The following is a 127,366-nucleotide window of genomic DNA, read 5'->3' on the forward strand; positions in this document are numbered from 1 at the left end:
GGTCGTGGAGTGAGATATATTTAAGCCAGTCACCTAAATGGTCCCACGGTCCTGTTAACAGCCGGTGGTGCTTATAGTAACAAGAGAAACCAGGCCAACTCTCACTGAGTCATAGAGCTGTTCCAAAGAACATCTCTTGATCAGAGTTTGGTTTGGTCTCTCAGTTCCTTAAACTCTCACTCCTTTCTTGCTCCCTCTCTCAACGCTTGCGACCTGTATTCTTCCTGTGAACGAACGGCCAAACCCTGAGTGTCTCGTCTGTTTCCCACCTAGTTGGCAAGGGGCGAGACCAGCAGCCTGGCAAAGCCTTCCAGAGGTGTCCCATTTTTCCCTGTCCCATTTGATATTTCTTTGCACAGAGAGACACCTTTTAATGGAATGGCCCGCTGCCAGGGGAAAATGGTATGAACAGAGCATGCACAAATGTGCCATTCTCCAAGTCTCCAGTTTCAGGACTGCATGATGGCTGGGGGAGAGTGAGAGTGACATCCCTGACCTGAGCATTAACAAAGGGGCGCGTATAGGCATGTACACAATTCACACTGCTCGACACCCTGACGGATAGATATGTGACAGGAGTGGGGGAAGGGTGGAGTGGTTTTGAAAACAGCCATGGTCAGGACAGGGGGTTGGCAGGGATGCCCAACAAGCACAGGCAGGGTTCAATGAAGTGGACAGAACTCTGTACAAGGCCTTGTTTTTGGTCTAGTTTTGTGGTTGTCACAGTGTCAGATTTGCAGGCTGACACACAAATTCCAAGGAATCTCATTTAGTCCATATGGCTGGTCAGCATCATGCAAGAGGGTGTACTTATTTTAAGCAGATGTAACCTAGTCCAGTTTGCAGTGTAACCTAGCCCAATTTGCAGTGTAACCTAGCCCAGTATGCAGTGTAACCTAGTCCAGTTTGCAGTGTAACCTAGCCCAATTTGCAGTGTAACCTAGCCCAGTTTTCAGTGTCACCTAGCCCAGTTTGCAGTGTCACCTAGCCCAGTTTGCAGTGTCACCTAGCCCAGTTTGCAGTGTCACCTAGCCCAGTTTGCAGTGCTATTCACCAATAACGTACACATATGAAAGGCAGATAAGAGGACCCCTGCAGGCCAATGAATGGTAGTTTAATGATGTGTTTGGATAGCAGGTCAGGCATGTGTTATAGACAGGTCTGAGATGTTATTTCCTTTCTGGGGATTCCTTGTCGGCACTATCTACTGTATGTGTTGATAGATGGTCCTATGGACACTCTGGAAAACAAACAGGGCATTTGCTCTAGGAATGGAATTTTAGAGGGCATTCAACAATATGATCAAAGTTCTTAGAGACTTGGATCATATGCACTCTTAAATGCATTCGACACAACATCCACACATTCATTATCAAAACGGATTACTACGTTAAACTCTAAAAACCCTGTGTAACTATCAATATCAGTGCGCTCCCTGAAGATCAAGTCAGCGTTTAACGCTGTGTTCTCTCCCACAGAAAAACTTGTGTGGGTGCGAGGGAATCATACAGGATTTGTCCGTGGGAGCATCCAGAAGATAATTCTCAGGGCTCCAGAGGGCCCCTCAAGGTGGGGGGCTGTGCTGGATCCGTTGTGCTTGCAGAGGGTCCAACCCAGGGGGAGAACACATTTGTGAATGTTTACCATTGGACATTTGAATGGAATCTGGGCACGGTTCCAGCAACTGTTTTCCGTATGTGCACCACTGATCCATCATGGTTTCTCAATCATCTCCTCGTAGAAATCATCCCAACGCTCATTCTCTACATGAAAGAGCACTGAGCCTATAATACAGTGCATTCGGAAAGTATTCAGACCCCTTGACTTTTCCCACATTTTGTGACGTTACAGTCTTATTCTAAAATTTATTAAATTGTTTTTCCCCCTCATCAGTCTACACACAATACCCCATAATGACAAAGCAAAAACTGGAATATCACATTTACATAAGTATTCAGACCCTTTACTCAGTACTTTGTTGAAGCACCTTTGGCAGCGATTACAGCCTCTAGTCTTTTTGGGTATGACACTAAAAGCTTGGCACACCTGTATATAGTGTCTCCCATTCTTCTCTGCAGATCCTCTCAAGCTCTGCCAGGTTGAATTGGGAGCGTCGCTGCACAGCTATTTTCAGGTCTCTCCAGAGATGTTCAAATCGGGTTCAAGTCCAGGCTCTGGCTGGGCCACTCAAGGACATTCAGAGACTTGTCCTGAAGTCACTCTTGCGTTATCTTGGCTGTGTGCTTAGGGTCATTGTCTTGTTGGAAGGTAAACCTTCACCCCAGTCTGAGCGCTCTGGGACAGGTTGTCATCAAGGATCCCTCTGTACTTTGCTCCGTTCATCTTTGCCTCAATCCTGACTAGTCTCCCAGTCCCTGCCACTGAAAAACATCCTCACAGCATGATGTTGCCACCCCCATGCTCCACTGTAGGGATGGTGCCAGGTTTCCTCATGATGTGACGCTTGGCATTCAAGCCAAAGAGTTCAGTCTTGGTTTCATCAGACCAGAGAATCTTTTTTCTCATGGTCTGAGAGTCCTTTAGGTGCCTTTTGACAAACTCCAAGCATGCTGTCATGTGCCTTTTACTGAGGAGTGGCTTCCGTCTGGCCACTACCATAAAGGCCTGATTGGTGGAGTGCTGCAGAGATGGTTGTCCTTCTGGAAGGTTCTCCCATCTCCACAAAGGATGACTGGAGCTCTGTCAGAGTGACCATTGGGTTCTTGGTCACCTCCCTGACCTAGGCCCTTCAACCCCGATTGCTCAGTTTGGCAGGCAGGCAGCTCTAGGAAGAGTCTTGGCGGTTCCAAACTTCTTCCATTTAAGAATTATGGAGAAACATCTCTTGGATTATCAATGGAAACAGGATGCACCTGAGCTCAATTCCGAAATCTCATAGCAAAGGGTCTGAACACTTATTTAAATAAGGTATTTCTGTTTTCTAAAAAACAGTTTTCGCTTTGTCATTATGAGGTTGTGTGTAGACATAATGTGTGGCCGTAACATAATAAAATGTGTGAAAGGGAAGGGGTCTGAATACTTTCCGAATACACTGTATTCCCACAGTGGCCCAACTAATAGCCAGGGCTCTTTGAAATGAGACTACAAGGTTTTTTGATACTTAAGAACATAGTAAACACTATTAAATGGTTTAAATCAGAGAGTAAACCTATACTGAGCACTACATTTCTAAGTAAACATATGATTTAGAAAGTCCGTACTGTAGGGTTAAACAGTGCAGATTTGCAAATTCTTTTCACAACCATCACTCCTGTGTTCCAATGGCACGTTGTGTTAGCTAATCCAAGTTTATCATTTTAAAAGGCTAATTGATCATTAGAAAACCCTTTTGCAATTATGTTACAGTACAGGAGAGGGCTGAGAATGCACCCGTGTGGGGCCCCAGTGTTGAGGATCAGCGGGGTGGAGATGTTGTTTCCTACCTTCACCACCAGGGGGCGGCTAGCCAGAAAGTCCAGGACCCAGTTGCACAGTGCATGGTCGAGACACAGGGTCTCAAGCTTAATGATGAGTTTGGAGGGTACTATGTTGTTGAATGCTGAGCTGTAGTCAATGAACAGCATTCTTACACAGCTATTCTTCTTGTCCAGATGGGATAGGTCAGTGTGTAGTGTGATGGCGATTGCATCGTCTGTGGACCTATTGGGGTGGTAAGCAAATTGGAGTGGGTCTAGGGTATCAGGTAGGGTGGAGGTGATATGATGCTTGACTAGTCTCTCAAAGCACTTCATAATGACAAGTGAGTGATAGTCATTTAGTTCAGTTACCTTAGCATTCTTGGGAACAGGAACAATGGTAGCCATCTTGAAGCATGTCGGAACAGCAGATAGGGATTGATTGAATATGTCCGTAAACACACCAGCCAGCTGGTCTGCACATGCTCTGTGGACGCGGCTAGGGATGCCATCTGGGCCGGAAGCCTTGCGAGGGTTAACACATTTCAATGTTTTACTCACGTCGGCCACGGAGAAAGAGAGCCCACAGTCTTTGGTAGCGGACTGTGTCGGTGGCACTGTATTGTCCTCAAAGCGTGCAAAGAAGTTGTTTAATTTGTCTGGAAGCAAGACGTCGATGTCCGCGACAGGGCTGGTTTTCTTTTTGTAATCTGTGATTGTCTGAAGACCCTGCCACATACGTCTCGTGTTTGAGCCGTTGAATTGTGACTCTACTTTGTCTCTATACGGACGCTTTGCTTGTTTGATTGCCTTGCGGAGGGAATAACTACACTGTTTGTATTCGATCATGTTTCCAGTCGGCTTGCCATGATTAAATGCGGTGGTTCGCTCTTTCAGTTTTGCGCGAACGCTGCCATCAATCCACGGTTTCTGGTTAGGGAAGGTTTTAATAGTCACAGTGGATATAATATCTCCAATGCACTTCCTAATAAACTCACTCACCGAGTCAGTGTATACGTCAATGTTATTGTCTGAGGCTCCCAGAACATATCCCAGTCCACGTGATTGAAGCAATCTTGAAGCGTGGAATCCGATTGGTCAGACCAGCGTTGGATAGACCTAAGCACGGGCGCTTCCTGTTTTAGTTTCTGCCTATAGGAGGGGAGCAACAAGATAGAGTCATGGTCAGATTTGCCAAAGGGAGGGCGGGGGAGGGCCTTGTATGCATCGTGGAAGTTAGAGTAGCAGTGGCCCAGTGTTTTGCTTGAGCGGGTACTACAATCAATGTGCTGGTAGAATTTAGGTAGCCTTGTTCTCAAATTAGCTTTGTTAAAAGCTACAATAAATGCAGCCTCGGGATATATGGTTTCCAGTTTACATAGAGTCCAGTAAGGTTCTTTCAGGGCCATTGAGGTATCTGCTTGGGGGGGATATACACGGCTGTGACAATAATCTAAGATAATTCTCTTGAGAAATAATGCAGTCGCCATTTGATTGTAAGGAATTCTAGGTCAGGGGATCAAAAGGACTTGAGTTCCTGTATGCTGTTATGATTACACCATGAGTCTTAAATCATGAGGCATACACCCTTCCCTTCTTCTTACCAGAGAGATGTTTGTTTCTGTCGGCGCGACGCATTAAGAAACATGGTGGCTGTACCGACTCTGACAACATATCCCGAATGTTACAATCTCTGATGTCTCTCTAGAAGGCAACTCATGCCCTAATTTCATCCATCTTATTGTCTAGAGACTGGACATTGGTGAGTAATATGCTCAGAAGCGATGGATGGTGTGCTCGCCTTCTAAGTATGACCAGGAGGCCACTCCGTCTGCCTCTCCTGCGGTGACAACTTTGTTTTGGGTCGGCCTGTGGGATTAGTTCCAATGTCCAGGGTGGCGGTCCAAACAAAGGATCCGCTTCGGGAAAGTTGTATTCCTGGTCGTAATGTTGGTAAGTTGACGTCGCTCTTACATCCAATAGTTCTTCCCGGCTGTATGTAATAACACTTAAGATTTTCTGGGCTAACAATGTAAGAAATAATTACTAAAATAAAAAACAAATTACTGCATAGTTTCCTAAGGACTTGAAGCGCGGTGACCATCTCTGTCGGCGCCATCTTGCTAATAGCCATCAGACTCATGATCTAGGAGACCCAGCAAAGCATAAACACAAAGGAGGTAAAACTCCCGAGTGGCGCAGCGGTCTAAGGTCTCAGTGCCAGAGGCGTCACTACAGACCCTGGTTTGATCCCGGGCTGTATCACAACTGGCCATGATCGGGAGTCCCATAAGGCGACGCACAATTGGCCCAGCATCGTCCGGGTTAGGGGAGGGTTTGGCTGGGGTAGGCCGTCATTGTAAAATAAGAATTTGTTCTTAACTGACTTGTCTCGTAAAAAAAAAAGACAATGATAAGATTCAATATAGGAAGACTGGAATTTCCCTTCACTTGAACCCTCAGATTATTTTGTGATCTATACAGATGGGTTCATTTTAAACAACTACATGCATGATTGGAATGCAACTCCTTCCCTTCACTGTAGAACTATTGTTCAGCCATCCCGATCCAAGCCTATCCCCGACATCTGATGTGGGTGGAAGCTAAAACTTGGAAATGACCAAATGTTGAGGCAATCTATTTCAATCATTACCATGGCAGGCTTACATTTACAGGCGGTCTAATTCAACAAATCTCTAATCATTTTGTAGATAAAGCTCAATTGCTACAGTATTTTTAATGGAAGAGCTAGGTGAGATACAAATCTGATTCAAATGGAATTTGATGGAGGGTTTTGCCCGTGGGTATGTTAGGCACTGAAATGTCTGTTCCCATTATTAATCAAAGCTGCCCACGGAGGCAAAGAGCCGAGGCTATGAAGTGGAAGAAAAGCGGGGGACTGGGAGTTGGATGGGGGCCCAGACTCAGACACCTGCAAGGTCTGTGTCGCATAGTATAAACTCTCAAGCACAAGGAGACACTAAACTTGTGATTGATTCTCTGATACGTAGGCTATATCGTGTTTTAGTTAAAGTTAAAAGTTAAAACATTGTTATAGTAAAGAAAACATTTAGTGAATCATAAATGGGCTTGACTGAAGCTCCCTTGAGTTATAGACATATTATGCCATTACAGGAGACTAAAGCATATTTTGAGTAGGAGAGTGTGGGGGAAGCAACTGTGAAAATATAGTTCACCAAGCTACCAATCACTTCCTGTTGGAAGAAGTTAAGCTACACTAAAGCTACCCTTTAAAAAAATATGGTTAACTGAACTAAAGTTACTTTGAACTACTTTGTGAAAAAAACGACTTTGTACCATATGTCAATCTGAAATGTCAAAGACAACAAATTCCAAGATCAGATCACTTTGGGGTCATATGTTAGCAAAATGTGCAATTTAGCCTTTAAAACACAAAAACGACTTTCAAGTAACATTCATGTATTGCCTATTTTACCCATATTTTATTTTTGCTAAAAGATTAGTGTGTCGTTCCAATAGTTAGCTACCCCACTACATGGCAAAAAAATGTAATTACTAGTTGACCTACATGAAGTTCACTACTCCCCAAACACTGAGTAGGACGTCATGAAAATCACTGTTGGAAAATACATTATAATGGCAGGAAATACAAAAAGATATTATTGATGGCTTCTCTAGGAAGAAAGGAGTATCTTGTAGATTGCATTCTGCAATGTGCAGCATCTGTTACAATAAATGGTCCTTTCCCACACGAGAGGACACTTTTGAATCATGAGTGTACAGCTGTATCACAATAAACCAAAGGAAGTGTTAAACTAATTTACCAGATGTTTGTCTTACCAATAGTTTAAGAGTGAGACTTTTAAGTCCTTGGTCTGACATGTTGAGAATGTTTATGAAATCCCCCAGCTGTGAAAATGACTCAATAGTCCCTCTGGGCTTTTTGTGATTTCAAACAAGCTATTTATTGTTATGAATTAATACATTAGCCGCTCTTATTACAAATCAATTCTGAGGGACGGTGAAGAGGGGAATGTGCATATACTGTGAAGGGTTTCCTGGTGAACCACTGGCAGATGGTTTTACGACAGAGGTGCACTTGACATTGAGCTACCAAAATATAGCCGCAGGGTCCCCTGCCCGACATGGTTCAGAACCAACAGGCATACTGATCCCACATCAATGGAATTGGAACTGGGGCTTCAGATGAGACCTCTCTGTGGCGAGCAGTGCAGCGCTCCAATGAGCTGCCAGCTCAGCTGCGTGGTGTATAGTCCATTGACTAGCCAGCTAAGGACAACGGTAAGAATCCACAATCTCCAGTCTATAGGTGCTGCTGAAACAATTGTACACAAATGCATGCCTTAATATTAAAGTCTGTTTCATTTTGTACCCTCACTTTCAGGGCATTTGTTTGTTATTTTCCCATGTTAGATCAGTGAAACTAAAGACGTGTAAATATATTGTGCCACTGTCCACAAACCTAGTTCGTTTACGTGATAGTTGGATAGGTAACGACACTGTAATCCTTTTTTAACTGCTTAGACAGTGTTTACAGACACAATTGTATGTGTAGTGCAGTTTTAACACAGTTTCAGTACTGATTCGATTGAATGCCAGCCCGAGTCAAGTAGAGTTCAGGAGGTGGTCAGCAACACAGTAGTCACTGGACCACAAACTATGCATTTCCCACCATTGGCACATAGACCTACATAGCAGTTGGCTATCCCCCATCGTAGCCTATATTTGACCTTATATTAAGAACATTCCCAATTACCCACAAGGCATGTACCCATACTCACTTATTTATTATTGGTTGCTCCCTCTGGTGACCACTACAAGGATCATGGGATGAAAACTGCTTACATTCTTGCCCTCCCTATCTGTAGGACTAGTGGATGGGGGTTAATTTAGGGAGATTATACAAGTATTACATAAAAAACTGAAGAGGGGGAACGATGAAGAGTGAGAGTCACAACTGTTAAATTTCAGTGTTATGAAGGAATCAAGCAGCAAACCCAATAGTTTCAGAAATGAAGGCACATAGAAGGCACATAATCCAAGTTGAGTTTCAAGTACTGCAGCCAATTTGCTACAGCAGGAAATAATCGTGCAGCAACAGGAAATGTGAATTATTATGTTGATTATAGTTCATGGACATTTTTTGTAGGGGTTGATACATTATTCGGAAGGGAAAAAATAAAGTCTGACATTTCTAAGTGGAAATTACAAACTTCAGATGCCTTATTAATAAACCTCAAAGTTCTCCTGCAAAAGGGTGATCACATTAAGATCCTACATCTGTAGTGGTTGCATGGCGTGCAATGTGTTGTTCACAAAAAGCAGCACCACGAACATCATGAAATAAAGTTACCCCATACATTGTGCTGTAGTTTTATATTGTGCTATACATCTTTTTTCTTTTTCCATCATCAACTAGTCTAAAGAAGGACAGTTTTATTGCTTCTGTAATCAGAACAACAGTTTTAACTGCAAAAGGGTTTTCTAATGATCAATTAGCCTTTTAAAATGATACATTTGGATTAGATAACACAACGTGCCATTGGAACACAGGAGTGATGTTTGCTGATAATGGGCCTCTGTACGCCCCATTTAGATATTCCATTAAAAAAATCTGCAAAGACATTTGAGAAAGATTTTGACGAACGGCCCCTACGGCAGACTGTGTTTATGAATGACATTACTCCCCTTCCTCTCGATCTATGATATAATGAATGGCAGTGTTCATTCACAGCAAGAGTGCCTGTATAGACAATGGCATCACTTGGCTGGCAAGATGTTTTCCTCTTTGGGGCATGCCATCTGTGTAATGGTGAATGCATGTCGTTGGCACGTTGCCCTTGGCCCGCGTACACTGGTGGTAAATGGCCATTGCCAGATCATGAACCGTATCCAGACAAATTCAATTAAAGTCATGTTGACTCATTTGTGTGTTAGTTAGAGTTCAACATGTAAAAAGTTAGGCCGAACTCTTCATTTAGGCTAGAAAATGCTTATAAGCTTGCAGTAGTCCTGGCCAGTCTAACTGCTGATTGGACTTGGAAGAGCCCAGCAGTCATTTCAGCCCATCTACATCAAATCAAATCAATGTTTTTTGTCACGTGCGCCGAATACAACAGTGACATACAACCTTACAGTGAAATGCTTACTTACAGGCTCTAACTGTCATGTATTGTCATGTTGTGTCCTGTTCCTGTTCTTACTCTTCACCCTGTCTCCCTCTGCTGGTCGTATTAGGTTACCTTTTCTTCCCCTCTTTCCCCCAGCTGTTCCTTGTCTTCTCTAACTACCTCGTTCACCCCTTTTCCCACCTGTTCCCTTTTTTCCCTCTGATTAGGTCTCTATATCTCTCTCTGTTTCTGCTTCTGTCTTTGTCGGATTCTCGTTTGTGTTACTCATGCCTGAACCAGACTATCGTCGTGTTTGCTGCAACCTTGTCCTGTCCTGTCGGAATCTGCCTGTTCATCTAACCTTGTCCTGTCCTGTCGGAATCTGCCTGTCCATCTGAGCCTACGTGTGTTTCGTCATTAAAGAAACTCTGTTTTGTTAATTCGCTTTTGGGTCCTCATTCACGCCCCTGACAGAAGAATCCGACCAAGAATGGACCCAGCGACTTCGGATCCTCTCCACTCAGCCGTCGAGATCCAGGGAGCGATGCTAGGCAGACACGAGCAGGAATTGTCTGCTGCTCGACATGCCGTTGAGACCCTGGCCACCCAAGTCTCCAACCTCACAGAACAGGTTCACCATCTCCGCCTCGATCCACCGGCCACTTCCAGGGCTTTCGAATCTCCGGAGCCCAGAATCAATAACCCGCCGTGTTACTCTGGGGAGCCCACTGAATGCCGCTCGTTCCTCACCCAGTGTGATATTGTGTTTTCTCTCCAGCCCAACACTTACTCCAGGAGCACTGCTCGTATCGCCTACGTCATATCTCTCCTTACTGGACGGGCTCGTGAGTGGGGCACGGCAATCTGGGAGGCAAGGGCTGAGTACTAACCAGTATCAGGACTTTAAGGAGGAGATGATACGGGTTTTTGATCGATCTGTTTTTGGGGAGGAGGCTTCCAGGGTCCTGTCTTCCCTATGTCAAGGTAATCGATCCATAACAGACTACTCTATTGAGTTTCGCACTCTTGCTGCCTCCAGTGGCTGGAACGAGCCGGCTTTGCTCGCTCGTTTTCTGGAGGGTCTCCGCGCAGAGGTAAAGGATGAGATTCTCTCCCGGGAGGTTCCTTCCAGCGTGGATTCCTTGATTGAACTCGCTATTCGCATTGAGCGACGGGTTGATCTTCGTCACCGAGCTCGTGGAAAGGAGCTCGCGTTCTCCGTTGCCCCCCTCTCCGCATCACTACCATCTTCCTCTGCCGGCTCGGGTGCTGAGCCTATGCAGCTGGGAGGTATCCGCATCTCGACTAAAGAGAGGGAACGGAGAATCACCAACCGCCTCTGTCTCTATTGCGGTTCCGCTGGTCATTTTGTCACTTCATGTCCAGTAAAAGCCAGAGCTCATCAGTAAGCGGAGGGCTACTGGTGAGCGCTACTACTCCTGTCTCTCCTTCAAGATCCTGCACTACCTTGTCGGTCCATCTACGCTGGACCGGTTCGTCAGCTTCCTGCAGTGCCTTGATAGACTCTGGGGCGGAGGGCTGTTTTATGGACGAGACCTGGGCTCGGGAACATGACATTCCTCTCAGACAGTTAAGGGAGCCCACGGCCTTGTTCGCCTTGGATGGTAGTCCTCTCCCCAGGATTCAGCGTGAGACGCTACCTTTAACCCTCACTGTCTCTGGTAATCATAGCGAAACCATTTCTTTTTTAATTTTTCGTTCACCTTTTACACCTGTTGTTTTGGGCCATCCCTGGCTAGTTTGTCATAATCCTTCTATTAATTGGTCTAGTAATTCTATCCTCTCCTGGAACGTCTCTTGTCATGTGAAATGTTTAATGTCTGCTGTCCCTCCTGTTTCCTCTGTCTCTTCTTCACAGGAGGAGCCTGGTGATTTGACAGGGGTGCCGGAGGAATATCACGATCTGCGCACGGTGTTCAGTCGGTCCAGGGCCACCTCTCTTCCTCCACACCGGTCGTATGATTGTAGTATTGATCTCCTTCCGGGAACCACTCCCCCCCGGGGTAGACTATACTCTCTGTCGGCTCCCGAACGTAAGGCTCTCGAAGATTATTTGTCTGTAGCTCTTGCCGCCGGTACCATAGTCCCCTCCTCCTCTCCCGCCGGAGCGGGGTTTTTTTTTGTTAAGAAGAAGGACGGGTCCCTGCGCCCCTGCATAGATTATCGAGGGCTGAATGACATAACAGTGAAGAATCGTTATCCGCTTCCTCTTATGTCTTCAGCCTTCGAGATCCTGCAGGGAGCCAGGTTTTTCACTAAGTTGGACCTTCGTAACGCTTACCATCTCGTGCGCATCAGGGAGGGGGACGAGTGGAAGACGGCGTTTAACACTCCGTTAGGGCACTTTGAATACCGGGTTCTTCCTTTCGGCCTCGCTAACGCTCCAGCTGTCTTTCAGGCATTAGTCAATGATGTCCTGAGAGACATGCTGAACATCTTTGTTTTCGTTTACCTTGACGATATCCTGATTTTTTCACCGTCACTCCAGATTCATGTTCAGCACGTTCGACGTGTCCTCCAGCGCCTTTTAGAGAATTGTCTTTTTGTGAAGGCTGAGAAGTGCACTTTTCATGCCTCCTCCGTCACATTTCTCGGTTCTGTTATTTCCGCTGAAGGCATTAAGATGGATCCCGCTAAGGTCCAAGCTGTCATTGATTGGCCCGTCCCTAAGTCACGCGTCGAGCTGCAGCGCTTTCTCGGCTTCGCGAACTTCTATCGTCGTTTCATCCGTAATTTCGGTCAGGTGGCAGCTCCTCTCACAGCCCTTACTTCTGTCAAGACGTGCTTTAAGTGGTCCGTTTCCGCCCAGGGAGCTTTTGATCTCCTCAAGAATCGTTTTACATCCGCACCTATCCTTGTTACACCTGACGTCTCTAGACAGTTCGTTGTCGAGGTTGACGCGTCAGAGGTGGGCGTGGGAGCCATTCTTTCTCAGCGCTCCCTCTCTGACGACAAGGTCCACCCTTGCGCGTATTTTTCTCATCGCCTGTCGCCGTCGGAACGTAACTATGATGTGGGAAACCGCGAACTGCTCGCCATCCGCTTAGCCCTAGGCGAATGGCGACAGTGGTTGGAGGGGGCGACCGTTCCTTTTGTCGTTTGGACTGACCATAGGAACCTTGAGTACATCCGTTCTGCCAAACGACTTAATGCGCGTCAGGCGCGCTGGGCGCTGTTTTTCGCTCGTTTCGAGTTCGTGATTTCTTATCGTCCGGGCTCTAAGAACACCAAGCCTGATGCTTTATCTCGTCTCTTCAGTTCTTCAGTAGCCTCCACTGACCCCGAGGGGATTCTCCCTGAGGGGCGTGTTGTCGGGTTGACTGTCTGGGGAATTGAGAGGCAGGTAAAGCAAGCACTCACTCACACTCCGTCGCCGCGCGCTTGTCCTAGGAACCTTCTTTTCGTTCCCGTTCCTACTCGTCTGGCCGTTCTTCAGTGGGCTCACTCTGCCAAGTTAGCCGGCCACCCTGGCGTTCGGGGTACGCTTGCTTCCATTCGCCAGCGTTTTTGGTGGCCCACCCGGGAGCATGACACGCGTTGTTTCGTGGCTGCTTGTTCGGTCTGCGCGCAGACTAAGTCCGGTAACTCCCCTCCTGCCGGCCGTCTCAGGCCGCTTCCCATTCCCTCTCGACCGTGGTCTCACATCGCCTTAGATTTTGTCACCGGACTGCCTTCGTCAGCGGGGAAGACTGTTATTCTTACGGTTGTCGATAGGTTCTCTAAGGCGGCTCATTTTATTCCCCTTGCTAAGCTTCCTTCTGCTAAAGAGACGGCACAAATCATCATCGAGAATGTTTTCAGAATTCATGGCCTTCCGTCAGACGTCGTTTCGGACAGAGGTCCGCAATTCACGTCTCAATTTTGGAGGGAGTTTTGCCGTTTGATTGGGGCTTCCGTCAGTCTCTCTTCCGGCTTTCACCCCCAGTCTAACGGTCAAGCAGAACGGGCCAATCAGACTATTGGTCGCATCTTACGCAGTCTTTCTTTTCGCAACCCTGCGTCTTGGTCAGAACAGCTCCCCTGGGCAGAATACGCCCACAACTCGCTTCCTTCGTCTGCGACCGGGCTATCTCCTTTTCAGAGTAGCCTCGGGTACCAGCCTCCGCTGTTCTCATCTCAGTTCGCCGAGTCCAGCGTCCCCTCCGCTCAGGCTTTTGTCCAACGTTGCGAGCGCACCTGGAAGAGGGTCAGGTCTGCACTTTGCCGTTATAGGGCGCAGACTGTGAGAGCTGCTAATAAGCGTAGAACTAAGAGTCCTAGATATTGTCGCGGTCAGAGAGTTTGGCTCTCCACTCAGAACCTTCCCCTTAAGACAGCTTCTCGCAAGTTGACCCCGCGGTTCATTGGTCCGTTCCGTATTTCTCAGATCATTAATCCTGTCGCAGTGCGACTTCTTCTTCCGCGTTATCTTCGTCGCGTCCACCCGGTCTTCCATGTCTCCTGTGTTAAGCCCGTTCTTCACGCCCCCGCTCGTCTTCCCCCCCCCCCCCCCCCCCATCCTTGTCGAGGGCGCACCTATCTACAGGGTCCGTAAGATTTTGGACATGCGTCCTCGGGGCCGTGGTCACCAGTACCTAGTGGATTGGGAGGGGTACGGTCCTGAGGAGAGGAGTTGGGTTCCCTCTCGGGACGTGCTGGACCGTTCGCTGATCGATGATTTCCTCCGTTGCCGCCAGGTTTCCTCCTCGAGTGCGCCAGGAGGCGCTCGGTGAGTGGGGGGGTATTGTCATGTATTGTCATGTTGTGTCCTGTTCCTGTTCTTACTCTTCACCCTGTCTCCCTCTGCTGGTCGTATTAGGTTACCTTTTCTTCCCCTCTTTCCCCCAGCTGTTCCTTGTCTTCTCTAACTACCTCGTTCACCCCTTTTCCCACCTGTTCCCTTTTTTTCCCTCTGATTAGGTCTCTATATCTCTCTCTGTTTCTGCTTCTGTCTTTGTCGGATTCTCGTTTGTGTTACTCATGCCTGAACCAGACTATCGTCGTGTTTGCTGCAACCTTGTCCTGTCCTGTCGGAATCTGCCTGTTCATCTAACCTTGTCCTGTCCTGTCGGAATCTGCCTGTCCATCTGAGCCTACGTGTGTTTCGTCATTAAAGAAACTCTGTTTTGTTAATTCGCTTTTGGGTCCTCATTCACGCCCCTGACACTAACCAATGGTGCGAAAAAAAAGGTATGTGTGTGTGTGTGTAGGTAAGTAAAGAAACAAAACAACAGTAAAAAAAGTACCAAGGCTATATACAGACACCTGTTAGTCAGGATTATTGAGGTAGTATGTACATGTAGGTATCGTTAAAGTGACTGTGCATATATGATGACCAGAGAGTAGCAGAAGCGTAAAAAGAGGGGTTGGCGGGTGGTGGGACACAATGCAGATAGCACGGTTAGCCAATGTGCGGGAGCAATGGTTGGTAGGGCCATTTAGGTAGTATGTACATGAATGTAGAGTTAAAGTGACTATGCATATAAGATAAACAGAGTAGCAGCAGCGTAAAAGAGGAGTTGGGGGGTGGCACACAATGCAAATAGTCCGGGTAACCATTTGGTCACCTGTTCAGGAGCCTTAGGTAAAAACTGTTGAGAAGCCTTTTTGTCCTAGACTTGGCACTCTGGTACCGCTTGCCATGCGGTAGTAGAGAGAACAGTCTATGACTGGGGTGGATGGGGTCTTTGACAATTTTTAGGGCCTTCCTCTGACACCGCCTGGTGTAGAGGTCCTGGATGGCAGGCAGCTTTGCCCCAGTGATGTACTAGGCTGTACGCACTACTCTCTGAAGTGCCTTGCTGTCGGAGGCAGAGCAATTGTCGTACCAGGCAGTGATGCAACCGGTCAGTATGCTCTCGATGTTGCAGCTGAAGAACCTTTTGAGGATCTCAGGATCCATGCCAAATCTTTTTAGTTTCCTGAGGGGGAATAGGCTTTGTCGTGCCTTCTTCACGACTGTCTTGGTGTGTTTGGACCATTCTAGTTTGTTGTTGATGTGGACACCAAGGAATTTGAAGCTCTCAACCTGCTCCACTACAGCCCCGTCGATGAGAATGGGGACGTGCTCGGTGCTCCTTTTCCTGTAGTTCACAATCATCTCCTTAGTCTTGGTTACGTTGAGGGATAGGTTTTTATTCTGGCACCATCCGACCAGGTCTCTGACCTCCTCCCTATAGGCAGTCTCGTCATTGTCGATGATCAGGCCTACCACTGTTGTGTCGTCAGCAAACTTAATGATGGTGTTGGAGTCATGCCTGGCCATGCAGTCGTGGGTGAACAGGGAGTACAGGAGGGGACTGAGCACGTACCCCTGGGGAGCTCCAGTGTTGAAGATCAGCGTGGCAGATGTGTTGCTACCTACCCTCACCACCTGGGTGCGGCCTGTCAGGAAGTCCAGGATCCAGTTGCAGAGGGAGGTGTTTAGTCCCAGGATCCTTAGCTTGGTGATGAGCTTTGAGGGTACTATGGTGTTGAACGCTGAGCTGTAGTCAATGAACAGCATTACCACACAGGTGTTCCTTTTGTCCAGGTGGGAAAGGGCAGTGTGGAGTGCGATAGAGATTGCATCATCTGTGGATCTGTTTGGGCGGTATGCAAATTGGAGTGGGTCTAAGGTTTCTGGGATAATGGTGTTGATGTGAGCCATTACCAGCCTTTCAAAGCACTTCATGGCTACGGACGTGAGTGTTACAGATCTGTAGTCATTTAGGCAGGTTGCCTTTGTGTTCTTGGGCACAGGGACTATGGTGCTTCTGCTTGAAGCATGTTGGTATTACAGACTCAATCAGGGACATGTTGAAAATGTCAGTGAAGACACCTGCCAGTTGGTTAGCACATGCCCGGAGCACACGTCCTGGTAATCCGCCTGGCCCTGCAGCCTTGTGTATGTTGACCTGTTTAAAGGTCTTACTCACGTCGGCCATGGAGAGCATGATCACACAGTCGTCCGGAACAGCTGATGCTCTAATGCATGCCTCAGTGTTGCTTGCCTCGAAGTGAGCATAGAAGTGATTTAGCTCGTCTGGTAGGCTCGTGTCACTGGGCAGCTCGCGGCTGTGCTTCCCTTTGTAGTCTGTAATAGTTTGCAAGCCCTGCCACATCCGACGAGCTTCGGAGCCGGTGTAGTATGATTCAATCTTAGCCCTGTATTGACGGCTTTGCCTGTTTGATGGTTCGTCGCAGGGCATAGTGGGATTTATTGTAAGCTTCCGGGTTAGAGTCCCGCACCTTGAAAGCGGCAGCTCTACCCTTTAGCTCAGTGCGAATGTTGCCTGTAATCCATGGCTTCTGGTTGGGGTATGTACGTACAGTCACTGTGGGGACAACGTCCTCAATGCACTTATTGATAAAGCCCGTGACTGATGTGGTGTATTCCTCAATGTCATCAGAAAAATCCCGGAACATGTTCCAGTCTGTGATAGCAAAGCAGTCCTGTAGTTTAGCATCTGCTTCATCTGACCATTTTTTTATAGACCGAGTCACTGGTGCTTCCTGCTTTAATTTAATCAGGAGGATAGAGTTGTGGTCGGATTTACCAAATGGAGGGCGAGGGAGAGCTTTGTACGCATCTCTGTGTGTGAAGTACAGGTGATCTAGACTCTTTTTCCCTCTGGTTGCACATTTAACATGTTGATAGAGATTTGGTAGAACTGATTTAAGTTTCCCTGCATTAAAGTCTCCGAACACTAGGAGCGCCGCCTCTGGGTGAGTGGATTCCTGTTTGCTTATTTCGTTATACAGCTGACTGAGTGCGGTCTTCGTGCCAGCATCTGTCTGTGGTGGTAAATAAACAGCCATGAAAAGTATAGCTGAGAACTCTCTAGGCAAGTAGTGTGGCCTGCATTTTATCACAATATACTCTACTTCAGGCGAGCGAAATCTAGAGACTTCCTTAGATTTCATGCACCAGCTGTTGTTTACAAATATGCACAGACCGCCGCCCCTCGTTTTACCGGACTGTGCTGTTCTATCCTGCTGGTGCAGCGTGTATCCCGCTAGCTGAATATCCATGTCGTCATTCAGCCACGATTCCGTGAAGCATAGGATATTACAGTTTTTGATGTCCCGGTAGGATATTCGTAATCGTACCTCGTCTAGTTTATTGCCCAATGATTGCATGTTGGCAAGTAATATTGACGGTAATGGCAGCTTTCCTAGTTGTCTTCTGCGGGTCCGGACAAGGCATCCGGCTCTTCGTCCTCTGCGTCGCTTCCTTTTGCGAATAATTGGGATGTCTGCCCCGTGGGTTGTTTGGAGAATATCGTATGAGTCCTGCTTGTTGTTGTTGTTGAAGAAGTCTTTGTCTAATCCGAGGTTAGTGATCGCTGTCCTGATATCCAGAAGCTCTTTTCTTCCGTAAGATACGGTTGCAGAAACGATAGCACAATTGGTTAGGAGACCGTAAAACGGCGGCCATCTCCTCCTCCTGAAAAAGTTAAGGTACACACAGACAGCCTGAAAGGACTGAGTCACCATCATTGATATAGAACTCCTCTATGCTCACCGTACTGTATACTGTTCATCATTAGGCTATACTGATTTTAAGATAGTCTGTACAGTACAGAAATCCCTCTCTTCATGAATTATGGTAATAGTAGTACATTTTACAGAATGGCACATCTTCTTGACCCATGCTGATTCCTGGCGTGATTTAAAGCACACAGGTCTCTCTTCACATGTGATGCAAGACATGAAACCACATCTGGAATCTGTTTAAAACATTTACACTAAGGAGTCGTCAAAATGTAACTACTTCTTAGGATAATTCTTTCAGGTTTTCATGTAGCCCTCTATACAGAAGTTAATCTAATCAGCTGATACCTGGCTCAGTTAAAGGGACCGCGTGGGGACATTTTGGAGGAGCCGTAGTACCTCTGTTTGAGCACTGTCTGACACATTGTAAAGTAGTAAATCAGTGGCCAAGCTGATGCAAATGTATATTTTCTGTTGGGTTTGAATGTTTCTATTCAGGGTGAGTCGTTGACATAAAAGCTCAGAGTAAAAGAGCTGTGTACTCACCTGTGATGGCTTGCGCCAACCACAAACTTTCCTTTTGTGTTTGTAAGTACCAGAGCATTTTATGAAGCCATTGTTTTAAAAGTCATCACACATTACAAAGGGAGGGGTGTGGCATGCAAATTGTATATTACAATTCTCTACCCTTCACCCAGAAGTTTGCACTCGTTCACTCCCCCACATGCATTTAAAGGATTCGATTGGTGCAAGAATGGCTGAATTCATGAAGGGTAGTGTTCAAGTGCTGACTGAAGCCACAGACTTTATTTAGGTATTGGATCCTCGAATGGACTAGTTAGCCATGTAACTAGCGTTAGCCATGTAACTAGCGTAAGCCATGTAACTAGCGTAAGCCATGTAACTAGCGTAAGCCATGTAACTAGCGTAGCCATGTAACTAGCGTTAGCTTTAGTCAGTAAACATCTTCAAGTGCAGTAGTACTACACATCAGAGTACTACACTGTTTTCAGACAAAGAAATCAGAAAATTCTGAGTAAAGGAAAAATAGCAACATTAGGCTAAACAAAACATTTAACGCAACATAAACATAAAACATAAAACATATAAGGAAATCAGTCAATTGAAATAAATAAATAAATTGAATTAAAACATCATGGTGCTCAAAAAATCATAGTGCAAGAAAGTACATAAATGACAGGTGAAAACAAAACACCTTTCACCTTTTCACCTTTGCGCTAGGATTTTTTGGGCACCATGATGTTTTAATAAACATCTTTATATTGCATTCAAGCCTCAGTTTTGGATGTATTCATTTTTTTCGACAGTGTGCGGGTTTCATCTCTTCCAGTATTCTTATTTAGACTCCTACTCACCTAGAACAGACACTATTCAGTAGTAAGGACCAGAAAAGAGCGCAGATGGCCTCATCATTTATGTATTTATTCCCCGTCTGCAGCCACCACTTTTGAATTGTAGTGGATATTTTGTCCTTTGCAGAAATCGGAGGCTTAACTGATGCCCAAGCACACACACGGACTTACAGACTTACACTGAGGTGGATATTTAAAACCTATTTTTTTCCCTAACACGGGCCCCTTCCAAATGCTGGCTCCCTCAGCTGACAACCTCTCCTGCAAACTGAAATCTCTCTACCTCAAGGAAAACAGGCCTCAACTACATGGCATGACACTGAGTGAGTATGTAAGGTCAAAGAGGATCCGATAAAAGTTGAGATGTTCAAATTCTAGAGATCCATCAAGTTGAAATATTTCAACAACAAAGACGATGTGCAGGTGTACAATCCCACTACTGAATAACTTTTGTAACTTTTGTCCACCAGTAAACAATGTCAATATTGACATTTGTTTGTAATCTGGTGAATGTTGACTTAATCCTGCAGTCGTCTAAACACAGAGACATTGGGAAAGTGGAACGCGATACACTGTCGTCCCTGAGCAGCAGCAACAGGAAAGCGGCTTAGTATTGTTAAATAAAGACAATTATGACTTTGAGATCATGTCCCAACTCTAATGGGACTTGTTACACCAAGATGGAAAGCAACCCTACCACCATTTTTCAGGAAGAAATGGTCTATTTTCTCAAACGCATTGGTAGAGGGCCACATCTCCCAATCTGAATTTAAGTTTCTTACAAAAGACTTCCCTTCAGTCCCTCTTATGCACTGCCTTCCTAACGTTCACAAATCATTAGAGAACCCCCCTGGACAGCCTATTGTAGCATGTAATGACAGTTTAACTGAACCTATTTCCCATTATGTTGACCGGATCCACGTCCTATTGTGGTATAACTGCCCTCATACTTGAGAGACACTGGTGATTTTCGTTAAACAGCTATCTGAACTTGAAATTGGTGATGACTATTTAGATTTCTCTCTCATTGCCCTAGATGTTGTTTCTTTATATACTAACGTACCACATCACAAAGGACTGGAGACCTTTTGGAACAGAGATGGGACACAACAACCCTATACAGGTTTTTTGTTGGACCTGGGGACAATCCTCCTATACAATAACACATTTTTTTTTTGAAGACTGTTACTATTTACAAAAACAGGGAGCGACAATGGGCTCCATTTCCTCTCCTGAGAAAATTAGGGGGTTATCTGGAATACAAGTTCATTTGGCACAATAACCCTTTCCCCCAACATATACTTGGTGGAAAATATATATTGAGGATGCGTTTCTCGTTTGAAATGGTCCCCTCAATGCGTTTGATGATTTTCTCACTTACCTTAATCATATGGTTCAATCTATCAAGTTTACAGCCGAGATTAGTCATAGCTAGGATATCCTTCCTTGACACCTCGCCTCAGGGTCCTTGTCGACTACTTTGTATACAAAGCCTACGGACAAGAACGGTATTCTACATGCCTCTTGTGCGCATCCCACATTTCTAAAGGGATTAGCGTACACACAATTTCTGAGACTCTAGCGCATTTGTACTGATACAGCAGTTTGAAGATGAGACTTTGAAAATGTATAGACAGTCTGACGACCGCTCGTACCCCTGAAGAATGGCTTGATGATGCTCTCAGTAGAGTTCATACCCTTGGTGAGACCTCAACCCGGAATGAATAAAAGTCATTTAAAAAACATGTATGTCTCTGCGCCACTAAATATTGTCCTCTGAGTGATGACATCACATCAAGGGAGCGATTACGAAACGCCTGATCCTGCTTGACAAGCTATTTTCTCTGTCCCCCCTCTCTTTTCACACTACAGGGCCAGGAATGTCAGGGACTTCATTGTTCGGGCTGTCCCTCTGAAAATAAGTGACGTAAGACTGGACGAGGTGACTGGCTTCTATCCCTGCCATAGTTGTGCAGCATGTAAGGTTCCTGTAACAAAGTGAGTGTATTCAGCAGCTCTGCCATTGGCAAACAAAACGCTTACATGCAGCTCTTCTAATGTGATATTCCTTATCTCCTGTCCATGCAATAAATCCCCTATTGCAAGTCATTTCTCAGAGGCTGGTCACAGCGTCTCCTCCATGTCCTTCTGTGCTATACAACAGATGAAACATTCAAGTAGGGGTGGTAAAAGCTTGTACTTAGTCTTCTCCAGACAGAATGCAGGTGGATGTTCTATTTTTTTTAAAAACTCTTCACCCATCAGGCATGAATGGCATGAATGAAGAATTGTTATTGAAGGGTTTTATGTAACTGGTATATTGCCTCATTGGTGTTCAACACCCCCATCTAGTGGTGTCTCTAGCACCCTACTCTACAATCCCGTGTTTTTTATTCTGAGGAATGTTCACATGTAAAAGCAATAATTGATGATATTTCTCTGCCCGCTTTTGTATCATGCATTCTATTCTACTATGCACAGATTTATAGATTACCTGATGTGTTTTCTTGCTTGATCATGTGACATGCAATTACCCTTGAAATAGAAGCCAGGTGTGTGTGCCGACATTCTCACCAATGATGGCCTGAGGCCAAAACGTTCGTGTTTCGTTTTCACCCTTCATTTATGCACTATGATGTTTTAATAAACAGCTTTATTTTGCATTCAGGCTCAGTTTTGGATGTATTCTTTTTTTTTGACAGTGCGGGTCTCAATCTCTTTCAGTATTCTTATTTTGACTCCTACGCACACCCACAGTTTCATCAGCTGTCTGGGTGGCTGGTATCAGATGATCCCGCAGGTGAAGAAGCCAACCCAGACTTTGTGTTTTTCCTGGGGCAAAAGTTCAGGATATCACCAGGTTGCCTCCCGAGGCCGTGCGTCAGTCACCGGGGGCTGATACTGTCATGGTTCATGTGGGGTCGAATGACATCATGAAGGGCAGCTCAGAACAGCCGAAGATGGATTTTAAAGAACTGATTGGGTCACTACTTGACAGCAACAAACACCCAATAATATCTGGCCCTCTGCCCTCCCTAAATTGTGGCATTGAACGGTTCAGCAGACTTTTATCCCTCCTTAACTGGCTACTAGACTATTGCAGCTTTATGGGAGTAACATTTATTGACAATTTTGATACCATCTGGAATCAAAGCTTGTATTCTAAGAAGGATGGGATTCACCACCCAAATCATTTGGGTTCCTGGATCCTTTCACAGCACTATAAGGCTGAGTTGAGACAAGGACTTATCAATGACCCAAGTCCAGCTCATTTACTCCCTACCATTGTGTCGCTGAGTTGTCATAATGTTTCAGCAAATGTACATTATCCCAGGGACGTTGGAAGACAATGTAAGTAACCTCATTTATGTCCCTCTTACTGCCCTGAATGCCTCTGCTGATCCTACAGCTATTGTATGCAGTAATCATGTGCCTATGAACCAGAGTTCTACTGTTAGCACTGTGGTGGTGTGCACTAGCAGGAAGTCCACTGTGTGCAGCTCACCCTGCACTAACAAATAACCGAGCATGTCTACCTCTGCTAAATTTCCCAGTAAAGCAAAAAATAAATCAAGGACCAAGGTTAATGAAATCAATAATTTGCCAGTAACAGATGATATTCATATCTAACAATCTCTGAAACTCACTTAGATAATACCTGTGACGATGCAGTGGTAGCAATACATGGTTTTAATATCTACAGAAATGCCAAAGGTGGAGGAGGTGTGGCTGTTTATATTCAGAACCACATTCCTCTAAAGCTTAGAGAGGATCTCAGGTTAAATACTGTTGAAGTAATATGGCTACAGGTTCATCTGCCTCACCTAAAGCCCATTCTGGTGGGAAGCTGCTTTAGACCACCAAGTGCTAACAGTCAGTATCTGGATAGCATATGTGAAATGCTTGATAATGTATGTGATATCAATAGAGGTATATTTTCTGGATTATTTCAATATTGACTGGCTTTCATCAGGCTGCCCACTCAAGAGAGAGCTTCAAACTGCAACTAGTGCCTGCAACCTGGTTCAGGTTATCAATCAACCTACCAGGGTAGTGATACCTATGTTGTAAAGAATATTTGTTGGTCTGTGGTGTGTAATGTGGTGTGTGAACTTGACACATTTATGAAATTGCTTATCTCGGTTACTATTAAGCATGCACCCATTATGAAAATTACTGTAAAAACTGTTAACTCCCCGTGGATTGATGAGGAATTTAAACATTTTATCGTTGAGAGGGATATTTGTTGGTCTGAAATGACAAATGAAAATGGAAAATAGGTCTGGCTGTACAACCTATTGGCAAACGTACTTCAAATTGAGAAATCATGTGACTAAACTGAATGAAAAGAATAAGAAACTACACTATGAAACAAAGAAATTACATAAAGAATGATAGTAAAAAGCTTTGGAGCACTTTAAATGAAATTTTTTCACAAAACCCATTGATATTTCCAACTACTTTAATAAAAAAAAAAATTCATTGGCAAGATTAGCAAATTTAGGCCTGACATGCCAGAAACAAACTGACACTACACATCCAAGTATATCTGACCAAATTATGAAAGACAAGCATTGTAATTTTGAATTTTGTAAAGTGTGGAAAAAAATCTGGATATTATAGGATGATATTGCCACTCCTATTTGCCATTTGTTCATTTAAGCCTACTAGAAAGTGTGTGCCCTCAGGCCTGAAGGGAAGCAAAAGTTATTCCCCTACCTAAGAATAGTAAAGCCCCCTTTACTGGCTCAAATAGCCGACCAATCAGCCTGTTACCAACCCTTTAGTAAACTTTTAGAAAAAATGGTGAGAGAAACTGATAATGCAAAGATTGTGGGGGCGGTTTTGTTGGGCAGCACTGCTGACCCTTGGATGTACACAAAGAGCTAACATTAATAATATGCATTTCAAACTCTTCTGGCTCAAAGTGGAGGAGAGATTGACTTCATCACTACTTGTATTTGTGAGAGGTATGGACATATTGAATCCACCAAGCTGTTTGTTTGAACTACTGGCACACAGCTCAGACACTCACGAATACCCCACAAGACATGCCACCAGAGGTCTCTTCCCAGTTCACAAGTCTAGAACAGACTACGGTACTACATAGAGTCATGAATACAAGGAACTCTATTCAACAGCATACTTTTAAAAAACTTAGCTAGCAAAATAGACAAGCAGTCATCATCATGAATCAAATTGGCAATCTACTGGCAAATCCTTTTCAATCCTTGTCATATGAAGATAAATTATAGATAAAATGTATCGGTGCTCATCGGCCATTGGACATAAACATTACACAACAAGTTGCAAATCTCAAATTCAACAATGAATGGTTTGGAATGAATCAGTGGCTAACTGTAAGCTTTGGAAAGCAATCACTAGCCTGCTATTCATTGGAGTGGATGTGTGGTCCAAATCTGGGAATAAGGGTCTCTCTTCCAAGTTTAAAAGGATAAAAATTCACTCGCAACACACCATGGGCCAGAAAAGGTTGAATACATTGGCCAAGCTGTCCATCCAGCATGACTTCTGCCGCGTTCAAAACAACTGGAAACACTGAACTGGGGAATCTCGAACTTCAGGGAATTCAAGACTACTGGGGAACTCAAGACAACTAGCTCCAACTGGAAAATACGTTTTGAACTTTCATCCAACTCGGAATTCCAAGTCGGGAACTCTGACCTGAAGATCACTGATGTCATGATTCAACCTTGTTTTTTTCCAGAGTTCCCAGTTGTCTTGAAAGCACCATAAATCCAGAGAATGACAGACATTGATGACAAAGTTTGATGATGAAATTTGCCCACAAGAAGGACCACCGACTCACATTCCTGTTTCAAGTGAGCACAGCACAAGGTGAGTCCAAAAAGGTCTTGTATCCTGCTGCATAAATTATGTAAAATGCCAGGGAGATATGTATACGGTAGCTGAGAAAGTAATACTAAGTATATGTTGTGTAGTAAGCTGTTAGTAGCCCATGTGCCTCACCCTAATAATTTGGTCCCTTTTCCCCTCATAACTTAGCCTACTGTTCTAACTTGGTGGTGCACATGTAGCCTATAGCCTGTTTTAGTGAAATGTAATCATCTGATATTGTAAGAGCTTTCATTGTCTGCTTATATGCCCCCTTTGTCCTACGGTTCTGACTTGGTGTACAGGGAGAATACTGTAAGAACAGCTCATTTTCTGAATTCTGTCACTGTACATTTCAAAAGTGCTAAACAAATTGTTATGTTGACTACGTCCGTCCTAGCTCACTCATTAATGTCTTAATCGAAATTACGTATTGCCTCTTATCCACTCGTCGTCCCCTTATGACATAGTTTGTACATCTCAATTGTCAGTAGAAACCACATTTGTTTAAGCAAGGCAGACAGACATATTTTTATTTATTTAACCTTTATTTAACTAGGCAAGTCAGTTAAGAACAAATTCTTATTTACAATGACGGCCTACCAAAAGGCAAAGGGCCTCCTGCAGGGACGGGGGCCTGGGATTAAAAAAATAATACAAGTATAGATATAGGATTCACTCCATGGTGCTGAAAAGACAGCTTTATGTAGGCCCTAACAGTTTATGGGCACCGTTGCTCACCATTATAGTGCAATTCATGTATTGTTTAGTGTTGTTTTGTGGCTTTGCTGGCATGCATCTAAAAACAATCATTTTTGCGTTTGCCCCACCAAGATTACATGCCAAAATCGCCACTGGTCTCAATGCATTTTATTCCCATTGAGGACCCAAGAGAGTCCAGACAGGGTCATTGTTGCAGCTGCTCCTTGCCGAGGTATTCCCCCACTGTGTGTCTATTATTGTTCTAGTTTGATCCCACCCCAACCCCCACTGTCTATGAACAGCATTAGGTCACAATGTTGTCGGCAGACAAAAGGAAACGCTGCAACAACAATCCACTACCAGGTTCAAAGAGGACAATCACTGGGGTTCCCCCATGAATGGAATTCCCCAGCAATGAGTCCTTCAATTTGACACAAATCAATAGGTCGATGTAATCTTACTATCCTGAACGTTTGAGTACTTGTGAATCTTTTAGGGTCACAAAGCATGTATAGCCTAATCAGTGCTAGAACACTAATCAATCAAGATTATTGACAAGGACTCAATGAGGTGCAATGGTTGAGAAAAAAACACTGTTTTAGTAGCTACAATAACTGCTAAATTGTGGTTTTAAAAAAAATGTGACTGTTATAACGCATTAGTAAGCCTCTATTCAAAGTCAAAGAAGACAAGGAAGATAAACTCGTTGGTTGAAGCATTGTTGCACCCTCTAGCGACTTGCCATTGAAAACAAATGTACCAGGATACAAGGCACAGCAACGTATGTGTATGGGTGATTACGCATATCCAGTTTTATCTGGTTTTGACTTCATCCTTGCGCCGTCTGCCATCTTGTGGACACTGATAGCACAGCACACTGTTTTGGGGGGGATAACTTGCTATACAGTCACCAAAGTTATGATTTACAATATAACACGTAATAAATATATGGTTCTTAAATTAACCTGTTGCTTTTCAAACTATGTCTTTCTTTGAAAGAATCATGCAATTTTTTTTATTAAAAGTCTGTCCCGAACCAGCCTTAACTATCCCTCCTAGCTTTTCCCTAAAAATTGTACTGCTCCACAGTTTGTAGTCTGGCATGTTTTAGGCCTCACCAAAACCAAATGGAGTTGCTACACTTGTCTAAATTTCTATAAGGGAAAAAAAAGTATTTGCAACTTTTGTGTAGTAACAGGTGTTATAACAGAGTTTGTAAATGTAGTAATAATGAGTTACACAATTCTATTTCTCAAGACTGGGTGTACAATATCTGTGGACCGATTCATAAGTGACACACAAAAAAAGTCGCTTGTGGAGACAGACAAGCACAGCAATGGTGGATATCAACCTCCATTCTGGTAACTTAACGAACAAATCAGCTTAGTGATTGAGTGTCAGGATATTCACCTCTCTCAGAGGTCATTGTGGGTTGTCCCTCTTGTGGTCACCTTGAGGCATTGCATTAATCGTGTAATCATGTTGTTGTTGTTTTTTTACAATGGGTTAAAGGATATTTTTTATCCTAATGTGAAATACTAAATCAATAAAGATTGGGCCGAATGTGTATGTTTAGTAATACATATGAAAGGAACTCTTTAAAAGTATGCTGCCTGCAATGTTGCATCATAAGACCACACTGCTTATCCAAGACAAATACACAAATAGGCCTATTCAGATTCATAGTAATACCTTCGAACGGAGTCTCCATCCCCATTGGATCAATAATGAAAGATTAGACTGCAAGAATAGCTTTTAAATACCACACGCTTGATATGATGTAAGACTGAGTGCAAAGGACTTTGGTCTATGAGAGCAAAGCAGCTGAGCGGTCGACAACCCATTACATTGCACAGATGGTGTGGCTTACTGCCTCTCCTCTTTAAGCCACCATGCTTGGTGTGGTACATGGTCAGCCATTTTGTTACAGTTCCAACTGGATATTCTGCCTTGCATATCGAATGGTAGAGCAAGTCTGTTAGCTGCCTAAGCCTTGGACTCTAGATTTAAAAACATATTGTGGGGGTTTATGAAACTCAAACCCTTGTATATAAAATGCCTTAGAATCATTTTTGCATTCTTGAACCTCAAGTTCCTGACTGATACATAAAATGTGAGGGAATTAAAGGGTGGTGGGGGTGACAAGGGCTGTAGCTATTGGATAAATGTGCCAATGACAACAAAGACCAGGTGGATTTATGGTTTAAAGCCATGTCTGCAGATCAGACTTTTCAGGTTCTGCGCATGCGTTTCTTCACCTCTACTTTACTCACACATTTGTTGTGGTCTCCTTCCCGTCACATTTCCCACTGTCAATCGTGAATTATAATCATCCACGTTTTACCGGTGAAACGTCCATGCAGCATTTGCATACCAACCATTGGATCCCATCCAGTTTCATGAGGATATGCATTAGATCTTCTTGTTGTGTTGTGTCAAAGTAAACTGTAGTGTTGTTTTGAATTATGTACAGTGAGTGAATTTTAGAGCAGATGGTGTTAATTAAACTGTAGATTAGTTTACCTCTGTATTTTGCCTAGTGGCACATGCTGTTGAGTTTTGGCCATGTGAGAGAAAAATGCAGTGGTGTTTTTTTCTTACAGTAAAATAATACTAGGCTATTACATTAGGTTCTGTACAATACTATAGTTATGTGATCTTGCAGACATTGGGCTTGTTTGAGTGGTAAGGAAAAAGCAACCAACTGTAGACGAAAAGTTGTGGAGTGAAGTAGGGGGAGATGCATCTTCAACAGCCGAAACTCGGACACTGTTGTGGTTTTGCAGCAGCAAGGCTCAGAGCAACATGGCAGTGTTGCAATTGTTTCTAAAACATTTGTCTTTGTAATGTTGAAATAAACTTGTAAATGTGTGTACATTGTACAATCAATTGGTGAGAGAGCGAATCAAATCACATTCATTTGTACATATATAATGTATACATGAATCGCTGCAAAGTTAGTCATGTCTTTGGTCACATTCACTTGGGTCAAACAAAAACACCCTAATGATTGGTTGACAATAGAAGCTCTCACAATGCAGGTAATGCCTGCATTATGTAGTTGGTGAAGAGCAACTACAGAGATTTGCAGTCCACTGCAGTCCGAACTTCATGACCTTTGATCACATGGTTTTTGTAACGTTCATGTAGTTGCAAGTCTGATCATTTTTATCCCTATAATGCAACACAATTTGGAAGGCGGTGACCATCGACTTGAAAAAAAGTGATCTGCTCGAATGCGCTCATTGATTCAGCTTTGATCTAACTTTATTCAACTTTGAACGCCATTGGCCAGAGTAGACTGTGGAGCCAGAGATGAAAAGGCGAAGCGAAGGGTTACTCTGGCTAGAATCTGTCCAAAATAAGACCAATGTGTTTCTATGGACTTATTTTGGACCTAAACTTGTAACTTGCCCTCCCACCTTTGGGACAAGCAGCATACCACCCTGCATCCCACTGCTGGCTTGCAACTGAAGCTAAGAAGGGTTTGTTCCTGGATGGGAGACCAGATGCTGCTGGTGTTGGAGGGCCAGTAGGAGGCACTCTTTCCTCTGGTCTAAAAAAAGATCCCAAGGTCAGTGATTGGTGACATTGCCCTGTGCAGGGTGATGTATTTCAGATGGGATGTTAACAGGTGTCCTGACTCTGTGGTCACTAAAGATTCCATGGAACTTATTGTAAGAGTAGGGGTGTTAACCCTGGTGTCCTGGCTAAACCCCCCAATCTGGCCCTCATACAATCATGGCCACCTATTCATCCCCAGCTTCCAATTGGCTCATTCCTCTCCCCTGTAACTATTCCCCAGGTTGTTGCTGTAAATGAGAATGTGTTCTCAGTCAATTTACCTGTTAAAATAAGGGTTAAATTTAAAAAATAAATAAACGACTCCCATTGTTATGGCGGAGATATAAGCATCTCTTCGTTATATACAGATCTATGGTAGAGCAGAGACTATAGGGTTATTCGACAGTGCAGGTGACTGACTGATCTACAAACCTTACATCATAAATAACTAGTAGCCTACTGATGTATTTGTAGATCAGTCTGTCACAATTTACCAATGGCACATTAATGTTTAGATTCTCTCGAACATGGCCTGTGTTTAAAGTAAAACATAAACACATGTGCAGAAATTTCAGGATCTTTAGTCCGGAGAAAAAAATGTTCGAGTAAAATCGGATCGGCAGCTTTTTGGGCTTAATTTAAGATTAGGGTTAGTCATAAGGTTAGCAGTGTGGTTAAAGTTACGGTTATTTTTTTAAATCAGATTTTAAGACAATACATTTTTTTAATTAGCGGGGTTCAGCCATAATTATGACTTTGTGGCTGTGTTAACTAGTGACGCCCCCGACGGTTTAGAAGGAAGACAGGGTGGTTTAAAACGATGATATTGACGTTCGCGTTGACCCATCTAAATCTACTGCGCGCGCAATCACAACCAATCACCTCCGTCGTAAGAGGCGGATTATGGTGAACGGCATGATCTGTTTGATTGGCGTTTCAATCATCCGATTAAGATGAAGGAATAGAGAACTGGCCTATCCAAGAGCTCCATAGGGCGTGATTTGATAGAGGGGGCTGGGTGCTAAGTATCATGGAGGATCAGTAGGAGAACTGTGGCCATACAAGAAACCCGAGCTGTAGGTCCAAACTCTGGAGTTGAACATTGTATTGCCATATTTTTTTTATTTTTATTTTACGTTAACCTAGTGTTTTATATTTTACTAATAATGGAGATGAAAAAGAGGATCAGTTTAGAATTGAGGAATAGGACACCAGCGGAGGTAAGTTATCTTGCCATTATTTATCTTACATTTGAGGTGATAACTATGCGAGCCGATAACCCAGAGAAGAGCAGGATTTCTTACGAGCCTCCGCTCTGCACATTGACAACAGAGGATGCGAGTCCGATTAGGTTTAAGTTTTTTTTTTGTTTTGGATTCTGATTATTCGTCCGATCACAACATATGTTGGTTGCTGTACAAAAACGAACTGGAAGTATCCACAAAGCAATTTAGATCGCTTTGTGATTCTAATAGCATGTTATAGATCTGCAACACTGTCTTTGCCATCATCCTCCTTGTCTTGCGCCCGGCCAGAGATCCATTGGATGGATGTTCAAGGTGGCGGAGCGGGCATAATTATGAAGAACACATTCCGCTCCGATTATGCTATTGTTGTGAGAATTATTACAATTGTGAAAAGCCAATAACATCTTAATAGGGTTCAGCTGACGTCGTGTTGACTCCTGTAATATAGCAAGCTAATCCAAATAGAGAATTCACAACTGATATGGAAATGTAAAATAACTTTTGATAGCCCTCGGGAAGCGATTAATTGGTTTGTTTTGGAAGTTGCCTGATGTTATTCCATATGAATGCTGATGCAAATAACTATTTCAGTCGAATTTAAAAACTCAAGCTTTCCATGCGTAAAGAGGCTTTTGACAGATCTTAGCAGGTTAACGAAATGTCAAAACAAGCTGGTTGGTTTCTCTGAGCGGACATTTTACTAATCGAATTGTTTTTTTAGCTAAGACCCATTTATTTTACCGTAGCATTTTTAAAAGTTCGAATGAACAGCGCCTGAAAGAATGTATAAGCAATATAAAACCAGCATGCACGCAAGCTGACCGTTCTCGGAGCGAGACGCGCAGTCACTGTCTACGGTGGCGTCAGTGTAGCGGATTTTTTTTTGTACAGTACAGGCTGTTGAGCCCTGTTTCTGACGGGCGGGGAGTGGAAGTCATTTTGTTACATCTATACACGAGCACATTTTAACGGCGATAACCAGTTTAACTCGATTTAGATAAGCAAATTGATACATTGTTCGTATTATACGGCTAACGTTACATGTAGGCCTAAATCAACATTTAGAAAGTCTACTTCCAAGCGAATATACGATTCACTCAGCCGGCCATTTAAACAGCCTACTTGTACTCTCATCGGAAAGCAAATGGTCTATTTTGCCTCCATGATGTAGTGATTATGTAACGACAGGCTTTTCCTCGGGACATTAACGACGACGATGTCTCTGTAAAACGTATATGTATACATTCAAGTGTAGCAGCGTTTGCGGTCCTGTTCTGCATTTTATGAATTTAAGTAATATGGCAGATGGCGTGCGGGGCTCAGACCTCCCCCCAATTTAGTAGATTATGCTACAGTAAATCCCCCAACCCTCAGAGACGGCGCTTGTTTGAGGATTGACAAACCAGGTCCCCAGTCATGTATGCCAGTGACTCTAGCCTTCGACAAACCTATTTATCTTACCATTTCTGTAGTTGCATAACTGCTGTGCATTCAGTAGTGAAGTCCATTAATAGGATGTAGGCTACATCGCCACTGTTTCTCACTCAATGACGATATCAAGATGTGCACAGAACTGGTCCTTTACAAACGAGAGGCATTAGGTGAAGATTAAACCAGACTAAGGCTGTGACAACACCAGCCTCCTTTACCATCTCTTGTTTTGAGGAGCGTATTATTATTTTATTAGGTACGATAATACAGTGCATTCGGAAAGTATTCAGACCCCTTGACTTTTTCCACATTGTGACTTTACAGCCTTATTCTAAAATTGATTAAATAGTTTCCCCCTCATTAATCTACACACAATACCCCATACTGACAAAGCAAAAACATGTTTTTAGATTTTTTTTGCAAATGTAAAAAAAAAAAAAAAAGTGGAAATATGACATTTACATAAGTATTCAGACCCTTTACTCTGGACTTTGATGAAGCACCTTTGGAAGCGTTCGACTTGAGTCTTCTTGGATATGACGCTACAAGCTTGGCGCACCTGTATTTGGGGAGTTTTTACCATTCTTCTCTGCAAATCCTCTCAAACTGTGTCAGGTTGGGTGGGGAGCGTCACTGCACAGCTATTTTCAGTTCTCTCCAGAGATGTTCGTTAGGGTTCAAGTCCAGGCTCTGGCTGGGCAACTCAAGGACATTCAGAAACTTGAGACCCGAAGCCATTCCTGCATTGTCTTGGCTGTGTACTTAGGGTTGTTGTCCTGTTGGAAGGTGAACCTTTGTCCCAGTCTGGTGTCCTGAGTGCTCTGGAGCAGGTTTTCATCAAGGAGCTCTCTGTACTTTGCTCCGTTCATCTTTACCTTTATCCTGACTAATCTCCCAGTCCCTCGCACTAAAAAATATCCCCATAGCATGATGATGCTACCACTACCACGCTTGGCATTCAGGTCTGCCAGGTCTCCTCTAGACGTGACGCTTGGCATTCAGGCCAACGAGTTCAATCTTTGTTTCATCAGACCAGAGAATCTTGATTTCTCATGGTCTGAGAGTCCTTTTGGTGCCTGTTGGCAAACTCCAAGCAGGCTGTCGTGCCTCTTACTGAGGAAGGCTTCCGTCTGGCCACTCTACCATAATGGCCTAATTGGTGGAGTGCTGCAGAGATGGTTGTCCTACTTGCAGGTTCTCCCTCCTCCACAGAGGAACTCTGGGTCACCTCCCTGACCAAGGCCCTTCTCCTCCGATTGCTCAGTTTGGCCGGGCGGCCAGCTCTAGGAAGAGTCTTGGTGGTTCCAAACTTCTTCCATTTAAGAATGATGGAGGCCATTGTGTTCTTGGAGACCTTCAATGCTGCAGACATTTTTGGTACCCTTCCCCAGATGTGCCTAGACACAATCCTGTCTCAGCTCTACAGACAATTCCTTCGACCTCATGGCTTGTTTTTTGTTCTGACATGCACTGTCAACTGTAGGACCTTATATAGACAGTTGTGTGCCTTTCCATATCATGTCCAATCAATTGAATTTGCCACAGGTGGACTCCAATCAAGTTGTAGAAACATCTCAAGGATGATCAATGGAAACAGGATTAACTCAAGCTCAATTTTGAGTCTCATAGCAAAGGGTCTGAATATTTATGTAAATAAGGTATCTTTTATTTTATACATTTGCAAACATTTATAAAAACCTGTTTTCCCTTTGTCATTATGGGGTATTGTGTATAGATTGAGGATTTTTATTTATTTAATCCATTTTAGAATAAAGCTAACGTAACAAATTGTGGAAAAAGTCAAGGGGTCTGAATACTTTCTGAATGCACTGTAATCCCTGGATTGCTGATGCTACACTACATCACCAAAAGTATGTGGACACCCTTTCAAATTAGTGGATTCAGCTTTTTTTTTAGCCACACTCGTTTCTGACAAGTGTATAAAATTGAGCACACCGCCATGCAATTTCCATAGACAAACATTGCCAGTAGAATGGCCCGTACTGAAGAGCTCAGTGACTTTCAACGTGGCACGGTCATAGGATGCCACCTTTCCAACAAGTCAGTTGGTCAAATTTCTGCCCCGCTAGAGCTTCCCCTGTCAATTGTAAGTGCTGTTATTGTGAAGTGGAAATATCTAGGAGCAAGAACGGCTCAGCCGCGTAGTGGTATGCCACACAAGCTCACAGAACTGGACCGCCGAGTGCTGAAGCACGTAAAAAGCGTCTGTCCTCAGCTGCAACACTCCACTACCGAGTTCCAAACTGCCTCTGGAAGCAACGTCAGCACAAGAACTGGAGCTTCATGAAATGGGATTCCATGGCCGAGCAGCCACACACAAGCCTAAGATCACCATGCACAATGCCAAGGGTCAGCTGGAGTGGTGTAAAGCTCACCGCGATTGGACTCTGGAGTGATGAATCACTCTAAACTATCTGGCAGTCCGACGGACAAATCTGGGATTGTCGGATGCCAGGAGAACGCTACCTGCCTGAATGCATAGTGCCAACTGTAAAGTTTGGTGGAGGAGGAATAATAGTCGCGGGCTGTTTTTCATGATTCGGGCTAGGCCCCTTAGTTCTAGTGAAGGGAAATCTTATTGCTACAGCATACAATGACATTTTAGACAATTCTGTGCTTCCAACTTTGTGGCAGTTTGGGGAAGGCCCTTTCCTGTTTCAGCAGGACAATACTCCCGTGCACAAAGGCGAGGTCCATGCAGAAATGGTTTGTCGAGATCGGTGTGAAAGAACTTGACTGGCCTGCACAGAGCCCTGACCTCAACCCTATTGAACACCTCTGGGATGAATTGGAATGCCGACTGCTAGCCAGGGCAAATTGCCCAACATCAGTGCCCGACTTCACTAATGCTCGTGGCTGAAGTCCCTGCAGCAATGTTCCAACATCTAGTGGAAAACCTTCCCAGAAGAGTGGAGGCTGTTATATTAATGCCCATGATTTTGGAATGAATGTTCAACGAGCAGATGTCCACCTACTTTTGGTCATGTAGTGTATGTATTGACCATTGAGGCTTTGAAGCCACCAGTCGGCCATATTGGTACTCCCCAATCCTCCATAGGAATGAATGTAATTCTACAGTATTTCAATTAAATGTTTAAAGGACAAAGTTACATGTATTTAAGTATTTTTGTCGTCATAGTGGGGACAGTAACATTAGTACAAAAAAAAAATACATTAAGGAAAATGTTTCATGTTTTGTTCAGAGCATTATAGCGCAAATTAATATAATTTAAGTATGCATGAACGTGTCTGTAATAGAATAAATGTCAAAGAATGTAGACATTAAATGTATTTCTATAGCTTCCCCCCAAAATTTTTTACATTGGAGGAGTGTGAAGATGACTGTGCAGTGGCTTCAATACAGTGCCCCCTGTCAGTCATCCAGGGGTTATACACATCATTGGTTAGCACATTTTATATTTTTACCTCTTGAAGCTAGTCAGCTACTCCAGCCGTGGCGTTTTTCCAGACAGGGCTTCAGTCTTGTCCACACAAGGCATTCAAGCAGAACATTTTTGAAAAGGCATGTGTTCACAGGAAACAGCTGACTTTAGGTCAAGGGTCAGCTTTTCCAATCAACATGCAATAAGATTACAAAATGGTGAATTAAACCAAACAAATCAAATGTTTGCCTTTGTCAATAAAAATGCAACAAACTAGCTAAGCATTTTAATTTGGTTGAATTAATTTGATTATTTAACATTGGAGGATGAAATCTCTTGAGATGCACCATCTCATTTTCAAGAGTGTCCAATGTATGGTGATGACTATTCCTACAGGTGACAGAGATGGTGGTGGATAACTGTCGCACCAGTGATGGTGAAGTAGAGGGCCTGACAGATGACTTCAAGGAGCTGGAATTCCTCAGCATGGTCAACGTTGGACTCACCTCCCTGGCAAAGCTACCTTCGCTGCCCAAACTGCGCAAGGTGAGTAGGGAAGCCGGATCTTTTTGAGCAATCAATTCTCACTGACAATAATTTAGTTAGTGGAATTATAAGCCACTCTGGCTTCACTCCCAATTACCAATATTTGATATGCAGGATTACATATTTTTTCCCTAAATGATTAATCAAGAAACGTATTATATTCTTTCCTCACAGTTGGAGCTGAGTGACAACAATATCTCGGGTCATTTGGAGACACTTTCAGAGAAATCCCCCAACCTGACGTATCTAAACCTGAGTGGCAACAAGATAAAGGAGCTGAGCAACGTTGAGGCCCTGGTGAGTAGTCGTTAATGCCACAGTTGTAGCATTCTGCGGTTCCAGGCAGAAGCAGTTTTTTGGGACTCAGTCATGGTCTTATATCAAATTGTATTTGTCACATGCTTCGGAAACAACCTGTGTAGACTAACAGTGAAGTGCTTTCTCAACAATGCAGAAAAAAAAGCACAGAAAAATAGAAAAATGATAACACTAGGAATAAGACAAATTATAACAAAGGAATAAATACACAATGAATAAGGATAACTCACTGTTGAGACTTAGTATATAGTAGAATACACAAGGTGCAAGTAAAACATTTGGTTGTGCATCAGCAATTTGTCTTATGTCAAAAAAAAGGGACCGAGCTGGACCCAGGGAAAGAAACAATAAGCATCCAAAACACCCCTAAGCTAGACTAGCCTATTTCAACAACGGCTAACTAACCAAAAATACAGTGAGTGGTCCACCCAGTTCTAACTAGGGTATTTAACAAAGTTTACCTACGGGTAGTGTATGCCCATGGGCGACTTGTCTTAGTTCCCCCTTTTCCCACCAGCAAACAAACACAAACACCATAACCAAAAACAATACTCACAGGTGATGACAAAGTGCTATGGAGGTGCTCAAACAAAAGAGAGCTCAATACATAAAGAGAGATAGAGATCCATGGTAGGAGAGGGTGAAACAGAGAGATCTACAGACATGGCATTTACAGAGAGATTGAGCTCCAGAGCAAACAACTGACAGGGTTTTTAAATAAGGATTGTGTGATAGGGTGTGCTCTCACCCCTTCTCTCTAAAACCACAGCAAAATCTGAAGAACCTGAAGAGCCTGGACCTGTTTAACTGTGAAATCACCACACTGGAGGAGTACCGTGAGAGCATCTTTGAGCTGCTGCCTCAGGTCACCTACCTGGATGGCTTCGACCAGGAGGACAACGAGGCCCCTGACTCAGAGGCAGACGCCGACGGTGAGTATGTCTACCACAACACAACAACGTGGTGTCAGTGATATTTAAGCTGAACTTTCTCGAACGAAATGCTTCTTCATCATAGATGATGAGGGGGAGGACGGAACCGGACCAACAGGGGACTATGACGATGAAGATGACGAGGAGGAGGAGGAGGAAGAGGAGGTCTCGGAAGGAAGAGAGGTTGGGCTCTCTTACCTAATGAAGGAAAAGATCCAGGTGAGACAACTGGAATATTTGTCATGTTTTTTTCAGAACATCTTCGTTTTATTTCCGAAGACTCGAGTCTATGCTTAATTAAAGAATGTGAACTCCTCCCACTCCTAAGGATGAAGAGGATGATGATGACTACGCAGAGGAGGAGGAGGGAAAAGGTGAGGACAATAATTGTTATTGACCGGTCACTAGTAATCAAACCCAAGTACATGGACTCTAGCCTGGAAAGGGTCAGATATGTTTGTCTGACACAGATCTATTGATGTAGTCAACATACACCATGTATACCAAACATTTGGAACACCTTCCTTATGTTCAGTTGCACGGCACTCCCCCATTTTGTGCTCAGAACAGCCTCAATTAGTTGGGACATGGACTCTACAAGGTGTCGAAGCGTTCCACAGGGATGCTTCCTACAGTTGTCAAGTTGGCTGGATGTCCTTTGGGAGGTGGTACAATGATTTAGGTACAGTGATTAAGAAACTACACAAGACAAACAAAACGATCACAGATAACACAAAAAAATACAGCAGCAGATTGTTACATTTCCACACAGGTTATTCCCCTAACAGCACAAGATCTTGCATTACCCGAAACTGTTACAAGCAATACAAAAATACAAATCCTCCAATAAATGTTTAAAATGGGCGACAGGGGAGAGAATCAAGTTTAAGTTTAGTCTGCAGGCTTTTCCATAGGCAAGGCAGCCAAAGGCAGCCATACCCAACTCTGTGGAAATTGCATGGGCCTCAAGCCTAGCTATATAAATTGTCAGCAAGAATACTTAGCTACTATCTTATATGTACACATTAGATCTGAGGTATTGGGGAGCCTTTGAAAGTGTACTTTGATGCAAGAGAACTACATTAACATGAAACCAAACTGGATTCCTTACACCATGCCCAAACCACATGCCAAATTGATTTTGTCCCCCCCACACCAAACGCAATACGCAGGTTGAAATATCAAAACAACATCTGAATCAATTATATTAATTTGGGGACAGGTCAAAAAGCATTAGACATTTATGGCAATTTAGCTAGCTAGCTTGCTGTTGCTAGCTAATTTGTCCTGGGATATAAACATTGAGTTGTTATTTTACCTTAAATGCACAAGGTCCTCTACTCTGACAATTAATCCACAGATAAAAGGTAAACCGAATCATTTCTAGTCATCTTGCCTCCTTCCAGGCTTCTTTTTCTTCTTTGGACTTTATATGGTGATTGGCAACTAACTTTCATAATAAGGTGCAGTACCGCAACCGACCTCAGTTCATCTTTCAATCATCCACATAGGTATATGTTCCTAAAACCCAATGAGAAGATGGCACTTGGGTATATGCTTCTAAAAACCATTGAGGAGATGGGAGAGGCAGGACTTGCAGCGTGTTCTGCGTCACAAATAGAATCAACTTCTATTTAGCGCCTGGCAACGCAGACGCTCGCGAGCAGTGTGGGTGCAATGATTGAATAACGTGTGTGTGTGTGTGTGAGCGTCGCAAAATAAAATTTACACAGACTGTTAAGGTCAGCACGTTGGCCTCTCTTGCAGTGTTTCGCTAATGGTAATTCAGTCTACAGGGTGAACTTTGTTACGTGACTGAACAGATGTATACTGGTGGTACTGTGTTTGTTTTCCTTCAGGTGTTTTTGAGATGGGTATGTGGGTGCGGAACATACAGTGGGTTGTGCATCAACTCCCACACAGCCTGTGGATATGATATCATCGAATTCTGAATGAAGGCAAATGCCAATTGGATTTGATTGCCATTGTTAATTTTTACTTGGTCCTGATTAGAAATGATTGTCACCTCCTTTTTAATTTTATCAGACAAATTCTGACGTTTTGATTGGCTTTTGTCCTGTGCAGAGGAGAAGGCAGGAGTCAAAGTTGAGAAGAGGAAGAGGGATGCTGAGGATGAAGGGGAGGATGATGATGATGACGACGATGATGATGACTAGGCTTGTCTTTCCCCAGCGAACCTCTGGATCCAGATCCAAGCTGTAGAACAATAACCACAAAAAAGTGTGATCTTGCAGATTGTTTCTCTTTGTATACCATAGATATCACTATAGAGGCTGTTTTTTTCCCGTTTTTATATATATGAGATACAATATGAAAATGAGATTTTATCGACAATTAATTTGTTAATCATTCCATGTTAAACGACCACCCCAAATCTCTTCAATGTGTAAGGGCTCTAAAATAAATGGATGAGGGGGGGGGCTGGTTTTATCTCGAATGGCTTGCCAATGATATGATCAGTTGCAACTAGAGGTGTGTTATGGACTAATTTAAGAAGGGCTGTCGCAACAATGACCAGCACAACAGAAGTGGCCCACACTGTCCCTCGTTGACGTCAGTGTTCAACAAACACCCAATGGCGTTCCAAGACCCATGACAGGCCATGCAGCCCAGAGTCCAGTCCAGTTCAGCCCATAGAGATAGATAGAGGACTCCTCTTTGTATCTGTGCTATTATAGTGTCTGTGACAGCTTGAGCAGCACCATTAAGGCAATCTCCATTTTGAAGTAGTCAATTGTCTTCTTTACTATTGGCTGATTCTGCCTGATGACCCAGTTGGACATTACTCCAACAGGGTCATCAGGAGGGATCAGCCAATGAAGTTGGAAGTTCCACGCAGTTGACTAAATTAAAAAGTTGGAAGCCCTCAATGACGCTGCCCATGCTAATACGACCTTTTGGCCACTAGAGGCCTCTTATCGTTCTCTATGGTCCAGCCAAGTCTCATCTACCTCTCTGGGCCACGGTGAGGAAAGAATGCCCCCTACAGGACAACTCTACACAGCACCATGCTCACTACTCAGGCAGCCAGGGATACCAGGCTAGAAAAGAGGCAACAGGAAGTTCAGGAACCTCTACCGTCATCGTTGTCTGCCACAAATGGTCTCCTCTTTCCCCTCAATGCATTTTGTACCAGATAGTTTCCACCCATCACTGAAAGTCCTGTCTCGCGTAAGATAGCATAGCAAAGACTGTTTAATCCCTCACACAGTATATGACTTGTTTTAGGAATTTAAAAAATAGTGGGAGATGGGGATGTCCAAAACAGTAGTCTAACAGTTTCTATACCAGCGTTAGTCCTGGAGAGGTGCACTGCCAACTGATGTGCAAACAGACCCCAAAACATTTCTGAGGGCCACTGAGCTGTGGCGTTCTAGGACCGGGGCCGGTAATCTCTAGTCTAAATCAAACCTAGCGGTTTGGCCTTAACATCTATCCATAACAGATGGGTCAACAAGGACATATCTGTTTACAGCTTGAAATACTGTAGCCTGACTGTTAATGCTGCTGTTGCGGTAAAAGTGACAGTGGCACGGCCGTAATGTTTTTAAAGTTAAGGTCAAACTGCTTCGGATTTAGGATTTAATCGCATCCCTAAGTACATTTTTAACTTTGTCTTGCTGTTGATGCAAGTAAGTTTATAATTGTACTGGTATTTTACATAGCAGGAACTATCTATTATTTGTAAGGCAATATGTAAATAGTTTCAGTTCCAACCGTTTGGTGTTTCATGTTTGTTTTTTTAAAATAAAAGTTTTTGTCATTTTGTTTTAATATAAAGCACAGGTCAAGGGGCCAAAGTCTGACCCAACACACTCAATATAGATTATTTTCCATCCTTGGCTGTTGTGACAAGTTACGTGTTTGTTGTTTTGTGTGCTGTAAACATCTTAAAAGAGGGGTTTTGAATAAAAAAAATGATGAACAGAAAAATAAAATGCTTTGATAGTTGATAGGTAATCATTTTCTGAAGACAAACTAACTACACAAATATCATTCACTGCTAGGCACATGTAGCAATGATGTACAATTTACCAACAAGTGACCAAAGGAGTGAGAATGTCAGCATATTACATTGGCTGGACCAAACTCACAGAACTCACAAAACTAAATATTTTTACAAGGTATTCAGTGAGATGTGAGGAGTGTGAGTGTAATGGAACACATAAGGCCTTGGGCCACTATGGCGTATGAGTTACAGTTCCTCACGAACACAGTCTGCTGGCTTTGTTTTCTAATATCACCCACAGCTGCCATCTGCTGGGCATCACGGGCATTAAGAATTCATGAGAGAGGTCTTGGTAGGTGGAGCACACTGGACATGAAGGGGGTGGGGTTTACGGGTTATGTTAGAGATGGAGGGACAGGGCCACTGTGGAACATGCCATTAACGATGTATTATACTGGTTTTAGGTTGCTTAGTGCTGTGCAGATGGAGTGGGGGATTAGTACTGCTATTATCCCTTCCAAGCCTTATTGTGGCATGGCTAGTGTTGGGGAGGACGCCATATTGCTTTCACCTTTCCAGTTAATTCATATAATTTAGGCACACTGCTAAAGACTTGTTAGGGGGATAGCTGTTTTACTGCCAACAGTAAGAAACACCTCAGATGTTCCTCTATCAATAACAGAAGCCACAGAAATCATCTGACTCACAGAAAATGTAAAGACTGATCCTAAAAAGCAACTTCTGTTTTTGAAAACGGCCTTAGTGACATCAATATGAGTCAGAAACATATGTGTAAAAAGGATCATTTTGGTCATAAAGCCAGTGTTGTCCAAAACCTAGATTTGCCAGATGATAGGAATTTTTTTACACTATTTATACAGAAGTATGTGGACATCCCTTCAAATTAGTGGATTCAGCTATTTCCTTGAGAACACAGCCATGCAATCTCCATAGACAAACATTGGCAGTAGAATGGCCTTACTGAAGATCTCAGTGACTTTCAATGTGGCACTGTCATAGGATTTCACATTTCAGCCATGCTAGAGCTGCCCCGGTCAACTGTACTTGCTGCTATTGTGAACTGGAAACAGCTCAGCCTTGAAGTGGCAGGCCACACAAGTTCACAGAACGGGACCGCAGAGTGCTGCAGTGCGTAAAAATCGTATGTCCTTGGTTGAAACACTCACTACCGAGTTCCAAACTGCCTCTGGAAGCAACGTCAGCACAAGAACTGTTCGTCAGGAGCTTCATGAAATGGGTTTCTATGGCCGAACAGCTGCTCACAAGCCTAAGATCACCATGCGCAATGCCAAGCGTCGGCTGAAGTGGTGTAAAGCTCGCCGCCATTGGACTCTGGAACATTTGAAACGCCTTCTCTGGAGTGATGAATTGCGCTTCACCATCTGGGTTTGGCGGATGTAGGAGAACGCTACCTGCCCCAATGCATAGTGCTGACTGTAAAGTTTGGTGTAGGACGAATAATGTTCTGGGCTGTTTTTCATGATTCAGGCTAGGCCCCTTAGTTCCAATGAAGGGAAGTCTTAACGCTACAGCATACAATGACATTCTAGACGATTCTGTGCTTCCAACTTTGTGGCAACAGCTTTGGGAAGGCCCTTTCCTGTTTCAGCAGGACAATGCCCCTGTGCACAAAATGAGGTCCATACAGAAATGGTTTGTCGAGATCAGTGTGGAAGAACTTGACTGGCATGCACAGAGCCCTGACCTCAACCCTATCAAACACCTTTGGGTTGAATTGGATCACTGACTGCGAGCCGGCCTAATCGCCCTATATCAATGCCTGACCTCCCTAATGCTCTTGTAGCTGAATGGAAACAAGTCCCCACAGCAATGTTCCAACATCTAGTGGAGAGCGTTCCCAGAAGAGTAGAGGCTGTTATAGCAGCAAAGGGAGGACCAACTCCATATTAATGCCCATGATTTTGAAATGAAAGTTTAAAATCCCCGAGCTGACAAGGTACAAATTTGTCGTTCTGCCCTGAACAGGCAGTTAACCCATGGTTCCCAGGTCGTCATTGAAAATAAGAATTTGTTCTTAACTGACTTGCCTAGTTAAATAAAGGTTAAAAAAATATATTAAAAAATGAGCAGGTGTCCACATACTTTTGGTCATGTAGTGTATGTCACGGAATGAAGGGTACTGTAACAAGTTTTCCTTCGGTTGGGTTATTTCAATACCCACAGCTGGCAGCACCCAAGTAATCATCAATTCTGAGCGAAGCTGCAAGATACCTGACTGTAATGCAATGGTCCATTTGGCTTGATATTCAATATCTCTATGGGTCTGGTAAGGGACCATCAGTAAATTACACAACATACATGGGACAATATTTAAAAATGTCAATAGCTCCACATTTCAATGACTTTAAAACCTCAAACCAACTATAAATGGTAGAAATTCATCTATAAATATTGAAAGCATAAAAGATGTGCAACATGAAAATATTGTCCCATTTACATTGTGTAATTTCTTGACGGTCCGTAACTTGCCCCAGAGGCTATCCAATGTCAAACCAATTTTGCCATGATCACCACTAGCCTGCTGAAGCTAATTGGCGAAAGAAGTTGGCTAGCACTAGCTACCCTAGGCGACATCAAGACATCAAGACCTGGTTAGACTGTTTCAAGTTATCTACAAGGGTGAGTGACTGTAATTGTGAACTGTTTTGGCAGAGTGAATATACAAAGGCTGGCCACGTGTAAACACACACACAAGATACATGACTGGCTTCAGTCATGGCCGCTGCATTTCTTAATGACCAAGTTGAAAAATAAGGCCAAATCAGGACGTCCAGCCCCCCTTTAACATTGAGTCTATGTCCTTGGATGGCCACCCAGAATTAGAAAAACAATGTTCCTCACTGATAACAACTGCACATGTCTAGACAATTAAACATGAACTAGTTGATAAGATTTGTATGGAATTTGTATTCCTATCAGTCACATTTTCAGTGCCGACTCCTCTTTAGACTTGACACTTTGACTTCATAAACACCAAATCCTTTGAAGTGAGGTTCCGCATCCTCTTCATGGCATTCCGATCAATTCTGTATTGCAAACATGAGTATGTTGGCAGCCATCGCCATGGTGTCATATAACAGCAATTTTTTCCCGACCCCCCCCATCAGCACTTCCTAGGAACAGTCTGCACTGTATCTGTGAATCGTCAGTCTCAATGAGACATAGCCCAGACTAAAGCTGACTCCTGACGCAACTGACAAGTTAATTGATTCAGTTCTACAGTTCTTCTATTCATTTCACACATTTCAGGAAGTGTAACAGTATATTTCATTTAATAAATGCATTTCTCCGAAACGCCATAACAGCAAGTGAAATGCAGTATTGCTAAACCATGTTGAAAATTGTGGAGTGAGTTCCATGCTAAAAACAAACTAAACTGAATCCAGAGTGAAGCGCATATAGCACTGTCTTTACTGTCCCACTAGATGGCAATATGGTCAGTGCTGTGTCTGATGGCTTCCACTTCTGATATCAAAGCAGCTGGTGATAAGCCTTGCCTTGGTGTTTTTGCCTAAATTGAACTCAAATAGCATCTGTTCGGTTTTGTAATTTTGTCTGTGTAAAGGGTAGTGAACTTGTGACCATAAACAAGTGCAAAGGTGTTTGGGTTTTGCTGCTCAGGGTTGATAAACAATATTGACATGAAAGGTGATGTGGGTCATCCCAGGTTCTCCTTTATCCAGTCCAAATGAATTTGTTTGATGTATTTTGCTCCCCCTTGCTTGTTGTCCGTGATTCTTGTTTTGTTTTTTTATCCCCTTGGACTGTCTGAGGGGAGTGGGAAAATGTCTGCCTGTCAATGCCCCAATAGCATCTCACCAGTAGAGATGAACAAAATCATGTAAGGGTTTCTGTATTTCACTGAAAATATTCTTCCTATTTAGCAGTTATATTTATTAAAAGTAGATTAATTGATTCATCAATGACCTTACATTTTCTTTGGCACTACACATGAAAGATATTTTAAGTTTATAGCTACCAATACTCTTTTTAAGCCTATTATATGACATTATCTTCAGCTTAAATCTTTATTTTGGTATGACTGCGTCAGTCAGCACTGGCTCATTGGAACCCGCGCTGGTAAAAGATGATTGCTTTGCTTTCCTGTGTTATCTAAGGCCTGATTTGACCCAGCTAAAGAAGTGAAAAAATGGGTCCATATTCAGATCAGCCACATCTGGTTGAGTAACAGAGGCTTTAGCACTCTCTCTCTCTCTCTCTCTCTCTCTCTCACACACACACACACTCACACTCACATACTCACACACACACACACACCAGTATTGCCAAAAACATTTGCAGACAGTCTGTATTAGATTCATACATGCACACATACTGTAAATTCCCACATGAATTACTACATAAACCTAAGCACAGTAGGCTGATTGTTGTTTCTAAAACAGGGGAACAACAGCTTGAACCTTTGACCTCTCAGAGGAGACGACCTCTTCAGTGAAGTGGGTCTTAAAGGATCAGGAGTCATCATCCCTTTTTCTGAATACAATCCAGACGTGCAAAACGCCTGTCCAGAGGAAGAAAAACATCTACTTAGTTGATGGCTTTGACACGCATTCCACTTACACACGCCTGGACACTACTGTGCACTAATGCACACACACACACACACACACACACACACACACACACACACACACACACACACACACACACACACACACTCACACTCACACTCACACTCACACACTCTCTCACACACACACTCAATCACACACACACTCAATCACACCAATGCACTCAAATACACATACACAAAAACTACACCATATATAGCCAGTTTTGCTACATTATGAAGCTGAAGATGGAATGGGCTTATGTAACAGCCTCCTGCATCGTAGGCACACTGGATAAACCTGCTATTCTCTGTAATGTTATCCGGACAATGTATAGGCAGCTGCAAGGCCCAGCTGCTGCATCAGACAACCAGAGGCCAGTTGAATACACTGCTGTGCTGACCGGTCAGACCCTTTAACTTTCTGTCTTCCAACAAACGTAAGCATCCAGTGAAACGATACCCTCTCTGTGTACAGATGTAGGATCTTCATTTGAGACAGTTTGCCACGGTAGGAAAATAATCCTGCCGCAACAAGAAGTGTGAAATATTATGTGGACTATGTTTAATGTCGGGCTTGATAGCCTTTTTTCGAAAAGGATATCAAGTCTTACATTTGAAAGTGGAAATTACAAACTTCAGAAGCCTTTGTACACTACCAGTTAAACATTTCCTGCATTGTAGGAAAGTTCTCCTGCAACCAGGGGGATCAAATTAAGATCGTACATCTGTGTGCATGTACAATTATACAGAAACATCTGTTCATCCAGAGATTGTTTGAGTTTTGATTGCTATAGTGAAGGTTGGTTTTTAGGCTAATTACTTTCAAAAGTTAACTTTTTTTGGTTGGGTTTCTGTACACTTATATAGCCATTGCCTAAATTTGTTTGTGTGAAGATTATATTTAGGGATGTGTATTGAGGCCTGAGCTCACTGGCATGCTTGTACTGTCTTAACCCATGGGGGGCACTGTAACCATACTGTTGCCTCCTGTCTTACTCTGGGGTTTGTTGGATGAAGGAGAGAGAGGCTCAACACCTGAGGTTCAGGTACTGTAGAGATGTTTATTTATTTATTTATTTTTTTGGTATAGATGGTTTATCATGGCATGACATTCTTCCAAACTGTAGCAAATGTGGGGGATAGCAGCTGGGATCAAAACAGATACCTTGTATTTGCCAACTCAATGTCCAGACAATAACTGAACCATATTCTAACAATAAGAATATGAATAGAAATAAACATTTATAAAATATAAATTACGACTTACTTCTCTCTCTCGCTCTCTCTGAAAAGCAAACTGTTATTTACTCCTGAGGTGTTGAACTGCTGCACACTATAAAACCACTGTGGTTATTATTTTACCCTGCAGGTCAATCTCTGAACACTTGAACGTAGGAGCCTGGTTTCTTCCTAGGTTCCTGCCTTTCTAGGTAGTTTTTCCTAGACAATGTGCTTCTGCACTGCTAGCTTTTTGGGGTTTTAGGCTGGGTATCTGTAAAGCCCTGTATAACAACTGCTGATGTAAAAAATTACATAAAATAATTTTGACCAATCAGATCAGCTCTGAAAAAGATCTGATGTGATTGGTCAATATACCAATTAGTCAAACAAATATCAGAATTTGTCTGCCTGGTAAGTAGCCTACTTCAGAATGCAAGTATATTTAACATTCAATCCAATCCATTTACAATTAACTATTGTATTTTTCTTTCACTTACACAATCCCTATTTCAGTACCAAGAGATACACGCACCATAGACCTACAGTTGAAAATTAGAGATGATTTTGTATCGTGATGTGCACAGCATAGCAAGACCAAACTGTTTTCCTGTTTAACAGTGGATAAAACGTAAATTACTAATCCTGAAGACTGCTGTTCATATGGACACACGTACATGTAAGTGTACCCTAATGCACACTGCACTCAAGCTGCACTCAAGCAGATAATGGTTAATTAAATCTAAAGACTTGTAATACATAATGCTTATAGCAATGTAAAAAAAGCAGCAAAAAGTGATTAGAGATACCACTTAGGGGTATGTTAATCACAGCCAAAATGTCAACATGATCCAACGTGACCCCCCCCCCCCCCCCCCCCCCTCCATTACTTCCCCCAAGAGTCCCCTGCCACCATTACAGGGGGTTCCCAGGGAAATCACTACGCTCTTCTCCCTCCCACACCCAATTACCACACTGGACCCCACCTGGTATCTCCCCAGACCTGCTACCAGCCACTTCGGAAAAGGGATTAACAAAACATTAATCAGAGATTGACGTATTTACATAGGGAAGTCGGGTGAGGTGAAGACTTCTCATTTAAAAGGGATAGCAACTCTCTAGTCAATAAACAACTACCAATAGTAAGCCATGCTAAATTCTGCCTCTTCAATGGTAAACCTATAGTTACAGACAAGGCCATCTGTAGCTCGTGAATTCTACATGAGGAGACAGGACCTCAGCTGACTGTAGAGGATTGCGTTTAAAGCCTGTACATTTCAGTGACAAAAGCTGTGCTACAAACTTCAAGGCTAGCACCAGAAGTACTATCATTGTTCAACCTATGTTTCAAAGAAGTAATATGAAATGCACAACTCAAGGGTTTTTGCCATTGGAGCCATTGCAGGAGGGGGCCTCTTTGTGTGCTATGAAATAGGTTTATGTGAATGAAAAGAGACGCCATGTGAGAAGAGCTTAAAGAGTCTAAGGAACCTTGGGACTAGTTTGTCTATCTTGCAGCCAGTCTCTCATTATCAATCGATCCACCGCCACGCTCCAGAAGCACATTTGATTTCTCTGTGACTCAATGTGGACCCTGGAGTGCATGAGGATGTGGACCCCTTCAGTGTGTAGAGGATGTGGACCCCTTCAGTGTGTAGAGGATGTGGACCCCTTCAGTGTGTAGAGGATGTGGACCCCTTCAGTATGTAGAGGATGTGGACCCCTTCAGTGTGTGGAGGATGTGGACCCCTTCAGTGTGTAGAGGATGTGGACCCCTTCAGTGTGTAGAGGATGTGGACCCCTTCAGTGTGTAGAGGATGTGCTCCATTTCGGGGTGTGGTGGATGGGGAAATCAGCCTATGAAGCAAAATAACCTCTATGAAATCCCTGAGAGAATATAATATGATGACTATTTTTGATTTATTATTGGATTTAACCAGTAGTTAACTATTTCATTATGACGATGGGGAGAAGATCGGGGATAACGAAATGATCCATTATACCTTGGTGTGAAACCGATAGTGTGGTGCGTTGCATGTGAGTGCAATGTGGCATAATATGTGAAGTACAAATTAGAAGGTGCCCGCCTGTTAACGCAAACGGATGTATTTGATATTTGTTCATGCTCTAAAAGGTGCACCATAAATGCACCGGTGACTAAATGCCCATTCATATACGTCAATCTATCTGCACAATAGAACTTTGTGGATAGGGAGTTGAGCACTCCAGTTGTGTCAGAAAATGCCTTAAACACACAGTGAATAAAGGATAGTTGAAATCAAAGTGTAAGAATATTTGGAAGATAAATACACAGCGCGGAGACAGAGGACGAGAGGTCAACAGGACGAGAAGTCAATAGGGTAATAACAATTAAGGGAAATTGTGTTTTTTCTGTAATAGGGAATTATTGATCAATGGTTCAGAGGCATGGGAGGAATACGTCTTCTGAAATAGGATACTTTTTATTTGGCCGTTGGCTAGTTTTAATGCAAGGAATTCTAATTGGTCAACCACAGGCTAGAGCTGGGTTATAAAACTACATGCTGTCCCTTTGTTCTGGGGAGAGAACCACTGGAGAGAATAACTGAGAGAGCATCACTGAGGACAGGGGAGAATGATCATCTACCTCTCAGCATAACATCTGTGATTTATCCTCTTTGAATAAACCTATTTTCCTCCCCCTGATTTGCTTTGGGGTTTGTGTTATTGAAGAGTAACATCAACTGCTAACAAAAGTGTGGAAATGTTTTGGGTTAAATTGACTCTACTGGGAGTTATTTTAACCCTCAAGAGAGTTATACAATCCCTGGAGTCAATGTTGATATCTGCAGTTCATTGGGACAGACTATTTTTAACTCCATTAAGAGTAAGCAGAGCCATGGAGTGACATCTATGGAGTTATCCACTGATGTGGGAGGGGCCTCATTAGTTGCAGGTTGATTTAAAAAAAATAGTTTGTTACAATATCTGTGTTTTCACATGTACATTGATTGTTTTTGATCTTATGCTACACATTGATGAGAACAGAGCCTTCAGAAAGTATTTACACACCTTGACTTTTCCACGTTTTGAGCCTGAATTGAAAATGGATCAAATATTGTGTGTCACTGATCTAAAATATGCTTTAAATGACTACTCCATCTCAGTACCCCCCCCCCCCCCCCCCCCCCCCTTCCTATGGTTCACAAAGAAGGGCACCTATTGGTAGATGGGTTAAAAAAAAAACAGACATTGAATATCCCTTTGAGCATGGTGCAGTTATTCATTTTACACTTTGGATGGTGTATCAATAATACACAAGTCACTACAAAGAGCCACTAGGCTACCTGCCGCCCCTGACTCCATAGCAGTTTTACTGCGATTTTACTGTGCAGAAATAACTTTTTTTTTATTTTACCCCTTTTTCTCCCCAATTTCGTGGTATCCAATTGTTGTAGTAGCTACTATCTTGTCTCATTGCTACAACTCCCGTACGGGCTCGGGAGAGACGAAGGTTGAAAGTCATGCGTCCTCCGATACACAACCCAACCAACCTTTCTGCATCCAACCCAGAAGCCAGCCGCGCCAATGTGTCGGAGGCTACACCGTGCACCTGGCAACCTTGGCTAGCGCGCACTGCGCCCGGCCCGCCACAGGAGTCGCTGGTGCGCGATGAGACAAGGAGATCCCTACCGACCAAGCCCTCCCTAACCCGGACGACACGCTAGGCCAATTGTGCGTCGCCCCACGGACGCACAATTGGACCTCCCGGTCGCGGCCGGTTACGACAGAGCCTGGGCGCGAACCCAGGGACTCTGATGGCACAGCTGGCGCTGCAGTACAGTGCCCTTAACCACTGTCTGTGGGACCCATCTTCAATGTGTACTAAAATAAAACATTCTAATTCAACCTGAGACTCATGAACATGTAAAATAACACATTTTCATTGAGTGCACAATGTTGTTACAATACATTATTTCTATACATTATTTCAATACATTGTAAAAAATGCAGTATTTTCCCACACTCTACCCCAGCCAGGTGCACATTGGAGGAGGCACACAACAAATTAATAGCTTTGCGTGTGTGGCTCCTTACCACAATCCATCAGTATGGCAAAAATAATCTCTGCTCAGAGGGCCTTAGAAATCATTTTTGCAGAGAGAGAAACTAGTGTGGAAGGTACATCTTCCACTTTGGTAGATTCAGCCAGCCCCAGGGCCAGCCTGTCAGCAACCAGCTCATCCGCAGTCTGCAGGATGAGAAATATGGATGTAAAAAAAATGTGAAATTGGATGTTGAATACACCTAACAGGCCTATCAATTCCTTTAAGTTTGTGTTCATTGCCGACACGTCCCTAGTGTCCTACGTGCCAAAGAAAGGTATATATGTGATACTCATGAGTATGCTGCATAGAGATGGGATAATCTATGGTCAAGGACATCAAAAACCAGAAATCATAATGAATTACAATGCCACAAGAGGAGGGGCGGACAATGCTGGTGACTGGCTACACCTGCAAAAGAAGAACCCTACGCTGGCCACTCGTGATATTCTTCAACATCTTGCACATCTCGGCGTACAACGTGTTTGTCATCTGGATGGCGTTGAACCCAGATTGAAACAGAGGGAACCTCCAGAGGAGACAGCTCTTTCTCAAGGAGCTGGGCAAGGCATTGGTAAGACCTCAAATCCAGAGGAGGCAACTTATCCCAATGACCCCAGCTTCTGCAGCCATTGTGAGAAGGATTCAGGAGGAGAATGCTGGTGCCCATCCACCTGACCCACAAAACCAACAACTCCAATACTGGAAGTAAGTGTGAGTTATGTTGTTGCGTGTGCGGGTGTCTGACTCTCCTACCTTGGCCTTCTGTAACTATATATGTGAGTGAGTTAGATGTTAGTAAAATTCCTGAACCAAGTGTTTTCATCATTTTAGTTTGCAACCGATAGCAACAAGAAGCACTGTGATGTGTGTGTGACCAAAGAAGGACAGGAAGAAACAGTGCACATGCATCAAGTGCAAGAAATACATTTGCAACACACACACAGTAAAACTCTGTCCCTCATGTGGTGTGTAGACCGGCCTTAATTTGTGTTCAATGGGGCTCATTTAACATTTCCATAAAATACTGTATGTAAAATGTGTCCATCCAATTTGTTCAGTTCAGTCCTTTTGCCTAGTGTCAGCCACTGCACACTAGCCAATGCACACTAGAACATGCTTAGCTCGTCTGAAGTGACTGGACCGGCCAGCTGAGCAGACCCACAGCTGAGCCACATCAAGGGATTTATAACTCCAGAGATACCATGCTATCCTGTCGCCACAGTCCCACTTTACTGCCTCTGAAATATTCAGTCCCTTGTGTCCCTAAAAGCCTTTCGTTGTCATGTTATTTTTATAAGCAACCATGTGCGCGGTGCGTTCATCTGCAAAGGAACGCCGCATTAGCTTCAGAGCTTTGGTTCCTCCTATACAGCTTCTGAACGTGCCGTTGGTTAGTCATGTTGTGGTTGTAATAAGCAGGATGTATTTTTAGTGCTGTTGCTAACGTCCCTTGCTGGGCCATGACAAGGAGCAAGTTGTAACCTCCCTGCTCCAAACGAACACGTTCTCCTTCGAGGCAAGCATGGCAACGTGGAGCACTGCGTGAGGAAATTATGTTTCTCTCTCCTGCATACCAATGTTGTTGTTGGGGTCTTTTCTACATGCTGAGGCCTGATGTTGTGCTTCAGTATTCCTGCTCTTGTTGGCTCCAATAGCATACAGTAACTACCTGTCTGATGTTGTTATGTTTACTCTTACTGTACTCTAGCTGTCATTTTGCATCCATTCACATAGATAAATATGACCTATTATTATGAAGTCCTCTCCTATAGAATAAACTGATGAAAACGGGGGCCAGGCAGTAGCACTTTAGCTCCAGGCTCCAATATTACTAATGCCATAACTGGAGCGTCATTGTTAATACATTTGATTCAGTGGCCAAGCTATAGCCAGATGCTGCAAGGCTGTTGAGTCACAATGGAGCACGGAGCAGCCACTCCCCCCACATCCCACACTCATCTACCCCCCCCCCCCCCCCCCAAACACACACACACACACACAAAGGGATCTGGTGATATGATTCTTCCACCGTCACATCTGCTCTGCCATACAACCTTTAAACTGTTAATCCCTCTGTTTAAACAGGGCTACTGGCAAGAACATGCAGTAACACTCCTCTAATACAAAATGGATGGGGGGTAAAATGAATTGCACAGCAGTAAAGATGGAGCCGTGAGTCACATTCGTAATAATGTATTATTAAATTTGAATACTTAATTCAGTCCTAATGGGTAAAATGACAAAAATTAAATTCTGCACCGAAGGGACTCAAACCAGTAGTTAAAAGTGATGAAAGACAAAGGGAATTCAGTGTAAATAATTTATTTCACTTATACATACATTAGTCATTTCACAATTACTGTTAATACAATCTATTTATGTAAATTGCTTGAGACATGTTAACGCCTTTTCACTTCTATCTGGCAGAGTTGCTATACGCTGGTCTATGGCTTAGCTCAGATTACAAAGCAGTGGTAGAGATCTCTTTCGTTATCAACATTAGGCCTACTATATTGCATGTTGTCATGTGCACCAAGGGCATATAATTGCTGCTGAAGGGACACATACACATAATCAAATAAACCAATAAACCGCAATCATACATGACTGATTTTAACCGAATGTAAGGTGAGCCTGGTGTAATGGAGTGATGTTTGTCCTGTCCTAGATGCACTGTGCATTTGAATTTCAACTCAGTGACCTATGAATCATGTTTTGGCAGGCAGCCAATGACATGGCGGGAAATGCTAACCATGTGACCTAACAAGGACATGATACTGAGAACATTGATTTCCACCCTTTTGGTATAAAATAGTGCAGTGTGACCAACCCATCTTCATATCTCCAAGTTTAACATCTTTGAGCCCTGAAAATGTTTCAGAAGCTTTCATTATCCCCTCTCTCATAAAATAATTGATCCTCATGAAATAATTAATGAAAGCCTCTGAAATGTGAGATTACCCTGTGCACCTTTTTGGAAGAGACAGAAGAACTGTTGAAATCATCTGCCCACTTAATTCGAATTGCAACGAACGCTACAGAGACTCAACATGACGCCTGCAATTATAATCCCATAATAGCGTTTCTCCTCAGAAGCTGATCAGAGTTAATGAGCACTTTCTCTTGCTCTCTGCCACCGAATCACTCACATGCAGGCTTTTGTAGATCATAGAACTTCAATTAACCAAAACAATAGAGGCATTCTGAGTACAAGCAGGAGACCATGTTACATGACCAGAATAATAAAAGTAAATGAAATAGAGCGAAGTAGTTAGCTACTTAATATCCTTGCAATCAAAGTGGCCTTGTGGTCCGTGAGTTTCAGCTATAAGTGTTGTTGGGAATCCAATTGGTGACATTAATCAGTTTCATTGCATGATGTAAACAGACATCTTGAGTCTGTCCCTGGAATACTATTGCTCAGTTTAGGACAGAGAAGGGATGAGGAAACAGCTCATTATCTGACACGCTCACAGTAAGAGAAAGATCGCCTTTGTATTCGGTCTCTGAGAAGACCAACAAGTACAATACTAGGTTTCTGACACCAAGAGACTGGGGAAATTCTTGATGTTTGAAGGTCATTGGACTTGACTGCAAGTTGTCAATAACTGAAGCTAACCGAAAGAGAGCAATCCCAGGCAGCTTCTCCACATATGAATTTCGCAAGGAAATAATGCTCCTTATACACTGTTTCCGCTCAAACACATTCTCATTCCATTCGTCCATAATTTAAAAAAAACATTTAATGTTTATGTTTACAGTACAAAGCATTTTCCAATGAAACCTAACCCACCTCTGGCGGATAATGTATGTAAATACACGAGCAGCATTACTTTCCCTGGTGTTGTCAGTGTTACAGAGGCACGGAAACTCTGCTCTTAGCCCTGTTAATGCCTCTCAGTCTGTCACCCACTCATCCACGAACCAGGATTGAGCCATGGTCTGCTCCTACAACCCAGAAGTCCATCCCTCCATTCACAGTGGACCACAGAGACATTGACAAAGGGAACAAAAATGAGTGCACAGAAAATATATTATGGGTTTAAGGTCCATCCAACCTATTCAAATCAGAAAGCAAACGGCAGTGATAATGAAATTATTATTTCACTACTTGCTCAACTTGATTTGACTAGTATACAGTACACTGCATTCAGAAACTATTCAGACCCCTCCACTTTTTCCACATTTTATTACGTTACAACCTTATTCTAAAATTGATTTAAAAAAAAATCCTTGTCAAGCTACACACAATACCCCATAATGACAAAGCAAAAACAGGTTTTGATTTTTAAAATTAAAATAAAATAAAAAAATGAAAATATCCCATTTAGTATCCAGACCCTTTATTCAGTACTTTGTTGAAGCACCTTCGGCAGTGATTACAGTCATCTTTGGTATGACGTGACAAGCTTGGCACACCTGTATTTGGGGAGTTTCTCCCATTCTTCTCTGCAGATCCTCTCAAGCTTTGTCAGGTTGGATAGGGAGTATCGCAGTACAGCTATTTTCAGGTCTCTCCAGATATTTGTTAGATCGGGTTCAAGTCCGGGCTCTGGCCGGGCCACTCAAGGACATTCAGAGTCTTGTCCTGAAGCCACTCCTGCGTTGTCTTGGCTGTGTGCTTAGGGTCATTGTCCTGTTGGAAGGTGAACCTTCGCCCCAGTCTGAGTTCCTGAGCACTCTGGAGCAGGTTTTCATCAAGGATCTCTCTGTACTTAGCTCCATTCATCTTTCCCTCGATCCTGACTAGTCTCCCAATCCCTCCCACTAAAAAACATCCCCCAGCATGATGCTGCCACCACCATGATTCACAGTATGGATGGTGTTGGCCAGGTGATGAGCGGTGCCTGATGTGACGCTTGGCATTGGGGCCAAAGTGTTCAATCTTTGTTTCATCAGACCAGAGAATCTTGTTTCTCACGGTCTGAGAGTCCTTTAGGTGCATGTTGGCAAACTCCAAGCGTGCTGTCATGTGCCTTTTACTGATGAATGGCTTCCGTCTGGACACTACCATAAAGGCCTGATTGGTGGAGTGCTACAGAGATGGTTATTCTTCGGGAAGGTTCTCCCATCTCCACCGAGGAACTGGAGCTCTGTCAAAGTGACCAGCGGGTTCTTGGTCACCTCCCTGACCAAGGCCCTTCTCCTTCCATTGCTCCGTTTAGCCGGGCGGACAGCTCTAGGAAGAGTCTTGGTGGTTCCAAACTCCTATTTAAGAATGATGGAGGCCACTGTGTTCTTTGGGACCTTCAATGCTGCAGACATTTTTTGGTACCCTTCCCCAGATCTGTGCCTCGACACAATCCTGCTCCTTGACCGCATGGCTTGGTTTTTGCTCTGACATACACTGTCAACTGTGGGACCTCATATAGACAGGTGTGTGCCTTTCCAAATCATGTCCAATCAATTGAATTGACCACAGGTGGACACCAATCAAGTTGTAGAAACAAGGATGATCAACGGAAACAAGATGCACCTGAGCTCAATTTCGAGTCTCATAGCAAAAGGTCTAAATACTTATGTAAATAATACATTTGAACAATTCTCATTATTTTAGAATAAGGCTGTAACGTAACAAAATGTGGAAAAAGTGAAGGGGTCTGAATACTTTCTGAATGCAAGGATCAAGATAGGAAAGTGCAAAGGGAGCAATACAGCCTAAAAGCTTTGTACTTCAACACTGGCATGTTATGACAACAAAATGTGACAAAAAATGTATTTACTCCATGCCCCTAATGCTCTTTTATTTTCTCTTTGTTTGGAGACAACCCAGCGTGCTTTTCAGCTGTGGTGGCGACAGAGGCATGCGTCCTCCAGCCTATAGTCTGGTGGCGGTGTTGGGGGACTGTCTATTGTCTTCTTTTCAGAGCGGCGGTTTAGTGACTGCGTCTGCAGCTCCTTCACCTCCTCCAGCACCTCCTTAGCCTGACGCCAGGAGGAGACGGCCTCCTGCAGAAGTCGCTCCGCCTCCGCCCGTCTACTCTCCAAATCACAGTCACTGAGAAGTGAGTGTGCACTCTTACTATGGAGTGAGTCATTACCCTTCAGACGGGGCGAGTCAGCACCTTTCAGGGAAGGTGAGCCGATACTCTTCAGACTTGGGGAGTTCTTACCAATTATATTTGGCGAGTCAATACCCCTCAGAATAGTATCCTTGCTGCGAGGCGAGTCAGAACCCTTCAGACTTGATGAGTCAAAACTTTTTGAAAAGGGTGAACCAATGTTCTTGAGACGTGGGGAGTCAGAACCCTTCAGACTTGGCGAGTCTGTTTCCTTGAAACTGGAAGAATCCGAACCCTTCATACAGGGTGAGTCAGTAACCCTGAGACGGGGAGAGTTGTTACCCCTCAAATTAGGAGAGTCAGCCCTCTTTGAATGGGGTGAGTCTGTACCTTTTGAGCGGGACTTCTTGCCCTTCGTACGAGGTGAGTCTTTCCCCCTCAAACGAGGCGAGTCTTTCACCCTCAAACGAGGGGAGTCACTACTCTTACTGCGAGGTGAACCTGAGGCCCTGGAGTGAGGAGACTCAGAGCCTCTTAAATGGTACAAACGGGGTGAGTCAATGCCCTTTAGATAGGGCGAGTCTAAGCCTTTTGCACGTTGCAGTTCCTCCAATCGCATTTCTTCCAGCAGCTCCTGAGCCCTCTGCATTTTCTGGGCAATAAGACTCTGCAGTGGTCCGACAGGCTGGACAGGTTCACCTATGGGGTGAGGGTGAAGGACACCCCTGACTGGCCGCAAGGAAAGGACCTCATCCATGGAGGCGCAGCGGCTCCTACCTTGGGCACTGAACCTCTTCCCTGGTTGAGGGGTACGGGATTGAGCCTCAAGATGGTGCACCCGGTCCCAGGAGAGCTCGCTCCCGCAAGGCAGGCTGCCCGTCTTGGGTACCTTTAGGTCCTTTGTGGTGACACAGAGTTTGGAGACGTCTGTGCCAGAACGCTGACGACATGTGGTCCATTTGTCTAGGTCAACCCTGAAGTTATTTTCCCAGAAGCCTTCTTCCTCATCTTCTGGGGTGGAGTCATCTTCCTCGTGGACAAGGTCAAGGGTCAGCATTCCGTCTGATGAGGTGGATGCCTAGGGGGAGCACAAGAGAGTTTAGCATTCAACGGAACAGACCAGGATAATCCTTACAATACAAACAGTATAATTCCTTGTTTGCCTTCCAAAAATATAATATTGACTTGGAACTGAATTGTCAATGTTAGCCAAGGTAGCAACACCCACCACAGCCAAGAGATGTCCCCGGGTGGGCAAGCGCCGTGCATGGGGAATCTTGGCACGATCACGTGTAGGATGCACCAGGACACTGTCCTCTTCAATTGTAACCTAAGGAGACAATCAGAAAGAGAGAGTAATTTTTTGACAGTCAGCAAAACAGAAATGTATATTTGTGGAGGGAGAGTTATGGGAATGTAATGTACAGAACATGATGTACATTAGAGTAGAGTACATTGTAGGGTGTTGACAGAGGATTCTTACTATCAGGGCGGCAGACATGATGCAGAGTTCATTCTCACTTCTTGACGAACTCTAGCTACGGTAGATGGATTTTCACCCCATAGTGTGGGATGGGGAGTGAGCCACTGTTTGATCGCGAGGCACTTGGAAAACATGTGGGCGTCGGCAGGGACGGAGCATTAACAAAGACTCTGTTCCCGATGAAGATGGATGAGTCAGCGAGATATAAACACTTTGATCTCTCATCCACGCCTGGGGAGATTGAATTTACGTGTTTCCCGTATTAATAGATGTAGGCTGTGATTTTGTCCAAATTCACCAATTTTACAGTGTGCTTAGTAACTGCAAGGTTAAACATTTTTAGGGCTGGCTATGGGGGCATTTGGAGGTTTCATTCATAAATGTTGCACGCGAGACACGCTAATGAGAGAGAAAAATAAGAAAAGCTCTAGAAAGCTGGGGAGAACTGAGAGCTAGCGAAATAGAGACAGGGAAGGGGAGGAGAAGAGTGACTGACCTACCTCATCAAAAATGCGGTTCTTGGCTTTGATGATGGCTGTATTGAGGGCATTGACCCACGACTCCTTCTCCTCGGGGCTAACAGCCAGAAACACAAGATTGGGAACCTGAAGACAAAAAGTAAAGAATCAATTGGTTGGTTGAAAGAAGATGAGAAAGTTTAGGCTACTCCACCCCTCCTTCTTAAGTGGGCACTTGCACACTCCCATCATGGATTTGAAAAGAATAAATTGGTGTAAGCATTGGTTAGAGGGATTTGTGAGAGATGGAGAGGGGCACAGAAAGCTTAATTTTTTGCACTAACTCTCTTGCACTGACTCTATGCACACACACTGGACTCTACCCATACACTCACACATACTTACACTGATACCCCAACACACACATACACACACACACGTCGACACATGCATACTCACACTTACCACATACACTCATTGGTCAGTTTATTAGGCACATCCATCTAGTACCAGGTCGGACGGTCCCCCTTTGCCTCTAGAACAGCCTGAATTCCTCAGGGCATGGAAACGTTGCTCAATTGGTATCAAGTGACCTAACGTGTGCCAGGAAAACATTCCCCACACCATTACACCACCGCCACCAGTCTGTACCGTTAACACCAGGCACGATGAGGCCATGGACTCATGCTGCTTACGCCAAATCCTGACTCTGCCATCAGCATGACGCAACAGGAACTGGGATTCGTCGGACCAGGCAATGTTTTTTTACTCCTCAATTGTCCAGTGTTGGTGATCGCGCAGCCAGGTCACCTGTGATACAAGTCAGTATTCAACGTATATTCGTATCTGAGGACGTCAGGAGACAACGTGGAAACCGGCCACTAGGGGCAACAGTGAGGGTTGTCACCTTCAAGTAGGTTTCGGTTTTGCTAGGTCATTGTGGCTGGGGGTGGCAGATGGGTGTAGGCACCTACCTCTGATTTCCAAGGTTGCAAGTTTGAATCCAGCGATCGAAAGTTGCTTTTGATCATTTTGTTTTAAGCTTATCCCAAACCTTAACCCTTACCGTAACCATTCGGAGTTAATGCCAAACCTTAAGAATTTGGAGGTAATGCCTGAACTTAATCCTAAACTTGCAAATTCAGAGTTAATGCCTAAACTTACCCTTAAACACTTCGAAATTTGACGTTTGGAACAACTTCGAAATTTGACGTTTGAGAAACATGAATGTCCAATTCTGATGTGAGACTGTGAGAGCTGGTAGAATTGCGTGCCCACTGGAGCCGCTTCTTCTTGTTTTTAGCTGATTGGATTATTAAATTAATAAATATTGTAAGACACCAACCATCTGCCTCCTGTGTCTGCATCTGGGTCTCGCCTTGTGCCTTGATAGTACGAACTGGCCATGACAGACCCAGCAGACTTGGACCAGCTCCGCCATGCTGTCTCCCTGCAGGGAGCCACCATTGGGAGACATCAGGAGTTGCTACAGGGCCTTTTGGAAGGGCTCAGTTCCTTGACGGAATGCCATGACCATGGGTTAAAGACTATTATGGAGCAAATCAGGGAGTTAGCTCAGAGACTGTCTGCCACCTCTGAAAAACCTCAATCACCCAGGAATTGTTTCCCTATCTGTGGTGAGTTTGTACAGCTTATCCTGACTCCCCATGAACCCCGCTTACTTCCTCCAGAGTAATATTCGGGGAATCCTGGTACCTGCCGGGGTTTCCTTTCTCAGTGCTCGCTTATTTTTGAGCTACGGCCATCTTCGTTTTCTTCAGACCGATCAAAGATAGCGTGTATAATTACGCTAATGTCGGAAAGGGTGCTCTCCTGGGCTACAGCAGTTTGGGAATAACAATCTGCCATTTGCGGTCATTTGCAGGAAATCATGGCAGAGGTGAGAAAAGTTTTTGAGTCTCCGGTATCTGGAAGAAAGGGGGCCAGCAAACTGCTTGACTTACGTCAAAACTCCCGTAGTGTGGCAGACTACGCGGTGGACTTTCGACACGTTGGCCGCCGAGAGTGCCTGGAATCCGGAGTCTCTTTTTGCTACTTTTCTGCACGGATTATCTGAGGAGGTAAAGGATGAGCTAGCTGCTCGGGAACTGCCAGTGGACCTCAACTCTCTTATCGCCTTAACCACTCAAATTGATGGACGCCTAAGGGAACGCAAGAATGAGAGGTCTGGTCTCGGGCACACTCGTGCACTCGATATGGCACGTTCACCTACTATGGAAACCGGATGTCTCCGAAGGCAGCTCTTCCGAGAGGAGTTGAAGTCACCCGAGCTCTCTCGTGAATCTACGACAGGTGAGTTGGATACTCCTGAGCCTATGCAGTTGGGAAGAACTAGGCTATCAGTTTGGGAGCGCTCACGGAGGATGAATAATAACTGCTGTCTGTACTGTGGAGGGCAGGACATTTTATTGCTACCTGCCCTATTAGGAAACCCTTGTCTCAAGTGGGTACCAGTACTATGGTGAGTCAGACTGGGAGTTCCCTAATACCCATCACCCGCACACCCCTTTTTGCTCTTGTTCTGAGTTCTCATTGACACTGGGGCTGATGAATGTCTTATGAATTGCACGATAGCTTCGGATCTTGGTTTTCCCACGCAGCCTATCTCTGTGCCCATGGATGCTAGGGCACTGGACGACCTCTCTATAGGGGAAGTCACCCATAGTACTGTGCCCGTTCAATTATGGGTTTCTGGTAACCACAGTGAGACAATACAGTTCCTCCTCATTGCATCTCCCCATGTTCCAGCTGTTTTTGGATTTTCCTGGCTCCAAAAGCACAATCCTGTGATTGACTGGACCACAAGCTCCATCCTGGGTTGGAGCCCATTTAGCCATTTCCACTGCCTTCAAGCAGCACAGCCTTCCCCTAGTCGTCTTCCTCAGGAGGTTAGCAAGACTGTTATCCCGACGGAATACCATGACCTCCTGGAAGTGTTTAGCAAGGAACGTGCCCCTGCACAGTCCTTATGATTGTGCCATTGATCTTCTCCCTGGCACTACACCACCTTAGGGTCGGTTGAACTCTCTGTCCCGACCAGAGACCATTGCTGTGGAGGAGTATATAGATGAGTCTCTGGCCGTCCCTCCGTCTGCATCTCCTGCCGACGCAGGGTTTTTCTTTGTGGAGAAGGACAAGACCCTGCGCCCATGCATTGACTACCGAGGACTTTACGATATCACTGTCAAAAATCGTTATCCCCTACCTCTCCTTGGCGTTTGAATCTCTCCAGGGGGCTACCATGTTTTTCAAGTTGGACCTTTGGAATGCCTACCACCTGGTTCGGATACGCGAGGGCGATTAATGGAAGACAGCCTTCAACACAGCCAGTGGACAATATGAGAAGCAGGTCATGCCATTTGGACTCACAAACACCCCCGCTGTCTTCCAGGCTTTGGTCAATGATGTGCTTCGGGACATGCTAAACTGGTTTGTGTTAGTCTACCTGGACGACATCCAGTTTTTTTTCCCGATCTGCCCAAGAACATGTACTCCACATCAGACAGGTCCTTCAGCGCCTCCTGGAGAACTGTTTGTGAAAGCCGAAAAGTGTGAGTTCCACGCTCTTCTATCACCTTTCTGGGATATGTCATGGCTGAGGGAAATGTTCAGATGGATTCTGGAAAGGTGAAAGCAGTGGTGGATTGGCCTCAACCAACATCCAGGGTGCAGCTGCCACTGTTTCTTGGTTGTGCAAACTTTTACAGCCATTTAATTCGGGAATACAGCACCCTGGCGGCCCACCTCTCGGCACTCACCTCCCCCAAGGTACCGTTCAAATGGTCTCCAGCTGTCGAACAAAGCCTTTGTGGACCTGAAGCATCGGTTCACAAGAGCACCCATCCGCATCCATCCGGACCCCTTGTGTCAATTTGTGGTGGAAGTGGATGCTTCAGATGTTGGAGAGGGGGCCATACTGTCCCAGCGATCTGCCCGGGACCAGAAGCTTCATCCCCTTGGGTTGTGCCGTGGCGGAGATCTTTGTGGGCTATACTCGGCCTTGTCTCAGGATGGTAAGTGGTGGTTGAAGATATCCCTGGTGTGGGGGCTGTGCTTTGGCAAAGTGGGTGGGGTTATATCCTGCCTGTTTGGCCCTGTCTGGGGGTATCGTCGGATGGGGCCACAGTGTCTCCCGACCCCTCCTGTCTCAGCCTCCAGTATTTATGCTGCAGTAGTTTATGTGTCGGGGGACTAGGGTCAGCCTGTTATATCTGGAGTATTTCTCCTGTCTTATCCGGTGTCCTGTGTGAATTTAGGTATGCTACCTCTAATTCTCTCTCTTTCATTCTTTCGCTCTCTCAGAGGACCTGAGCCCTAGGACAATGCCTCAGGACCTCCTGGCCTGATGACTCCTTGCTGTCCCCAGTCCACCTGGCCGTGCTGCTGCTCCAGTTTCAACTGTTCTGCTTGCGGCTATGGAACCCTGACCTGTTCACCGGACGTGCTACCTGTCCCAGACCTGCTGTTTTCAACTCTCTAGAGAAAGCAGGAGTGGTAGAGATACTCTGAATGATCGGCTATGAAAAGCCATTTACTCCTGAGGTGCTGACCTGTTGCACCCTCGACAACCACTGTGATTATTATTATTTGACCCTGCTGGTCATCTATGAACATTTGAACATCTTGGCCATGTTCTGTTATAATCTCCACCTGGCACAGCCAGAAGAGGACTGGCCACCCCTCATAGCCTGGTTCCTCTCTAGGTTTCTTCCTAGGTTCTGGCCTTTCTAGGGAGTTTTTCCTGGCCACCGTGCTTCTACACCTGCATTGCTTGCTGTTTGGGGTTTTAGGCTGGGTTTCTGTACAGGAATTTGTGACATCAGCTGATGTAAGAAGGGCTTTATAATTATAAATACATTTGATTTGATCCCTGTGCTTTCTTGTCCCAACGTCTCAGTCCTGCTGAGAGGAACTACGATGTTGGCAACCGAGAACTCCTGCCGGTGAAAATGTCGTCGGAGGAGTCGAGGCACTGGCTGGAAGGATCAGAACAGCCATTCCTGGTCTGGACCGACCATAAAAATGTGGAATATCACCGTTCAGCCAAGCGCCTCAACTCAAGGCAGGCCCGGTGGGCCCTCCTGTTTACCAGATTAAACTTGAACCTTTCCTACTGTCCAGGGTCTAAAAATGTGAAGCCTGATGCTCTCTCCCGCCTATACAGTTCCTCTGCCACACGCTCTACTTTCGAAACCATTCTCCCTATCTCATGCCTTGCTGCCACCGTGGATTGGGGTATTGAAAACCTGATTCGCGAGGCGCAACGCTCCCAGCCTGGACCTGAAGGGGGCCCGGCTAACCGGCTGTTTGTCCCTAACCCAGTCTGGTCCCGGATCCAGGAATGGGCTCATTCCTCCAGGCTGACCTGTCATCCAGGGTCCCGTCGTACACTAGCCTTCCTTCGACAACGTTTCAGGTGGCCCACAATGGTCCCTGATGTCTCTGCCTTTGTCACCGCATGCACTGTGTGTGCTCAAAAAATTTAAACCTTTTCCCGGTTCTCCAAGGCCACCCATTTCACCCTCTCCCCAAACGACCTTCTGCCAAGGAGATGGCCCAGCTTATGGTGCAGCATGTCTTCCGGATCCATGGACTCCCGGTAGACATGGTCTCCGATCAGGGTCCTCAGTTCTCATCTCAGTTCTGGAAGGCATTCTGCACCCTTATTGGGCCGTCAGCCAGCCTGTCATCCGGATTCCATCCCCAAACTAACGGTCAGTCGGAGCGAGCCAACCAAGACCTGGAGACCACCTTAAGGTGCCTGGTCTCAACCAACCCCACTACCTGGAGCCGTCAACTGGTCTGGGTGGGGTATGCCCGGAACACTCTTCCCAGTTCTGCCAAGGTACTCTCCCCTGGAGAAGAGTCGAGTGCTCCATGGGGTATCAGCCTCCACTCTTCCCTGAACAAGAGCAGGAGGTCAGCGTACCCTTGGCCCAGATGTTTGTCCACCACTGTCGACGTACCTGGAGAAGAGCCAGGGCGGCTATTCTCAAGACCAACTCCAGGTATAGTCGACAAGCGGACCGTCGCCGGACCCAAGCTCCCTGCTACCACATTGGGCAGAGGGTATGGCTTTCCACTCGGGATCTGCTCCTTCCACTCGGGATCTGCCCCTATGTCTCACTGTCCTTTGTCTACTGTCTCCAGGCCCATCCCTCCCCCCCAGGTTATAGGTGGCCAGCCAGCGTATATGGTGAGATGCCTCCTGAAGGTTCGACCGCAGGGCAGGCGTTTCCAGTACCTGGTTGACTGGGAGGGTTATGACCTGGAGGAGAGGTGCTGGGTCCCTGCTAAAGACATCTTGGACCCGGCCCTCATCGCTGATTTACACTACCGACACCCTGGTCAGCCAGTTATGCGCCAGGTGGCGGGACTGTCATGCCCTGATCTGTTTCACCTGTTCCTGTGATTGTCTCTACCCCCTCCAGGTGTCACTTATTTTCCCCAGTGTATTTATCCCTGTGTTTCCTGTCTCTCTGTGCCAGTTTGTCTTGTATGTTAGTCAAGTCAACCAGCGTGTTTTTCCCGTTCTCCTTTTGCTATTCTCTTTTTGATAGTCTTCCCGGTTTTGATCCCTGCCTGACTCTGGACTACTTTCCCGCCTGCCTGATCATCCTGCGTCCCCTGGCCTTGATTCTGCATGCCCTTCAGTACCTTTTGGACTCCGAACTGGTTTTGACCCTTTTGCTGGTCCACAACCATTCTCTTGCCCCACCCTTTTGGATTAATAAATATTGTAAGACTCCAACCATCTGCCTCCTGTGTCTGCATGTGGATCTTGCCTTGTATCATGATACTGATAGGAGTGGAACCCGATGTGGTTGTCTGTGGCAATAGCCCATCTGTGACAAGGACAGGCGAGTTGTGCGTTCCGAGATGCCGTTCTGCACCCCACTGCCCCATTATTTGCGACCCTCCTGTTAGCTTGCACAATTCTTGGCATTCTCCTTCGACTTCTCATCAACAAGCTGTTTTTGTTTGTTGCACCATTCTTGGTAAACCCTAGACACTGTCGTCCATGAAAAGCCTAGGAGGCCAGTCAGTTCTGAGATAGTGGAACCGGTGCATGTGACTCCATTTTTGTTAACTGGGTGATGTACCTAATAAACTGCCAACTGAGTGTACGCTGCTGCTACTGTCTATTATTATGTTGCCTAGTCACTTTACCCCTACCTACATGTACATAGCTACCTCAATTACATCGTACCCCTGCACCTCGACTTGGTACTGGTACTCCCTGTATATAGCCATGTTATTTTGACTTTCCCTGCCTACACCCGCCCCTCTGGAAACCTCTTTGTTAAGGTTTATGTGTGTGTCGTGCTTATGTTTGCAATACTGACAACAAAGTTTGTATATGTGGATAATGTATTTTGTGTAAAACATATAAATAGTGGCAGGGTCTACAGGAAATCCCGGACTACAAGAAGAAAACCAGCCACGTCACGGACACCGACGTCACGCTTCCAGACAAACTAAACACATCTTTGAGGATAATACAGTGCCACCATCTAACAAGAACTGTGCCCCCTCCTACCCCCCTACCCACTCTCCTTCTCCGTGGCCGACGTGAGTAAAACATTTAAACATGTTAACCCTCACAAGGCTGCTGGCCCAGATGGCATCCCTAGCCGCGTCCTCAGAGTATGCGCAGACCAGATGACTGGTATGTTTACGGACATATTCAATCGCTTCCTATCCCAGTCTGCTGTCCCCACATGCTTCAAGATGGCCACCATTGTTCCTGTACCCAAGAAGGCAAAGATAACTGAACTAAATGACTACCGCCCAGTAGCACTCATTTCTGTCATCATGAAGTGCTTTGGGAGACTAGTCAAGGATCATATCACCTCCACCTTACCGGCCACCCTAGACCCACTTCAGTTTCCATACCGCCCTAACAGGTTTACAGACGACGCAATCGCCATCACACTGCCCTATCCCATCTGGACAAGAGGAATACCTATGCCAGAATGCTGTTCATTGTCTACAGCTCAGCATTCAACACCATAGTACCCTCCAAGCTCATCATCAAGCTGGAGGCCCTGGGTCTCAGGCCCACCCTGTGCAATTGGGTCCTGGACTTTCTGACGGTCCGCCCCCAGGTGGTGAAGGTAGGAAACAACATCTCCACCTCGCTGACCCTCAAAACTGGGACCCCGCTAGGGTGCGGGTTCAGGAGGTTGAAGAAATGTGGCTTGTCACCCAAAACTCTGACAAAGTTTTACAGATCCATATTTGAGAGCATCCTGTCGGGCTGTATCACAGCCTGGTACGGCAACTGCTCCACCCTCAACTGCAAGGCTGTCCAGAGGGTGGTGAGGTCTGCACAACGCATCACCAGGGGAAAACTACCTGCCCTCCATGACACCTATAGCACCAGATGTCACAGGAAGGCAAAAAAGATAATCAAAGACAACAACCACCTGAGCCACTGCCTGTTCACACCGCTATCATCCAGAAGGCGAGGTCAGTACAGGTGCATCAAAGCTGGGACAGAGAGACAGAAGCTTTTCTTCAGTCTCAAGGCCATCATACTGCTAAACAGCAATCACTAACAGAGAGGTTGCTGCCTACATGGAGACCCAATCAATGGGCACTTTAATAAATGGATCACTAGTCACTTTTAAACAATGCCACTTTAAATAATGCCACTTTAATAATGTTTACATAGCTTATATTACTCATTTCATATGTACATACTGTATTTTATACCATCTATTGCACCTTGCCTATGCCGCTCAGCCATTGCTCATCCATATATTTATATGTACATATTCTCATTCCCCCTTTAGATTTGTGTGTATTAGGTAGTTGTTGTGGAATTGTTAGATCACGTGTTAGATATTACTGCACTGTCGGAACCAGAAGCACAAGCATTTCACTACACTCGCATTAACATCTGCTAACCATGTGTATGTGACTAATACAATTTGATTTGATGTAGCCTATTACCCCCTGAAAAAGAACATGAAATCCTGCTTACGCTTACTGATGCATGGAATGCAATAGTTTGAACAGATTTGTGTACAACATGAAGTTTGTAGGCTACACCAGCAGAGAAGCAGTCAGCACAGCACCTACGTAGGTACCGGAGTGTGCACAGCAGAAAACAAGGTCTGAGGTTAACACAGGCTTAGGAGATCTTATACATTTTTGGTCTATGAGATAATATCAGTCCGTTAACATGACCTCCTATGAATTATGAAGCCTTTAAGTGCTTTTTTTTTAAATTACATAAATGCTTCAAAATCTCCTACGCCTGTGTTTACCACAGACCTTATTTTCGGCATTTATCCAAAAACGCCATTCATTTTCCCAAAGGCTTTGTCCAATGAACCATGGCGGAATTAGTGCCTAGATAAAGACGCCATTACTATTTATCTCTATTGGGATACAAAAACTCAGTATCCGTAGCCACTCCATTATCTTTAACTCTGCTTTGTTGGGAAAGGACTTGTATAAGTAAGTATTTCACTGTAAGTCTACACCTGTTGTATATGAAACATGTACATTTGATTGTTTTGATTTGAGCTTGTACTTTATGTCTCATACTCTCTCTTTATAGAGAACCACAAACTATGTCTGATGATAAGCTTGTACTTTGTCTCATACTCTCTCTTTATAGAGAACCACAAACTATGTATGATGATAAGCTTGTACTTTATGTCTCATACTCTCTCTTTATAGAGAACCACAAACTATGTATGATGATAAGCTTGTACTTTATGTCTCATACTCTCTCTTTATAGAGAACCACAAACTATGTCTGATGATAAGCTTGTACTTTATGTCTCATACTCTCTCTTTATAGAGAACCACAAACTATGTATGATGATAAGCTTGTACTTTATGTCTCATACTCTCTCTTTATAGAGAACCACAAACTATGTCTGATGATAAGCTTGTACTTTATGTCTCATACTCTCTCTTTATAGAGAACCACAAACTATGTATGATGATAAGCTTGTACTTTATGTCTCATACTCTCTCTTTATAGAGAACCACAAACTATGTCTGATGATAAGCTTGTACTTTATGTCTCATACTCTCTCTTTATAGAAAACCAAAAAATATGTCTGACGATAAGCTTGCCTCAAGTTTCAGTTTTTAACAAAAGAAAACTTCAAATGCATTTTCAGCTAAAATCAACACCTGCAGTAAGAACTTCCCACTGAGGCCTACACACCCCAGGCCCAGTGCAGCCTCCCTGCCTGACTCCTTCACTCTCCCTGGGAAGAAGGACTCACTATATTCCCAGGCTGCTTGCAGCGGAGCAGGGTGAACCTGCTGTGGTTCTTCTTACTGCGGCTCTTGGCCTTGCGCAGCTCCTCAGAGCGTTCGTAGTCAGCCAGGTCAAACAACTCCTGGACTTTCCTCTCATCCTTCACCTGGAAACACACAGAGAAAACAGGAGGTAGTTACAACTCAGGTCTGTACATCTGTGCAAGATGGCACTGGCAAATGAGCTTTGTCAATTTGTTTTGAACCTTAAACCATCTGTCTACCACAAAAATAGACCCACACACACACACACACACACACACACACACACACACACACACACACACACACACACACACACACACACACACACACACACACACACACACACACACACACACACAGAGAGAGAGAACAACCTACTGTGCATTACAGCAGGACATCTTGAGTTTAACCCAAGGGAAAATACTAATTACCACTCTCTGCTATCCAGCAGCTTTCGACAGCACAGAGACACACCACGGTGCCTGGATAAAACTCAGCCGTTTGAAATAAAACCTTTTCTCACATTCGTATCATCCATTATTTTAGGATGTTAATGAGGTTTCAAATGGAATTATCTTGCATATCAGGCCTTTACATGCCCATACAGAAGATCTTCTGTAGTTGTAATGAAGGTATTTTAAGGATATGTCCAAATGTCTATAAAAAAAAATCCATTGCAGGCCTGATGTTACCATGTTATGATCATACTTTTACCCAGAGCATTGAAAAATGTGTTTATTTTCAAAAACCTGCTTCCCAATGCCACCAAAACGCAATAGCCAGAAAAAATAGGTAGGTAGGAAACTGTAGTCTTGGAGCAGGTGTTCATGTGTTACTCCTCTGTCTCCCATTATTGGTCTTGTTGCCCCGCCGCAAAGTGTATAATTTAAACGCAGATCAATTGTAATCAACAGTGCTGGGGCAGAGACATCGACCCCTCCATTCAGCCTGACTGACAGGTCAATGGTGGTGGGACCTCTCAGAGGGCCCCATTAGCTTCAACACAGCAACAGGATCACGGGGGGTCATGGTGTGTGTGTGTGTGTGTGTGTGTGTGTGTGTGTGTGTGTGTGTGTGTGTGTGTGTGTGTGTGTGTGTGTGTGTGTGTGTGTGTGTGTGTGTGTGTGTGTGTGTGTGTGTGTGTTTGGAGGGGTTGGGGGGGTGGTTATTGACATGGATACAAGTCTACGTGTAGGTCTGTTGTGAGAACCGAAGGAGACGCAGAGATACATGGTTGAACGCCATTGGTACACACAGCAATGGTGTGTGGGGGTGGATGTGACTGTGTGTTGGGAAGGGGCAGGGGCGTTCCACTTTCATCTGGATAAATAGAGCCGCGCATCAGAGGAATCTTCCGACTTTAGAACGAGACACGGAGCCACTCTGTGATCAAAGAAACAACCACATACAGTATAATTAAATAATGTGTCTCAGCCTCGTATCAACCCCCATTAAACCACAAGCAGCCTGAAATCCACTTGTTAGGGCTGTTATTAGTTGTGTCCTACATTTTATACAGTATATGAGGACAATACATACATCAGTGTAGTCCAATTTCTTCCTGACAAAACACAGATCCAAACTGTACCCCACCGCATGTTGCTACACATTCATTAACCACCCAAATTGCATTTAAAATGTAAAAGATAAACAAGAGCTGTATGTGTGTGCGTGCATGTCTGCAGTGTGTGTGTGTGAGAGAGAGAGAGAGAGAGACAGAGAGAGACAAAGACAGAAAGCGAGAGAGAGACAGGGAGAGAGACAGAGACAGAGACAGAGAGAGAGAGACAGAGAGAGAGAGACAGAGAGAGACAGAGAGAGACGGAGAGAGAGAGAGACAGAGAGACAGAGAGAGACGGAGAGAGAGAGACAGAGAGAGAGACAGAGAGAAAGAGAGACAGAGAGAGAGACAGAGAGAGAGGGAGAGAGAGAGACAGGAAGAGAGAGACAGGAAGAGAGAGACAGAGAGGGAGAGAGAGAGGGAGAGAGAGACAGAGAGACAGACAGAGAGACAGAGAGACAGAGAGAGAGAGAGAGAGAGAGACAGACAGAGAGAGAGACAGAGGGACAGAGACACACAGAGAGAGAGAGAGAGAGACATAGAGAGAGAGACAGAGAGAGAGAGAGACAGAGAGAGACAGAGAGAGAGAGAGAGACGCTCACAACTATAATATGGGGCAAAAGAAGCCCTGAGGATCCATTCTGGAACGCCCACCATCCCATCAATATTTCACTCCCCTCCTGCTACGTATATGGAAAAGCAGAGTTGGGGGTGGTAGTGGGGGTAAAATACCCACCACTAAGAATAACCCAGCAACATACCGCCGTGAAACGCAAAAATAGAGAAAGTCTATACTAGCCGGCAGAAGCCCATCAAACAGTACAGTGCAAGGAAAAACCCTAGAGCGAATGGAAAGGCGATGTCCGGTTGGTCACACTCCAAAATCTGGTTGACATGCCGTTAATACCCTGTAATCAAGCCCTAGAGAGGTTATGTTTATATAAACCAGGTTGGAATTAAGAGGGGAAGTGGATTAAAATCCTATTTTCAATCAGTGCGGAAAATGTGATGTAGTTTAGAGCTGGGGAGTATAAAGAGGCTGGTTTATTTATAATATAATACTATAAATATGATATTCCCCAGAACTGACCAGTAGGCTTTCCTGAAATAACTAGCATAACAAGTATGGAAAGCTAAACCACCATGGCCTCCCTGCACCAATCACACAGCTTTATTACATTGACCATGTGGTATGCTTGACCAGTCATCTTGCACTATTTCCAAATTACAGTACATACGGGTTTCACCGACAAGCCAGTTCTCCACTGATCACGTTGATCCGTTGGACCAGTAACAACACTTGTGTGGTCCTTGACCAATTTTAGAGGTTTGTTAGTCCAATTTTATGCTAGGCTCCTCCAGTCACAGGGCTCCTGTTATCAATCCACAAAACTTGGTCACACATTCGCCTTCTATACCAATCCCATTGCAACAGTATCTGTAAACTACATCAATCACAAAGACCTTGACCAACTACAAAACACTTTGCCCAACTGCGTCAACACATTTCTTCCATGCATGGCCTAAAATGTTACCTAAAGTAGCCCCTGGTCTAGGTTATACAGTGTCTGACGAATACAGGCTTCACTCTCTCGCTCTAAATCCTGTTTTGTTGGAGTGTCCTCATTCATAAGCCGGGCACGTCACCATTGAGAACCATAAAGACTTTTCTCTCTCTCTTTCTATATATATATATATATATATATATATATATATATATATATATATATATATGGGTGGAACTCCCAGCAGTTATTCACATAGATCATAGATGTAGTGTTTGAGTGGAAGCACTTTGAGCATTCTACAGGAGCATCTCTGTCTGCACGTGTAAAGCCTCCTATCATCACAAGACTTGAGAAGAGAACAGAGAGTTCTCTTATGAAAGATGTATGATGTGTGTAACCTGCAGCCAATAGCACAGCAGTACGATAAGAGCAGAGCAATATGCAGGGGTGATATCCTCGGAGCAGACAGGACACACTCCTCTGCACAGGAACACACGCCTCCATGGCATACACTCTCAGCACTATTCTCAACTATGACAACATACTGTGCACTTTTCATACACAACACGTGTTGTGTACTGCATGTTCTTACAGCGTGTCTGTCTGGCCAGCCAATTAAGGCTCTCAGAGCTATGGCTCTGTAGACTATTATGGGAAGCTTGAGCTGACGATGATAAAGAAAATGATTAAAAATCCTGGTTTTGCACAGATTTTCACTGTGAGCAGTAGCTGAGTCGGCATATTACGAAAAATACGCCGCAGTTAGCGGGCTCTTTGAGATTATGACATTTTTAATGATAACTTGACATGTTTTGCTGTTCCTTGAGTCATTTCCCCTGACACGACTAAGTAACCGGCAGGCGATGAAATCCAATAGTCTTAAAATTATCTTTGTGCTCTGCGCCCAAGTCTTGTGGTAGCGCTACTGACCTCCAGATTATATGCCCTCCAGCGGCAGGAGTTCTCTCTCTGAACTTCCCTCTAAAATATCACCTTTCCTTCACAATAAAAGCATAAGAAAATAAGACAGATGCTCTTCTTAGTGGTCAAAGGATGAAGTAAATTTGAATCATCTGGGGTAGTACGGAGTAATGTCATCAGCAGTTAACTTCTCAAAGTCCCAGTTGCATGGTTGCAAATCCTCTTGGAGAATCTCTCACACATCGAACTGGTGTCACGTGTGAGGATGCTTAGAGGTAATAGAGCAACATACAGTGGGGCAAAAAAATATTTAGTCAGCCACCAATTGTGCAAGTTCTCCCACCTAAAAAGATGAGAGAGGCCTGTGATTTTAGGTACACTTCAACTATGACAGACAAAATGAGGAGAAAAAATCCAGAAAATCACATTGTAGGATTTTTTATGAATTTATTTGCAAATTATGGTGGAAAATAAGTATTTGATCACCTACAAACAAGCAAGAATTCTGGCTCTCACAGACCTGTAACTTCTTCTTTAAGAGGCTCCTCTGTCCTCCACTCGTTACCTGTATTAATGGAACCTGTTTGAACTTGTTATTAGTATAAAAGACACCTGTCCACAACCTCAAACAGTCACACTCCAAACTCCACTATGGCCAAGACCAAAGAGCTGTCAAAGGACACCAAATTGTAGACCTGCACCAGGCTGGGAAGACTGAGTCTGCAATAGGTAAGCAGCTTGGTTTGAAGAAATCAATTGTGGGAGCAATTATTAGGAAATGGAAGACATACAAGACCACTGATAATCTTCCTTGATCTGGGGCTCCACGCAAGATCTCACCCCGTGGGGTCAAAATGATCACAAGAACGGTGAGGAAAAATCCCAGAACCACATGGGGGGACCTAGTGAATGACCTGCAGAGAGCTGGGACCAAGGTAACAAAGCCTACCATCAGTAACACACTACGCCGCCAGGGACTCAAATCTTGCAGTGCCAGATGTGTCCCCCTGCTTAAGCCAGTACATGTCCAGGCCCGTCTGAAGTTTGCTAGAGAGCATTTGGATGATCCAGAAGAAGATTGGGAGAATGTCATGTGGTCAGATGAAAACAAAATATAACTTTTTGGTAAAAACTCAACTCGTCGTGTTTGGAGTACAAAGAATGCTGAGTTGCATCCAAAGAACACCATACCTACTGTGAAGCATGGGGGTGGAAACATCATGCTTTGGGGCTGTTTTTCTGAAAAGGGACCAGGACGACTGATCCGTGTAAAGAAAAGAATGAATGGGGTCATGTATCATGAGATTTTGAGTGAAAACCTCCTTCCATCAGCAAGGGCATTGAAGATGAAACGTGGCTGGGTCTTTCAGCATGACAATGATCCCAAACACACCGCCCGTGCAACGAAGGAATGGCTTTGTAAGAAGCATTTCAAGGTCCTGGAGTGGCCTAGTCAGTCTCCAGATCTCAACCCCATAGAAAATCTTTGGAGGGAGTTGAAAGTCCGTGTTGCCCAGCAATAGCCCCAAAACATCACTGCTCTAGAGGAGATCTGCATGGAAGAATGGGCCAAAATACCAGCAACAGTGTGAGAAAACCTTGTGAAGACTTACAGAAAACGTTTGACCTCTGTCATTGCCAACAAAGGGTATTTAACAAAGTATTGAGATAAACTTTTGTTATTGACCATAATTTGCAAATAAATTCATTAAAAATCCTACAATGTGATTTTCTGGATTTTTTTCTCTCATTTTGTCTGTCATAGTTGAAGTGTACCTATGATGAAAATTACAGGCCTCTCTCATCTTTTTAAGTGGGAGAACTTGCACAATTGGTGGCTGACTAAATACTTTTTTGCCCCACTGTATCTACTTACTGCCCTTCCCTAGTTTATGTAGCTAATCTTATGAGTTAGCAGACAATTTGATACTATCAATGCCAGCTTGCACACTCATGCCACAATTCAATCAATTGCAGATAGAATTCAACCTCCATGTTGGTCACGTCTTAACGCAAGTGTTTAACAGCCGCAGGCTGTATATTTTGTGGATATTGATGCTTGAGTATGTTGATTCCAAACCACACCTGACATGAAATACAGAATAATTTTTCAAAGTGAACCCACAGTATGATTTTCCTTCATCTGTGATTGATAAAAAATGATTGAGGCAATTCATTCAGTGAATATGGGTCAACAACATAATTTGTGCACAAACTCGCTAACGACATGATATCACTCAATGTCTAAAAAACATTAAATCAAACTCAAAGATGGGAGTTTTAGATGAAAGACTATCCCGGGGCCCCATGAGGTGGTTCGGCTGTGGTTACGCCGAGCGTCAGAGATGCACGTCTCTGTGTTCTTTTTAGCCTTCTGGCCTACTTCATGAATAGCGTGCCTGTCTTTTCAAAGTTCTCATTTGAATAACGCACCACCATTAATCAAGTGGTTAAGAAGTTGCAGCAGAGCACATAACACACGCAAGTACACGCAGGTCAAATAGTTCTCACTGGGGTTGCAGTTACCTTCACCTGACAAATAGGTAGCACACCACTTACCAATATACACAATATAACAATGGCTCCTTAACAAACATTGAATGGTATGTGTAAAACGAACAATAGGTGCGTTACATAAAATAACTATAAAATCCAACAAATTACAGAACATGTGTGAGAGAGGCGATAATGAGAGAAAGAGAACAACGCTGAACTGATGCGTTCTGTTCCACAGGTGAACTCATTACAAAGCAACTGAACCTCAGCTGAGTGTGTGTGTGTGTGTGTGTGTGTGTGTGTGTGTGTGTGTGTGTGTGTGTGTGTGTGTGTGTGTGTGTGTGTGTGTGTGTGTGTGTGTGTGTGTGTGTGTGTGTGTGTGTGTGTGTGTGTGTGTGTGTGTGTGTGTGTGTGTGTGTGTGTGTGTATAAACGGTAGGGTTGGGGGGTTGGAGGCCTTAGATGCTTGGGGGTCCTCAGGCACAGCGTGAGGCGCAGCTGTGTCAACCGTGGTGTTTTCAGTTTCTGACACGTGTTTGTTGCTCATCCAGCAGGCTGTAAGGGAGTGCAGCACAGATGAAAAAAAATAATTTTAAAACTCTGGTTCTAAAAGGATCGGGGAAACTGGCATTGCGTGCAGCTGGAGCCCTGAGTCCCACTCTCTCTTTCATTAGAGCAATAGAGAGATGCAGCCCTTATGTGGAACTTTCATTCAGCTGTTCTGGGAATCCTTTCCAGGAATCATTTAAAGGGCATTATTCAGCTTTCAGAAAGACATGTGCCCTCTCAGCTGTCAGTAGCATAAATCTCCATGGTTACTGCTTGTGGGAGGAGTATTGAAACAGCGACATCAAACAGAATCTGACCCTCCTCCAAAAAAGAAGAGAATACAGAAATGGACAGGTGATTCTGTCCACGCCCTGTCCTTGGTGATGGTTCAATGCCTTTCGACAGAATACAGTAGATGAAGGGTGTGAATTCGCTACAGCTCAAGGTTTAACATCTGGGTCATGTGATCTTGAAACTTGTGCTGATAATGAGGCTGTTCACTGGAACCTTTCATGTCATAAAAGCACTTGGACATAAGCCATTACATTCAGCCAAACAAAATAGTTATATTTCTACGCCATGGCCAAAACCTTGTTCTATTGTAACGGACAGTATTCTACATTTTCCCAACGATGCTACTGAGTCACCAATGGCCATAGTTGTACCCACTAGGCACACACTGGTTGAATCAACTTTGTTTCCACAACATTTTAATTAAATGATTTTGAACCAATGTGGAATAGACGTTGAATTTACTTCTGTGCCCAGTGGGTATTTTGTTGACCTCAAAAGTTGGGCATGTTTGAGCCAGTGAAAGTAACCCGAATTCAGCGCATAATGTTTTTTTGCTTGCATGGTGATTTGTGCTGAGATTTGACAATTTAGCCTATTTATTTTCAACAGCCAAGGAAATTCAGTCAGATTTGATCCCCTTTCCATGGCGAGCCTCGATTTCCAGACTTATAACAATAGCTGGTTTTCAAAACTTGAGGAATCTTGGTTAAATTTGTTGTTGGAAACAACAGACCAACAGGTCTGACAGGTTGACAGGTTACATGAAAGGCGACAGACAGACAGACAGACAGAATTACAGCCTACACATGCTATTGGAGGTAAAAGAGAAGTGCGTACCTCTTTCTCAGAGATGTACAGATGGTCTCCTCTCAGTATCACGAAACGGTTTTTCCATATTTCCCTAAAAATCCCTTTACCACAGAACTTGCGGATCCAGCCGACTTTGTCTGGCTGCGATGACAGCTGGTTGACATCTTGGGGACCCTGCATGTTCAAAGTGGAATAAATCCGTTAAAACCTAGTTAAGTTTACGTAACAAGATGTTCGCGAGAGTTCTGAGAAAATAAGAGCTCTTTCAAAGGCAAATGCATTTTCAATCTCATTCTCAGTAAGACATAGGAACTAAGAGTCTCCTCGCGTCTTTCCCCAAAAATGATAACGGTGCGCTCTTCTGTGCGTTACATTTAAATGCAGGTCTTATACCATCCAGGGTGTGGCAAATAAAATATATGAAAGCTACCAACCGATACAGCACAACGAGCATCTGGCAATGGTACACTAATAACAAGAAAACACATTGTACTCTTTCTTCACTGGAAGATTGAAGCCGTATGTTGAGGAAATTCGTACAAGCAAACTGATAGGCTACACAGTGAATGTGGCACGCGTAAGGAGGTGCCAAAAGACCATTGTTTAGGAATTATAGGCTATCAAATGTGTGATCTAGACAATGTGTGTGATATTGCCGCCAATGTGAGCTGTGGTATCAAAGCGCGCATAATGCCCGATTCTGGGCAAAGAACCAGTTATATCCTAGAAAATGTATAGCCTAATGCAAAGATGCATGACCAAAAAATATGCACCCAATACTTGAAGAAAAAAGCTATATCTTACCCGTTTGGCTAAATTGCTCTTCTTCATAATGACAGAATCACTTTTGTGGATGTGAGTCAGGGAGTTCATCCAGTTTCAAGTATTTTCCTTTCTTTCTAATAAGATCTTTTTTAAAAACGAATAAACTGTCTTTCCCTTTTTTCTACTGCCCCAATATGTCGTAATAACGGTGTATATTCTTAATTTCGATGACGCGGTCAGGTCGTGCACTGTCCGTTATTACGAGACGGTGGCATCGTCCCTCCACCTCTGTAGGTAGGCTACACTGATCTCGAACAAGCGGGCTGAAAGGGTATTCCCGTTACTATAGCGCTCGACAGCTCCATCTATTGCGCTGTCGGCGTGATGTCACCAAGACGGCTGATGTCAAATTGCTCGTCGTTTAGGAAAATAGCAGAGCAAGGGTCAGTTGAGAGGAAGCCAACAATAACCTGCCCATATAGGGGCCTATAAACAAAAATCCACAATTTATATCATTATGAGAATGATTTTATATGCCATTATTGATTTTCGATAGAACCTATACATTATTGTAATAATTAGGACTACTAGATTTATCCATCAAACCAAGAGGATGAGAGGGGAGGTTAACCCAAAATATTTCAATTTGAACCATATTACAGAGGAGAAGGTGAGTATTTGGGGACCTTGAAAATAAAGGAGAGCAGCACACTCTAGGAGCTCAGATGCAAAAATATAATATCCAACGTTTCGACAGCCAAGCTGTCTTCATCAGGGCATGATGAAGACAGCTTGGCTGTCGAAAAGTTGGATATTACATTTTTGCATCTGAGCTCCTAGAGTGTGCTGCTCTCCTTTATTTCCTAGAGTGTGCTGCTCTCCTTTATATTCCAGTTTTCTACTCCGCTAGCCAGCACCTCGCCTAAATAGGTGTGCGTTTCTTTTTCTTCTAGAGTATTTGGGGATATAATCTATTCTTTCTATTCTATTTCTATGATGAGTATTTGGGGACCAACAAAGAAATATAATTTATTATTTCTATTCTATTTCTATGGTGATTATTTGGGGACCAACATAGAAATATAATCTATTCTTTCTATTATATTTCTAGGAGACCACAAAGTTTTATCTCATGTTGGAGATGTTTAAATGACTGTTACATGCACTCCAGACAGTAGGCTAGTGCAGTCGTGGCCAAAAGTTTTGAGAATGACACAAATATTAATTTTCACAAAGCCTGTTGCCTCAGTTTGTATGATGGCAATTTGCATATACTCCAGAATGTTATGACGAGTGATCAGATGAATTGCAATTAATTGCAAAGTCCCTCTTTGCCATGCAAATGAACTGAATCCCCAAAAAACATTTCCACTGCATTTCAGCTCTGCCACAAAAGGACCAGCTGTCAATGATTCTCTCGTTAACACAGGTGTGAGTGTTGACGAGGACAAGGCTGGAGATCACTCTGTCATGCTGATTGAGTTCGAATAACAGACTGGAAGCTTCAAAAGGAGGATGGTGCTTGGAATCATTGTTCTTCCTCTGTCAATCATGGTTACCTGCAAGGAAACACGTGCCGTCATCATTCCTTTGCACAAAAAGGGCTTCACAGGCAAAGATATTGCACCTAAATCAACCATTTATCGGATCATCAAAAACTTCAAGGAGAGCGGTTCGATTGAAGGCTTCAGGGTGCCCAAGAAAGTCCAGCAAGCGCCAGGACCGTCTCCTAAAGTTGATTCAGCTGTGGGATCGGGTCACCACCAGTACAGAGCTTGCTCAGGAATGGCAGCAGGCAGGTGTGACTGCATCTGCATGCACAGTGAGGTGAAGACTTTTGGAGGATGGCCTGGTGTCAAGAAGGGCAGCAAAGAAGCCACTTCTCTCCAGGAATACCATCTGGGTCAGACTGATATTCTGCAAAAGGTACAGGGATTGGACTGCTGAGGACTGGGGTAAAGTCATTTTCTCTGATGAATCCCCTTTCCGATTGTTTGGGGCATCCGGAAAAAAGCTTGTCCAGAGAAGACAAGGTGAACACTACCATCAGTCCTGTGTCATGCCAACAGTAGAGCATCCTGAGACCATGTGTGGGGTTGCTTCTCAGCCAAGGGAGTGGGCTCACTCACAATTTTGCCTAAGAACACAGCAATGAATAAAGAATGGTACCAACACACCCTCAGAGAGCAACTTCTCATAACCATCCAGGAACAGTTTGGTGACGAACAATGCCTTTTCAGCATGTTGGAACACCTTGCCATAAGGCAAAAGTGATAACTAAGTGGCTCAGGGAACAAAATATTGATATTTTGGGTCCATGGCCAGGAAACTCCCCAGACCTTAATCCCATTGAGAACTTGTGTTCAATCCTCAAGAGGCAGGTGGACAAGCAAAAACCCACATATTCAGACTAACTCCAAGCATTGATTATGCAAGAATGGGCTGCCATCAGTCAGGATGTGGCCCAGAAGTTAAGTGACAGCATGCCAGGGCGGATTGCAGAGGTCTTGAAAAAGGATCAACACTGCAAATATTGACTCTTTGCATCAACTTCATGTAATTGTCAATAAAAGCCTTTGACACTTATGAAATGCTTGTAATTATACTTCAGTATTCCATAGTAACATCTGACAAAAATATATACACTGAAGCAGCAAACTTTGTGAAAATGAATAGAAGTGTCATTCTCAAAACTTTTGGCAACGACTGTAGTTGTCGTCTATTTCTTGACTATTTTCAGCTGTGCATGTTCCCTCTCCCCTCCTCAATATACAGATACACAAATGAGAAGAGACAAATGCTGTACATATCTGAGTCAGACTGACTCCATCACATTCACCTTAGTCATTACAAACACAAATTGGGCAAATTATCCTGTCGTACGACTCATGTCTCTTGGGTTCAGATGGAAGTTGTTGGCAAATTAGAGACATCCTGGGGCGACTTTCCTAGTAGTCATATTCCCATCTACTTAGCCTCTAAATAAACTGAAACAACTGAACACCACATTTTTTTAACCTCAAATAAGAAAAAGCAGTGTTGTGTAAATATTCTGAATTAAGCTGCTCAGAGCACACACTCTGAGCCTTTTCCTGATCCCCAGATCTCTCAGAACACACAGTCAGAATCTCCAGGGGATGCACCCGGACTGTGCAGTTGCTACTGTGTAATGGTGAACAGGCTCTGGTTTATTTGGTATTAAAATGAATGAAATGGATTCAAACAGGGAGAGTACAATAAGAAATGCACATTTCCGTTCCCCGTTGAAAACGCTTTCTGCTGTATTACTTATGAACATAACCCAAGCAATGCTGGTTGTTGTTGTGGAGGATTAGAGGATCTGATTTGGGGATGGTGATGGGGGGGGGGGGGGGGGGTTTGGAGAGGTTTTATAGTGAGGCAGGCTGAATATCTGTGGCCCATGTGGCTGGCAGTGGAGGTAGGCACTTGGCAAAGAAACAACTGCCAAACATTGGCTGCCAAACATGTTTGGGTTGTTTGTTGTGGGGTGGGGGGGGGGGGGGGGGGGGTGTTGAACCAGAGCAATCATACTAACCCACAATCAAAGACCAAACACATCCAACAGTAGATACAGTTTACAATCTGTACTTTCATGTCATAGCAGAAACACGGTGCAGGAAATACTGTAAAAACAAAAAGTACAACAGAGGGCATTTCTCATAAGATGTTCAGAGAGCGTGTGGCTTAGCATAATGGAATTGGATGGGGGAACAGGATTAGGTTATCATTATTGATCTAAGGGAGAAAGTTGTGCACAATAACACTACATATGAATGAAATCAAAACAGTCAGGGCCATTTCCATCAACTGCCACAAGAAATGGGTGATGGAAAGGAAAATCGATTACACCATAACAGGAAATTTGTACAATCCCAAAGATAAATGAGGGACACAACATTTCACTCTTTATTGGTATTTTCTTTAAAATATTCACACTCATTTCAAAATCAGTATGTTTGAACAACATGTACATAGCATGTGGAAATGTACATAGGCAAAGAAGAAAAACATACACGGTACATATTGTAATCTTAGAGAGAAATGTTTGACATTTTTGGGCCCATATATATTCACTTTTAAGATAAACAAGACTCAAAGGTCGTGTCACTTCTGTTTTCAGTAATTAAATAAGGGTCTAATATAAGACTGGAGTTTTCTACTTCAATTTAAGAGGAAATGTGACATTGCAATAGGTTCAAATGTTAGACACTAACATTGAGAGTGTTCCGTCCAGTCACAAGTCAGCCACTCGGTAACCTAGTTAAGTGGGGGAACAGATCGTTTTAGTTCCCAGGGTTAGGTAACCTGACTGTCTAATTGAGTTACATGTTCATTTGGTTGGAGTTAATTGCCCCAGTTACAACAAGTTTTTAAGGGGTTGATAAAGAGTCCAGCAGTGTGGTGGTGACAGCTGAACACACTGGAATGTTTTTAGTGGGACACCTTCATGAACTAAAGCATGGGCTAGTGATACCAATAAGGAACGGACACAAGATATCGTGAGAGTGTGTGTGTGTGTGGGGGGGTGACGTCAAACATTCAGCGTCTGTTTGGATGACCACCCGCCCTCTGCAGCCTCTCGGCCTGGCCTGCACCCGCCGTCAATGTCACCTCCTCCAGGAAGCTGTGCGAGAGGGCAGAAAAGGAACATATCATTCCGTTAGTTCCTCACGAGCTGAGAGAAGCATGAGCAGTACATCAACATCTCTGTGACTCTCAAAATACATTTTCATCTAAAAACAGAAGCCAATATGACAGACACGATTACCTCAGTCCCAGCCCTGTGACACTGACAGACACACACACAGTGTCAGTGTGTGTCACTAGGGTTCCGGTCTGTAAAGAAAGGATATGGCTGAGACATGGCCAAAAAAAAACACACAAAAAAGACCCACTAGAGAAATGTCAAAATACCTATTTCTTTTAGCTGATCAAGCCAAGACATTTTAGGGTGTGATTGCAAACGACACGAGAGACATTTAGGCTTCTTCTCACTCTGAAAGGCAAGGCTCTAAAGAGCAGCCGTCTTGTCTCTCTTACAGTCCTCTGCCAATGAAAGACCGTCATTTTGACTTTTGACAGAGCAGTAATTTCAAAGTATTGCAGTGATATATCAGGGATACCAGCGTGACATTTGCCAATATTCATCTGTTCTCAGTGGGTTTCCATTAACACAGCCTGCTCTGGGCAACTAGCCTATATCAACGAGTGACTAAACACATTGTCTAGGACCTAGGTCAGATAACCTACTATCCACCCATCTACACATTAAAAAAAAATAAAATATCCTGAGGTTAAAGTTCAAACGGCACAAGAGTGCAACGTGGTATCATTCAATCAGCCATATTATAATTCAATACCAGTCCTGGTTTCAAAGGGAGATACTGACCCCTGCAGTGACGATGGTACTGGTCCTTTATTGGTAGGCATATATCTCCAGCTTTTGGCCCAGTGGGGCAGCACACAGCAGTACAGGGTGGCCTGGACAAATCCCCCAAATGTGTTTATTGTGTCTTTGTGTGGCTGGTTGCAGGGAGCATTATCATGAAACAGCTCGTGAGTACCTATGGGCAGCGAGTGACTCATGCAGTACAAAAGGGGGGAAGAAGCTTAAAAGACGCATTTAAGAGCCCCATTCATATTGGCTTACAGTGCCTCTGGGTGAAGGGGTAGATCATGGTTCAAATGTACCACACACTGCGGCTATGAGCTAAAAAAAAGCATGGGACGTGCCGTCACAGCCATTAAAGGGTTATTAAATAACGTGTATGTAGATGTCAGAAGAAGACTACTTGTGGCGCAGCGGTCAAAGGTACAGTATCTCAGTGCTTGAGGTGTCACTACAGACACCCTGGTTCAAATCCAGGCTGTATCACAGCCGGCCGTGATTGGAAGTCCCATAGGGCGGTGCACAAATTGGCCAAGCGTCGCCCGGGTTTGGCCGTCATTATACATAAGAATTTGTTCTTAACCGACTTGCCTAGTTAAATAAAAAATGAATAAAAGAAAAATTAATGTGCATTGCTATTTTCAGATCATGGACTTTTTTTCGCTTGAAACAAACCTCCCAAGCAACACACACAAACACACAGAAGAGTTAGAAGCCAGGGCCAGCCACCCCCTCTGCAACCTATGGGTTAAGTGCCTTACTCAATGTCACATCGGCAGGAGACGGTATCTAGATAGCATCTATCTTGCATACCTAGAATCTGCCCTCAGAGCTAAACTATAAAACTGGCAGAATGTTTTACATCTCTAAAACGTAATGAAAATACAGCTAGCAGCATAGATGTGAAATATGAACACGTGACACTATGTCAACATCCGCTTATATAAACAAGCCTGCTTGTGACAGGCAAAACAGAGAATGTCACGACACTAAAATGTAAACTCCTATACAGCGAGAATCAGCATTTCACTAGAATGGGACAGCAACGGCACGCTAAAAAAAGAAACCTCACAACACAGGTGCACCCATGACCTTAACAGCACAACAGTGACTGCTGCAGTACAACACAAAACGCCTCAGGACCAGAGAAAGACAGTTGGAAGTTGAACTCCCAGAAGTGGAAAGTTTAAGACGGTTTTACATAAACCGGTGTGGGAGACACTTCACCTGAGGGGCATCAGCAAGCGCTCCGCGATAAAATGTGAAAAACGGGGCCAAGGAGCATCATCACTCAGCACATACAGTAGGTGCTGCTTAGGAACCCGGGTGATGTAATAGCACTGCAAACAGGGAGCGTTGGTCTCTCTTAGCTAAATCACTTCTCAGGTAACACCTGGTCAATCTCACCCTGCTCGAGTTGGAATTTCATCAACAGTTGACGAGGACCACTAAGTTGTCATATAACCGGGAGAAAAATGTATGGTTTGACATCTGTGTGTGTGTGTGTGTGTGTGTGTGTGTGTGTCCAGACCCCGTGATGAAAGAGAAGAGGGGCGATCCCACACAGGAGTGTCAGAAGGGGCATCACAAAAAGAGCACGGACGCATCTCCTGAGCACCACCGTGTTACGTAATCACACAATGTTCTATTCAGCTCAGCTTGAGAGAGAAAGATATATAGATGTATACAATTATTTATTCAGCCAACACAGCCAGTCAGACAGAGAGATAAAAAGAGAAAGATAGAGGGAGAGAGATGTTGCAGGAGAGGTAAAGGGAGAGGGGGAGAGGCTGAGAGAGGCTGTGTGTAGAGAGAACCTTCATTCAGCAAAAACAGTCAGAGAGAAAGAGAGAGAGAGTCAAGAAAGAACTGCTTTTCAGAGAAAGGGCCTTGATTCTACATCGTTGCACAACACAAAGAACAACTAAGGTTCAAAAGAGGAATGCAAGTTGAATTACTCTTCAGGCGACTCCATTGCAACCAAGGGTTGGACATAGTAAACCATACAGAACACAACTAATATCCTTAGTCGTCATCTAAAAAGTTTACCTCCATTTTTATTTTACCTTTATTTAACTAGGCAAGTCAGTTAAGAACAAATTCTTATTTTCAATGACGGCCTAGGAACAGTGGGTTAACTGCCTTGTTCAGGGGCAGAAAGACAGATTTGTACCTTGTCAGCTCGGGGATTTGATCTTGCAACCTTACGGTTACTAGTCCAACGCTCTAACCACTAGGCTACCTGCCGCCCCCATGAGTAGAAAAGTTACAGAAAGGGACATTTTACTCAAAAAACAACAGTTTAATGAGTGAAATGGTTATCGAGTAAAATTCCCCTTTAACATTGAAGTTATTTCAGTAAATTTAACAAAAACTGAAATGCCAAAACTTGAACATTAGTGAAGTCATTACAAAAAATTACATTCAAATGTGGCCTACACTGTACGTACAGAACAGAACACTGACTACCAGAACACTGACTCCCAGGTGACCCCGAGTCGATATTCACATCATAAGAAGGAATTCCCCTCAATCACAAATTGGGGAAAGCAAACATTATTTTCCAACTTCTTGTCGATTTTTTGTTATACAGAAATAAAAAAAATCTGTAAAAGAAAAAGATGCTGTGTTATTCAATGTACATGTAACCAAGTCGGAAAATCCCGACCTACGGTTCACAATGCTCCCACGTAGGGAAATAGAGCCTGCGAGAAAAACACTGTGGCTTCAAGATATTCGGTGTGGGAGAGTGGGAAATGTGGGGACCTGGTGTCTCAGTAGGTTACATGTACAGTACCAGTCAAAAGTTTGGACAAACCTACTCATTCAAGAGTTTTTCTTTATTTTTACTGTTTTCAACAATGTAGAATAATAGTGAAGACATCAAAACTCAAAACCAAAAGTGTTTAACAACTCAAAATATATTTTATATTTGAGATTCTTCAAAGTAGCCACCCTTTGCCTTGATGACAGTTTTGCACACTCGGTATTCTCTCAACCAGCTTCATGAAGGTAGTCACCTGGAATGCATTTCAATTAACAGGTGTGGCTTGTTAAAAGTTCATTTGTGGAATTTCCTTCCTTCTAAATGCGTTTGAGCCAATCAGTTGTGTTGTGACAAGGTCGGGGTGGTATACAGATGACAGCTCTATTTGGTAAAAGATCAAGTCCATATTATGGCAAGAACAGCTCAAATAAACAAAGAGAAACGACAGTCCATCACTCCTTTAAGACATGAAGGTCTGTCTATCTGAAAAATTTCAAGAACTTTGAAAGTTTCTTCAAGTGCAGTCGCAAAAACCATCAAGTGCTATGATGAAACTGGCTCTCATGAGGACCGCCACAGAAAAGGAAGACCCAGAGTTACCTCTGCTGCAGAGGATAAGTTCATTAGAGTTACCAGCTTCAGAAATTTCAGCCCAAGTAAATGCCTCACAGTTCAAGAAACAAATACAGTGCCTTGCGAAAGTATTCAGCCCCCTTGAACTTTGCGACCTTTTGCCACATTTCAGGCTTCAAACATAAAGATATAAAACTGTATTTTTTTGTGAAGAATCAACAACAAGTGGGACACAATCATGAAGTGGAACGACATTTATTGGATATTTCAAACTTTTTTAACAAATCAAAAACTGAAAAATTGGGCTTCCTCATGAAGCTGGTTGAGAGAATGCCAAGAGTGTGCAAAGCTGTCATCAAAGCAAAGGGTGGCTACTTTGAAGAACCTAAATATATATTTTGATTTCTTTAACACTTTTTTGGTTACTACATGATTCTATATGGGTTATTTCATAGTTTTGATGTCTTAACTACTATTCTACAATGTAGAAAATAGTCACAAAAAAAAACAACTGGAATGAGTAGGTGTGTCCAAACCTTTGACTGGTACTGTATATATATCTGATGAAACTCTGAATTTGGCCTTAATGCCATTAGCCCACAGAAATGCATTGAATAACAGATTCATACATGGGAAAAAAATATTGTAAAAAAATTTAATAAAAAGGAAGTTAATTTTAAATTCTCTGTCCTATATCTGAGTGCTATTAGTAAGATCAGGGAATTATTATATATATTTTTACACATATTTAACAAAGAAATTGGCACTAAACTACTTCCATATACACTGAGTGTACAAAACATTATGCACACACTTATTTAACCTGTTTCCTCCCCTTCATCTACACTGACTGAAGTGGATTTAAGTGACATCAATAAGGGATCGTCCATGACAGACTGACCAGGTGAAAGCTATGATCCCTTATTGATGTCACTTATTAAATCCACTTCAATCAGTGTAGATGAAGGGGAGGAAACAGGTTAAAATTACTATTTTGAAGTCCTGAGACAATTGAGAAATGTATTCTGTGTGTGTGCCATTCAGAGGGTGAATGGGCAAGACAAAATATTGAAGTGCCTTTGAATAGGGTATGGCAGTAGGTGCCAGGCGCACCGGTTTGTGTCAAGAACTGCAACGCTGCTGGGTTTTTCACGCTGAACAGATTCCCGTGTGTATCAAGAATGGTCCACCACCCAAAAGACATCCAGCAAACTTGACATTGTAGGAAGCACTGGAGTCAACATGGGCCAGCATCCCAGCGGAACACTTGACACCTTGTAGAGTCCATGCTCTGGCGAATTGAGGCTGTTCTGAGGGCAAAGAGGGGGTGCAACTCAATATTTTCTGTACACTCAGTTTATACTTCCATTAATATTTATCTGGTACCGGGCTACCTTCAGATTAGTCTTGTCGACGTCCTAGAACAAAGCAAAACGAAATTGACATTTATGAGAGTCTCCCCGTTCCATAGAGGGGTCATATTTGTGTGTAGCCCAAACTGTTCGGATGCTACAGACGTTAGCAGATTGTAGGTACCAACTTCAGACGAGTCCCGTGACGCTTGTGGGGTCGTAGAGCAAAACGGAGAACACCATCGTATTTGGGAGAGTCTCATCTGTCCATTGAGTGGTCATATTAGTTAGGCCAAACCATTCAGACGCTACAGAAGTATTCTTGAGAAGACCGATGGAAGACCGACGCCTCCCGGGTGGCGCAGTGTTTAAGGGCGCTGTACTGCAGCGCCAGCAGAGACTCTGCGTTCGCGCCCAGGCTCTGTCGTAACCGGCCGCGACCGGGAGGTCCGTGGGGCGACGCAAATTGGCCTAGCGTCGTCCAGGTTAGGGAGGGTCTGGCCGGTAGGGAAATCCTTGTCTGATCGTGCACCAGCGACTCCTGTGGCAGGCCGGGCGCAGTGCGCGCTAACCAAAGGTTGCCAGGTGCACGGTGTTTCCTCCGACACATTGGTGCGCCTAGCTTCCGGGTTGGATGGCTCTGTGTTAAGAAGCAGTGCGGCTTGGTTGGGTTGTGTTTCGGAGGACGCATGACATTCAACCTTCGTCTCTCCCGAGCCCGTACGGGAGTTCTAGCGATGAGACAAGATAGTAGCTACTAAAAAAACAAACAATTGGATACCACGAAATTGGGGAGAAAAAAGGCTAAAATTCAAAAAAAAAAAAAAAAAAAAAGAGAAGACCGATTTTCAGGATGTCTCATGGTCTGACAAACACCTCTGTAGCTCAGCCACCTTCCACCGCAGATGCGGATGCCGCAGATTGGCAGATGCGGATGCCGCAGATTGGCGGATGCAGTGGATTGCAACGCATCCCATGCAAAATACAGATATCTCTATCTTACAAAGATGTATTTTAACAGGGATGTTTTTATTATGCTAATTAGATTTCCGCAGGGCGGGAACATTGACTACGGGGTTAAGCCATTTTTATCATATGTGTTGACCTGGTATCAAATAATGGATGTCTAATGGCTATGTCTGGATGTAATTTGACTGAGGCGAAAAGGTCACGAGGTGTGGTTGATGATTCTGACCTCTTGGTGTTGTGGATGGTGGTGCCGCCCAGTACGATCCGAACCCCAGGCACGGTGCGGTTCAGGTTATAGATCGCCAGTGCCTCCTCATAGGTGGCCCCTCCGATGACAAAGACTATGATATCCTGTGGCCTGAAGAGGAAATACATGGTTACCCCTGATAGGCTATCATCTGGTTGGGGTAATCCAATAATGGTGATGAACCGTAAGCCTATCCGTGCTCATACACACAGAATATGTGTTTTTACGTATCAGTAACACATGCATCAGTAACAGTGTGTGTGTTTGGCTATACAGGTGTAGGGTCTGAGGTTGTGTCTAAGTGTGTGTGTGTGTGTCACTCTACCTGTCTCTAAGGGAGCTGGGTCCTAAGTAGGGGAAATGACTGTCCTTCAGCCGCCCCTTAATCAGCTGGTCCAAGGTCTCCTGCAGTAACGGTGCATGCTGCGTGTACACATTCTCAACTCCCTGGAGACACGCACGCACACACACAAAACAAAGGTTTTTTATTAGAAACTGATCGAGGATGGATAGATGGACACACAACTCCAGCTAGTATCTGTCTAAATTGTGGAGAGAACGGTGTACCTTCAGCCCCTTGAAGAACTGTTTGGTGATGGCGACTGCATCTTGGGGGTTGACGAGGTCACTTCCTCTCACCCTCTTCCCTCCATACTCCACCATGGACGTTACCATCTGAGGTAAAAGATTAAACAGGCATACGTTGATTCTTCTAACCTGGTTTTCACCTAGATTGGTGAGACAGATACATTAAACATACTGTATTGTACATTGTTGAGTTGAACGTATATTTATTTATCCTCAGAGGCATTGACAAATCCCCAAATAATAACATCCTCCACATAATATATAGACAGGTACAACAACAGTATTCAGTCCTCATATTGCCAAGGGCCAGGTAGTATACAGTCCTCATATTTCCAAGGGCCAGGTAGTATACAGTCCTCATATTGCCAAGGGCCAGGTAGTATACAGTCCTCATATTGCCAAGGGCCAGGTAGTATACAGTCCTCATATTGCCAAGGGCCAGGTAGTATACAGTCCTCATATTGACAAGGGCCAGGTAGTGGTACAGTATAGAATGTTCCCTTACCCTGCAATGCTTCTCTGACACGCCCTTCCTGTTGAGCTCCTCCATGAGGCCCGGCAGGATGCTGCTACTGTGTCTCTCGTAGCGCAGTGCGTACAGCATCACCAGGCGAACCGCGTCCATCTCGCTCACCCGCGGGTTCTGCAGCAGCCGACGCACGTTCTGCAGAACAACAGGGACTATAATTTCCATAGCCTTTAATACAGACTTAAATTATTTATTTTCAATAACACTTCACTATGATTTCTATGTGCAGTGTTTTATTGTTTTCTGAAAGTCACTTATTATTACAAGTGGCCAAGTCAATATACAATACAGCAGTAGGCTGTATTCTTCTTCAACAAACAGGGAACATTTTGTATTTTTTTATGCTTTTATGTGAACTGTGTGTGTTATGGTATAATAAAGCATTCATTGGTAAGCACCCTCCAGAAAAAAACATGTGATGTCACATGTTCATTGTTGACAGTGATAGGACCCCTACATTTACATACTGGGCAGTTCGGTCTGGTGCCTGCTCTTTGTCTACCGGTCTACCACATGTCATGTCTATTTCAGGCCTGTGTCTGGTCAGTGTCTAGTCTCTGCCTGGTTCATATTTGACATGCGTTTCATCTACATACAGAATCTAGTAGTGTGATTCTAGTCCGTCTCTGGCACCAAGTCAGTGCAGAGCAGGGTTGTAGTGTTGATTCATTTCAACAGCCAATTCAGGAAACTCAATTGGTAATAACAGAAATGTTTCCTACAGGTAAATTGAAAAATAAAATACAGTGCATTCGGAAAGTATTCAGACCCCTTGACTTTTTCCAATTTTGTTACGTTATAGCCTTATTCTAAAATTGTTTAAATTATTGTTTTTCCTCATCTACACACAATACCCCATAATGACAAAGCAAAAACAGGTTTTTAGAAATGTTAGCAAATTTATTAAAAATGAATAACAGAAATACCTTATTTACATAGGTATTCAGACCCATTGCTACGAGACTCGAAATTGAGCTCAGATGCATCCTGTTTCCATTTATCATCCTTGAGATATTTCTACAACTTGATTGGAGTCCACCTGTGGTAAATTCAATTGATTGGACATGATTTGGAAAGGAACACACCTGTCTATATTAGGTCCCACAGTTGACAGTGCATGTCAGAGCAAAAACCCAGCCATGAGGTCGAAGGAATTGTCAATAAAGCTCAGAGACAGGATTGTGTCGATGCATAGATCTGGGGAAGGGTACCAAAACATTTCTGGAACATTGAAGGTCCCCAAGAACACAGTTGCCTCATTCATTCTTAAATTGAATAAGTTTGGAACCACCAAGACTCTTCATTGAGCTGGCCGCCCAGCCAAACTGAACTGAACTGAGAAGGGCCTTGGTAAGGGAGGTGATCAAGAACCCAATGGTCACTCTGACAGAGCTCACATGATAGCCCGCTTGGAGTTTGCCAAAAGGCACCTAAAGACTCTCAGACCATGAGAAACAAGATTTTCTGGTCTGATGAATCCAAGATTTAACTCTTTGGCCGGAATGCCAAGCATCACGTCTGGAGGAAACCAGGCCCAGGTTGAGGTGAAGGTTCACCTTACAAAAGGACATCAGCCGAGACAACGCAGGAGTGGCTTTGGGATAAGTCTCTGAATGTCCTTGAGTGGCCCAGCCAGAGCCCGGACATTAACCCGATCGAACATATCTGGAGACCTGAAAATAGCTGTGCAGTGACGCTCCCCATCCAACCTGACAGAGCTTGAGAGGATCTGCAGAGAAGAATGGAAAAAAACTCCCCAAATACAGGTGTGCCAAGCTTGTAGCATCATACCCAAGAAGACTGTAATCGCTGCCAAAGGTGCTTCAACAAAGTCTGAATACATATGGAAATGTCATATCAATGTTGAATTCTTAATACATTTCTAAAAACCTGGTGTTGATTTGTCATTACTGGGTATTGTGTGTAGATTGATGAGTAAAAAAAACAATTTAATCCATTTTAAAATAAGGCTGTAACGTAACAAAGTGAATACTAAGGGATACTTCAGGATTCTGTCAATGAGGCCCTTTATCCACTCCCCCAGAGTCAGATGAACTTGTGGATACCATTTTTGTCTCTGTGTCCATTATGAAGGAAGTTAGAGGTAGTTTCTCAAGCCAACGCTAACTAGCATTAGTGCAATGTCTGGAAATCTATGGGTATCTGCTAGCATGCAAACCTAACTCTAACTTCCTTCATACTGGACACAGAGAAATAACTGAGGAAGTAAATGAAGGACCTCATTGCCAAAATCCCAAAATATCCGTTTAACTCCAGAGCAGAGTCTTACCTGTGATGCACTTGAGTGGTCATTCTGGCAGGCCAGCTCCTGCTCCAGCTCTGACACCTCCATCAGCTGCCTCTCGCTCACCAGGCGAGACAGCTCGCCCACCACAGTCACGTGCTTCGACACTGTACCCGACATCTTTTTGAACTGGGGGTAGTTGTCTACAAACGCCTGCAGAGAAAAACAGAGGGAATGATTAAAAAGAAGAAAACAGAATGATTTCTTAAACTTGCAGCAATTATTATTTGTAGTTTGTATCATTATTGGAATTAAGACATCATTTATCTCATTCCGAGTGGTTATTAACCAATGTGGCTGAGAAGTATTAGTGGTTCTAAATGCTACAGCTACAACTGCTACAGGACATGCTGGGAAATTGAGTTCTTGTGGGACAACAGTGCCCAGGTCTCACCTTCATATCAGAGATGGACTCCAGCTTCTGTTGCTCCTTGGGCTTCTTCTTCTGAAAGTCCTCCATCAGGTTCTTGATGTTTGTGCCAATCTCTCCAAAGTTCAGGTACAGATTCTGAATAACAGAATGTGAGAGTGAATTGGAAGTTGTTAGCCAACATCTGGCCCTGTCGGAATTCTTTAACCTTCCCCATTGACCGGCCGCTACACATTCTGCCATTTTTTTCATTCCGAGTCTTCTTAAAGAGGTTTGCTGGCTAGCGTTCCTAACCTTTAGGCAAGGGATCATCAGCTAGATTAAGCCGGAGCAGACGCTACTAACTTTAAACGCTGTGTCGGTGGCATAGTGGGGCTCCCCTGTTCCATCTACTGCTGCCCCCTGGACACTACGATAATTTGGCTACATAGCTGATGCCTACTGGACTGTCCATTAATCACAGTACTCCATTCTGTTTATTTATTTTTTATCTGTCGGCCCCAGCCGCGAACTCAGGCTCTGTGTGTAGTTAATCCGACCCTCTCTGCCTAGTCATCGCCATTTTACCTGCTGTTGTCGTGTTGGCTATATAGCTGTTTTTGTCTCACCTGTTGTTTTAGCTAGCTCTCTCAATCAACACCTGTGATTACTTTATGCCTCGCTGTATGTCTCTCTCAAATGTCAATATGCCTTGTATACTGTTGTTCAGGTTAGTTATCATTGTTTTAGTTTACAATGGACCCCCTAGTTCCACTCTTTATACCTCTGATACCTCCTTTGTCCCATCTCCCACACATGCGGTAACCTCACCCATTACAACCAGCATGTCCAGAGATACAACCTCTCTTATCATCACCCAGTGCCTGGGCTTACCTCCGCTGTACCCGCACCCCACCATACCCCTGTCTGCGCATTATGCCCTGAATATATTCTACCACGCCCAGAAATTTGCTCCTTTTATTATTTTTCCCCAACACTCTAGGTGACCAGTTTTGATAGACTTTAGCCGCACCCCCATTCTACTCCTCCTCTGTTCCGCAGGTGATGTAGAGGTAAACCCAGGTCCTGCATGTCCCCAGGCACCCTCATTTGTTGACTTCTGTGATCGAAAAAGCCTTGGTTTCATGCATGTCAACATCAGAAGCCTCCTCCCTAAGTTTGTTTTACTCACTGCTTTAGCACACTCTGCCAACCCTGATGTCCTTGCTGTGTCTGAATCCTGGCTTAAGAAGGCCACCAAAAATTCTGAGATTTCCATACCCAACTATAACATTTTCCGTCAAGATAGAACTGCCAAAGGGGGAGGAGTTGCAGTCTACTGCAGAGATAGCCTGCAAAGTAACGTCATACTTTCCAGGTCCATACCCAAACAGTCCTACAATCTAAGCTAGATGCCCTCAATCTCACACAAATCATCAAGGAACCCACCAGGTACAACCCTAAATCTGTAAACAAGGGCACCCTCATAGACGTTATCCTGACCAACTGGCCCTCCAAAAACACCTCCGCTGTCTTCAATCAGGATCTCAGCGACCACTGCCTCATTGCCTGTATCCGCTACGGGTCCGCAGTCAAACGACCACCCCTAATCACTGTCAAACGATCCCTAAAACACTACTAAGAGCAGGCCTTTCTAATCGACCTGGCCCGGGTATCCTGGAAGGATATTGACCTCATCCCGTCAGTTGAGGATGCCTGGTCATTCTTTAAAAGTAACTTCCTCACCATCTTAGATAAGCATGCTCCGTTCCAAAAATGCAGAACTAAGAACAGATATAGCCCCTGGTTCACTCCAGACCTGACTGCCCTCGACCAGCACAAAAACATTCTGTGGCGGACTGCAATAGCATCGAATAGTCCCCGCAATATGCAACTGTTCAGGGAAGTCAGGAACCAATACACGCAGTCAGTCAGGAAAGCAAAGGCCAGCTTTTTCAAGCAGAAATTTGCATCCTGTAGCTCTAACTCCAAAAAGTTCTGGGACACTGTAAAGTCCATGGAGAACAAGAGCACCTCCTCCCAGCTGCCCACTGCACTGAGGCTAGGTAACACGGTCACTACCGATAAATCCATGATAATCGAAAACTTCAACAAGCATTTCTCAACGGCTGGCCATGTCTTCCTCCTGGCTACTCCAACCTCGGCCAACAGCTCCACCCCCCCCCCCCCCCCCCCCCCCCCCCCCTCCCCCGCAGCTACTCGCCCAAGCCTCCCCAAATCCAGATAGCAGATGTTCTGAAAGAGCTGCAAAACCTGGACCCGTACAAATCAGCTGGGCTTGACAATCTGGACCCTCTATTTCTGAAACTATCCGCCGCCATTGTCGCAACCCCTATTACCAGCCTGTTCAACCTCTCATATCGTCTGAGATCCCCAAGGACTGGAAAGCTGCCACGGTCATCCCCCTCTTCAAAGGGGGAGACACCCTGGACCCAAACTGTTACAGACCTATATCCATCCTGCCCTGCCTATCTAAGGTCTTTGAAAGCCACTTCAACAAACAGATCACTGACCATCTCGATTTCCACCGCACCTTCTCTGCTTTCCGAGACGGTCACGGGTGCACCTCAGCCACGCTAAAGGTACTAAACGATATCATAACTGCCATCGATAAAAGACAGTACTGTGCAGTCGTCTTCATCGACCTAGCCAAGGCTTTCAACTCTGTCAATCACCATATTCTTATCGGCAGACTCAGTAGCCTCGGTTTTTCTAATGACTGCCTTGCCTGGTTCTCCAACTACTTTGCAGACAGAGTTCAGTGTGTCAAATCGGATGGCATGTTGTCCGGTCCTCTGGCAGTCTCTATGGAGGTGCCACAGGGTTCAATTCTCGGGCCAACTCTTTTCTCTGTATATATCAGATGTTGCTCTTGCTGCGGGCGATTCCCTGATCCACCTCTACGCAGATGACACCATTCTGTATACTTCTGGCCCTTCCTTGGACACTGTGCTATCTAACCTCCAAACGAGCTTCAATGCCATACAACACTCCTTCTGTGGCCTCCAACTGCTCTTAAACGCTAGTAAAACCAAATGTATGCTTTTCAACCGTTACCTGCCTGCACCCGCACGCCCGACTAGCATCACCACCCCGGATGGTTCCGACCTAGAATATGTGGACATCTATAAGTACCTAGGTGTCTGGCTAGACTGTAAACTCTCCTTCCTTTTCAAACATCTCCAATCCAAAATCAAATCTAGAATCGGCTTTCTATTTCGCAACAAAGCCTCCTTCACTCATGCCGCCAAACTTACCCTAGTAAAACTGACTATCTTACCAATCCTCGACTTCGGGGATGTCATCTACAAAATGGCTTCCAATACTCTACTCAGCAAACTGGATGCAGTTTATCACAGGGCCAACCGTTTTGTTACTAAAGCACCTTATACCACCCACCACTGCAACCTGTATGCTCTAGTCGGCTGGCCCTCACTACATATTCGTCGCCAGACCCACTGGCTCCAGGTCATCTACAAGTCCATGCTAGGTAAAGCTCCGCCTTATCTCAGTTCACTGGTCACGATGGCAACACCCACCCGTAGCACACGCTCCAGCAGGTGTATCTCACTGATCATCCCTAAAGCCAACACCTCATTTGGCCGCCTTTCCTTCCAGTTCTCTGCTGCCTGTGACTGGAACGAATTGCAAAAATCGTTGAAGTTGGAGACTTTTATCTCCCTCACCAACTTTAAACATCTGCTATCTGAGCAGCTAACCGATTGCTGCAGCTGTACATAGTCCATCGGTAAATAGCCCACCCAATTTACCTACCTCATCCCCATACTGTTTTTATTTATTTACTTTTCTGCTCTTTTGCACACCAGTATCTCAACCTGCATATGACCATCTGATCATTTATCACTCCAGTGTTAAACTGCTAAATTGTAATTATTCGCCTACCTCCTCATGCCTTTTGCACACAATGTATATAGACTTTTTTTATATATATATATATATATATATATATATATATATATATATATATATATATATAAAACAAAAATTGACTGTGTTATTGATTTGTTTATTGTTTACTCCATTTGTAACTCTGTGTTGCTGTCTGTTCACACTGCTATGCTTTATCTTGGCCAGGTCGCAGTTGTAAATGATAACTTGTTCTCAACTAGCCTACCTGGTTAAATAAAGGTTAAATAAAAAAATAAAAAGCCACAGACGATTTATTCTTGAGCGGATGGTCAGGGGGCCGGAATAAATTACAAAAAATGTGTAGACTGCAAATTGTCCTGCAAGAAGCCCAAATAGATATAACATTTGACGGAAACATAATAATTTCAAATCTTGCTTACATTTGTACATGATCACATATCTATCTATTATGCATGGGAATAGTTTGGAACAGATTTCAAAAATTAAAATCGCTTGGTGCTATAATACTGGTGTTTTTACAATCATTTATGTCCAACATTAAGAAAATAAAATTTGTATAACCCTGCTCTAGGCTACCAGCCAGCTGGCCCAATGGGACCATTTCAAAGCCAAAGAATTGGAACCAGGCCTAGAGACTCACATTGGCATAGAACTCATCGTTCTCTGCAGACAGCACCACCTCCTTCAGGTCCTTGCTGATCCCTGGGACTCTTGACAGGTCAATGCGGTTGTTGTTGAGGCCAAGCAGCTCGTGCACCATGGCCTGGTACGTCCACTAGATGGAGCAGGGAAACAAACAATGAAACCAAAACAATGAAACCTACAATTAAATAAAGTTAATGTCATCTCTAAATTCCTTCAGCGATGAAGAGTATATGTAGTTTAACCAATTGATTAGCTTGTCTAATGAGCTAAAGATTGGTTCATTAGCTGTGACACAAAGGGCCATGAGTACATGACCTAGTTTACAGTGCAGGTTGCAGGCTTGGTAAATGTAAGTACAAGACTCTGCTGCCCCCAAGTGATCAGAGGCTGCAGTACACGTCAGAATGATGTGAATATACTGTCTGTACATAGTATGACTATAATGACCTGGTCATTGCCTATCTTTTGTAATAATGTAGCCTGGGTTCCCGGCTGATAAAACATTCAGTCTGGTCCCTGGCTAGAAAACATGTATACCAAACATATATTATCTAAGTAGATTATCTTAGAAATGATTTTCTACTAGTTCCCCCAAAAAATTCAGATAATACTTAGTTTCACTTAGTTTTGGAGCATTTACTTCTGTTGTGCATACTGAATACAACCCTGACTCTTAATTTTGACATGGTTGAGTCGTGGGGTGATGGAGTCATCACTCTGACTCTTAGTTCTGACCTGGTTGAGTAGTGGGGTGATGGCGTCATCGCTGCGGTCCAAGATGAGCAGGAGAGGAGGCACCTCTGTCTTCCTGAAGTCAAACAGCTCATACTCCTTGGTGATTATTTGCTGGGGGAGGAGATGGGTAGTGAGATTGCGTGTGTGTTTATGTGCGTGTGATAGGTGTGCATGTGATATTAGTCACCTTTACGCTCTCTCCCAGTCGCTTGGCCATGTCTGAGGACAGCTGGTAGCGGATCATGGGACATTTTTTCAGGGCCAGCAGCACCGAGGTCAGACCCTGGGTGGTACGTGGCAGGAGAGTTGGCTCCCAGCTACGACCCTGCAATACACACACACACAATGAGATATGAATGCACTCTGTAAATAGATCCAAAATACAGAGGGAATATGACATACGCAGAGACAAATAGAAAACGTTAATCTAAAATCAATGCAGATGAATAATGGTTCACTTTATAAACTGTCACATATCTAAAGCGTCATGGCCTATTTGCATGTCTTACCCTTGCCACACCACTGAGGTTGAGGGAGAAAAGGTGTGGGTTCACAGCAATGAAGTCTCCATAGAACTCCTGCAGTCATATGAGAGAACCTATTAATTTCCAGTTTAAAATGTCAAAGGATATCTCATACTCATTTCTACTATTACAAGACTATATGTAGCGTGAAGGGGTTCTAACTAGAAATGATACAACATTTACATTTAGGACAAGTAGGTTAAACCTATGGAGCATCATTCTGCCCCAAAAAATATACAAATAAAAGTCCAGAATAGTAAAAAATAAAAGTTGGGTACCTAAAGCATGGTTCCTGTCCTACAGTACTGCCCTTAGTGTTAACTTACCTGCACTTCTGCGACCACCTCCTGTTCATCCGCCTCGGCCAGGGCTTTTATCTCACTCTTACTGATGACGTTGCTGAAGTCTAAAAAGGATTATGAGGAGGATGTCACCCATACGGAAAAATATATTAGAATATATTTCGATAAAATCTGAATATATTTGGGAAATGTATTGATCAAATATATAAATAAATAAAATATATGTACATATAGTTGAAAAAAAAGACACATTCACACCTCACAACCCTCTCTACCTCAATGATAATGTTGAGTATCTATTGACCTCTGGGAACCTAATGCTAAAGTACCAAAATGGCGTTTTGCATGCAAAAGTCGGATCATTGAGTTGTAGTTGAAAATAAATTCTGCAGCTTTTGAGGTATAGCCTACCTGCCACTTATGAAACATAGTAAAAAATAATTGAGGTGTTTCGAAATGACACTTGAATGTAGAATGTATGTAAATCTATTTTCCCGAGCTGTCAATCACAATTTTTGTCAAAATTGCTCAGGCTCAGTAAATTTGGTTGGGGATCATTTATGGACATCTTCATTTATGGACATCTTCAAACGTATTAAATATAAAGAACATAAATACCTTATTTACATAAGTATTCAGACCCTTTGCTATGAGACTCGAAATTGAGCTCAGGTGTATCCTGTTTCCATTGATCATCCTTGAGATGTTTTGGATTTGGAAAGCACACACACCTGTCTATATAAGGCCCCACAGTTGACAGTGCACGTCACAGCAAAAACAAAGTCTTGAGGTAGAAGGAATTGTCCGTAGAGCCTCGAGAGAGGATTGTATCGAGGCACAGATCTGGGGAAGGGTACCAAAAATGTCTGCAGCATTGAAGGTCTCCAAGAACACAGTGGCCCATTCCTAAGTGGAAGTTTGGAACCACCAAGACTTTTCCCAGAGCTGGCCGCCCAGCCAAACTGAGCAGTCGGGGGAGAAGGGCCTTGGTCAGGGAGGTGACCAAGAACCCATAGGTCACTCTGACATAACTCTAGAGTTCCTCAGTGGGGATGGAAGAACCTTACAGAAGGACAACCATCTCTGCAGCACTCCACCAATCAGGCCTTTATGTTAGAGTGACCAGACAGAAGCCACTCCTCAGTAAAACGCACATGACAGCCCGCTTGGAGTTTGCCAAAAGGGACCTAAAGGACTCTCAGACCATGAGAAACAAGATACTCTGATCTAATGAACCCAAGATTGAACTCTTTGGCCCCAATGCCAAGCATCACATCTGGAGGAAACCTAGCACCATACCTACGGTCAAGCATGGTGCTGGCATCATCATACTGTGGGGATGGTTTTCAGCGGCAGCGATTGGGAAACTAGTCAGGATCAAAGCAAAAATGAACTGAGCAAAGTACAGAGATCCTTGATGAAAACCTGCTCCAGAGCTCTCAAGACCTCAGACTGGGGCGAAGGTTCACCTTCCAACAGGACAACGACCCTAAGCACACAGCCAAGACAATGCAGGAGTGGCGTCAGAACAAGTCTCTGAATGTCCTTGAGTGACCCAGCCAGAGCCCGGACTTGAACCCAACCGAACATCTCTGGAGAGACCTGAAAATAGCTTTGCAGCAACGATCCCCATCCAACCTGACAGAGCTTGAGAGGATCTGCAGAGAATAATGGGATAAAGTCCCCAAATACAGGTGTGCCGAGCTTGTAGCGTCATACCCAAGAAGACTAAAGGCTGTAATTGTTGCCAAAGGTGCTTCAACAAAGTACTGAGTAAAGAATCTGAATACTTATGTAAATGTAATATATATTTATTTTTTAACCTTTTTTTTTTTTATATTTATTTTTTTACAAATTTGCAAAAATGTATAAAGCCTGTATTTGTTTTGTCATTATGGTGTATTGTTTGTAGATTGATGAGGGGGGAAAATAAGGCTGTAACCTAACAAAATGTGGAAAAGGTCAAGGGGTCTGAATACTTTCCAAAAAGGCACTGTACATGTTGTTAAAAAACGTGTCAATATATTATTTTTTCTGTATGGGCAATTGCCGTCACCATGAAATTACTGAGTTGTCATAATTCGCTGTTGATGCATGGGCAATCAATTTTGAGTCTATAGGTCTAAAACATATAAATGATCCAGAGACATAAGATCTTAGATCAAATACAGATAACAAGGACTATCTAAAAACATTCACAAGAATCAGAACATTGAACCATATGATTTGAACAACAGTGCAGAAATCCTTACAGATGAAGTAGACACTGTACTTGGGTCGCCGGAGCTCCTGTATCAGATTTTCCACATTCTCCTGTAATGAGGGCAGAGAGAAAGTCAGGGGTGTCATACAAATCCAAAATTGAGCACGACTAAAGTATTTTGCCTCCAAATAGTGCACAGTGTATGGATGCAATGCAATATGGAGTGTACATTTGGTATAGGTACAATAAAGCAGTTGAAATATGCATTTATACAGTTATGGATGGACACAATCCAGTAGATACAGAATGTGTAGGCTAAAGTCTTAAAGGCCTGGTGCAGTCAAAAACATGATTCCCCCCTGTGTTTAATATATATTTCCACACTATGAGGTTGGAATAATACTGTGAATTTGTGAAAAAGATTATCCCTTTTAGTGTAAGAGCTGTTTGAAAAGACCGCCTGAGTCTGTTTTGGCCTTCCATGGTGAAATCGCCAAGAAGCTATTTGTTTATTTTTTTTACAATTTTAAATGAAAACAATCATAGAAAGTGACTTAGTTGTTTCCCAGATATGATTTGATATAGAGATAAAAACAGATGAATTGGACCTTTAATGCAGAGCAAAGGCTGGCTACAATGTGTATACAGTGACTGGGGCACCTTGGTTGGCCTGAGGAAGCAGATGGCTTTGAGGTGCTTCATGTTGTCTCGATTCTGCGAGTCGATTCTTTCGAACAGGTAGACCTCCTTCTGTAGTATCTCAGATTGAGTGTAGACCACACTGACGATGCTGGTCTGATGAGACAAACACAAACAAATAGGCATGTGGTGCAGTACATTCCTTTTTACCTGAGCCAGAGATTTTGCTGAGAGATGAATGAGATTCAATATTTTCCTTCCATCACTGGTTGTGACAGCTGAAAGGTTACAGTCCTGAATATGGTCTTGAGTCCAAATGATGCAGGCCTATCCACATTTGTGTATCCACCTCTCTGATCTTTTTCCTATGCAACTTCCAATGGGAATAGATGCAGACAATATGACATTATCAACACATCTTGGTTCTCCTATCTATATTATTAACATTTCCCAGGAATTGTCGAATAACTCAAGGTTATGTCCCTTCAACGTGTCTGTCTCTGATAGACAATGGATATCAACAAAAGTAACCTGATACATTGTAACCACTGTAACGTTACATCGTTAGAACTACTACATTGTAACCATTCTAGCTACAATTACTTACCGTCTCTTTATCCATGAGCAGAACCTTCATCCCTGGTCCGCTGTTTTCTATCATTTTGGATATATACTGCTTGACAGCAAGTGTCACATTCATTTTGACAATGTTCTAAAATGCTAATGATGGCAGCTTGAAAAATACACAAAGGCCGAATTATATTCGGTAAAGGTCTCTTATACCAGGTAACGCTTCACTTCGTTTGGTCAAATTAACCTATTGTTGACAAACGTTCAGCTCAGCTGAGGTTGGTTACAGCTGTCTGATTCGAAATGAACCTCGAGATACATTTCCGGGTGAAGAATTGGTTAACTGATCCAGAACCAGTTCGTAGAGCAAACGCTCAGGCAAAAGCATTAACTGAGCATGCATTTCACTGATCCGAAGTCAGCATATGTTTGTTATATCCCACAATGCACCTCCAATTGTTTAAGACGAGGACGCCTTTTTGGTAAGGGCAAACCATTCAAATGAACCACATTGCTAAATATTGAGATGTACAAATAGCATATAATTTATTGCAGTCTTTAAAGTAAGTAACCATTTTAAAGGTAATTTAACTAAACAAAATAACTGTGGTGTAAACATTTTAAACATGAAAAATACTGAATTTTATTACATTCGTCAGTCTATTCAACAGCATGAAGACCATTGTAACAATAATAAACTGCAATGCAATTCAATACAGTAAAAAAATGTGATCAAAACATACAGTATTGTAATAAAACATGATACAAGCATTGATGCATTTGTATTTTCCCACAATATAAACTCAGCAAAAAAAGAAAGTCCCTTTTTCAGGACCCAGTCTTTCAAAAATAATTCTGAAAAACCAAATAACTTCACAGATCTTCATTGTAAAGGGTTTAAACACTGTTTCCCATGCTTGTCCAATGAACCATAAACAATTGATGAAAATACACCAGTGGAACAGTCGTTAAGACACTAACAGCTTACAGAAGGTAGGAAATTAAGGTCACAGTTATGAAAACTTAGGACACTAAAGAGGCCTTTCTACTGACTCTGAAAAACACCAAAATAAAGATTCCCAGGGTCCCTGCTCATCTGCGTGAACGTGCCTTAGACATACTACAAGGAGGCATGAGGACTGCAGATGTGGCCTGGGCAATAAATTGCAATGTCCATACTGTGAGACCCCTAAGACAGCGCTACAGGGAGACAGGATGGACAGCTGATCGTCCTCGCAGTGGCAGACCACGTGTAACAACACCTGCACAGGATCGGTACATCCGAACATCACACCTGCAGGACAGGTAAAGGATGGTAACAACAACTGCCCAAGTTACACCAGGAACGCACAATCCCTCCAACAGTGCTCAGACTGTCCGCAATAGACAGGACAGGACTGGCAAAAAGTGCTCTTCACTGACAAGTCTCGGTTTTGTCTCACCATTTGTGATGGTCGGATTCACATTTATTGTTGAAGGAATGAGCGTTACACCGAGGTCTGTACTCTGGAGCGGGATCGATTTGGAGGTGGAGGGTCCGTCATGGTCTGGGACGGTGTGTCACAGCATCATCGGACTGAGCTTGTTGTCATGACAGGCAATCTCAACGCTGTGTGTTACAGGGAAGACATCCTCCTCCCTCATCCTGACATGACCCTCCAGCATGACAATGCCACAAGCCATACTGCTCGTTCTGTGCGTGATTTCCTGCAAGACAGGAATGTTAGTGTTCTGCCATGGCCAGCGAAGAGCCTGGATCTCAACCCCATTGAGCACGTCTGGGACCTGTTAGCTTGGAGGGTGAGGGCTAGGTCCATTCCCCCCAGAGATGTCCGGGAACTTGCAGGTGCCTTGGTGGAAGAGTGGGGTAACATCTCACAGCACTGAAGAAGAAGAACTGGCAAATCTGGTGCAGTCCATGAGGAGGAGATGCACTGCAGTACTTAATGCAGCTGGTGGCCACACCAGATACTGACTGTTACTTTTGATTTTGACCCCCCCATTGTTCAGGGACAGATTATTCCATTTCTGTTAGTCACATGTCTGGGGAACTTGTTCAGTTTATGTCTCAGTTGTTGAATCTTGTTATGTTCATACAAATATTTACACATGTTAAGTTTGCTGAAAATAAACGCAGTTGACAGTGATAGGATGTTTCTTTTTTTGCTGAGGTTATAGTACAGAAAATGTGTATTTTCCCACAATGTATAATATAGAAAATGTGTATTTTCCCACAATATATATACATAGAATACAGGATATCTTACAATTACCCTTCTGATATGAAAGTTAAGAGCCAACATGGAAAAATATGTCAGTATTGTTGCAAGGCGAGTTGTTCAGTTGTTCTTAATGAGTCCTACTAGCCCGGCGCTAACACCCCATAGTCTCAGTGCTGCAAGATCATCTCTTCCCTCAGGAGCTGGCTCCTTTACCTGACAGTCACTGAGAAACAAAAACATGTTAACTTAAAGCTCACCTAAACGCCTAGTTATTTATACTGTCTACACTCAGAATAAACACCACATTGTACAAACATAATCTTGATTGGATACTTAACCATCACATAAACACACACAAAATACACTCCTCTTGTAAATGTAAATCATCCAACTCCAATTAACACCCAAACACAGACACAGAGTGACTGATTCAGGTTAATCCACTATACATACAGGGATGCTAAAGTCAAAGTGGTACCTGAAGTAGCAGCCACTCTTCTCCTCCAGCCCTTCATTGACGGCGCAGTAGATGGTGGTCTGGGCACCCTCCCTGGGGGTCTTCATTAGGAGCCAGGCGGGGGCTGACAGCATTGCACTCAACGTGGGGTACTTTGACTGCGAGTGGCGCCACAGCTCTGTCCGGATAACTCCGGGGTGCAGGGAATACGACGTCACTCCAGTACCTGATGGGGTGAGTGTAGGGATAGGGCCACTAACCTTAGAATGTGGACATTCAGAGACATCATGTGGCAGGGTAGCACTGCACTGTACACCAGTTATAACCTGATTTTGAAGCAACATTATTTGTTTGTATAATAGAATCCTGAGTAATTGCAAAGGTCATGATACTTGATGAGTACTCTTTGACAAAGGCCTCAAATGTATGGGCTTTAATCCACTAGTAAACATTAGTTACCTTATCTTTAGCCATGCATTGCTAAACCATAATAGTATACAGTAAAATCCATCCATAACTATGGTAAAATACAACTAAATGTAGACCTGTGTGTTGGAGCATCTATTTTCTGACCCCGCACAAAGTTATGGCCCATTGGTAATGTATTTCCATGTAAAGAGCTGGGGTCCACAACCCCTCTTTTACACTGCTGCTACTCTCTGTTTATCATACATGCATAGTCACTTTAACTATACATGCATGTACAGTTGAAGTCAGACATTTACATACACTTAGGTTGGAGTCATTAAAACTCATTTTTCAACCACTCCACAAATTTCTTGTTAACAAACTATAGTTTTGGCAGGTCGGTTAGGACATCTACTGTGTGCATGACACACGTAATTTTTGCAACAGACAGACAGACAGATTATTTCACTTATAATTCACTGTATCACAATTCCAGTGGTTCAGAAGTTAACATACACTAGGTTGACTGTGTCTTTAAACAGTGTGGTGGATGAATCAGAATTAGTTGGGTAATATAAGTAATTAAGATGTCTTATCTGCATAATATGCTTATGTGATATACTTGTCTATTAGAATGTATTTCTTTGGACTCTAGTGTTGGCAGTTGCACTTCTTCCCTCAGCTGTTGCTCAGTCACCTGGGGCCCAGAGAGGGGAGAGGTCAGGCTTGTCTTTCACATATCCCTGGTGCTATGCAGAATATCAGAAAGGGAAGAGGACAGGATGGAACATTGTCTTCATATGTGAATGTGTCTTTACCTATTCTTAAACCATGTGAAGGGATGGCGTGATTCATGTGGAACCAATTACTTGTCTCCACAATGTCTGTGCACTAGTCACTCCCTCCTTTGGCATTGGGGGGAGGTGTATGGTGGTGTCTGGAACCAATGTATGTCCCCTCTGATGTTGCATTTATCCTGGGATAGTGTATGACCTAGAGGCTCACTCCCCTCAGTGAGCTTGTCCAGGAGTGGGGTCGAGAAGGGGCTTTACTTGAGTTGGGAGTATCAAGAGTTGACAATTGAGTTATGCCATTGGATGAGTTGGTGTTTTTGTGCTCTACCGTACCAGGGTGAGACGGTTCCAGTTTGGAGCAGGAGGACCAGACACTGGTCTATACAATGAAAACTGTTGACACAGCAGTAACTGTCTGCTATGTATTATAGATACCTTTCAGACAAATCTTAACCTTGTGACCATTCTATGTATCTGTTGTTCGTCATGTAGGTTGAGAGGGGTGTATCATGGCTATAAAAGATATTTGTATTTTTGTGTTGTCACTTTCAATGGTTCATTAGAGATGGTGCATCATTGGTGTGTGAAGTTTGTCTCTCCTCATTTGGTAATACAGAAATTAACCACCACAACAGCTTGGGAAATTCCAGAAAATTATGTAATGGCTTTAGAAGCTTCTGATAGGCTAATTTTATTTTTTTATTTTTTTATTTTATTTTACCTTTATTTTACTAGGCAAGTCAGTTAAGAACAAATTCTTATTTTCAATGACGGCCTAGGAACAGTGGGTTAACTGCCTGTTCAGGGGCAGAACGACAGATTTGTACCTTGTCAGCTCGGGGGTTTGAACTTGCAACCTTCCAGTTACTAGTCCAACGCTCTAACCACTAGGCTACCCTGCCACCCCTAATTGACATCAATTGAGTCCATTGGAGGTGTACCTGTGGATGTATTTCAAGGCCTACCTTCAAACTCAGTGCCCATTTGCTTGAAATCATGAGAAAATCAAAAGAAATCAGCCAAGACCTCAGAGAAAAATGGGAAACTTACACAAGTCTGGTTCATCCTTGGGAGCAATTTCCAAACACCTGAAGGTACCACGTTCCTCTGTACAAACAATAGTACGCAAGTATAAACACCCATGGGTCAACACAGCCGTCATACCGCTCAGGAAGGAGGCGCGTTCTGTCTCCTAGAGATGAACGTACTTTGGTGTGAAAAGTGCAAATCAATCCCAGAACAACAGCAAAGGACCTTGTGAAGATGCTGGAGCAAACAGGTTCAAAAGTATCTATATCCACTGTAAAACGAGTCCTATATCAACATAACCTGAAAGGCCGCTCAGCAATGAAGAGGCCACTGCTCCAAAACCGCCATAAAAAAGCCAGACTACGGTTTGCAACTGCACATGTGGACAAAGATCGTTCTTTTAGGAGAAATATCATCTGGTCTGATAAAACAAAAATATAACTATTTGGCCATAATGACCATCGTTATGTTTGGAGGAAAAAGGGGGAGGCTTGCAAGCCAAAGAACGCCACCCCGCAGCATCATGTTGTGGGGGTGCTTTGCTGCAGGAGGGACTGGTGCTCTTCACAATATAGATGGCATCATGAGGAAGGGGAAATTATGTGGATATATTGAAGCAACATCTCATCTCTCAAGTTAAAGCTTGGTCACAAATGGGTCTTCCAAATGGACAATGACCCCAAGCATACTTCCAAAGTTGTGGCAAAATGGCTTAAGGACAACAAAGTCAAGGTATTGGAGTGGCCATCACAAAGCCCTGACCTCAATCCAATAGAAAATGTGTGGGCAGAACTGAAAAATCGGTGTGAGCAAGGAGGCCTACTAACCTGCCTCAGTTACACCAGTTCTGTCAGGAGAAATTGGCCAAAATTCACCCAAATTATTGTGGGAAGCTTGTGGAAGGCTACCCGAAACATTTGATCCAAGTTAAACAATCTAAAGGCAATGCTACCAAATACTAATTGAGTGTATGTAAACTTCTGACCCACTGGGAATGTGGTTGAAAGAAATAAAAGCTGAATTAAATCATTCTCTCTACTATTTTTCTGACATTTCACATTCTTAAAATAATGTGGTTATCCTAACTGACCTAAGACAGGGATTTTTTTCTAGGATTAAATGTCAGGAATTGTGAAAAACTGAGTTTAAATGTATTTGGCTAAGGTGTATGTAAACTTCCGACTTCAACTGTACATACTACCTCAATTAGCCCGACTAACCGGTGCCTGTATATAGCCTCGCTACTGCATATAGTCTCGCTACTGTTATTTTTACTTTACTTAGAAATTGTACTGTTGGTTAGGGCCTGTAAGTAAGCATTTCACTGTAAGGTCTACACACCTGTTGTATTTGGCGCACGTGACAAATAAACTTTGATTTAATTTGATTACTGTACATTTAGCCATTGAACATGATATGCAGTGGAAATGTAAAAATCCCCTAGATACATTAATACATTTCCTACACATAACTAGGTTAATTCATTTTTGAATTTGTCTCATTTCTAACTACATGTATATGAGTAGTAATAGAGCTGTAATAAGGCAACCCCTCACCTTTGGTCCTTCGTGCCAGCTCCCTAGAGAAGAGGAGGTTGGCCAGTTTACTCTGCTTATAGGCGATTACTGAGTTGTAACCTTTCTTATCAAAATTAAGGTCTTCAAAGTGGATTTTCCCTGAAAGAAGATGAGGTAGAGCCAGATAAAAATATAACTCAATTGATTATATTTATTTTATTACAAAAATATCTGAACAGGATGGGCTTACCGCCTTGATGAGCGATGCTAGACACATTGATGACCCGGCTGGGGGTGGAGGCTTTCAGCAGGTCCAGGAGCAGATTGGTCAATAGGAAGTGACCTAGGTGATTGACGGCAAATTGACTCTCAAAACCTTCCACTGTGAGGCTTTTGGGACACAGCATTATACCTGTGAGGAGTAGAGGGAGAGTATTTAAAGGATGGCTCAAAAAGCTCAAGCCCACAACTTTGACTATAAAAACATGCTCTATTTCAAAGCAAATCCAGAGTAAGAAGGATCTTCAATGACAACACCAACACAATTCAGGCTCTCAAAGCATGTTGGGTAAAATCATTTTTTTTGTATAATTCTTTTTTAAACCTTTATTTAACTAGGCAAGTCAGTTAAGAACAAATTCTTATTTTCAATGACGGCCTAGGAACAGTGGGTTAACTGCCTTGTTCAGGAGCAGAACGACAGATTTGTACCTTGTCAGCTCGGGGATTCAGTCTTGCAACCTTTCGGTTACTAGTCCAACGCTCTAACCACTAGGCAACCTGTCACCCCAGTCTGCTGCATCAGTCTCACCTGCGTTGTTGATAAGTATGTCCAGACGGGTCTCTGTGGCAATGAATTCCCGAGCAAACTGACGTACTGAACCGAGGGAGGCCAGGTCTAGTTGTTGCACCACCACGTTAGTATTTCCTGTGGAACTGCGGATCTCTGCTGCAGCTGCTTCTCCCCTGGTAAGATCTCGGCAAGCCATGATCACCCGAGCTCCTGAGAGCATGCAGTACCGTCAGTCTGAGAAAACCCTCATCACATTCCCCTCCAATAGAATATATAGGATCAGCCCTATCATCAGCTGAACAACATCCACAATCTATCACACCCCGTCACTAAGCCTCCTACACTCAGGCCTTCCATTGAAAAGCCCCCACAGTTGCCCTTAAATCCACATTTTCCTCAGATTGCATTGGAACTTGTTTGTGTCCAAAAGGGACCCCATGAAAGGTCATGTAAATCACAACACAGTTAGAGTACAGTCCAATAGAGAAGTGCCATAGGCCTTCTGTACCTCTCATGGCCATATCCCAGGCCGTCTCCTTGCCGATGCCAGTGTTGGCACCAGTGATCACCACAGTCCTTCCATGCAGTTTGGCACGGCTGCGGCATATCCCACCGGCGATCCACTTTCGCAGTAAAACATAGCCTGGTTTGGAGACAAACGGCACTGAGCCAAAATATCACTCTTACTTCTTCTTATGTTGACCTATGAACCTTCCACTAGAGGCACCCTATCTGTTGATTGTGTAAGTACTGACAGGTTGGCCACCTCTCTCATGGGAATAGAAAGCATGTTCATTGGTCACATTGGCCCACAATACTTTTGTTACTCATCGCTTTTAATCCTGGGACTATATGTGTAACATGTGGAAGAGTAAACATCCTTATTTTGGAGCACCAATGTGATCAATCCATGGACAGGGAAAGACATAGCAACTGAGGGCACAACCTTTATTACTGGCATTGTGTAAACGTCTATGGTCGATACAGGGACAGTGAACAGTTACAGTCCAATAGAGAAGTGCTGTTAAGACAACAGTTCAAATGGTACTGGACTGGTTCCATATGGGAGGAATTTCACAAGCCCTAATCTACCACAATTAAAATCTCTCAACCAAACAAGATTTAATCCTGGCTTAACATTTTTTCAAGTCTGCGTAAAAGATCCTTTCTTGTGGAAATAGGAATTGTTAACATAGCATATACTGTATGTGCAATTGTAAAGCCTTTACACACATAACAGTATATGTCGGGATCTTGGAGCTACAGGGAGTGAACACGTTACAAATCACAAACCTTAAATAGACACTACAATCAAGCATTACCACATACCACGGTCAGTCATGCTTCAGTGATTCTGTGGATTGTCATGTAAATCAAGAAAAATTTACAATCTGAAGACTTTTACATCCTGTATGTTACAACACGGCACAACATACTTCATGCAGTCAGTTTTGATATACTTTGTTGGTGGTTTAGTAGTGTTAACTTTTGTTGAAATTAGGCTACTATTCCCCTAGCATATATTTCCATGTAGAAATGTTAGAACAATATTACCATTATAGAAAACTGTAAAAGTAATTGAAAGGAGATCTGAGACCCACAATACATCAAGATAACTTGCATAGCAGTAGAGCTGTGACTTACTGATGGTTGTCACTGTGGTCACAGCGCCGTACTTGACTAGCTGGTTTTTCTTCAACTCTTTCCACATCTTATCAACTCTTGTTGCCAGAACAGTTTGACTACCCCAGACCAGACAACTTAGCCTAGTAAATCCCGAGCTTAGCGAGTCTGGCTATTCTTCTTGAACTGTGTTGCTTTGAATGTTGTTACAGCACAAGCAGTGATACAGATCGAGTGGCTATGAATAGGTCTAAGTATCTTACATAGGAGGTTTAGTCTTATAGCCAGATTAAACCAGAACTACTTCCTTAAACAGTCAATGGTGCACCACAAGTATGGCACACTAGTATGGTTCTCCTTCTTGAAAATTCCTTAAAGTGTGATTGTGTGATGTCTTTAAACACTGACTATACCAAACATTAGGAACACATTCCTAATTTTGAGTTGCACCTTAAAAATCCTTCTTTAACCTGTCTCCTCCCCATCATCTACACTGATTGAAGTGGATTTAACAAGTGACATCAGTAAGGGATCATAGCTTTCACCTGGATTCACCTAGTCAGTCTATGTCATGAAAAAAGCAGGTGTTCTTAAGGTTTTGTATACTCTGTATTTGTCAAGAGAACACCTTAAAGACAGATCTTGTCTACCTCTGGTCCAGTGAGATTGTCCAAGCCCTGGTCCAGCTGCTCCCCCTCAATTTCGACATTGGTAGCAGTAGTGGCATAGTCCCTGTCTCTCAGGGGAACAGCATGCTCTCTGTGTATTTGAGTGTACTAATACTTCAACTTTTGTTATGATGACACATGAAAGGACCTAGTCTATGGGTAGGTCCCACTGAGGTATGGGTAGGACCTAAAGTGCCACCTACTGGCCTATTGTAGGGCTACCATTTTAAAATAGTAATAGTGAAGGAAAATAGGACAAAAAGATGTAGCTAGATTTTGCATTGGCTAATTATTCATAATGAATGCAAGTTATTTTACTACAAAAAATCTGGTAATCATATTGTTGATGTTTACCAGTGGTTTTAAATTAGCATGTAAATCTAGGTGGGGCAAACTCCAGCAAAGCCAATACACAACCCAACGGAACACTAAACAATACATTAATTGGACTATAACGGTGACAAACTGTGCCCACAAACTTATGGGCCTACATAAAACTGTCCCAACAGCAGAGTCCCAACAGCAGTCCCAACACCTTACCACTACTGCACCTGGCTATCAGCGGAGCCTTGTCTGGCAGTGAAACAGTTCATTCAGCCTAATTTACTGCCTTTAAAAAAAACATAGCTGATATGGCTAACTTGTGTAAACACATGCGGTTTCTACTGACAATTGAGATGTACAAACTATGTCATAAGGGGATGACGAGTGGATAAGAGGCAATTCGTAATTGCGATTAAGACATTCATGAGCGAGCTAGGATGGACATAATCAATATAACTATTTGTTCAGCACTTTTGAAATGTACAGCGACAGAATTCAGAGCATAGGCCGTTCTTACAGTATTCTCCCTGTACACCAAGTCAGAACCGTAGGATAAATAAAAGGGGGAATATAAACACACAATGAAAGCTCTTACAATATTCGATGATGACATTTCTTATAAACAGACTTTGGACTACATGAAGGGAAAAGGAACCACATTTTTAGGTTTAGGCACATGGGCTACTAACAGCTTACTACACAACATTCACTTAGTATTGCTTTACACTATACATATCTCCCTGGCATATCACATCATTTATGCAGCAGCATACAAGACATTTTTGGACTCATCATGTTGTACTGTGCTCACTCGAACATGAAGGTGGCAAGGTGGTCCTTTGTGGGCAAATTTTTTAATCAAAGTCTGGCATTCTCTGGATTTATGATGCTTTCAAGAGAACTGGGAACTTGAAAAAAAACACGGTTGAATCATTTTCAAGTCAGAGCTCTAGAAAGAGGCCAGAGTTCCAGACTTGAAAATCAGAGTTGAATTACCGTTCAAAATGTATTTTCCCAGTCGGCGCTCGTTTCTTTCCGAGTTCCCAGTTGTCTTGAACTCACTGAAGTCTGAGATTTCCCAGTTCCAAGTTGTTTTGAAAGCGGGAGAAGTCATGCTTGACAGCATTGACAGCATGGCCAATGTTTGACAGCATGGCCAATGTTGAATGTTTATCCTTTTAAGCTTGGAAAAGAGACTCTTAAACCCAGACTTGGACAACACATCCACTTCAATGAATAGCAGGCTAGTGATAGCTTTGCAATTCTTGCAGTTAGCCACTTATTCCTTCCAAACCACTCATTGTTGAATTTGCGATTTCCAACTTGTTCTGTAATGTTTATGTCCAACACTGATACATTGTATCTACAATTTCTCTTCATATGACAAGGATTTGCCAGTAGGTTGTCGACTTGATTAATGATGATGACCATTTTGAAAGTATGATGTTGACATGAGTATGATGTTGACATGATCAGTCCAATCAAAGCTACTGTAGATATAACGTGATTTGACGTCCTTTTATCTGTGGCCAATGACCTTGAGCCGCCTTGGATGGGCACTTCTAATGTAACTCAAAAGCAGCATTCAAGGTCTTGAATTTTCGAGCTCTCCCCGTAGAATTTGTTCCGAGAACATTTTCCACTGACTGCCCCACCACTATAGAAAGTACTGAGCTAGGCTGAAACACCTGAATTTTGGAACTGCCTTACTCGAGAAAGCAAAAAAAGAGACCATCTTTGTATGCATCTTTATTAACTCAATGATTTTTTATTTTATTCATTTTATTTACATTTACAAACTGATACGTGACAAGCATTAATGCCAAAATAACATGCTAAACACCCCCCTGCCCTGAATGACGGGTCGCCACTACAGGCTGAACTCGAATCAATATTGAGTTAGTAACTAGTGAATTTGGAAAAAATCTAATAAAAAAATATATGCGCATGTGAATTTTGTCATTTAGCTAGCTGAGCTAGACCCATCATCTACCAGTGGGGACGCTCCTTTATGTATACCGGCGCCGCCGGTTACAGCGAAATACTCTAATACTCTGCTTACCGGTACCTAGCTACTAGCTAGCTAACGTTCGTTAATTGTTACAGTAACGTTAGGTAGCTAGCCGTTTTTTTAACCAGCTTTGTCAGTTTGTTAGCCACTGCTAATACCCCCAGTTGTCACTCGACGCTGGCCTCCTCCGGTAGCTGGACTGGTGCGCAAGGATACATACCGATTATTAGCTAGTTAAATTAGTTAACACCAGCTACCTAACGTTAGCTAGCTAGCAAGAGATTCCGATCGGAAACGGGAGGGGCAACGGTCGGATGATAGGATAGGTAGCTAGCTAGTAGCTATCTAGCCAACACCTGTCCCACGCACGAGCTAGCTACTTTTTGTTAAATGGTTTGGCCTAGGTCAAATCAAATGTTATTGGTTGCTTACATTATATACATTTTGCAGATGTTATCGCAGGCGTAGCGAAATGCTTATGTTTCTAGCTCCAACAGTGACGTTATACCTAACAATACACACAAATCCCCCCCCAAAATTAAGAAAGACATTCAGAAATATCAACTAGCTATGTAGTTCGGTTGTGGGCCTTAAATAGCGGGTTGGCGTTTGAGAGCAACGTCGGTATTCCTTGCACATGATCGTGCAGTTTACAGACACTTTTTCAAAACATGTAGAAATGGCAGATTGACAAAATGAATGTTAACTATATGGTATATTAGCATACTACTATTGCTTCTGGTAATCGCAGTTAGGTAAATAGAGCTACAGATAAAACGACTCTTTGAAAGCAAAAGTGGTGAGTGAGCCTTTTACATTGGATTATTATGACATTCACATGCATGGCTGCAACATTATAACAAAATGCCTGACAACTTGTACCGTGGAGAAACGCATCGAATTTGAATATGCATGATGTGGAGATAGTCATACAACATCCACAAATTTCTCAAAATATATCTGCGCGTGTATTAGGAGTTGAACAAAGTACATTTTTGGAAGATGGAAACATTATAAAAGTTGCAATCGTGTGCTTTTCATGATGGAGATGGTCACCCCGCCCTTGTTTTAAGATCGTAGCCAATCAGAGCGTCTACATCAAAACTGGAAGTGACGTAGATATTTTTTTGCGCCTTCCTACGCGAGCCAAAAAGGGAAAAACGATAGCAGTCACCATCTACATATCTTTGTTTTCCACTTCACTTCTCCGCGGTTTGTTGTACTTTTTATTTAACTTCGGCAAAAGAGTGAACAAGGTAAGTCATTTGCATGCTTCGTGAATAGATGTAGATGTTGCCAGTTGTTGAACTCAGTTAGCTTGCTAGCTAGTTAGCAGTGGTGCTAGCTCAAGTCTTGCTGTTTGCATGGAGTCGTTGCAGAGTGTGCTGCAGGAAGCCATGCACACTGCACTATCCGAATGTCACTACTGATCCAGGACAAGTTAGTTTGTATTGCTAGTTGTAGGAAATGTGAAGATTAGAAGACTGGAAACTGATCTTGGACCAGTGTTCATGAGCAGCATTTTCTCTTCACACCTTTTTGGGCGACCAGACCAAATTGACATAGAAATGTTTTTTATAGATCTGTCATTCGCTTTGAAAGCATGTCTATGTTTCCGTTCTTAAGTTTCGTTTTTGCATCTTTTACTTTCAGTTTTGTACACCAGCTGAAAATAAAATATTGTTGGTTATGGAAAATATATTTCATAGCGGTTTAGATGGTACAATGATTCTCTACACTATTCTTGTTTTGTCACAAACTGAAATTAAGCAAACTATTAGAATTTTAGCATCCAGGAAATGGAACAGTGATTTCTGTATAGTGCATCTTTAATGGGATTTATACACAGTTCATGCACAAAATTAGGTAAAGACAATAAAAAATAACATACATTTTCTCTTCCTCTATCTACAACCACACCAGCTTCCCCCTTAACTGGACAACACATATGCAGCGAATAAAATACACAAGGAGCAAGAGCTGATGCTCCACTTTCTGACTTTGCATGATTGCCACACTGCCTTGTCCAGGTCATGTGCCAATATTCTAAAACATGATCATAGATATCATCATAACATCCATATTATATCAACTAATCTACAGTAATGAGCATGGCGGACTCAGACGTCAATATGACAGACTCTGAGGTCAACGCCACAGACTCGGAGCTCCACATGGAGTGTGTGGAGGAGGATCTGACACCGTGGCAACAGCACCCAGATGAGGAAATGGAAGAAACAAGCAAGGGACCCAGTAAAGGTGAGCGTGCTGTGTGCAGACTCAGTGTAACCTGCTTCCCCCGGTCATGTCATTCTGTATGTTTTGGGACTCAATAGCAACAGTTTCATCAGTATCATTCTATCTTCGTCAGTTCACGGTTCTTTAAATTGCCTTCCCAGTACCTCCCGATGACACTTCGGTGATGCACCTAAGCCTCCGCAGTAACATCACAACCAAACCCATGCCTGCCCTTGGGGAGTGCTCTGGCATGATATTATTTTTATTTTTTTTAGGAACATACAGGTAACTGGCAAATGAAGGAAAACTACGTTGTCCTAATAGGGTGTTGGGCCAACACAAGCCAGAATGGCTTTAATGCAATTTGGCATAGATTATACAAGGGTCTGGAACTCTATTGGAGGGATGCGACCATTCTTCCACAAGATATTCCAGCATTTTGTGATAGTGGTGGAAAATACTATCTTGGGCACTGCTCCAGAATCTCCCATATGTGTTCAATTGGGTTGAGATCTGGTGACTGAGACGGCCATGGCATATGGTTTACATTGTTTTCATAATCATCTAACCATTCAGTGACCTGTGGGTGGGTCCATTGTCATCCTATGGGGGCGTAGCCATGGTAGCCTAAATATTGGCTGCCTTTTTATGCATGACCCTAAGCATTGTGGGATGTTCATTGCTTAATTAGCTCAGGAACCACACCTGTGTGGAAGCACCTGCCTTCAATATATACTGAACAAAAATATAAATGCAACATGTAAAGTGGTGTTTCATGAGCTGAAATAAAAGTTCCCAGATATGTTCCATGTGCACAAAAAGCAAATTTCTCTCAAATTGTGCAAATTTGTTTACATCCCTGTTAGTGAGAATTCCTCATTTGCCAAGATAATCCATCCACCTGACAGGTGTTGCATATCAATAAGTTGATTAAACAGCATGATAAATGTACAGGTGCACCTTGTGCTGGAGACAATAAAAGGCTACTCTAAAATATGCAGTTTTGTCACACAATACCATAGATGTCTCAAGTTTTGAGGGAGCGTGCAATTAGCATGCTGACTGCAGGAATGTTAATTTCTCTACCATAAGCCTCCAACATTTTTTTTAGAGAATATGGCAGTATGTCCAACCAGTCTCAAAACAGCAGACTGTGTGGAATCACGCCAGCTCAGGACCTCCACATCGAGCTTCTTCACCTGTGGGATTGTCTGAGGGGGTGCTGAGGAATATTTCTGTCTCTAATAACGCCCTTTTGTTGGGAAAAACTCTATCTGATTGGCTGGTTTTTGTTTTCCAGTAGATGGGCCTGGCCCCCCCCATGGCTGCGCCCTTGCCTAGTCATGTGAAATCCATAGATTAGGGCCTAATGAATTTATTTCAATCAACTAATTTCCTTATATAAACTGTAACTCAGTAAAATCTTTGAAATTGTGCATGTTGCGTTTACATTTTTTAACAGTATACTCTGTATCCCTCAGTTACTCAAGTGTTTCCATTATTTTGGCAGTTACACATATACGCTTGGCAACTGTTTTGACTTACTTTATTTTTTGTTGACTTACTGACCTGTAGCATAAAACATGTTTCAATGGACACATGCAACCAACATGTTTAAGCCTCATAGGGAGTATATTGACTTTTGCCCATCTCTGCAGCACCATTACTACCCAAACCAGTGGCCCTGACTCAAGTGCTGCAGCCTCTTCAGACCTCCATGCCTCAGGTGCTGCAGATGCCGGCCACTATGCTGCCTAGCACCAGCAGCACCACTGGGAAGAACATCATATTCACCACACAGGTACACAGACATGCTTCTCTGACATTCAGAATCATGTTTGTACATCAAAAATCATGTTTCTACATCAAAAATGTATATATGAACTAGTGATGGAGGGATTGTTCTTAGTAGATTGCTGATGAGCAGCAGCACGTTTCTGGTTGACACATCTGAAATCAGGGTTCGGGATAGGACTTTGATAAATGCAGAAAATGTCAGATTTTGCCCATTCATCCTCAATGGCACACATACACAATCCATTTCTCAATTGTCTCACAGCTAAAAAATCCTTCTTTAACTGTCTTCGCCCCTTCATCTACACCAGGTATTCCCAAACTGGGGTAAGGGGGTATGCGCAATACTGTCTGGGTACGCCAAATTAAAATGTTTCTTCACATTTTCAAACAGTCCATTTATGTTTTCCAATGGGGCTATACATTTGGGTGAGTTTTTTTAAATGTATTTATTTTTTCCAAAAAAATTCAGAGGGGGGGGCTAAGTATTGACACGTTTAAAAAAATTGAGAGACGAGCTTAGTTCTTTACTGACCGTCATTTTCACTTGTCAGACCGCGTGCATGATACGTTACTCACACGACTGGCCTATCTGGGTGATGTTTTTTCTCGCCTGAATTATCTTAATCTAGGATTACAGGGACTCTCCGCAACTATATTTGATGTGTGGGACAAAAATGAGGCTATGATTAAGAAGTTGGAGCTCTTCTCTGTCTGCATTAACAAGGACAACACACCGGTCTTTCCATCATTGTATGATTTTTTTTGTTTGTTGTGCAAATGAACTCAAGCTTACGGACAATGTCAAATGTGATATAGCGAAGCACCTGAGTCAGTTGGGTGCGTAATTACGCAGGTACATTCCCGAAACGGATGACACAAACAACTGGATTTGTTATCCCTTTTATGCCCTGCCTCCAGTCCATTTACCAATATCTGAACAAGAGAGCCTCATCGAAATTGCAACAAGCGGTTCTGTGAAAATGTAATCAGAAGCCACAGACAGATTTCTGGATTGGTCTGCGCTCTGAGCATCCTGCCTTGGCAAATTGCTCTGTTAAGACTCTGATGCCCTTTTCAGCCACGTACCTAAGTGAGAGTGGATTCTCGGCCCTCGCTAGCATGAAAACTAAATACAGGCACAGACTGTGTGTGGAAAATGATTAAAGACTGAGACTCTCTCCAATACAACCCAACACTGCAGAGTTATGTGTATTCTTTCAAGCACACACTTGTCATTAACATGTGGTGAGTTATTATCATTTTTTGATGAACAAATAAGGTTTTATATGTAAGATGGCTAAATAAAGAGCAACATTATTATTTGTGCCCTGGTCCTATAAGAGCTCTTTGTCACTTCCCACGAGCCGGGTTGTGACGACAACTCACACTCTTATGTTTAATAAATGTATCATATAGTGTGTGTGTGGCAGGCTTACAATGATGGCAAAAAACAACATTTGAGAGTGCGCTGACCCTGGTGCTGGAGGGAGTACACAGCTGGAGGTTGAATGTTTGAAGGGGTACAGGACTATTAAAAAGTTTGGGAACCACTGATTGAAGTGAATTTAACAGGTGACATCAATAAGGGATCACAGCTTTCACCTGGATACACCTGGTCAGTCTGTCGTTTTCCTAATGTTTTGTACAGTCTGTATTTCAAAAGATACACATTTTAGTTTTTCTGAACTAACTTCACTCGCGCAAAAGAAGGAAGCTCTTTGTCACGATCGTTATAATGAGCGTGATCTGGGTTCCACATATATTACTAGGTGAAACTAACAGCAAAACAATAATTCTCTAAATGAAACGTGAAGCTAACAATAGTGCTAACATAGTCAAGATCCCACAAAGGGGAAATGGCTGCCTAAATATGATTTTTTCCCCCCCAATCAGAGACAACGATAAACAGCTGCCTCTGATTGGGAACCATACCAGGCCAACAGAAATATAATCACCTAGATGACCCACCCTAGTCACACCCCGACCTAACCAACCAAAAGCTCTCTATGGTCAGGGCTTGACACTCGTGCAAGCCTATGTGCAGATCAAATGCAAATCTAGAATGCTGATTTAAGGCGTTTGCTTGTCCTAAAATTTCAAAAGATTGCTCAGAAAACCAGTTGTTTTAATCAGCGTATGCTTACTTTGATTATGACCGTACGCCAATTTAAGATATGCAGAGTAGAGGTCGACTGATTTAAAGTTTTCATAACAATCGGTAATCTGCATTTTTGGACGCCGATTACATTGCACTCCACAGGGAGACTGCGTGGCAGGCTGACTGACCACTTGTTACGCGAGTGCAGCAAGGAGCCAAGATAAGTTAGCTAGCATTAAACTTATCTTATAAAAGCCAATCAATCTTAATAACATAATCACTAGTTAAACTAGTAATATCATCAACCATGTGTAGTTACCTTGATTGTCCTGCGGTGCATGGTAATTTAACATCGAATCACAGCCTACCTCGTCAAACGGGTGATGATTTAACAAGCGCATTCGCGAAAAAAGCACTGTCGTTGCACCAATGTGCCTAACCATAAACATCAATGCCTTTCTTAAAATCAATACACAAGTATATATTTTTAAACCTGCATATTTAGTTAATATCGCCTGCAAACATGAATTTCCACCTTGGCTAGCGTACACTGCGCCCAGCCCGCCACAGGAGTCGCTGGTGCGCGATGAGACAAGGACACCCCTACCGACCAAGCCCTCCCTAACCCGGGCGACGCTAGGCCAATTGTGCGTCGCCCCACAGACCTCCCGGTCGCGGCCGGTTACGACAGAGCCTGGGCGCGAACCCAGGACTCTGATGGCACAGCTGGCGCTGCAGTACAGCGCCCTTAACCACTGCGCCACCCGGGAGGCCTATATCATATATTTCTAACTGAACCCTGCCCTGATTGTTCTCAATTAGATTACTGCTGAGCAGCGAACGTTTAGGTTGATGACAGTGGGCCAGGCTGCGCTTCACGGATTTGTTTTTCTATAGGAATAATGAGGTTAAGTCATTGCTAGGATCTTTTGTCTTTCTGTGGTGCAGAACATTCAAGGGGGGACACAGACCATAAGTGCCGAACCGGTAGGATATATCCTGAATGGCCAGCCCATCACTGTGCTGCCTGGTGGTAAGTAGCTAACCATTAGACATGTCTGTTCTTGTTATCTTATCAATGTCCTGATAGATAACCCAAGTATTTCACTGCCCACCGGAAACCTAGAAGTAACCACCTTTTTAGTGGGATCCAGAGAAATGTGATAGGGAGTGTTTTGTGTTCTGTAATTGTGTCATGCAAACTTTGGGTCATAAAAGAATGGATATATTTTTTCCAGTGGGAAGTGTTTTGTAAAGTGCAAATAGACAATAGCTATATTTCCATTATTATTCCAGTGATACATTTTTTTTTTGTCTACATTTTTTTGTCTACAAGTTTGCATAGAAATAGATGCTACAATTGCCTGCTACAGTGCATTTCCATTAAACTGTCTTGTGTCGATTTAAAAACGGCTGGATGTAATAATGTCACACCTCGCAAAAACCTTGTGTCAAATAGAAATGTAAGTGGTTCATAAATTGGCAACCGGCTGCATGCCCTCCCACCCATCCGTTTCATGTCTTAGGTAGGCTGCAAAAGCCAGCATGGGTAGAATGCAAGAATTGACTAATATTTGCCATATTCTAATAATTGTTATATGCCAACATATCCTAACGGTCCGCGCCATGGTGAGACTTGCACTCCTGTAGATCTGACATCATTTGATGGTGAAACTTGCATCCAGCCAAGCAGAAAAACAAAGCGTAGCAATTTTAGGCATTCTTGAAAGTCAGGACAATCCTTGTCCTGCAAACAGTCAGCATTTCAAATTAAATGTGGAGTAGAGCTTTATAGATAACATCACGTACCCCCACATGCCATCAAAATGATTTGGCAATAATAATTTATTCAGTTTGACAAAAGTAAAAATCCACCTCTGTCGCACAGATAAAAATGTTGTCGACCATTAAGAACATTTCTCCTGTAGCTTCCGTCGCAATGTTATGTTTTTATGCGACATTGCTTTTGTCGAATAAACCTTCCTATTGTGAGCGACTCACTACTGTTTTTCCTCCAGGCCAGGGAACCCAGCTGCAGCTAGCGCCCCAGCAGGTCCCGTCTCAGCCCAGGGGCAGACCGTCCACCAGCGGCTTCACCACAGTGCGGATCCCCGTCACCCTCACCATCCGCACCACTAACGGAGTCCAGACCATCAGCACTCTGGCCTCCGCCGGGGTCACCCTCTCATCCTCCCCCACGACCCTCCACACCACCGCTCCATCTGTCACAGGTAAGGAAGGCTCTATTCCTTGTGGGCCATCAAGTTGAACACAGGGATTGTAAGTTAAATTACAGTCTTAGCAAACCAATTATTGTCAGTATGAATTTAAGTCTAATCTCAAAGGGTAAACTTTATTGTTAAAAAAAAGCCACCTTCTGATTTCTGTTATGGATCATTGTCTTGGACACTAATCCTGGTGTGTGTGTGTGTGTGTGGGGGGGGGGGGGGGGGGGGATTGTTTCAGCCAGTTTTTCAGGTGCAGCAGGAAGCCATGCTGTGAGACCCCTCACAATCTCACCCAGAGCACAACAGCATCCGACCCCGCAACCAGCTCCCAGCACTAACCCTGCTACCAGTGGTCCGAGCACGGCTCCCTCGCCTAGTGCACCCCTCAGAGGTTAGTAGTCTCCAGGAACACACAGCTTTCCTGTAACAGCTAACAGAAATAGGATGGTGTACTGCATACATCGTTCAGATATTACTACTGTGTAGCCTGTTGCTGTTTCACCACTCCAAACAAGACATTGTCTATACTAATAGAATATCCTATTGAAGTCAAAGGTAATTTACTACTGACCAAGCCCCCCATTGTGTACTGTGATTTGGCACATTAAATAGTTTTCATACCCAGTGTACTGGTGTTTGTTTTGCAGTGAGTGCACCAGCCCCCGCCAGCCCCAAGATGTGCAAGCGCTGTGGATCTGAGTACAAATTGGTCAACGCCCTCCGGGGCTTCATGTGTGTAAGTGTGCCTTAGGTAGACTTTTTGTACTCTCTTTGGGAAATGGATATAACTTTTTAGTGGCGTTCATATAGATATATATTTAGTTGACGTTCATATAGATATTATTAGCCCAGGCCCGACCGTGAAGGACTGTTGTGGAAAGCTCGTCCTTATGTGGCAAAATCCTCTGCTATTATGTCATTTTCTCTAGAAGCGTCCTGTGAAGTGTTAAACACTGATAATGGTAATAGATAGAGATGTGTGAATATTGATATTTACCATGCTGGTCCCTCTTCTAGCTCTGCAGCAAGCAGATCGCCCTGAGCCTGGATGCTATCAATGCCACACTTTCCTCCAAATCTTCCAAGTCCTCCAAATCCACCGCCTCCTCTCCCTCCTCCTCCTCTTTGTCCTTCTCCAAGACCTTCAAGGAGCCAATCACCACGCCGGTGCGACCGGTGTGTGTGCCCGAAGGTGGCAGCTCCGTCGTGGAGACCGACCAGCAGGGCAAGCTCATCATGCTGGTGGAAGACTTCTACTACGGCGTGGACAAGGGCCGCAACCTGAGTGGTGCACCAGTGGAGAAGCCGCCGGGCGTCTTCAAGTGCGTCCACTGTGAAAAGACCCTGAAGACTAACATCAAGTGAGTGGATGTAGTGTGGGGAAACAGGAATTCATGTTCACGTTTTACTGAATTGACTGAAATCTTACCCTCTCACCCGCTTTGTCCTCCATCTTCTACTCCTCACTCTCTTCCAGGCTGATGAACCACATGCGTCACCATGTGGAGATGACGGCGCAGCAGAACGGCGAGGTGGACACGCACACCGCCTGCCAGCACTGCTTCCGCAACTTGGCCACGCCCTTCCGCTTGCAGTGCCACGTGGAGAGCGTCCACAGCCAGTTGGAGTCCACCAGTAAGGACTAGCTAGCTCCCCACTCGCCCACCAACCATTCAGTCATACCACATACTGTCGCTAAAACAAAGTGAATCTATCGGCAATTGCCGTCCCACCAAAATTCTCCCACGTAGTCAGAGCACATTATCAGCACTAGATGCTGATATATTGCCTTGTTGGGAGTTGGGTGAATTGAACCCTTTGCCTATGATGGTCACGCCCACCGCAGAAATCAAATGAACATAAATCCCCATCAAAATCCGTCTGTTTAAACATCGAAATATCAATTTTTTTTGTTTGTTTTTTGCATGGGCTGCAGCTCTATCCACCGTATTCACTGATATATCTGCGGTGAATGTCAGACCATGAGACATCCCGATAATCTGTCTTGTTACGAAATCGTATGTAGCGTCCGAATGATTTTGGCTACACACTAATATGACCCTTCTGTTGAAAGCTGAGACTCTCGTGAACATGCTCCAGGTCGCTCACAAGACTTGTCTCAAGGTTCCCGGTTTAAAAAATGAATGGAAGTGTATATGGAGATAGTTTAGTGCCTAAAATACATGTAAAAAAAGAAACAATTGTTTCCTGATCTTTCTTATCTCTCAGATATTAGGACCGTCACTTCAGAACAAACTTCCTTTAGATTTTTTGTTGGACTATCTGTTCTTCCATGTAGTGAATCTGTTATTCAATATGTTTCTATTGGTTAATAGCTGTAATGCAAATTCAATGTTTCATGTTCTTTTTTTGATACCTTAAGGGGTCTTAAAATTCAAAACCAAATAGTTAAATGATCCTTGGCATGACCATCTTAAAACAAGTTCATGTAATAGTTTAGAATTTCATTGCCACTCTAGTAAGCAGTCACTCTTATTCAGTGACTTTCAATACGTGCATCAACAAGAGGACTGAGCACTTAGACTCTCTGGCCTTTTTTCTGTTTATCACAGCTAAGTGTAAGATCTGCGAGTGGGCATACGAGAGCGAGCTTGCCTTCCTGCAGCACATGAAGAACACCCACAAACCGGGAGCGATGCCCTACATTTGCCAGGTAAACAGTGCCCACTTGGGGCCCGATTCAGACGTAGGAAATCTGTTCCTTTTTTGCGCATTTTGATTGAAGCACTTTTCAGTAGTTGGTATTCAGACTTACCATATGCAGGTGTGTAACGGGCTTTGTTGGTTGTGGCTTAAATTTGATTAAACTGCTAAAAACACTCCCACTTGCTGGCCAACCATTTTTCATTCAATAGGGATTTCAGTACATTTATCAAAAGCCATCCCTTTAAATAAAATTAGAATTCTCTGCAGACTCAATATAATATATATCAAGCGAAATGCAGCAAAATGCGTTATACCGGGTTATTTCTGTATTTTGCAAGTTATAGATCTTCAAAATGTGATTGCTGACATGCAAAACATTTTGGGACTATATCAAAAATGGTTTACTGAAACAAAAAAAACAAAAAAATTGGTAGAGTTTTCCTTTAAGTTCATCTGTCATAAAACCCTTAGAGAAAAGTGGATAAAGGAATTGCGTTCCATTTAAGCGCACTTAACTCTGATCGGAATCGGCCCCTTGTTCATTATTTATACTGTCTCTAAGTCCATATACACTCTCCGACCAGTTCATTAGGTACACCCATGTAGTACTAGGTCAAACCCCCATTTGCCTCCAGAACAGCCTGAACTTTTTGGATAATTATGCAAGGTGTCGGAAATGTTCCACAGGGATGTTGGTCCATGCTGACGAGATGGCATCACTGCAGATTGGACGGCGGTATATTCATGCTGCGAGCAGCCCATTCCATCCATCTCACCCCTATTGGGTTGAGGTCCAAGGACTGACCAGGCCACTCAAGTAAACTAAACTTGCTGTCTTAGCATAGTTACAAATAGAAATCAAACTGGATGGACATCAGAAATAGAGGAAGGACTAAGAACAAACAAGAGAGAACTATTGTAAAGTAGACTGTGTATAAAATGTATGGATTGAAGGTAGAAGCAGAAGTGTTTATTAGTTTACTTCAATTGGGGGATTCGCGGTAGAGTTTGCGGGGAATAATAATAAAGGTATATTCTTTAAAAAAGTATGTATGTCTATATAGGTATGTGTATGTACAGTGGGGCAAAAAATTATTTAGTCAGCCACCAATTGTGCAAGTTCTCCCACTTAAAAAGATGAGAGGCCTGTAATTTTCATCATAGGTACACTTCAACTATGACAGACAAAGAGAAAAAAAAATCCAGAAAATCACATTGTAGGATTTTTAATGAATTTATTTGCAAATTATGGTGGAAAATAAGTATTTGGTCAATAACAAAAGTTTCTCAATACTTTGTTATATACCCTTTGTTGGCAATGACAGAGGTCAAACGTTTTCTGTAAGTCTTCACAAGGTTTTCACACACTGTTGCTGGTATTTTGGCCCATTCCTCCATGCAGATCTTCTCTAGAGCAGTGATGTTTTGGGGCTGTTGCTGGGCAACATGGACTTTCAACTCCCTCC

General features: G+C 43.5%; 4 protein-coding genes across 5 annotated transcripts; 1 reads left to right on the top strand and 3 right to left on the bottom strand.

Moving 5' to 3' along the window:
• The first annotated feature begins 30,482 nt into the window (after window positions 1-30,482).
• On the top strand, window positions 30,483-41,349 carry LOC110488287 (acidic leucine-rich nuclear phosphoprotein 32 family member E). Its single transcript, XM_021560455.2, has 7 exons — window positions 30,483-30,719; window positions 35,978-36,127; window positions 36,302-36,424; window positions 37,215-37,377; window positions 37,463-37,596; window positions 37,706-37,751; window positions 39,463-41,349. The coding sequence occupies exons 1-7, from the start codon at window positions 30,666-30,668 to the stop codon at window positions 39,552-39,554; spliced, it is 762 nt and encodes a 253-aa protein (XP_021416130.2). The 5' UTR covers window positions 30,483-30,665; the 3' UTR covers window positions 39,555-41,349.
• Window positions 41,350-56,766: 15,417 nt separating this feature from the next.
• Window positions 56,767-78,700, bottom strand: plekho1a (pleckstrin homology domain containing, family O member 1a). Its single transcript, XM_036971632.1, has 6 exons — window positions 78,447-78,700; window positions 77,670-77,816; window positions 69,486-69,626; window positions 59,254-59,358; window positions 58,499-58,600; window positions 56,767-58,348 (listed from the first exon to the last, which is right to left on the bottom strand). The coding sequence occupies exons 1-6, from the start codon at window positions 78,513-78,515 to the stop codon at window positions 57,050-57,052; spliced, it is 1,863 nt and encodes a 620-aa protein (XP_036827527.1). The 5' UTR covers window positions 78,516-78,700; the 3' UTR covers window positions 56,767-57,049.
• A 3,611-nt stretch (window positions 78,701-82,311) lies between these two features.
• LOC110488294 (vacuolar protein sorting-associated protein 45) lies at window positions 82,312-103,364 on the bottom strand. The gene is made up of 15 exons (XM_021560464.2): window positions 103,064-103,364; window positions 102,478-102,612; window positions 101,867-101,927; window positions 99,639-99,718; window positions 99,298-99,366; window positions 98,976-99,113; window positions 98,789-98,899; window positions 98,049-98,183; window positions 93,542-93,655; window positions 93,133-93,300; window positions 90,819-90,977; window positions 90,293-90,400; window positions 90,051-90,172; window positions 89,705-89,836; window positions 82,312-83,052 (listed from the first exon to the last, which is right to left on the bottom strand). The coding sequence occupies exons 1-15, from the start codon at window positions 103,154-103,156 to the stop codon at window positions 82,968-82,970; spliced, it is 1,710 nt and encodes a 569-aa protein (XP_021416139.1). The 5' UTR covers window positions 103,157-103,364; the 3' UTR covers window positions 82,312-82,967.
• A 1,713-nt stretch (window positions 103,365-105,077) lies between these two features.
• On the bottom strand, window positions 105,078-112,232 carry LOC110488295 (retinol dehydrogenase 12). Of its 2 annotated transcripts, none has more exons than XM_021560466.2 (7): window positions 111,891-112,232; window positions 110,755-110,889; window positions 110,265-110,456; window positions 109,704-109,865; window positions 109,493-109,612; window positions 105,727-105,931; window positions 105,078-105,471 (listed from the first exon to the last, which is right to left on the bottom strand). In XM_021560466.2, exons 1-7 carry the CDS (start codon window positions 111,955-111,957, stop codon window positions 105,366-105,368), a joined length of 987 nt encoding a protein of 328 aa, XP_021416141.1. In that variant the 5' UTR covers window positions 111,958-112,232; the 3' UTR covers window positions 105,078-105,365. The 2 variants fall into 2 exon arrangements, with proteins under 2 accessions (XP_021416141.1, XP_021416140.1); XM_021560465.2 differs by having other exon boundaries at window positions 110,755-110,910.
• Between the last annotated feature and the right edge of the window lie 15,134 nt (window positions 112,233-127,366).

Source organism: Oncorhynchus mykiss, chromosome 32 (genome assembly GCF_013265735.2).
Source record: "Oncorhynchus mykiss isolate Arlee chromosome 32, USDA_OmykA_1.1, whole genome shotgun sequence".
In the NCBI taxonomy this organism is placed as follows: domain Eukaryota; kingdom Metazoa; phylum Chordata; class Actinopteri; order Salmoniformes; family Salmonidae; genus Oncorhynchus; species Oncorhynchus mykiss.

Excerpts from the sequence above, each read along its gene's own strand:
- LOC110488287 (XM_021560455.2), top strand. The coding sequence starts at position 30,666 with ATGGAGATGAAAAAGAGGATCAGTTTAGAATTGAGGAATAGGACACCA. Across the intron at positions 30,720-35,977 it reads GGAATAGGACACCAGCGGAG|GTGACAGAGATGGTGGTGGA; the intron begins GTAAGTTATCTT and ends CTATTCCTACAG. Across the intron at positions 36,128-36,301 it reads CGCTGCCCAAACTGCGCAAG|TTGGAGCTGAGTGACAACAA; the intron begins GTGAGTAGGGAA and ends CTTTCCTCACAG.
- plekho1a (XM_036971632.1), bottom strand. The coding sequence starts at position 78,515 with ATGAACTCCCTGACTCACATCCACAAAAGTGATTCTGTCATTATGAAG. Across the intron at positions 59,359-69,485 it reads GCAAGCAGCCTGGGAATATA|GTTCCCAATCTTGTGTTTCT; the intron begins GTGAGTCCTTCT and ends TTTTGTCTTCAG. Across the intron at positions 58,349-58,498 it reads GGGGACATCTCTTGGCTGTG|GCATCCACCTCATCAGACGG; the intron begins GTGGGTGTTGCT and ends TGCTCCCCCTAG.
- LOC110488294 (XM_021560464.2), bottom strand. The coding sequence starts at position 103,156 with ATGAATGTGACACTTGCTGTCAAGCAGTATATATCCAAAATGATAGAA. Across the intron at positions 90,978-93,132 it reads ACCACTCAAGTGCATCACAG|AACGTGCGTCGGCTGCTGCA; the intron begins GTAAGACTCTGC and ends GTTGTTCTGCAG. Across the intron at positions 83,053-89,704 it reads ACCATCCACAACACCAAGAG|CTTCCTGGAGGAGGTGACAT; the intron begins GTCAGAATCATC and ends CCTCTCGCACAG.
- LOC110488295 (XM_021560465.2), bottom strand. The coding sequence starts at position 111,957 with ATGTGGAAAGAGTTGAAGAAAAACCAGCTAGTCAAGTACGGCGCTGTG. Across the intron at positions 110,911-111,890 it reads GACCACAGTGACAACCATCA|TGCCGTTTGTCTCCAAACCA; the intron begins GTAAGTCACAGC and ends ATTTTGGCTCAG. Across the intron at positions 105,472-105,726 it reads AAGAGTGGCTGCTACTTCAG|TGACTGTCAGGTAAAGGAGC; the intron begins GTACCACTTTGA and ends TTTGTTTCTCAG.